Source organism: Bos taurus, chromosome 29, assembly GCF_002263795.3.
Source record: "Bos taurus isolate L1 Dominette 01449 registration number 42190680 breed Hereford chromosome 29, ARS-UCD2.0, whole genome shotgun sequence".
In the NCBI taxonomy this organism is placed as follows: domain Eukaryota; kingdom Metazoa; phylum Chordata; class Mammalia; order Artiodactyla; family Bovidae; genus Bos; species Bos taurus.
Window position 1 is genome coordinate 41,698,944 of NC_037356.1, and position 131,495 is coordinate 41,830,438.

A 131,495-nucleotide genomic window follows, 5' to 3' on the forward strand; every position below is an offset into this window, starting at 1 on the left:
TGTACAGGTGTACATGTGTTCCCCATCTTGAACCTCCCTCCCCCCCACCTCCCTCCCCATCCCATCCCTCAGGGTCATCCCAGTGCACCAGCCCTGAGCACCCTGTCTCATGAATCAAATCTGGACCCCATAGATTCTTTATCATTATGTCTCTATTTTTATTTGTCTCCAGGCACTTTTTTTTTATCTTTTAATTTTTAAAATTTATTTGGCTGTGCTGGGTCTTTTTTTAATATAAATTTATTTATTTTAATTGGAGGCTAATTACTTTACAATGTTGTATTGGTTTTCCCATACATCAACATAAATCCTCCACAGGTACACACCTGTTCCCCATCCTGAACCCTCCTCCCTCCTCCCTCCCTGTACCATCCCTCTGGGTCGTCTCAGTGCACCAGCCCCAAGCATCCAGTATTATGCATCGAATCTGGACTGGTGATTCATTTCATATATGATATTATACATGTTTCAATGCCATTATCCCAATTGATCCCACCCTCTCCCTCTCTCAGAGTCCAAAAGACTGTTCTATACATCTGTGTCTCTTTTGCTGTCTCCCATACAGGGTTATCGTTACCATCTTTCTAAATTCCATATATATGCATTAGTATACTGTATTGGTGTTTTTCTTTCTGGCTTACTTCACTCTGTATAATAGGCTCCAGTTTCATCCACCTCATTAGAACTGATTCAAATGTATTCTTTTTAATGGCTGAGTAATACTCCATTGTATATACGTACCATAGCTTTCTTATCCATTCATCTCCTGACGGACATCTAGGTTGCTTCCATGTCCTGGCTATTATAAATAGTGCTGTAATGAACATTGGGGTACACGTGTCTCTTTCCCTTCTGGTTTCCTCGGTGTGTATGCCCAGCAGTGGGATTGCTGGATCATAAGGCAGTTCTCATCTCACACGCTAGTAAAGTAATGCTCAAAATTCTCCAAGCCAGGCTTCAGCAATATGTGAATCGTGAACTTCCTGATGTTCAAGCTGGTTTTAGAAAAGGCAGAGGAACCAGAGATCAAATTGCCAACATCCACTGGATCATGGAAAAAACAAGAGTTCCAGAAAAACATCTATTTCTGCTTTATTGACTATGCCAAAGCCTTTGACTGTGTGGATCACAATAAACTGTGGAAAATTCTGAAAGACATGGGAATACAAGACCACCTGATCTGCTTCTTGAGAAATGTGTATGCAGGTCAGGAGGCAATAGTTAGAACTGGACATGGAACAACAGACTGGTTCCAAATAGGAAAAGGAGTACGTCAAGGCTGTATATTGTCACCCTGCTTATTCAACTTATATGCAGAGTACATCATGAGAAATGCTGGACTGGAAGAAACACAAGCTGGAATCAAGATTGCTGGGAGAAATATCAATAACCTCAGATATGCAGATGACACCATCCTTATGGCAGAAAGTGAAGAAGGAACTAAAGAGCCTCTTGATGAAAGTGAAAGTGGAGAGTGAAAAAGTTGGCTTAAAGCTCAACATTCAGAAAACGAAGATCATGGCATCCGGTCCCACCACTTCATGGGAAATAGATGGGGAAACTGTGGAAACAGTGTCAGACTTTATTTTTCGGGGCTCCAAAATCACTGCAGATGGTGACTGCAGCCATGAAATTAAAAGACGCTTACTCCTTGGAAGGAAAGTTATGACCAACCTAGATAGCATATTCAAAAGCAGAGACATTACTTTGCCAAAAAAGGTTCATCTAGTCAAGGCTATGGTTTTTCCTGTGGTCATGTATGGATGTGAGAGTTGGACTGTGAAGAAGGCTGAGTGCCAAAGCCTTGATGCTTTTGAACTGTGGTGTTGGAGAAGACTCTTGAGAGTCCCTTGGACTGAAAGGAGATCCAACCAGTCCATTTTCAAGGAGATCAGCCCTGGGATTTCTTTGGAAGGAATGGTGCTAAAGCTGAAACTCCAGTACTTTGGCCACCTCATGAGAAGAGTTGACTCATTGGAAAAGACTCTGATGCTGGGAGGGATTGGGGGCAGGAGGAGAAGGGGACGACAGAGGATGAGATGGCTGGATAGCATCACTGACTCGATGGACATGAGTCTGGGTGAACTCCGGGAGATGGTAATGGACAGGGAGGCCTGGCATGCTGCAATTCATGGGGTTGTAAAGAGTCGGACACAACTGAGTGACTGAACTGATCTGAACTGAACTGAAGGCAGTTCTATTTCCAGTTTTTTAAGAAATCTCCACACTGTTCTCCATAGTGGCTGTACTAGTTTGCATTCCCACCAACAGTGTAAGAGAGTTCCCTTTTCTCCACACCCTCTCCAGCATTTATTACTTGTAGACTTTTGGATCACAACTATTCTGACTGGCGGGAAATGATACCTCATTGTGGTTTTGATTTGCATTTCTCTGATAATGAGTGATGTTGAGCATCTTTTCATGTGTTTGTTAGCCATCTGTATATCATCTTTGGAGAAATGTCTATTTAGTTCTTTGGCCCATTTTTTGATTGGGTCATTTATTTTTCTGGAATTGAGCTGCAGGAATTGCTTGTATATTTTTGAGGCTAGTTGTTTGTCAGTTGCTTCATTTGCTATTACTTTCTCCCATTCTGAAGGCTGTCTTTTTACCTTGCTTGTAGTTTCCTTTGTTGTGCAGAAGCTTTTAAGTTTAATTAGGTCCCATTTGTTTATTTTTGCTTTTATTTCCAGTATTCTGAGAGGTGGGTCATAGAGGATCCTGCTCTGATGTATGTCAGAGAGTGTTTTTCCTATGTTCTCCTCTAGGAGTTTTATAGTTTCTGGTCTTACATTTAGATCTTTAATCCATTTAAAGTTTATTTTTGTGTATAGTTTAGAAAGTGTTCTAATTTCATTCTTTTACAGTGGCTGACCAGTTTTCCTAGCACCACTTGTTAAAGAGATTGTTTAAATCCATTATATATTCTTGCCTCCTTTGTCAAAGATAAGGTGTCCATAGGTGCGTGGATTTATCTATGGGCTTTCTATTTTGTTCCATTGACCTATATTTCTGTCTTTGTGCCAGTACCATACTGTCTTGATGACTGTGGCTTTGTAGTAGAGCCTGAAGTCAGGCAGGTTGATTCCTCCAGTTCCATTCTTCTTTCTCAAGATTGCTTTGGCTATTCGAGGTTTTTTGTATTTCCATACAAATTGTGAAATTATATGTTCTAGCTCTGTGAAAAATACCTTTGGGAGCTTGATAAGGATTGCATTGAATCTATAAATTGTTTTGGGTAGTATATTCATTTTCACTATATTGCTTCTTCTGATCCATGAACATGGTATATTTCTCCATCTATTAGTATCCTCTTTGATTTCTTTCACCAGTGTTTTATAGTTTTCTGTATAGGTCTTTAGTTTCTTTAGGTAGATATATTCCTAAGTATTTTATTCTTTTCATTGCAGTGGTGAATGGAATTGTTTCCTTAATTTCTCTTTCTGTTTTCTCATTATTAGTGTATAGGAATGCAAGGGATTCCTGTGTGTTGATTTTATATCCTGCAACTTTACTATATTCATTGATTAGTTCTAGTAATTTTCTGGTGGAGTCTTTAGGGTTTTCTTTTTTTTTTTTTTTTCGTGTTTTTCTTTTCTTTTTTTTTTAATTTTATTTTATTTTTAAACTTTACAATATTGTATTAGTTTTGCCAAATGTCGAAATGAATCTGCCACAGGTATACCTGTGTTCCCCATCCTGAACCCTCGTCCCTCCTCCCTCACCATACCCTCCCTCTGGGTCGTCCCAGTGCACCAGCCCCAAGCATCCGGTATCATGCATCGAACCTGGACTGGCGACTCGTTTCATACATGATATTATACATGTTTCAATGCCATTCTCCCAAATCTCCCCACCCTCTCCCTCTCCCACAGAGTCCATAAGACTGATCTATACATCAGTGTCTCTTTTGCTGTCTCGTACACAGGGTTATTGTCACCATCTTTCTAAATTCCATATATATGCATTAGTATACTGTATTGGTGTTTTTCTTTCTGGCTTACTTCACTCTGTATAATAGGTTCCAGTTTCATCCATCTCATTAGAACTGATTCAGATGTATTCTTTTTAATAGCTGAGTAATACTCCATTGTGTATATGTACCACTGCTTTCTTATCCATTCATCTGCTGATGGACATCTAGGTTGCTTCCATGTCCTGGCTATTATAAACAGTGCTGCGATGAACATTGGGGTACACGTGTCTCTTTCCCTTCTGGTTTCCTCAGTCTGTATGCCCAGCAGTGGGATTGCTGGATCATAAGGCAGTTCTATTTCCAGTTTTTTAAGGAATCTCCACACTGTTCTCCATAGTGGCTGAACTAGTTTGCATTCCCACCAACAGTGTAAGAGAGTTCCCTTTTCTCCACACCCTCTCCAGCATTTATTGCTTGTAGACTTTTGGATCACAGCCATTCTGACTGGTGTGAAATGGTACCTCATAGTGGTTTTGATTTGCATTTCTCTGATAATGAGTGATGTTGAGCATCTTTTCATGTGTTCTTTAGCCATCTGTATGTCTTATTTGGAGAAATGTCTATTTAATTCTTTGGCCCATTTTTTGATTGGGTCGTTTATTTTTCTGGAGTTGAGCTGTAGGAGTTGTTTGTATATTTTTGAGATTAGTTGTTTGTCAGTTGCTTCATTTGCTATTATTTTCTCCCATTCTGAAGGCTGCCTTTTCACCTTGCTAATAGTTTCCTTTGTTGTGCAGAAGCTTTTAAGTTTAATTAGGTCCCATTTGTTTATTTTTGCTTTTAATTTTTTTTAACACCCTCCCACATAAATGAATTCCTCCAGGTATTATCCTAGGGAGTGGTGGTCGCTGCTGCTGCTGCTTTGCTTTTATTTCCAATATTCTGGGAGATGGGTCATAGAGGATCCTGCTGTGATGTATGTCGGAGAGTGTTTTGCCTATGTTCTCCTCTAGGAGTTTTATAGTTTCTGGTCTTACGTTGAGATCTTTAATCCATTTTGAATTTATTTTTGTGTATGGTGTTAGAAAGTATTCTAGTTTCATTCTTTTACAAGTGGTTGACCAGTTTTCCCAGCACCACTTGTTAAAGAGATTGTCTTTAATCCATTGTATATTCTTGCTTCCTTTGTCAAAGATAAGGTGTCCATATGTGCGTGGATTTATCTCTGGGCTTTCTATTTTGTTCCATTGATCAATATTTCTGTCTTTGTGCCAGTACCATACTGTCTTGATGACTGTGGCTTTGTAGTAGAGCCTGAAGTCAGGCAGGTTGATTCCTCCAGTTCCATTCTTCTTTCTCAAGGTAGCTTTGGCTATTCGAGGTTTTTTGTATTTCCATGCAAATTGTGAAATTATTTGTTCTAGCTCTGTGAAGAATACCGTTGGTAGCTTGATAGGGATTGCGTTGAATCTATAAATTGCCTTGGGTAGTATATTCATTTTCACTATATTGATTCCTCCAATCCATGAACATGGTATATTTCTCCATCTATTAGTGTCCACTTTGATTTCTTTCACCAGTGTTTTATAGTTTTCTATATATAGGTCTTTAGTTTCTTTAGGTAGATATATTCCTAAGTATTTTATTCTTTTTGTTGCAATGGTGAATGGAATTGTTTCCTTAATTTCTCTTTCTGTTTTCTCATTATTAGTGTATAGGAATGCAAGGGATTTCTGTGTGTTGATTTTATATCCTGCAACTTTACTATAATCATTGATTAGTTCTAGTAATTTTCTGGTGGAGTCTTTAGGGTTTTTTATGTAGAGGATCATGTCATCTGCAAATAGTGAGCATTTTACTTCTTCTTTTCCAATTTGGATTCCTTTTATTTCTTTTTCTGCTCTGATTGCTGTGGCCAAAACTTCCAAAACTATGTTGAATAGTAATGGTGAAAGTGGGCACCCTTGTCTTGTTCCTGACTTTAGGGGAAATGCTTTCAATTTTTCACCATTAAGGATAATGTTTGCCGTGGGTTTGTCATATATAGCTTACCATAGCAAAAATCAACAAATCCAAAAGCTGGTTCTTTGAAAGGATAAATAAAAGTGACAAACCATTAGCCAAACTCATCAAGAAACAAAGGAAGAAAAATCAAATCAATAAAATTAGAAATGAAAATGGAGAGATCACAACAGACAATACAGAAATACAAAGGATCATAAGAGACAACTATCAGCAATAAAATGCCAATAAAATGGACAACGTGGAAGAAATGGAAAAATTCTTAGAAAAGTACAACTTTCCAAAACTGAACCAGGAAGAAATAGAAAATCTTAACAGACCCATCACAAGCATGGAAATTGAAACTGTAATCAGAAATCTTTCAGCAAACAAAAGCCCAGGTCCAGACGGCTTCACAGCTGAATTCTACCAAAAGTTTAGAGAAGAGCTAACACGTATCCTACTCAAACTCTTCCAGAAAATTACAGAGGAAGGTAAACTTCCAAACTAATGCTATGAGGCCACCATCACCCTAATACCAAAACCTGACAAAGATGCCACAAAAAAAGAAAACTACAGGCCAATGTCACTGATGAACATAGATGCAAAAATCCTTAACAAAATTCTAGCAGTCAGAATCCAACAATGCATTAAAAAGATCATACACCATGACCAAGTGGGCTTTATCCCAGGGATGCAAGGATTCTTCAATATCTGCAAATCAATCAACGTAATACACCACATTAACAAATTGAAAAGTAAAAGCCATATGATTATCTTAATAGATGCAGAGAAAGCCTTTGACAAAACTCAACATCCATTTATGATTAAAAACTCTCCAGAAAGCAGGAATAGAAGGAACATACCTCCAGGTGCTTTTTTATTTCCTCTTTGATTTCTTCAGTGACCCCTTGGCTGTTTAGTAATCACATCGCTAGCCCTCATATGTTTGTATATTGTACAGTTTCCTCTTTTAGTTGATTTTTTTATTCACATAGAACTGTGTTTGATATGACTTGAAATTTCTTAAATTTATCAAGATTTTTCTTGCAGCTTAGCATGTGATATGCTGAATATTCCCCATATACTTGAAAAGAATGTGTATTCTGCTGCTTTGGGATGAAATGTTCTGTGTACAGTGAATCCCCTACATACAAACCTTCAAGTTGAGAACTTGCAAAGATGCAAGTGTGCATTCGCATGTCCAACCACATAGTTTGTTCATGTGTCTGGCATACATTGTCAAATATGTACATCCTTTACAAGTGGTTGTGCTTTTGTGTACTTTACTGCACAGCAGTAAAATTGTGAAAGTGATGTCTCTACTTTTTAACGGACTAAGTTTGTCACAGCTTTCCTTCCAAGGAGCAAGCATCTTTCCTTTAAAGAAGCAAGAAATTTTATTTACAATCTTTTCATATTTACTTCTATGTATTTTGCTTGTTTTAACAATTATATTTAGACTTTAAAAAATATTTAATGCTATTCAAGGTGATATTTTATTCCACTTTATTCTCTTCAATTATTCCATAGCATTTTGTGCATCTGCCATATGTGTATCTTATGACATAAGAATATAATTAGTTATTTATTTCTCCTGTACTCACTGGATTATAAATGCCATGGAGTTATAGTTCCTTAAAACTAGCACAGAAAAGATCCTCACAAATGCTATCTGTATGAGTAAACAAGCTAAATAAATAAACCTCTATAAGAACTTGCCATTGTCATAGCCCTCTACCCTCCATCATTGCCCACTTTCCCCCCATTTCAAAAAAAAAACACTTTGCCAACAAAGGTTCATATAATCAAAGCTATGGTTTATCCAGTAATCATTTATGGACGTGAGAGCTGGATCATAAATGAAAGCCCAGAATTTATGCTTTTGAATCACGGTGCTGTAGAAGACTCTTGAAGTCCCTTGGACTACAAGGGGATCAAACCACCCAATCCTAAAGGAAATCAACCCTGAATATTCTTTTTTTTTTTTTTAATTTATTTGTTTATTTATTGGAGGCTAATTACTATCTGGTCCCATCACGTCATGGGAAATAGATGGGGAAACAGTGGAAACAGTGTCAGACTTTATTTTGGGGGGCTCCAAAATCTCTGTAGATGGTGATTGCAGCCATGAAATTAAAAGAAGCTTACTCCTTGGAAGAAAATTATGTATACCTGTGGCGGATTCATTTTGATATTTGGCAAAACTAATACAATTATGTAAAGTTTAAAAATAAAATAAAATTAGGAAAAAAAATAAAAAAAGAAAATTATGACCAATCTAGATAGCATATTGAAAAGCAGAGATATTACTTTACCAACAAAAGTCCGTCTAGTCAAGGCTGTGGTTTTTCCTGTGGTCATGTATGGATGTGAGAGTTGGACTGTGAAGAAGGCTGAGTGCCAAAGACTTGATGCTTTTGAACTGTGGTGTTGGAGAAGACTCTTGAGAGTCCCTTGGACTGCAAGGAGATCCAACCAGTCCATTCTGAAAGAGATCAGCCCTCGGATTTCTTTGGAAGGAATGATGTTAAAGCTGAAACTCCAATACTTTGGCCACCTCATGTGAAGAGTTGACTCACTGGAAAAGACTCTGATACTGGGAGGGATTGGGGGCAGGAGGAGAAAGGGACAACAGAAGATGAGATGGCTGGATGGCATCACTGACTCGATTGACGTGAGTCTGAACCCCGGGAATTGGTGATGGACAGGGAGGCCTGGCATGCTGCGATTCATGGGGTTGCAAAGAGTTGGACACGACTGAGTGACTGAACTGAACTGAACTGAATTACTTTACAATATTGTATTGGTTTTGCCATACACTGACATGAATCCGCCATGGGTGCACATGTGTTCCCTATCCTGAACCCCCCTCCCACTTCCCTCCCCATCCCATCCGTCTGGGTCGTCCCAGTACACCAGCCCCAAGCACCCTGTATCAAGGACTGATGCTAAAGCTCCAATACTTTGGCCACCTGATGTGACGAGCTGACTCATTGAAAAAGACTGTGATGCTGGGAAAGATTGAAGGCAAAAGGAGAAGAGGACAACAGGATAAGATGGTTGGATAGCATCACCAACTCAATAGACATGAATCTGAGCAAACTCTGGGAGATGGTGAAGGAAAGTGATGCCTGGTGTGCTGCAATCTGAGGGGTCTCAGTGTTGGACATGACTTAGGAACTGAACAACAACAATTTTCATTGTGTTGATTTTCATTGATCTGATTTGAACTGAAGCAGTTACTGGAAGAGAAGGATTTCATCATATTTTACTTGTTTTAATTTAACGCAGGATTATTTTCATTAACTCTTTTAATAAAGATTCAGTACTAACTGAGCAAAAATCTACTTTCACTTCTTTTCACACACAAAAAGTCATAAAGCACTTAACACTTGAGTCTCACATATTACACTTTGAAAAAGGACTGTGCAAGCAATATAGAAGGTTGTTTTAGTTTATTTACTAGAGAATCTACAAGTCAAAGTTCAGTGCTACTTTGGATCTTGCTGGAAGAATTTTTACAAAGTAAACATGTAACAGATGTGATCATCAACAGCTAGAGTTACTCAGCAATTATTGATCTCTAATAAATCGCTAATTACTTCCCTGACCTTAAAACAACAGAAAGAAACAGCTTCCACTATCCTGATGGAAGAGCCAGTTGAGAAGAAAGTTGGCCAGGATCAACACACACTTAGTGTGACATTGCAGCTGGAAATATTTTTTCCCTTGAGCTTTTCTAGATAGTCATTTTGCCTCCTTTTGAGGACCACCTGCTCAGCCTTGATGGCCTTTCAGGACCTTCTGGATCAAGTTGGAGGCCTGGGGAGATTCCAGATCCTTCAGATGGTTTTCTTTTGTATCTCTAGCCTCATAGTGTACCCTCACATCCTACTGGAGAACTTCACTGCAGCCATCCCTGATCATCGCTGCTGGGTCCACATCTTGGACAATGACACTGACTCGGCTAATGACACTGGGACCCTCAGTCAAGATGCCTTCCTGAGAATCTCCATTCCACTGGACTCAAACCTGAGGCCAGAGAAGTGTCGTCGCTTCAGCCACCCCCAGTGGCAGTTCCTTTACCTGAATGGGACCTTCCCCAACATGACTGACCTGGACACAGAGCCCTGTGTGGATGGCTGGATGTATGATCGAAGTTCCTTCTCCTCCACCATCGTAACTGAGGTAAGAGGCCCCATTTACCTCTTGTGAGTACATGATCTGGGTGTTTAGGGGTAACAGAATAATGAACATGCTTCTAGCCTTTAGTCACTAGGTAGGTGTTCATTCTTCATCCTTTCAGGAAATATTAATTGCCTCTCTATTAAATGCCAGGCACCTACATATTTAATGAGTCTGCTGCTGCTGCTGCTGCTAAGTCGCTTCAGTCGTGTCTGACTCTGTGTGACCCCATAGACAGCAGACCACCAGGCTCCACCGTCTAACAAACTCCAAAATAGAAATGAACCCTTCTATTATAGTACTTTTATTCTTGGGATGACCAAAGTCTAAACAAGTAATTTATGTAATGTGTTTAAAATGTTATACCAGGTCAGTAATGCTCATCATTTGATTGTATATTACAAATATTTACTGACTGATGAAAAACTCCATTCCAAGACTATATTCTGGAGCAGTCATACTACATCTACTATAAAGTTCTAATCAGTAAAATTTTATATCTCCTCAAATGAGTTCTCTCTGTGGCCAAGACTGAGAACTACTTAGTCTGATGTAAGCTGGAGATTACTAAAACCAACAGATTTAGAGTACACTTCCCTAAGGAAGCTTTGTTTAAATGAGACCTGAACTAATGCAGAAAAAAAGAAGCTGAAGAGGGTGATAAAGGCCCAAAATATTGAACTTTGCAAGTTATGTTAAGAAGTTTTGACCAGATTTCCACTGAGAGATTGTTTAAGTTTATTTTTTATCAGAGGATAATTGCTTTACAAAGTTGTGTTGGTTTCTGCCATACAACAATAGAATAAACCCTAAGTATACATATGCCACTCCCTCTTGAACTTCCCTCCCACCCCCACATCCTACCCCTTTAAGTTGTCACAGAGCACTGGTTTGAGCTCCTGGTGTTATATAGCTGCTTCCCACTAGCTATTTTACATATAGTAATGAGATTTTAAGCTGCTGTGAAGCTCTGCAGTGATGGTGTCCTTCTCTTTCAGTGGGACCTGGTATGTAAATCTGAGTCACTGATCTCAGTGGCTAAATTCCTAGTCATGAGTGGAATTCTGGTGGGAGGCATCGTATATGGTTATTTATCAGACAGGTGAGTATCTCTCAATCATAGCTTTCTTTATTCTCAAGTACTTTCAGCTTATGAATTATTCTTTCATTAAGAAATATATATATATTTCAACTTAGTTTTATGAAGCATCAATCATAACAATTGAGAAGTGTTTTATTTAACTTTGAATAATCATTGTGTCCATATAGTTAAATACTCAGAAAATTACAACAAAAAAAGAATACTTGTTACAATTACTTCAGTATTACAAATACTTCAGTATTCTTGCCTTGAGAACCCCATGAACAATATGAAAAGGCAAAAATATAGGACACTGAAAGATGAACTCCCCAGGTTGGTAGGTGCCCAATATGCTACTGGAGATCAGTGGAGAACTAACTGGAGAAAGAATGAAGAGATGGAGCTAAAGCAAAAACAATACACAGTTGTGGATGTAACTGGTGATAGAAGCAAGGTCCAATGCTATAAACAGCAATATTGCATAGGAACCTGGAATGTTAGGTCCATGAATCAAGGCAAATTGGAAGTGGTCAAACAGGAGATGGCAAGAGTAAACATTGACATTTTAGGAATCAGCAAACTAAAATGGACTGGAATGGGTGAATTTAACTCACATGACCATTATATCTGCTACTGTGGGCAAGAATCCCTTAGAAGAAATGGAGTAGCCATCATGGTCAACAAAAGAGTCCAAAATGCAGTACTTAGATGCAATCTCAAAAATGACAGAATGATCTCTGTTTTTTTCCAAGGCAAACCATTCAATATCACAGTAATCCAAGTCTATGCCCTGGCCAGTGATGCTGAAGATGCTGAAGTTGAACAGTTCTATGAAGACCTACAAGACCTTTTAGAACTAACATCCAAAAAAGATGTCCTTTTCATTACAGGGGACAGGAATGCAAAAGTAGGAAGTCAAGAAACACCTGGAGTAACAGGCAAATTTGGCCTTGGAGTACAGAATGAAGCAGGGCAAAGGCTAATAGAGTTCTGCCAAGAGAACGCACTGGTCATAGCAAACACCCTCTTCCAACAACACAAGAGAAGACTCTACACATGGACATCACCAGATGGCTAACGTCAAAGTCACATTGATTATATTTTTTGCAGTCAAAGATGGAGAAGCTCTACACAGTCAGCAAAAACAAGACTGGGAGCTGACTGTGGCTCAGATCATGACCTACTTATTGCCAAATTGAAGAAAGTCGGGAAAACCACTAGACATTCAGGTATGACCTAAGTCAAATCCCTTTTGATTATACATTGGAAGTGAGAAATAGATTTAAGGGACTAGATCTGATGGACAGAGTGCCTGATGAACTATGGATGGAGGTTTGTGACCTTCTACAGGAGACAGGGATCAAGACCATCCCCAAGAAAAAGAAAAGCAAAAAAGCGAAATGGCTGTCTGAGGAGGCCTTACAAATAGCTGTGAAAAGAAGAGAAGCGAAAAGCAAAGGAGAAAAGGAAAGATATACCCATTTGAATGCAGAGTTCTAAAAAAAAATAGCTAGGAGAGATAAGAAAGCCTTCCTCAGTGATCAATGCAAAAAAATAGAGGGAAACAACAGAATGGGAAAGACTAGAGATCTCTTCAAGACAATTAGAGATACCAAGTGAACATTTCATGCAAAGATAGGCTCAATAAAAGAACAGAAATGATATGGACCTAACAGAAGCAGAAGATATTAAGAAGGGGTGGCAAGAATACACAGAAGAACTATACAAAAAAAATCTTCATGACCCAGATAGCCACGATAGTGTGATCACTCACCTAGAGCAAGACATCATGGAATGTGAAGTCAAGTGGGCCTTAGAAAGTATCACTACAAACAAAGCTAGTGGAGGTGATGGAATTCCAGTTGAGCTATTTCAAACCCTAAAAGATGATGCTGTGAAAGTGCTGCACTCAATATGCCAGCAAATTTGGAAAACAGCAGTGGCCACAGGACTGGAAAAGGTCAGTTTCATTCCAATCCCAAAGAAAGGCAATGCCAAAGAATGCTCAAATTACCGCACAATTGCACTCATCTCACACGCTAGTAAAGTAATGCTCAAAATACTCCTGCTGAAGCCAGGCTTCAGCAATACATGAACTGTGAACTTCCACATGTTCAAGCTGGATTTAGAAAAGGCAGAGGAACCAGAGACCAAATTGCCAACATCTGCTGGATCATCAAAAAAGCAAGAGAGTTCCAGAAAAACATCTATTTCTGCTTTATTGACTATGCCAAAGCCTTTGACTGTGTGGATCACAATAAACTATGGAAAATTCTGAAAGAGATGGGAATACCAGACCACCTGACCTGCCTCTTGAGAAACCTGTATGCAGTTCAGGAAGCAACAGTTATAACTGGACATGGAACAATAGACTGGTTCCAAATAGGAAAAGGAGTATGTCAAGGCTGTATATTGCCACCCTGCTTATTTAACTTATATGCAGAGTACATCAAGAGAAACGCTGGGCTGGAGGAAGAACAAGCTGGAATCAAGATTGCTGGGAGAAATATCAGTAACCTCAGATATGTAGATGACACCACTCTTATGGTGGAAAGTGAAGAAGAACTAAAGAGCCTCTTAATGAAAGTGAAAGAGGAGAGTGAAAAAATGGGCTTAAAGCTCAACATTCAGAAAACTAAGATCATGGCATCCAGTCCCATCACTTCATGGCAAATAGATGGGGAAACAGTGGAAACAGTGGCTGCCTTTATTTTGGGGGGCTCCAAAATCACTGTAGATAGTGATTGCAGCCATGAAATTAAAAGACACTTACTCCTTGGAAGGAAAGTTATGACCAACCTAGATAAGGTACGTCCAGTCAAGGCTATGGTTTTTTCAGTGGTCATGTATGGATGTGAGAGTTGGACTGTGAAGAAAGCTGAATGCCAAAGAATTGATGCTTTTGAACTGTGGTGTTGGAGAAGACTCTTGAGAGTCCCTTGGACTGCAAGGAGATCCAACCAGTCCATCCTAAAGGAGATCAGTCTTGGGCGTTCATTGGAAGGACTGATGTTGAAGCTGAAACTGGAATACTTTGGCCACCTGATGCAAAGAGCTGACTCATTTGAAAAGACCCTGATGCTGGGAAAGGTTGAAGGCGTGAGGAGAAGGGGATGACAGAGGATGAGATAGTTGGATGGCATCACTGAGTCAGTGAACATGAATTTGGGTAATCTCTGGGAGTTGGTGATGGACAGGTAGGCTGGCATGCTGTGGTCCACAGGGTTGCAAAGAGTCGGACACAACTGAGCGACTGAACTGAACTGAAATGAATTACAATCACAATATTGTGGGACTTATGTAATCGCCCCAGGGATATAGATACACAAATGGAGAGAATTAACCAGTGTGATAAGGCCATTTTGTCAACACTAAGTTCTGCATACAAGATACAGAAGCAACATCTCCATCAGACCTGGAAGCATTTCTGGACAGAATTTAGAGAGGGAATGCCATAACATATTAATTTGGAAATTAACAGCTATCTATGGGAACAGAAAGAAGATGTTCCATGACATGGGATTCCACTTCTTTGCAGACATCATATGGCTAAACGTGTTTTTAGCCTTTGCCATGAGTATTGTATTGATCTATTCCTAAGCTCTGTTAGCTGAATGGTTATGGATGCTCAGAGAATGGTCATCACATCATAGCTGCCCATGTGTGATGGGTATAAATCCTATTAAACTAAACATATGGGCACACAGCAATGTGTCATTGGTGGTCTATTGAAAAAGTATGCCATAATTTTGATTTTAATTTTTGCAAAAGCAGTTCTCTAAAGATAAATTTGACAACCATACAATTAATCCAGTAACTGCTATTTCAACATCTTTAAGTCCTGTGACAATACTTCTGAAGTAGACAATCATTGCCACCACTGAAGTATGTCTCCCACAGACATATTGGAGAACTGAGGAGAGTCTTATCATCCATCTGCATAATGGTAACTTTTGCTCAGCTAAAAACTATGAAATTGGAATTAGTGAAGCTCAGTCGTGTCTGACTCTTGTGACCCCATAGACTATAGAGCCCATGGAATTCTCCAGGCCAGAATACTGGAGTGGGTAGCATTTCCCTTCTCCAGAGGATCTTCCCAACCCAGGGGTCTAACCCAGGTCTCCCACATTGCAGGCAGATTCTTTACCAGCTGAGCCACAAGGGGAGCCCAAGAATACTGAAGCCTATCCCTTCTCCAGAGGATCTTCCAGACCCAGGAATCAAACTGGGGTCTCCTGCATTGTAGGCAGATTCTTTACCAACTGAGCTTTAGGGAAGCCCCTATGAAATTGGAATATATCATAATAAATGTAAATTAGAAAACAGTTCAGAATCAGAGTATTCACTTTCAACAAACCTGTAACCCAGGCATCTGTGAAAATGTCATGAGAAAATGCAGAGATCAATATTCTTATTGAGTTATAATTGACAGATACAACTATATATATTTAAAGTATACAACATGATGTTTTGACATATGCATACAATATGAACTACATTATCTGTATCTATTGAATTGGTTATACTATTTTTATCCTTCTTTCTGTTAACGTGATGTATCACATTAATGATTGTGTATGTTGAACTGTTCTTGCATCCCAGGGATAAATCCCACTTTCCACTTTATCACTTCAGTTACTCAGTTGTATCCAGCTGTTTGCAACCCCATGGACTGCAGCATGCCAGGCTTACCTGTCCATCGCCAACTCCCAGAGCTTGCTCAAACTCATGTCCATTGAGTTAGTGATGGCATCCAACCATCTCATCTTCTGCATCCCCTTCTCCTCCTGCCTTCAATCTTTCCCAGCACCAGGGTCTTTTCCAACCAATCAGTTCTTCACATCAGGTGGCCAAAGTATTGGAGCTTCCGCTTCAGCATCAGTCCTTCCAATGAATATTCAGGACTGACTTCCTTTAAGATTGACAGGTTTGATATCCTCACTGTCCAAGGGATTCTCAAGATCTTCTCCAGTACCACAGTTCAAAAGCATCAATTCTTAGGTGCTCAGCTTTCTTTATGGTCCAGCTCTCACATCCATACTACTGGAAAAACCATAGCTTTGACTAGATGGACATTTGTCAGCAAAGTAATGTTTCTGCTTTTTAATATGCTGTCTAGGTTTGTCATAGCTTTTCTTCCAAGGAGCAAGCATCTTTTGATTTCATGGCTACAATCACCATCTGCAGTGATTTCAGAGCTCAAGAAAATAAAGTCTGCCACTGTTTCCATTGTTTCCCTATCTATTTGTCATGAAGTGATGGGACTAGATACATGATCTTAGTTTTTTGAATGTTCAATTTTAAGCCAGTTTTTTCACTTTCCTCTTTCACTTTCATCAAGAGGCTCTTTAGTCCCTCTCACTTTATCAGGGTGTATGATTCTTTAAGTGTATCATTAAATTAAGCTTGCTAATATTTTGTTGCTTCGTGATTGGTTCTTAGGAGGTTGTATGTTTCTGGAATTTATCCATTCCTTAAAGGCCATCCAATTTGTTAGCATATAATTATTTGCACTGCTGCTAGGTCGCTTCAGTCGTGTCCGACTCCGTGTGACCCCATAGACAGCAGCCCACCAGGCTCCCCCGTCCCTGGGATTCTCCAGGCAAGAACACTGGAGTGGGTTGCCATTTCCTTTTCCAATGCATGAAAGTGAAAAGTGAAAGTGAAGTCATTCAGTCGTGCCCGACTCTTAGCGACTCCATGGACTGCAGCCTTCCAGGCTCCTCCGTCCATGGGATTTTCCAGGCAAGAGTACTGGAGTGGGGTGCCATTGCCTTCTCTGTAATTATTTGTAGTACTTGCTTATAATCCTTCATATTTCTGTGGTATCAGTTTTAATGTTTCCTCTCATTTCTGATTTTATTCGTTTACGTCTTCTCAATGAAGAAGTCTAGTTTTTTGTCAGTCTAGCTAATAGTTTGTCAATTTTGTTAATTTAAAAAAAAACTCTGCTTCATTGATATTTTATATTTTCTAATCTCTATTTTATTTATCTCTGCTCTGATCTTTGTTATTTCCTTCCTCTGCTAGCTTTAGGTTTAGTTTCCTAGTTCCTTGAGGTGTAAAGTTGGGGTGCTAATTTGAGTTCTCTCTTTTTTTTTTAAATTTTATTTTATTTTTAAACTTTACAATATTGTATTAGTTTTGCCAAATATCGAAATGAATCTGCCACAGGTATACATGTGTTCCCCATCCTGAACCCTCTGCTTTATTGACTATGACAAAACCTTTGACTGTGTGGATCACAATAAACTGTGGAAAATTCTTCAAGAGATGGGCATACCAGACCACCTGACCTGCCTCTTGAGAAACCTATATGCAGGTCAGGAAGCAACAGTTAGAACTGGACATGGAACAATAGACTGGTTCCAAGTAGGAAAAGGAGTTCCTCAAGGCTGTATATTGTCACCCTGCTTGTTTAACTTTTATGCAGAGTACATCATGAGACATGCTGGGCTGCAGGAAGCACAAGCTAAAATCAATATTGCCAGGAGAAATATCAATAACCTTAGATATGCAGATGACACCACCCTAATGGCAGAAAGTGAAAAAGAACTAAAGGGCCCCTTGATGAAAATGAAAGAGGGGAGTGAAAAAGTGGGCTTAAAGTTCAACATTCAGAAAACTAAGATCATGGCATCGGTCCAATCACTTCAAGGCAAATAGATGGGGAAACAGTGGAAACAGTGTCAGACTTTATTTTGGGGGGCTCCAAAATCACTGCAGATGGTGATTGCAGCCATGAAATTAAAAAACACTTACTCCTTGGAAGGAAAGTTATGACCAACCTAGATAGCATATTCAAAAGCAGAGATATTACTTTGCCAGCAAAGGTCCATCTAGTCAAGGCTCTGTTTTTTCCAGTAGTCATGTATGGATGTAAGAGTTGGACTGTGAAGAAAGCTGAGCACTGAAGAATTGATGCTTTTGAACTGTGGAGTTGGAGAAGACTCTTGAGAGTCCCTTGGACTGCAAGGAGATCCAACCAGTCCATCCTAAAGGAGATCAGTCCTGGGTGTTCATTGGAAGGACTGATGCTGAGGGTGAACCTCCAATACTTTGGCCACCTCATGTGAAGAGTTGACTCATTGGAAAAGACCCTGATGGTGGGAGGGATTGGGGGCAGGTGGAGAAGGGGATGACAGAGGATGAGATGCCTGGATGGCATCACCAATTCGATGCACAAGAGTTTGGGTGAACTCTGGGAGTTGGTGATGGACAGGAAGGCCTGGCGTGCTGCGATTCATGGGGGTTGCAAAGAGTCAGACAAGACTGAGCGACTAAACTGAACTGAACATCTTTTTAAAAAAAATGATACAAATGAACTTATTCACTAAACATTGACTTAGAGAGTGAACTTATGGTTTCCAGTGGGGAAGTGTGGAAGGGAGGGATAGACTGGCAGAAAAAAAATATAGTTCAAATCATTATTTCCTATTGATTTTCCATTTCCATTTTCCACTGTTGAAAGTGGTATTGAAGTCCCCTGCTATTATTTCACTATTGTCTATTTCTGCCTTCAGATTGTTAATATTTGCTCAGTCTCTTATTTTGCCCTTCTCTTAATTTGTCTTTCTGTTTCTCTTCTTCTTTTGGGACTTCCACAATGAGAATAGTGTTTTATTTGTTGGTGTTCATAATCCAACAGACATTCTGTACTCTCTTTAATATTTTTTCTTTGTTCTTCTCTGATTGGAAATTTTCAAATGACTTGTCCTTGAGTTCATAGATTTTTCCTCCATTTTATACATCTTTTGTTGGTGCTCTGTATATTGTTTCACTTATTGTATTCTTCAGCTGTAGAATTTGGTTCATATTTATCATTTCTAGCTCTCTGTTCAACTTCTTATTTTGTTCATGTATTATTTTCTTAATGTCATTGAATTCCCAACCTGCATTCTCTTGTAGCTCATTGAGTTTCCTTAAGACAGTTTTCTTGAATTCTTCATGAAGCAGTTCAAAGACATCCACTTATTAGAGGTCAGTTGCTGCAAAACTATTCTGTTTCTTTGTTGGTGTCCTGTTTCCTTGATCTTTTATGTTTCTTATAGTGTTGTATTGATATATGCACATTTCACAGAACAATTACCTCTTCCAAACTTGATAGACTAGGTTTGTTGGAGAAAGACCTTCACTTGCGGTGGAGTGAGCAGGTACCAGCTGGGTGGGGTGTGCCAATTCCAGCTGTGAGGAAGGTCCAGGAGTGTAGTCTCCATGAAGCTCCACCAAGTGAAGGCTGCATTGGTAGCAGCCCTCTAATATTATTGGTGCAAGGGCTGTTTTGGGTACGGATGCCTACCACATCTTTCCTCAGAGTGTGCTGGTCATTTTGCCCTTGATAGGAGGTGTAATTGATGTTGCAAGGTTCACAGCCTGCACTGAATGTTGGGTAGATCCTCCTCTTTGCTCCGTGACCGTCATAGCCCTGTCAAGGGTGGGATCTGATCCCCAGTTGTTGGAATAGAAGCCCTAAGGGTCAGATTCCATAAGGCTCCATTGCCCTTAAGTGCAAGCTTTGTGCCAAAGGAAGTTAGTCCTATAGCAAGTGGGGCCTGTGTGATCACAGTGAACTTAGGTACCTCCCATGCAGGCATTCACAGTTCTGCCCAGTAGCAGCCCAAATTTTCATCCCTTCTCTTGTGTTCATCCTAACGCAGTACTATAGTGGCTCTGGGAGCTGGCGTGAGCAGCTGCAGGGATCAAGGTGGCTGCCCTGCTGCCTGGGACTTTGGGGGCTGCCTCTTTAAATCCCTCTTTTAAAATATTTGCTTCTGTGTTTCTTCCTTCTCCATCTTATCAAATTCCTCTCAGCATTTTCTAAGTCCCTCTGCTTCTGTCATGACTGTCTTCTATATTGTTTTAGAAGGAAACCTGTTGCCCAAAGCCAACAAACCCAAAGTCAGCAAGGAGGGTCTCGTATGCAACCCATCAGCCACTGTGATGGATTTATTCCACAGGCGTTGTTTTCAAATAAGTTCTGTTGTAAACTGTGAGCCTAAATTAGCAAGTACAACTTTAGATTCCCTGAGTGTAGGTTTTATACAGAATCCCTATGCTAAAGGCATGTGTTAGTAGAAGGGACAGTTATAATATTTTAAAATTCCAAAATTTGCAACCTGCCTATATGGTTTAAATTGGTGTCAACCCAATACTAGTAACAGAAGAGAGAAGAGGCTTTGATACATTCAGTTTCTGTTTACACACGGGAAGTTTGCTTCTCAGATCTGCCATTTATTGTTGATGCTTTAAGGATTCATTGCATCTGCCTGCAATAAGGGAGACCCGGGTTTGATCCCTGGGTTGGGAAGATCCCCTGGAGGGCAACCCACTCCAGTACTCTTGCCTGGAGAATCCCATGGACGGAGGAACCTGGTGGGCTACACTCCATGGGGTCGCAAAGAGTTGGACACGACTGAGCGACTTCACTTTCACTTTCTAAGGATTCAAAGTGCTTTCTTTTTGCTAGTTTTTACAAGAGGTTGTTATTGTTCCTATAGCCTAATTTGGTGCTTTCTTTCTCAGGTTTGGGAGGAAGTTTATAATCAGGTTGTGTTTCCTCCAGCTTGCCATTGTTGATACCTTTACAGTCATTGCCCCCAATTTCCTCATTTACTGCTCACTACGTTTCTTGGCTGGAATGTCTGCTACATGTCTCCTGACAAATAATGTTTTGCTCAGTAAGTCAATGCTTTGTATCTTCAGTGTTTTCCAAGTCTTAACTCTGACCTTGAAATTCCATGTTTATTTAAATAAAATTTCCGCTTGTGTTTTCTTTCAGCACTGGAATGGACAGAGCCCCGATTCCAAGCTATGGCAACAACACTGTTGATGGCTGCCACTAGTCTGGGACAGACAATCCTTGGAGGCCTGGCTTTTGCCATTCGAGACTGGCACACTCTCCAGCTAGTGATGTCTGCACCACTCTTTGTTTTGTTTCTGGCCTCAAGGTATGAACTTCTTTCCTCCTCTGTCTTGTGAGAGTCTGGGGTGAGAATGTACATGGAATCAAATACAAGAATTCTGTTTGGTCCTGGTCTATCCCTGAGTATTGAAGAAGGAAATGGCAACCCATTCCAGTATTCGTGCCTCGAAAATTCCACGGACAAGAGCCTAGTAGGCTACAGTCCATGGGGTCGGAAAGAGTCAGACATGACTGGGTGACTTCCACTTCACTTCATACCTGAGTATGTACTCTCCTTATATGTACCCCATGTACATTCGAGAAGCAAAACAGGTAGAGTTGCCAGATAAAATTAAAGACATTCAATGAAATTTGAATTTAAGATAGCCAGCTAATATTTTTGTGAAATTATATCCCAAATATTGTAAGATACATAATTATACTGAAAATTGTTCATGATTTATATGAAATTTCTAGCTGGGTTTTGTATTTTTGTTTGCTACTGAATAAAACACAATAAATCCCATTGTATTCAAATTTCAAACAAGCAACAAATAATTTTTTATCTAAAATATTGCATGGGGCATAGTTCTAATTAAAAGTTTACCTTTTTTACTTGAAGTCCAAATTTAACTAGGCACACTATTTTTACATGCTAAAACCAGCAACCCTAAAGACAGAGGACAGCAAAGAATCTTCTGGGAATTCTGAGTCTTTTGAGGTCTTTCCATCCTTACTAAAAAGACTTAACGAGTATGATGCAAACAGAATTGATACAAAAATATTATCCCTACAGAGAAAAACATCTGAAGGTGAGCTAGCCTCCATTACAATCTGTGATTATAGGTATGGCTTTGCAAAAAAATTATGTGATACAGAAGATATGGACATTTTTCATTTTTTTAACTGATATTGGAGAGAGGAATGGAAAGCAAATTCACCTCCACAACTTAGTAAAGAAAAAGCAGCGTGGTTCCTCTAGTTTAAATTAAGTCAGATTGGATCAGTTCACTTCAGTTCAGTCACTCAGTCATGTCCGACTTTTCACGACCCCAAAGATCACAGCACGCCAGGCCTCCATGTCCATCACCAACTCCTGGAGTCTGTCCATTGAGTTGGTGATGCTATCCAACCATCTCATCCTCTGTTGTCCCCTTCTCCTCCCACCCTCAATCTTTCCCAGCATCAGGGTCTTTTCACATGAGTCAGCTCTTTGCATCAGGTGACCAAAGTTTTGGAGTTTCAGCTTCAACATCAGTCCTTCCATTGAACACCCAGGACTGATCTCCTTTAGGATGAGCTGGTTGGATCTCCTTGCAGTCCAAGGGACTCTCAAGAGTCTTCTCCAACACCACAGTTCAAAAGCATCAATTCTTCGGCATTCAGCTTTCTTTATAGTCCAACTCTCACATCCATACATGACCACTGGAAAAACCATAGCCTTGACTAGATGGACCTTTTTTGGCAAAGTAATCTCTCTGCTTTTTAATATGCTGTCTAGTTTGGTCATAACTTTCCTTCCAAGGAGTAAGTCTCTTTTAATTTCAAGGCTGCAGTCACCTCTGCAGTGATTTTGGAGCTCCCAAAAATAACGGCAGCCACTGTTTTCACTGTTTCCCCATCTATTTGCCATGAAGTCCCTATTTGGGACTGGATGACATCATCTTAGTTTTCTGAATGCTGAGCTTTAAGCCAACTTTTTCACTCTCCTCTTTCACTTTCATCAAGAGGTTCTTTAGTTCTTCTTCACTTTCTGCCATAAGGGTGGTGTCATCTGCATATCTGAGGTTACTGATATTTCTCCCGGCAATATTGATTCCAGCTTGTGCTTCCTCCAGCCCAGTGTTTCTCATGATGTACCCTGCATATAAGTTAAATAAGCAGGGTAACAATATACAATAACCTAAGAAGGCTGTTCAGAAGAAGATTATTGTCTGAAAATGACTCTCCCTCAGAGAAATGATTACAGATATATTAATAATATAATGAGGTGAGTTCATTTAGACTGGAGGCTGTAGTCTCTGTCAGGCTCATCCTTTGTGTCACTACACCCTCATAACAGTTCTGCAGAGTCTGTGGGACTGCCTCCTTGCTACACAGATGATAAAATCAAGGCAGCTATAAGTAACTCGCTTATGTAGCCAGATTCCATCATAACTGGTAGGAGCGGGAGTGATTCCAATCTGTGTGAGCCTTTGGCATATATAAATCACTTAAGGGCCCTTATTTTAGAAAAATGACACATTATGAAGAGACATTTCTTATGCCCTTATAAGAACCTTGGCAAAGGCCTGTACAAGTACGGATCCCTCATGTTTCAGCTTCATGAGCTCCCTGGTAAATTTGCCTCTGGTTCAGAAGGGAGTCAATATGACTCCAGCCTGCAATCTCCATAGTGAAGGTAAACCACACAGAGAGGTCATCTCATTTTTCCCTAGTTATGGCACAAGAGAATGTAAGTTTATAAATTTTGGTATAATCCAACAAGTGGTAGGCATCAGACTGGAGGGGAAAGGCATCTCTGGAAAAAGGCTATGTGCAAAAAGGACAAGTGAGAGTTGACTACACTTTTGTCCTACTCTTCTATTTTAGGTGGTTGATAGAATCTGCTCGGTGGTTGATTACTATAGACAAACCCAAAAAGGGCTTAAAAGAACTTCAAAAAGCAGCCCACAGAAATGGAAGGAAGAATGCTGGAGATATCCTAACCATGGAGGTGAGGAGGCTGGGAGTTAGTTACAAAATGCAAGAAAAACATATATGTTATTCTTTATATTATTTATATTTCATATATATCATTCTTATCCATAAGAGGAAGGGAAAGCAAGATCACAGTTGTGGTTATGAGGCTTCTTACCTCACTGTCCTGTTTCTCAACAAGTATCAACATTGTTTGTGTTGGCATTGGCAGAGAACACGTTGCTGCTAAAAGTAGACACAGATATTTTACTTAACAGAGGAAAAGATCACTAATTATTAACAACTGGAAAGACTGAGCATTGGTCACACATTAACTTGGTAAGAGAAAGTAACCAAAACTAATTTTTTCTTTCCAGTTCAATGTTCTGATAGCCTTTTTTCAGGGCAACAAGACCATTAGGAAGGTTCCATGACTGTGCAGAATAGAGCATACAGAACTTCATATTTCTGTTCATTCACTCACAAACACTTTGATCCATGCAATCTACTGATGCTTACCTATGGCAAGTTTGGTTCTATCCCTGGAAATATGACAGTGAACAATACAAATCTCTGTTTTGTGAAAGTGACAGTCAGCTTACCACACGTCCCAAGGGTAAAACTGAAGAGGTATGCCTCAAAGAAGTGATTTTCTTTTTTATTTTTCTTCCTAGGTAGGTAAAACATTGTGGACCATTAAGTGACTCATTCATCATATCATGCACATACATAAAATACTTATCAAAAGATTACAGTGTGTGAGACATGTTACTTGGTCATGAATAACAGAATAAGCCAGGATTCCAGCCTTCTAGAATCTTTCATATAGATTTGAGGGGGAAAGTAACAGATATTTTTAAGTCTAAATGTTTGCAATGATAGGAGATAGAAAGATTTCTACTGAAGACCCTGAAAAAAAGAGTCTACCTTCATTTTATTGGAAAAAAAATAATAATTAGCTGGTTCAGGAAAAGAAATGCAATATTTTTGGAAGCATATTCAATGACATATCTAATGAAATTTTTATACTCCCAAAAGAAAGCAGAGGCTCTTTTTAAAAGAGATTTGAATAAGGAGAAGCAAAATGCTTCTGAGAGTTAAGATTCAATTGAAGATGGGGGAAAGGAATCAAAGCATGCTCAGTTGTGTCTGACTTTTTGCATCTCCATGGACTGCAGCCTGTCAGGTTCCTCTGTCCATGAGATATTCCTGGCAAGAATACCAGAGTGGGTTGCCATTTCCTTCTCCAGGGGATCTTCCTGACCCAGGGATTGAAGGTGTGTCTCTTACATCTCCTGCATTAGCAGCTGGGTTCTTTACCACTGAGCCACCTGGGAAGAAATCAGTTTCTCCCATAATGAAGCCATTACATGGGGATAATACCCCTGAGGGTCCTTGACATGATGGAGAATATGTTGATACATGCTTCTGAAATAAAAAAGAAAACCTCTAAATTGGTATTGACCTATGGTTCTTTTAAAACTGCATTGATATAACCCTATCTCATACAAAATTAAATTGTACTAACTTATTTCTGAGGAACTATCTTTATAGTCAAGCCCAAATCTAACATTTTGCCTACCAGTTTGGCCCAGTACAGAGAATGAAAGATTTGATCTTACAAGGGCCAGGCACATAACAAAAACAAGTGATACAAGCAGTAAGTAAGACAAGAATAAAGCATTATCAAAGTGAAAGGCAGCTGACGATCACCTCAGTGCCAGGGGAAGAAAGGGAGTTTTGCACAAGAGGAACAACTGAAACTTGGTTTACAAAATGGATTCACTGCATGAATGACTACTCAATATTGTTTAATTTGATTTTTTTATTTTGTAAAAATAATTTAGAAATTTGTGATCTTAATCTTGTTTTAACTTCATCTGATGAATTGCCTGACACACCCATTTCAATCATAACTTAAATTTGTTCCACTTATATCCACTCAAATATCATTTTGTCTTTTTTTTAAATTTTATTTTATTTTATAACTTTACATAACTGCATTAGTTTTGACAAACATCAAAATGAATCTGCCACAGGCACACATGTGCTCCCCATCCTGAATCCTCCTCCCCCCTCCCTCCCCACACCACCTGATGTATAGAACAGTCTTATGGACTCATTTTGTCTTTTAACAGGAGCGTAATTGTTTTACAATGTTGTGTTAGTTTCTGCTGTACAATGAAGTGAACCAGCTATATGTATAAATATATACCCTCCCTCTTGGACCTCGCTCCCACCTTCCATCCTTCCCACCCATCTAGATCATCACAGGCACCCTGTGCCACGCAGCTATATATTTTATACATGGTAGTGTATATATGTCAATCCTAATCTCCCAAGTCATCCACCCTCCCCTTCCTCTACTGAGTACATGTGTCTGTCTTCTACATCTGCATCTGTATTCCTGCCCTGCAACAATTTATCTGTACCATTTTTCTATATTTCACATATATGCATTATTGATTATTCCAGTCTTGAATGTCTGAGAGCCCAGTATATAACACATTTCTTTTCCCCAAAACACATACAACTTAGGTACAATTTTAAGTTTGCAGAAAGATGGAAAGCAAAATCTTTGTTTTTCACTCCAGTGAAAATTGGAATAATAGATGTGACTTTAAATATCTAGCAGCAGAGTATAATCAGCAGAATGAAGGGCTAGGATGGGCCAACACTTGTCTCTCCCGTAAAAACAATAAAAACAATAATTAAACAGCTTGTTGTTGTTTAGCCACTAAGTTGTGTACAAGTCTTTTGCAACCCCATGGACTATAGCCCACCAGGCCCCTCTGTCTGTCTGTAGGATTTCCCAGGAAAGAACACTGGAGTGGGTTGCCATTTCCTTCTCCAGGGGATCTTCCTGACCCACATCCCCTGCATTGACAGGCAGATTCTTTACACTGAGACACCAGGGAAGCCCAAAATAAACAACTACCAACTGACGATAACAGCTCTGGAAAAAGGCTGGACTACAAGGACAAAAGAGCAGAAACACAAAAGTCACAGGGATATCTGCATAGAAGAAGTGCAGGAAACATTTTACCTGCATCATCCTGTGCTCCAATCCAGAGTAGCTTGGTGACAGGAGGAGTCCCCATGCAGGGATCTTACCCTATGAGGAAATGGAGAGCAGGATACTTCTGCAAGTCTCAACCCTTATGGACTTTTACAGACTTTGCTTCTGAGGACTCAGATAGGCTTCACCTATGCTGATCAGATGTCAGAGATACTTGGAGTCCTAGATACTGTGTTTCTTCTCCAAGGCTGGCACTGTCACTGTGGTGAGACCTTTCCCAGCAACCACAGTCACTGTTGTGATCAAAATTCCACAGAATTAAATATCCTTTCATGACAAAAATTCTCAAAAAATCAGGTATAGAGGTAAGGTACCTAAATATAATAAAGGCCATATATGACAAGCCCATAGCTAACATCATACTCAATGGTGACAAGTTAAAAGCCTTTCTTTAAGATCAAGAACAAGACAAAGATGCCCACACTCATCATTTCTGTTCAACATAGTTTGAAATCCTTACCATAATAATTAGGCAAAAAATAAATAAATAAAGCCATCCAGGTCAGAAAGGAAGAAGTAAAATCAATTCTGCTTGCAGATGATACGATCTTATGTACAGTGTTGACATGAAACAAACAGACTGCTAGGTATCTCTCCAGTAAAGATGGGTTTATTCAGGATCAATAGAGAATTGCATTTCAGGGCTTGCAACCATGGTGAGCCATGTGCAAGTTCCTGCATGGCAAGGGAAAGAAAACACCTTTATAGGGAGGAAAAAGCAGTTAGGAGATCCTTTACAGCTAACAGAGAGTCCATGGCCTAATTGGTTTCTCCTTGCCAGGAAAGAAAAGGAGTGTTTCTTCTTCCTATTGGGCTCTACTACTATCACAAGACATGGAAGCTCCCCCTTCTAATCTCTTGATTCTATTTAATTGAAGTTTCTGTGTATTAAGTTTATACTATAGAAAATCCTAACGACTCCATGTAAAAAGCCTGTTAGAACCGATAAGCAAATTTAGTAAAGTTGAAGGATAAAAAAATCAATGTTAAAAATTAATTATATTTCTATACACTAACAACCAACTATATGAAACAGAAATTAGGAAAGCAAACCCATTTACAACAGTAAAAATATATATATATATTTAGGAATAATTTAAGCAAGGAGGTGAAAATTTTCTGTATACAGAAAACTATAAATATTAATGAAAGAAACTGAAGACACAAATAAATGGAAAGATATTCCATGTATTGGCCTGGAGTAATTAACATTGTGAAAGATCCGTATTACCCCCAAGTAATATACAATCTCTCCCCAAGCAATCTCTATCAAAATTCAAATGCATTTTTCTTTGAAGTAGAAAAAAACTATCCTAAAACTTGTACGGTACCACAAAAGACCCTGAATAGCCAAAGCAATCCTGAAAAAGAAGAACAAAGCTGGAGGTATCACACATCCTGATTTCAAACTATATCACAAAATTATAATAATCAAAACAATATGGTGCTGGCATAAAAACAGGCACAAAGAATGGTGGATCAGATAGAGAGCCCAGATACAAACCCATACATAAATGTTCAACAAGAATTTAATAAGGAACACACAATGAGGAAAGAATAATCTCTCCAATAAACAGTATTGGGGCAATTGGATAGTCATATGCAAAAGACTGAAACTGAGTCCCAGTCTCACACAACTCACAAAAATTAACTTCAAGTAGATTAGACTTAAAGGTAAATCCTAAAAGCATATTAGAGATACCAAGGAAACATTTCATGCAAAGATAGGCTCAATAAAGGACAGAAATGGGAGGGACTTAACAGAAGCAGAAGATATTAAGAACAGATGGCAAGAATACACAAGAACTATACAAAAAAAGATTTTCATGACCCAGATAATCATGATGGTGTGATCACTCACCTAGAGCCAGACATCCTGGAATGTGAAGTCAAGTGGGCCTTAGGAAGCACCACTATGAACAAGGCTAATGGAGGTGATGGAATTTCAGCTGAGCCATTTCAAATCCTGAAAGATGATGCTGTGAAAGTGTTGCACTCAATATGCCAGCAAATTGGAAAACTCATCAGTGGCCACAGGACTGGAAAAGGTCAGTTTTCATTCCAATCCAAAGAAAGGCAATGCCAAAGAATGCTCAAAGTACCACACAATTGCACGCATCTCACATACTAGTAAAGTAATGCTTAAAATTCTCCGAGCCAGGCTTCAGCAATACGTGAACCATCAACTTCCAGATGTTCAAGTTCGATTTAGAAAAGGCAGAGGAACCAGAGATCAAATTGCCAGCATCCACTGGATCATCGAAAAAGCAAGAGAGTTCCAGAAGAACATCTATTTCTGCTTTATTGATTATGCCAAAGCCTTTGACTGTGTAGATCACAATAAACTGTGGAAAATTATGAAAGAGATGGGAATACCAGACCACCTGAACTACCTCTTGAGAAACCTGTATGCAGGTCAGGAAGCAACAGTTAGAACTGGACATGGAATAACAAACCGGTTCCAAATAGGAAAAGGAGTACTTCAAGGCTGTATATTGTCACCCTGCTTATTTAACTTATATGCAGAGTACATCATGAGAAACGCTGGGCTGGAAGAAGCACAAGCTGGCATCAAGATTGCCGGGAGAAATATCAATAACCTGAGATATGCAGATGACACCACCCTTATGGCAGAAAGTGAAGAAGAACTAAAGAGCCTCTTGGTGAAAGTGAAAGAGGAGAGTGAAAAAAAAAAAAAAAGTGGGCTTAAAGCTCAACATTCAGAAAACTAAGATCATGGCATCTGGTCCAATCACTTCATGGCAAATAGATGGGGAAACAGTGGAAACTGTTGTGGCTGCCTTTCTTTTTCTGGGCTCCAAAATCACTGCAGATGGTGATTGCAGCCATGAAATTAAAAGACACTTGCTCCTTGGAAGGAAAGTTATGACCAACCTAGACAGCATATTAAAAAGCAGAGATATTACTTTGCCAACAAAGGTCCGTCTAGTCAAGGCTATGGTTTTTCCAGTCGTCATGTATGGATGTGAGAGTTGGACAATAAAGAAAGCTGAACGCTGAGGAATTGATGCTTTTGAACTGTGGTGTTGGAGAAGACTCTTGAGAGTCCCTTGAACTGCAAGGAGATCCAATCAGTCCATCCTAAAGGAGATCAGTCCTGGGTGTTCAATGGAAGGACTGATGTTGAAGCTGAAACTCCAGTACTTTGGCCACCTGATGTAAAGAGCTGACTCATTTGAAAAGACCCTGATGCTGGGAAAGATTGAGGGCAGGAGGAGAAGGGGATGACAGAGGATGAGATGGCTGGATGGCATCACCGACTCGATGGACATGGGTTTGGGTGGACTCTGAGAGTTGGTGATGGACAGGGAGGCCTGGCGTGCTGTGGTTTATGGGGTCATGAAGAGTCAGACAAGACTGAGCGACTGAACTGAGCTGAACTGAAAAGCATAAAACTCCTGAGGTGGGGAGGTGGGGGTGGGGGGTGGAAATAGGAAAAAAGCTTCTTGACATGAGTCTTGGTAATGTTTCCCGAATAAGACACCAAAAGCATAAGCAACAAAAGCAAAAATAAAAAGGTAGGACTGCATCAACTAAAGAGCCTCTCACAACTGAGAAAACGATGGTTTGAAAAGGCAATGTACAACTTGGGAGAAACTAATGTACGGCAAAACCACTACAATATTGTAAAGTAATTAGCCTCCAATTAAAATAAATAAATTTATATTTTAAAAAAGTGTCAAACCATATATCTGATTAGGGGTTAATATTCAAAAAATATAAAGAAACTATTAACTTTTATCAAAAAAGCAAATAATTCAATTTTAAATGAGCAAAGGATCTGAATAGACATTTTTCTAAAGAAGAAACAAATGGCCAATAGGTATGTAAAAAGTGCTCAGCATAATTTAGGGACATGCAAACTAAAAGCACAATGAAGTATTACCTCACACCTACAGTCAAAAAGATAAGAGATAACAAATGTTCACAAGGATGTTGAAAAAGGAAATCCTTACACACTTGTTGATGGGAATGTGAATTGGTATAGCCATTGTGGAAAATGCTATGGTAGTTTCTCAAAAAATTAAAAAATTGAACTACCATATGACCCAGCAATTCTACTTCTGGGTGTATATCCAAAGGAAATGAAATCAGTATCTTGAAGGGAAATCTGCACATCCATATTAATTTAGCAGTTTTCACAATAGACAAAATTTAGAAATAGTCTAGATGTCCTTCAAAAGTTAAATGAGTAAAGAAAGTGTGAGATACACAGACATATGCAATGGAATATTATTCTGACTTTTAAAAATATAAGGAAATCTTTCCATTTGCAGCAACATGGATTAACCTGGAGGGTATTATGCTAAGGGAAATAAGCAAGACAAATATTTTATGATATTACTTACATGTGCAATCTTAAAAAAAGAAAAAATCAGTTTCTTAGAAGCACAGAACAGAATAGTGGTTGCAAGGGGCTGGAGAAAAGGAGAAATGGGGAGACACAGGTCAAAATGTAAAAACCTTCAGATATAAGTCTGGGGATCTAATGTACAGCATGGTGACTACAGTTAATGATAATGGTATCCAATGAATGCTTCCCTGGTAGCTCAGACAGTAAATAATCTACCTGCAATGCAGGAGACCTGGGTTTGATCCCTGGGTTGGGAAGATCCCCAGGAGAAAGGAATGGCTACCCACTCCAGTATTCTTGCCTGGAGAATGCCATAGACAGAGAAGTACAGCCCATGGGATTGCAAAGAGTCAGACATAACTAGTGACTAATACACTTACAGCCTATGAATGAATAAAGAAGATGTGGTATACACACAATGGAATATTGGCATAAGAAATGAAACACTGTCATTTGTAGCAACATGTATGGACCCTGAAAATAGCATACTAAATGAAGTAACTCGGAGAAAGACAAACTACTTATCACTTATACATAAATTCTTTTTTAAAAAACATTTTTTATCTTTTTTAATTTAAATTTATTTATTTTAATTAGAGGCTAATTACAATATTGTATATATAATATAAATGAATCTATTTAGAAAACAGATTCACAGACATAGAAAACAAACTTATGGTTACCAAAGGGGAAAGGTGAGGTGGGGGAGTGTAAATTATGAGCATAGAATTAATAAATACACACTATTATATATGGGCTCCCCTGATGACTCAGGCAGTGAAAAATCTGCCTGCAATGCAGGAGACCTGGGTTAGATCTCTAGGTCGGGAAGATCTCCTGGAGAAGGGAATGGCAACCCACTCCAGTATTCTTGCCTAGAGAATCCCATGAGCAGAGGAGCCTGGTGGACTACAGTCCATGGGATTTCAAAGAGTCAGACACAAACTGAGCAACTAACACTAACACTAATATATATGAAATGGGTAGTCAGCAAGGGTTTACTGTATACTTTATAACAGGGAATAATATTAAGTGTTTTATAACACCCATTATAAAAATAACCTCAAATTTTTTATACATATGATTATATGCATTATATATATATGGATCACTTTGCTGTAAGCCCAAAACTAACATGATATTATAAATCAACTGTATTTCAATTAAAAATTAATAAATAAAAAATTTACTTAATAAGTTAATAAAGATCTCAGCTGTACTAGATGTAAACTGATATACACATTTGTGACTACAAATCTTTGTGAGAAAGGCATTATTTTTTATTCTCCTAATATCCTAATCCTGATTCTCTGATTTATTCATCTGCTAATTCTTCTTTTGAATGACAAAGACACTGAGGCTAAAAGATATTCAATTAACTTCCCAAGGTACATACCTGGCAAATGGCAGAGCCATTGTATAACACCAGGTAATAAAGTCTGGGTGTAAAATCTACTACTCCAAGATCTCCTCTGATTCTGTCCTTAGATTTAATGCCAGGCATTTCATTCATGAAGACACAACATGCTAGGATTTCCCTTAAAGAGGCTGACTCATGGACCAAAATTAAGGCTGTCAGGAGAATTAGTCTCCTTCCTGAAAAAAATATTTTTTCTACCAAGAGCAGCCAACTGAGAACCAAGCTCAGTTGCCAGACTTTCAGGCCCCTCTCATAAAAATGAAGCTTTGGACCTAAATTCAAGTAACTCTTCAATTAGTGCCTTCCTGACCTAAATCTACAATCTTGACGCCCCTTTTGATTCCCAGCGGGCAAATTGAGTGTCATGCCAAAATGCCATTGTCACTACACAATTTCCCTTTAACTCCACAACTCTCCATTCATAACACTGTACACCTGTCATTACATATTCAGTGTCTGTATTTTCCAGTAGAAACAAAGGGAAGTCATCTACCTGGTCCTCTGTTGGGAACCTCACAAAGCCTACAATTGTGCGACCACTGAACAGTTTGTTTTGTTGAAGGTCCTGAGATCCGCCATGCAGGAGGAGCTGGAGGCAGCAGAGACCAAACCTTCTGTGCTTGACTTGTTCCGCACACCCAACCTGCGTAAAAGGATCTGTCTCCTGTCCTTTGTGAGGTGGGCTTCACACAGTACATGAGGGATGTTAAAATAGTGGAGATGTGATTGTATTTGTTATTTCAACATCTATAACATGCTAGAGGGGCAGATTTGAGACAAAGTATGAAGAAGTTAAGAATATGGTTGCCATGTTTGGCTAAAAGTGAAAAGGTTATGAAAAGGCAAGCACAGAAGTAATCATACAATGAGGAGTTCTGTTTGTCACACCACCCTACCAGGCTCATCACTGCAGATGCTGAGAATGTCAATCATGGCACATGATTGGCTATGAGTATCTTGGCTATAAGTTTCTTCACTTGTTCTAATTTTAATTAAAGTAAAACTACAAATAGTAAAATGAACAAATATATGCTGTTCAATGAACAATTCCATATACAGATAGCCATCACCCAGATCAAGGTATAGAAAAAAAGCTAAAATTCTAGAAGGCTCCATCATATCTTCCCTATAGCAAAACTCTCTCCCCGGAAGTGTAATAACAATTGTGACTTCCATCATCATACAATCATTTTAGATAATTTTAAAGTGATAATCTTGCAAGGAATTATTTCACAAAATAGACCATTCCTTAATAGTTTATCGCCAACACTGCCTGTCTGGGCCAATATTATTGCAATTTGTAGGACCTATAGTCTAAACTTATGTGTTTTTCACCTTTGTTCACCACAGATTTGCAAATGTGCTGACCCATTTTGGCCTGACTCTCCACCTCCAGCACTTGGGGAGCAATATTTTCATGTTCCAGATTCTCTTTGGCATAGTCACCATCCCAGCTAATTACGCCGCTCTTTTGGCACTGAATCACCTGGGCCGTCGAATAACCCAGATGCTTTTCATATTTCTGCTGGCCGTCTCCACTCTAACCATCACATGTGTGTCTGAAGGTAAGAAAAGGCCAAATATTTAAGAAAGAAAATGTCTTCCCCGTCCTCATTTCTCATGAATTGTACTGGTCACACCTATTGCAAGCAAGAAGAAAATGGAGACTGGGTTCTAACAATTCCCCGAAACCAATCTGGAGTTTTAGTACATGTGCATGCTAAGTCACTTCAGTCTTGTCTGCCTCTTTGTGACCCTATGGACTGTACCCCACCAGGATCCTCTGTCTATGGGATTCTCTAGGCAAGAATACTGGAGTGGATTGCAATGCCCTCCTCTAGGGCATCTTTCTGATTCAGGGTTTGAACCTGCGTTTCTTGCCTCTCCTGCATTGACAGGTGGGTTCTTTACCACTAGCGCCACCTAGGAAGCCCCAGGTGTTTTTAGTACATATTCTGCTATTAAGTTGCTGGAAAAAGAGCCAAAGATCTGTCAAGGTTGGCTCTGATATCATGTCCAAGAAGTATCTGGAAATTGATGCCATGTATTACTGGCAGTTTCTCTAAGATAGCATTTGATCACTTGGCTTTGCCCAGTCACGCTTCATTTGGGCCTTTGCTTGCTTGCTTGTTTGGCCCCCTGCAGTGGAAGTGCGGAATCTTAACCCCTGGATGGCCAGGGAAGCCCTGCCTTTTTATAGTAAGTATGAAGGGTCTAGGAGCTTCCCTGGTGGCTCAGCAGTAAAGAATCTGCTTGCAGTGCAGGAGACATGGGTTCAATCCCTAGGTTGGGAAGATCTCCAGGAGAAGGAAACAGCAACCTACTCCAGTATTCTTGCCTGGAGACCCCCATGGAGCCTGGCGAGCTACTGTCCATGAGATCTCAAAGAGTTGGACACGACTTAGTGACTAAACAACCACAACCTGGAGGATCTAGACCTTGTGGCTGCATCTCGTGCAAGGACACAATACTGTCACTTCCTCTCTTCAGGCTCTCTCTTTTTTTTTTTTAATTAACTTATTTATCTTAATTGGAGGATAATTACTTGACAATATTGTGATGGTTTTTGCCATACATCGATATGAATCAGCCTCAGGTGTACATGTATCCCCATTCCAGAACCCCCCTCCCACCTCCCTCTCTACCCTATTCCTCTGGGTTGTCCCAGAGCACCAGCTTTGAGTGCCCTGCTTCATGCAGTGAACCATGACATTTTATTCCATGATTCTGTCTCCAGAATGTATATATATTCTCCAACTCTGGTTTAGGGGTGTGGTCTTGACCTCAAGAAAACAAAAATTTCTTATCTTCAGGCAGAGAAAAAATATCCATTAGGAACAAGTCACTGTAGTTAAGGGCCTCTCTTAGAATCAATTTCACTGAATTAAGCAATCATGTGTAATAAATAGGGGAACCCAGATGGTCACCATGCTTCACGTGACTCCCAGTGTGCAGTTACATATTTTACATGATACTTGAGTAGCAGGTTCCACTCCTCATCTTTTTATTATTATTATTATTGGAACATAACTGTTTTACAATGTTGTGTTAGTTTCTGCTGTATGAAAAAAGTGAATCAGCTATGTGTATACAGAGATCCCCTGCTTTTTGGAGCTCCCTCCTACCCACCCCCATCCCACCCATCTACCTCATCACAGGGCACTGAGCTGAGTTTCCTGTGCTATACAGCAATTTCTCACTAGCTAGCTATTTTACATGTGGTAGTATATATATATGTTAATCCTAGATTCCATCAGTTCAGTTCAGTCGCTCAGTCATGTCTGACTCTTTGTGAACCCATGAATTGCAGCACGCCAGGCCTCCCTGTCCATCACCAATTCCCGGAGTTCACTCAGACTCACGTCCATCGAGTCAGTGATGCATCCAGCCATCTCATCCTCTGTTGTCCCCTTTTCCTCCTGCCCCCAATTCCTCCCAGCATCAGAGTCTTTTCCAATGTGTCAACTCTTCGCATGAGGTGGCCAAAGTACTGGAGTTTCAGCTTTAGCATCATTCCTTCCAAAGAACACCCAGGGCTGATCTCCTTTAGAATGGACTGGTTGGATCTCCTTGCAGCCCAAGTGACTCTCAAGAGTCTTCTCCTAGATTCTATACATATGCATTAATATACAGTACTTGTTTTTCTCTTTCTGACTAACTTCACTCTGTATGACAGACTCCAGGATCAGCTACATCACTACAAAGGGTCCAACTTCATTCCTTTTTATGGCTGAATAATATTCCCTTGTATATATGTACCACCTCTTCTTTATCCATTCATTTGTCTGCTGATGGACATTCAGGTTGCTTTTATGTTCTAGCTATTGTTAACAGTGCTGCAATCAAATTGGAGTAGATGTGCTTTTATTTTTATTTTTTTATTATTATTTTTTTTAACTTTATAATATTATATTGGTTTTGCCATACATCAACATGCATCCACCATGGGTATACACGTGGTTTTCTCAGGATATATGCCCAGTAGTGGGATTTCTGGGCCATATGGTAGCTCTGTTTTTAGTCTTGCTCCTCTCTTCATCTTGAACAGCATCAGCAGAGCAAGTTTGCTGCCTTACAATCAACGTCACTCCAATGTTGCAATATTCTTGTGAGATTTTCTGTAACTGGGTGGAAACTGACTGAACCTTGCCTTCAGTGTTTCCCAAGGGCTAGCATTCTTTCCTTTGTGAAGGTCCTTACTCCTGATTTTCTAACATTATTCTAAATCTAGTTGCTCTTCAAATTGTTCATTAACATAGCAGCCCTGCCCTTTTATTATATTCTTCTGCAATATAAGTCCCTTGTAAATATTGCATATGCACCAATGTTTCAAATTCATGAAGATTTAAGTGATGATCACACCCCTCAGAAACTGCCAACAAGAGTTCTACATTCTACCTCAAGGCCAGAGGAGACACAGAACAGAATTAGTGCCAGAGAACACCTGCTGGTCTCACCTTCTTTTTCCTCTTCTGCAAATCTCAGACATTCAAGGAGAATTGATGAAATAACCCAGACCCTTTTATTCATCATGAGTCCTAAAAAGTAGATAAGTCACATTTCTCAGCCTATTAGACACTGCACATTTTCGACCCCTGTGCAGCTTCTCTGCAATGTATACTTGCAAACACCTCCATTCAGATCTTCATTTGTAATTACAGGAATGCAATTGCTTCAGCTCAGATTTCATGAGCCTCACTGGTCTTTCTCTCTCCAGAAATGCAGGCCGTGCGTATGGCTTTGGCAGCTTTAGCAACAGGAGTTTCTTTTGCCACATTTGCCAGTAATTTTTGCCATGGAAGTGAATTGATTCCTACTGTGCTCAGGTATACTGAAATCTCGTGGATACTCTTTCAGGATCAAAACAGACCTTTCTGAGTTAACTGACATTTATTGAAGGAAGAAAAGAAGATTGGTTAGTTATCAAAGCAATCAATTATAATTACAAAACACCAGCAATTTATAAGCAAATTTATTTAAAGCAGACTTTGTTGGGCACTGGGTGATGCCCTTAAATGCATCATCTTATATAGTCTTCTGAACCACACAAAGGATAGATGGCATGAGTAATGGTATCTTTTTTAAAGATCAAACTGTTTTTTAATGCACTTAATGTACTTGAATTTGAAAAAAATCGCTTATGATTAACAGAAAATTTCAAAAGCAAGCATATGTCATCAGCATATGTCTACTGCCATGCTATCTCCCATAATCAAAGCAAAATAATAAATCACAAATTATATTGTAGATTTGTACTTGACTTTCTTGTATTATTGTTTATACCCCAAGGGTAACATCTGTGGGAATCATGGGAATTGCTGCTAATACTGGGGCAGCCCTGGCTCCCCTCTTGATGATTCTAATGGTGTATTCCCCTCACCTGCCCTGGATCATCTACGGAGTCTTACCCATCCTCGCTGGTCTTGTTGTCCCACTCCTTCCTGAAACCAGGAATAAGCCTCTGCCTGATTCCATCCAGGATGTGGAAAATGAGTGAGTAAACCCTCTAAGTGTCCCTTGGGGGAGCTGTGCACTCAGGGTCTGTGACGAGGATGGCAAAACATGAGTTGAGACACTGTCCCCCAAACAAGCTAAGATCTAAGCTATTTCCAGGTGATCCATGCCTTTGGTTTAGCTAGAGTCTCATCCCTCCCCACAGTGACCTCAGACTCTCCCAAGCTTCCCTGGATCACCCAGACCAACATCAGTATGCACCAGTAGGTTCAGTGGTGAAGAAGCCAAAATTAGATGCTCTGGTGTGACATACACACTCCTAAAGGTGTTTCACAAACATGCACTGATCCAAACATGGGATTCTCATCCCTCAGACCCTGGCAGACCTCAGCCCAGAGAGGGCAGTAAGCTCTCTGAGATTGTTGGTGTCTGTAGGTCTGTGACCTGCCCAGGTCACTGAAGACCTGAGGGAGACCAAGGAGAAGACCAGAGCCCCTCCCCTCCCACAGATGGCAGTGTATCTCGGGGGAAAGAGTCCTACTGTGTTGCCTGTGAGATTTGGACCATCTGACTTTCCCTGGAAATGAAATGTTACAAAAAGAGAGAAGAAGAGTAGTAAATATTGGGATTTTAAAGTGATGACTGGGAAAGGATTCTATGACTTTCTGTGTTCCATTTGCCTTTTCCAAAAACTTTTGACCAATGCAATGGTGTCCAAAAGTAAAAGTAGAAACTATTGAAACTGCCTTCCCAAAGTTTGCTCTGGGAGGTTGGTCTTTTTCTTCACAAGATTCATTCCAACTCTCAGGGCTGAGGTCACAGTTTTCACCCAAGCTGGTGGACAAAAGATTAGCTTATTCTAAAAAAATAAACATGTAGGGCATATAGGCTTCTTCCATGTCTTTTTATTTTTGTGTGTTTGCTTACTGATTTATTTGTATTTGTCCTAGGGAAAAAAGCTCAAGAAAAACAAAGCAGGAAGATACTTTCATGAAAGTGACACAGTGTTAAGGGATTCCAGGAATGAACTGTTAATCAAAGAGGAAGAAAAAATTGGTGTCTTTCCTAAATATTAACAAAATGTGAAGAATAAATAAAACAAACTGTATGATAAAAACATAGATCCATTGACTATTGTTGTACTAATTGCTAAATATTCAATACCTACAACCAATCATTGTAAGAGGTATGAAAGGAAATAGAATTATAAAAATATTTATATTAAAATGTTTATGTAATGGTAGAAACCTAGTATCATTTTCAAATAAAAAGAAATCCAGAAACAGACCATAGTATTTTAACATTTAATATATCATAATTTGGGCATAAGTCACTAGAGGAAATAGAGTATTGTGCAAAAAAAAAAAAAAATAGCATTAACCATGTGGTTAGAAGTTGCTAATAATTTGATCACATAATAAACCAGAAAAATCTACCTGAATAAAGTTAAATGGAACAAATAAACAAAAGAGATGATTATACTGCTTTCTTTCTGTTTTGAATGACTTTTATCTCATTTTCTTACCTAATTACTCCAGCTGGGACTTCCAGTGCTATGTTGAATAGAAGTGTCAAGAGTGGACATTCTTGCCCTGTTCCTCGTATTAAAGGAAACACTTACAGTTTCCCCTGTTAAGTACAATGCTAGCTGTGGGCTTCTCACAGATAGCCTTTAGTATGTTCAGGCAATTTCCTTCTATTCCTGTCTATTAGTGTTTTATCACAAAAGGGTGTCATTTTTGTGAAATTCTTTTCTGCATTCATTGAGATGATCATTTGATTTTTATCCCTCATGCTGTTAATGTGGCATGTCACATTATTGACCTGATGTGTTGAACCATCCTTACATAACAGCGGTAAATCCCACATGGTCATGATGTATAACCCTTTTAACAAGCTGTCAAATTATTTTCTAACATTTTGTTGGGAATTTTTGTGTCTACATTCATCAGGAATACTGGCCTATAACATTCTTTTCTTGTATTAATAGTATCTTTAACTTTGGTATCAGGATAATGCTAGCCTCAAAATATTAATTTGGGAGTGTTCCCTCTTCTTCAATTTCTGAAAGAGTTTTGAGAACTTGTGTTAATTCTTTAAGTGTCTGGTAGAATGCATCTGTGAAACCATCTAGTCTCGAGCTTTTCTTTGTTATAACAAAGTGCGTATGTGCTCAGTCATGTCCAACTCTTAGCAACCCTTTGGCCTCTAGCCCTCCAGGCTCCTCTGTCCATGGGATTTTTCAGGCAAGAATGCTGGAGCGGGATCTCCTCCAAGGGATCTTCCTGACCCAGGGATCTGACCCATGTCTCCTGAGTCTTCCATGTTGACAAGTGGATTCTTTACCACTGAGCCATCCGAGAAGTCTGGCACCGAGGCTTGGGTGGTTCAGCTGATAAAGAACTTGCCTGTCAATACAGGAGATGCAAATTCAATCCCTGGGTCAGGAAAATTCCCTGGAGTGGAAAAGGGCAACCCGCTCCAGTATTCTTGCCTGGGAAATTCCATGGACAGAGGGGTCCATGGGGTTGCAAAGAGTTGGACACAACTGAGGGCACATGCACCATTTTCTTTGTTGGGAGATTTTAAATTAATGATTTAATTTACTTCCTCATTATTGGTCTGTTCAGAATTTTTTTATTTCTTCCAGATTCTAGGAATTTATATCTTATAGGTTACCCAATTAGTTGACGTATAATTGTTCATAGTAGTGTCCTATGATCTTTTTAATTTCTCTGGCATGAGTGGTAATGTCTCTTCTTTTTCACTTCTGATTTCATTTATTTGTCTCCTCTTTTTTGCATTAGTGAAAAAATATCGGTTTTATTTTATTTTTTCCAAAACATTACTTAGTTTTGGGTTTTTTAAATTGTGTCTGCTATTTCATTTATTTCTGCTCTAATCTTTAATGTTTCCTTCCTCCTGTTAATTTAGGCTCAGTTTCTTCTTTTTCTAGTTTCTTGAAGTGTAAAGTTACGATTTTTAATTTGAGATATTTCTTCTTTTTAGTGAAAGCACTTATTACTATAAATTTCCCTCTTAGTACTACTTTGCTGCATACCATAGTTTAGATACCTTGCACTTTCATTTTTGTTTGTCTCAAGATATTAACTAATTTCCTTTTTGATTTCTTTTTTGGCCCACTGGTTGTTCAAGAGTATTTGGTTAAATTTCCACATATTTATGAATTTTCCAATTTTCCTCATATTATTGATTTATAGTTCTATTTCACTGTGCTTGCAGAAAAAACTTAGTATGATTTCAATGACTATGATTTTATTTGTAGAAGACCCTAAAGACTTCACACACACACAAAAAAGAAACTGTGAGAACTAATGAACAAATGCAATAACATTGCTGGATACAAATTCAATAAGCAAAAATCAGTTGCATTTCAATACACTAATAATGAACTATCCAAGACAGAAATTAAGAAAACAATTTCATTTGTAATAGCAAAAAAAGAATACGACAGAATGAAGAAGTGAAAAACTTGTACTTTGCAAATTATATGAAGTAATGGGAATGGATGCCATGATCTTAGTTTTTTGAATGTTGATTTTTATGCCAGCTTTTTCACTCTCCTCTTTCATCTTCATCAAGAGGCTCTTTAATTCGTCTTCACTTTCTGCCATAAGTGTGGTGTCATCTGCATATCTGAGGTTATTGATACTTCTCCCGGCAATCTTGATTCCAGCTTGTACTTCATCCAGCCCGGTATTTCACATGATGTACTCTGCATATAAGTTAAATAAGCAGGATGACAATATACAGCCTTGATGTACTCCTTTTCCTATTTGGAACCAGTCTGTTGTTCCATGTCTGGTTCTACCTGTTGCTCCTTGACCTGCATACAGGTTTCTCAGGAGGCAGGTCAGGTGTCCTGATAGTCTCTTTAAGAATTACCAAAGCAATCTATAGATTCAATGCAATCCCTATCAAGATACCAATGATATTTGTCACAGAGCTAGAACAAATAATTTCACAATTTGTATGGAAATACAAAAAACCTCGAATAGCCAAAGCAATCTTGAGAAAGAAGAATGGAACTGGAGGAATCAACCTGCCTCACTTCAGGCTCTACTACAAAGCCACAGTCATCAAGACAGTATGGTACTGGCACAAAGACAGAAATATAGATCAATGGAACAAAAGAGAAAGCCCAGAGATAAATCCACGCACCTATGGACACCTTATCTTTGACAAAGGAAGCAAGAATACACAATGGATTAAAGACAATCTCTTTAACAAGTGGTGCTGGGGAAACTGGTCAACCACTTGTAAAAGAATGAAACTAGAACACTCTCTAACACCATACACAAAAATAAACTCAAAATGGATTAAAGATTTAAACATAAGACCAGAAACTATAAAACTCCTAGAGGAGAACATAGGAAAAACACTCTCCAACATACATCACAGCAGGATCCTCTATGACCCACCTCCCAGAATATTGGAAATAAAAGCAAAAATAAACAAATGGAACCTAATTAAACTTAAAAGCTTCTGAACAACAAAGGAAACTATAAACAAGGTGAAAAGACAGCCTTCAGAATGGGAGAAAATAATAGCAAATGAAGCAACTGACAAACAACTAATCTCAAAAATATACAAGCAACTCCTGCAGCTCAATTCCAGAAAAATAAACGACCCAATCAAAAAATGGGCCAAAGAACTAAATAAACATTTCTCCAAAGAAGACATACAGATGGCTAACAAACACATGAAAAGATGCTCAACATCACTCATTATCAGAGGAATCCACTAGCTTTGTTTGTAGTGATGCTTCCTAAGGCCCACTTGACTTCACATTCCAGATGTCTGGCTCTAGGTGAATGATCACACCATCGTGATTATCTGGGTCATAAAGATCTTTTTTGTGTAGTTCTTCTGTGTATTCTAGCCACCTCTTCTTAATATCTTCTGCTTCTGTTAGGTCCATATCATTTCTGTCCTTTATCAAGCCCATCTTTGCATGAAATATTCCCTTGGTATCTCTAATTTTCTTTTTCCTTTTTTTTTTTTTTTGCATTTTATTTTATTTTTTTATTTTTTCGCTTTTTTTAAATTACTTTACAATATTGTATTGGTTTTTCCATACATCAACATGAATCCACCACAGGTATACACGTGTTCCCCATCCTGAACCCCCCTCCCTCCTCCCTCCCCGTACCATCCCTCTTACTGCTGGGCATACACACTGAGGAAACCAGAATTGAAAGAGATACGTGTACCCCAATGTTCATCGCAGCACTGTTTATAATAGCCAGGACATGGAAGCAATCTAATTTTCTTGAAGAGATCTCTAGCCTTTCCCATTCCATTGTTTCCCTCTATTTCTTTGCATTGATCATTGAGGAAGGCTTTCTTATCTCTCCTTGCTATTCTTTGGAACTCTGCATTTAGATGTTTATATCTTTCCTTTTCTCCTTTGCTTTTAACTTCTCTTCTTTTCACAGCTATTTGTAAGGTCTCCTCAGACAGCCATTTTGCTTTTTTGCATTTCTTTTCCATGGGGATGGTCTTGATCCCTGTCTCCTGTACAATGTCACGAACCTCCATCCATAGTTCATCAGGCACTGTATCAGATCTAGTCCCTTAAATCTATTTCTCACTCCACTGTATAATCATATGGGATTTTATTTAGGTCATACCTGAATGGTCTAGTAGTTTTCCCCACTTTCTTCAATTTAAGTCTGAATGTGGCAATAAGGAGTTCATGATCTGAGCCACAGCCAGCTCCCTGTTTTGTTTTTGCTGACTGTATAGAGCTTCTCCATCTTTGTAACTCCATACTCTAAACCAGAAAAAGAGTCTAATAAACTTAAATGGAATCCATAAACCACAATTTTCAATAGAAAATGCTACAAAACTGTGGAATATTTTTTAAATAACAGAAGTATTTTTATTTTTTTACTTTACAATATTGTATTGGTTTTGCCATACATCAACATGAATCTTCCACGGGTGTACACATGCTCCCCATCCTGAACCTCCCTCCCACCTCCCTTCCCATACCATCCCTCTGGGTCACCCCAGTGCACCAACCCCAAGCATCCTGTATCCTGCATCAAACCTGGACTGGCGATTCGTTTCTTATATGATATTATACATGTTTCAATGCCATTCTCCATTGTGCTAGGTCTTCAATGCTGTGTGGGCTTTTCTCTAGTTAACGGCAAGCGGGGTCTACTCTCTAGCTGCTGTGCACAGGCTTCTCATTGCAATGGCTTCTCCTGTTTTGGAGCATGGGCTCTAGGGCACATGGGCTCAGTAGTTGCAGCTCTCAGGCTCTAGAGCACAGGCTCAATAGTTGTGGCGCACAGGCTTAGCTGCTCTGTGGCATGTGGGATCCTCCTGGATGAGGAATCAAACCTGTGTCTCCTGCACTGACAGGTGGATTCTTTACCCCTAGTCACCAGGGAAGTTTCATGAGTATTTTTTTTAAGTCTACAGTAGGAAGATACATTTCTATTTCTATTAGTTTGTTTGGCCATTCCTGATATCGTCTTTGCTGGCTCTATCTTCTCAATGCTCTACTTAAAATCAGAGTTCTAAAAGCTCATCCTTAGCCTTCTTCTCTTTTCATTTTATATGATCTTCTCTGGTGCTCCTGACACTGATAGGTACTTGGTCTGCAGCTATACCTGCTATATAAATGCAAACAGTGACAGATTTTATTATCTTGGTCTCCAAAATCACTGCAGGATGGTGGCTGCAGCCATGCTATTAAAAGACACCTGCCCCTTGCAAGAAAAGCTGTGATGAACCTAGACAGTGTATTAAAAAGCAGAGACATCACTTTGCCTACAAAGGTCCATATAGTCAAAGTTGTTTTTCCACTAGTCCTGTACCTATGTGAGAATTGGACCATAAAGAAGCCTGGTGTGCTGCAGTTCACAGGGTCACAAAAAGTCAGACATGACTGGGTGACTGAACAACAATTATACCTGCTATGTCTACAGCTTAGACTCACTATTTTGTCTAAAGAAGTGTTTCAAATCCCAAGTAGAAAACCCTACATAGATATCAAAAAAAAAAAAAAAAAGAAAGCAAAATTTTGCCTTTCCTTTATTCTGAATTTAGACAATGTCAGTCCAATGCACAAAAAAGAAACTGAGGAGTCGGTTTGATTTCTTCCCTTTTCCTATTCCTAAATCCAATATTCAATGATTTGGCAGGTGACCAAAATGGTGGAGGAGGAAGACCCAAAACTCACCTCCTACTACTACTAGAACAAATACCTATGAGAACACTCTGAAGACTAGCAGAAAAGACTGTCCAGAACTAAAGACATAAAGAAGGAACTACAGCGAGCCAGGAGGAGGAGGGACAGAGACATAATATTGTCAGGATGCAGACCCCCCAGATCAGTGAGGGCCTAGGGAAGACTGTCACAAATGGGAGGACTGTCATAACTGTAGAGGTCTTCCTCAAGGATTGAGGGATCCAACCCCCACATTAGGCTCCCTAGCCCAAGGGTCCTGCTCCAGGAAAACAAGACCCCAAAAACATCTCATTTGAAAACCAGCAGGATTATATTCAAAAGAATCAGAGAGCTGTAGGAGACACTCTGCTTTTAAATGGGGCATGCAACATCTCACAAGCCCCAAGTCCTATCACAGAAGCACAGAGGCAATAGTTTGAAAGGAGACTGGTTGATCTTGGAGAGCCTCCTGGAGAGGCAAAGGGAACTGGGACTACCCGCTGGAGACACTGGCAGCAGTCAGTTTGGGGAGCTTGTTCTATCTCAGTAACACTGGAACTGGTACAATCAAAGAATTCTGAAATCCTTCCTGTAGCCCACTGGGAACCTGGCCCCACTCTCCAGCAAGAAGAGGACCAGCAATGGGCAAAGAGGAGCCATATTTCTCCCACCCTACCTCCCTGAGCCCCAGGGCACTTAGAAAATCAAAAGAAGATTTGAAGAAGCAAGTCTCAGAAAGGCAGGGGTGGGGGTCCCTCTGGAGCCCCCAAAGCAGGAATTTGGGAATTTTTATGCTGAACCCATTAAAACGACTCAGACCAACAATTTACCTTCTGCGCATCTCTTCAGCCAAGTTTAAAATTCCCAGGAGACAAAGGTTTGCTTAGAATGATTCTCTGGCAACCTCATACATATTTCCCATCTGGTTGACCCTAGCTGTGAATGATAAATCCAAGGGCAGGGATACCCCCATTTAAGATAGGTCAGTTTAGTTCAAATTTATTCATCCATGGCCAGGAATACACAGCTCTTTTATAAATAGCCAGGGCATAAGCTCTTTTCTCTCTGAATAAATGTCCTTCCCTCAATTCCTCCTTTTGTTGTTGTTCAGTCACTATATCGTATCTGAATCTTTGCGACCTCATGGACTGCAGCACACCAGGCTCTTCTGTCCTCCACTATCTCCCAGAGTTTGCTCAAATTCCTGTCCATTGAGTCGGTGATGCTAACACATATCCTCTGCCACCTCCTTCTTTTTTTGCCTTCAATCTTTCCCAGCATCAGGGTTTTTTCCAATGAGTCAGCACTTTGCATCAAGTGGCCAAAATACTGGAGCTTCAACTTCAGCATCAGTCTTTCCAATGAATATTCAGGGTTCCTCGCAGTCCAAGGAACTCTCAAGAGTCTTCTCCAGCACCACAAATTGAAAGCATCAACTCTTTGGCACTTCCTCCTATTGGAAGGACTAATACATTTCTGGGTAGTTATTATGATGCTGTATTAACAGGGCAGGAACAGCTTCATTTTCCATGCATTTGGGTTTCATACAATCTTAATGTATTAGAACATTAAAATTCACCTTTGATAGGCTGCTCTTCATACACCAATGGTTAAGCATTTGGCTCTACTGAGCAACTATTATGAGATGAGATGGTTGGATAGCATCACCTACTCAGTGGACATGAACTTGGGCAAACTCTGGGAGATGGTGAGGGATAGGAAGGCCTGGCATACTGTAGTCCAAAGGGTGGACTTATAAGTGCACAAACTCTGCTGTATAGTCAAAGATGGTGGTACTGCTGCCAAAATGGGATTACTAGTCTGGTAGGCAATATAATAGTTGCTGTTGTTGTTCAGTCGCTGAGTTGTATCTGGCTCTTTGCCACCTCACTGGCAAACTCCAGCAGACAGTGAGGGACAGGAAGGCAGGGCATGCTGTAGTCCATAGGGTGGCAAAGATTGACTGGTATGATCTTCTTGCTGTCCAAGGGACTCTCAAGAGTCTTCTCCACAGTTCAAAAGCATCAATTCTTCAGCACTCAGCTTTCTTTATGGTCCAACTTTCACATCCATATATGATTAGTGGAAAAAACACAGCTTTGACTCTATGGACCTTTGTCAGCAAAGTGATGTCTCTGCTTTTTAATATGCTGTCTAGGTTGGTCAAAGCTTTTCTTCCAAGGCACAAGCATCTTTTAATTTCATGGCTGCAATCACCATCTGCAGTGATTTTGGAGTCCAAGAAGATAAAGTCTGTCACTGTTTCCATTGTTTCTCCGTCTATTTGCCATGAAGTGATGGGACCAAATGCCATGATCTTAGTTTTTCGAATGTTGAGTTTTAAGCCAGGTTTTTCACTCTCCTCTTTCGCCTTCATCATGAGGCTCTCTAGCTCCTCAGTCCTTTCTGCCATTAGGGTGGTATCATCTTCGTATCTGAGGTTATTGATATTTCTCCCTGCAATCTTCATCCCAGTTTGCACTTCATCCAGCCCAGCATTTCTCATGATTTACCCTGAATATAGGTTAAATAAGGAAGGTGACAATATACAGCCTTGACGTACTCCTATCCCAATTTGGAACAAGTCTGTTGTTCCATCTCCAGTTCTAACTGTTGCTTCTTGACCTGCATACAGATTTCTCAGGAGGCAGGTAAGATGATCTGGTATTCCCAACTCTTTAATAATTTTTCACAGTTTGTTGTGATCCACACAAAGGCTTTAGTGTAGTCAATGAAGCAGGTATTTTTCTGGAATTCTCTTGCTTTTTCTATGATCCAACAGATCTTGGCAATTTGATCTCTGGCTCCTTTGCCTTTTCTAAATCCAGCTTGTACATCTGGAAGTTCTCAGTTTAGGGGCTGTTGAAACCTAGCTTGAAGGATTTTGAACATTACCTTGCTAGCATGTAAAATGAATGCAAGTGTGTGGTAGTCTGAACATTCTTTGGTATTGCCCTTCTTTAGGATTGGAATGAAAACTGACCTTTTCCAGTCCTGTGGCCACACTGAGTTTTCAAATTTTGCTGGCATATTGAGTGCAGCACTTTCACAGCATCATCATTTAGGATTTGAAATAGCTCAGCTGGAATTCCATCACCTCCACTAGCTTTGTTTGTAGTAATGCTTCCTAAGGACCAGTTGACTTCACACTCCAGGATTACTTACCTGTGTTTGGAAGATGACGGCTCAACCACACAAAATATCCTTTCCATACTTTTCTTAATATTAATATCTGGCCAGGTCCTCCTGTTTGGCATCTGGGCAATGCTCTTAGACGAGGCTTGATTAGCTCCACCCCCGCCCCACCCTTCCAGAGACCAGCCTTGCCGATTAGAAATCCTGAGTGTAAGCCCCTAAAAGGTAATTTCTTCACTGTTAGAGCACTGTTTTCCTATTGCCCTGTGAAGTCCCAGGGCTGCCCTGGACAACCACCCACCGGGCACAGACATATGGAAGAACAGAACCCTCAGTGTCTGCATGTGAGCAAGACATACTGCAACTTCTTGCTTTATCCCTGAGCCTAGATGGTAGTGAAGCCTGCTTCTGATGCAGTGTGCCAGAATGGGCTCCCTGAGACTCCAGAGCACCCAGGCAAGCTCTGCCACAGCCACAGGAGGTCAGGCGAGGGGCAAGGGGCCGGGGGTGGGGGTGACATGTGACTCTGTGCAGCATCAATCCTGGATTTGCATCAAAGAGGTACAAAAAGAAAAGATTAACTTTTCTCCCACCACTTCCCAGTAGAGAGGACACACTTTGTTGCTTCAGCCCTGAGAGAGATACTGTCAGTGTCCGTATCCTGCAGGGACTTCCTGTCCAAAGGCATCATGCCTGTGTGCTTAGTCACTCAGTCATGTCCGACTCTTTGCGACCCTATAAACTGTAGCCTTCCAGGCTCCTCTGTCCATGGGATGCTCCAGGCAAGAATACTGGAATGGATAACCATTCCCTTCTCCAAGGCATCTTCCCAACCCAGGAATCTAACCTACGTCTCCTGCATTGCAGGTGGATTCTTTATGGGCTGAGCCACCAAGGAAGCCTAAAATTACAATAGATCAGCTCAAAAATTTATCCTACTCATGAGTATCTGTTAATATTCATCCAACAGCCAAAGTCTGATATAAAGATTATGCGCAATTGATTTTGCCTTCGCTGTGGGTGAGGAACCCTTTGTCCCTGCCCCACATAGGCCTCTTCATTATGCATCTTCTGGCCTTAATTACCTCTTCCCGCATTTCATTATACCACAGCTCTTGACCCCAAAGTCCTTATTTTGCCAAGTGGAGACATTACTGCTATAAACATTTATCCACTTAAAGGACTGGGCAAAGCTGGGTGAGTGGGTGCAACCTGTTCACAGTGGGCACAGAGTCTGCGACAGAGATAATGAACACATAGACCCACGGAGTCACTGATGGTCATCAGGAGGCTGGGATTGACAGATACACAGTACTATATATAAAATAACAAGTACTTACTATACAGCACAGGGAACTCTACTCAATATTCTGTAATAACCTATATGGGAAAAGAAGCTGAAAAAGAATATGTGTATTAAATCACATCAGTCGTGTCTGACTCTTTGCAACCCTATGGACGGTAACCTGCCAGGCTCCTCTGTCCATAGGATTCTCCAGGCAAGAATACTGGAGTGAATTGCCATGCCTTCCTCCAGGGGATCTTCCCAACCCAGGGATCGAACCCGAGTCTCATGTCGCCTGCATTGGCAGGCGGGTTCATTACCACTAGGGCCACCTGGGAAGCCCTGAAAAAGAATAGATACATGTATTTTATATAAGGGAATCACGTTGCTGTACACCTGAAATGCAACATTGGAAATCAACTATACCCCAAAATTAAATAAAAATTAAAATTAAATAAAATTCACTCTAATTTACAAAAAAAAAAAAAAAAAACCGTGCCTGGAACAGGGTTAGCACTCTGCTGTCACTGCTGTCCTTGGCATTATTACTTTACTCCCATGAACTGTTGGGAGCCTGTCCCTGAAGGCTTCGGGTCTAGCACACGCCCTCCCCCAAGGCTAGCCTGTCATGAAGTTTTGGACTCTGCTTCACCCACAGCTGCTCCACTTTTCCTGTTTCTGGCATTGAGCAGCTCCATGATATTCTGCCTGCAGGGAGGGTTCTGCTGCTCAGGCAAAGCTTGGAAAGCACTGCTCTGGAAAATCCCCTGAAGACAGATCTCCCTTGTTTTTCCAGCTCAGACTGTCTCTCCACCACCTTGGTCACAGCTCACAGGCTCATGCAAATGTCAGGCGAGCCCTCCTGCATCAAGATGGAAAGGCCAGGAAGCTGTGGCCTCAGTCAAATTTTTTTTTTCTCAGTCGATTGTCTTTTTCAAACACCCTTCTTTTGAAACACAACTGGAAGAATCCAAAATTACTCATTTACAAGGCCTTCCCCCTACATTGCTACAAACTCACATATGCTTTACCTTTTAAGTTGAAGCAATTTTTCTGAAAACAAAAATTCTTTTTTATATTTAACCTAGAAAACTAAATGCTTTTCAATATCCACCACCATAATTTAACAAATTTAACAACTTTCTCTGCACCAAGAAACATCACCGGCGCAGTCAACAATTAGCTGCCTTCTCATTAAAGCGTCTGCTCAGCTGGCTGACAACGGGCTGGCTGGCTTCAAAAGCACAGGGAACAGACCCTTCCGGAGAACAGAACTTTGAGTTTGAACTCAGCCTTCTTAGAGTTTGTTTAACCCTGTATTGTTCTGTTACAGCATTAACAGAAGTTTCACTAGGAACAGCCTGGGGTCAGACTGTATCCAGCACCCCCACTCCTTATGTTGCTCTTGACTATGTGTGATATAAAAATCCTAGTCCTGCAGAATTGAGTCAACTTTCCCTTTAAAATCTTTACTTTTTTGAATGAGCTCCCCTCCCATAGGCCTGCAGGAAATCCGGTTCTGTCCCACAGTATTCCAGAGGACCCCCCACGGAATCTCTGGTCAGCTTGCTTCTAATGCACTCCCTCTCAGGTGCTACAAACCATGCATACCAGCCCCTTCATGTGTCAAACACAGCAAACACAAGGCTTGTGGATAACAATAGGTGATTATAGGCATAAGACAAAAACTTAAAACCAGGAACCTGGGAGCAGCTTATCTCTATTCCCACTATCACTCCGGGGGTCCCCTCCATTTCTCCGCTCAGGCTCTGGCCTGCTGTCCCAGTGGTGGGGGTTCATTCCCATTGTGCCAGTTTGCACGTCTGACTGGCACAGTTCCCCTCCTATCTCCCAATGCCTGGCCAGCAAAACCAGATTCCTTTGTTGTCACAGTAATCTATGCACAGGTTATTCAGGGTTTCCCAAAGTCCGTCTCTCCTCCGTCATTAAGCAAAACATCTGGGTTGTGCCTAGGAGCTGCCAGCCCATGAGTCGCTTAGAATGGGTCTCCCCACCATTAACAACACAGCACATTGATGTTCTCTGCGCCACGTGATAGGCCAAGCGAACCAATGCCACCACCATCCCCACTTGCCCATGCGTGCCAAAGCAAAAAAGAACAGACACTAAAAAAAAAAAAAAAAAAAAACCACAAACCTATAGTTAACATCTCAGAAATATTTGCATTCATATGGCTTTCCCTTGGGATCTCCTCTCCAGTTGTGGGTATGTGTTTTATATCTACAAGACTAAACAGGCTCACCCAAGTGCTTTCCAGGTGGTACTAGTGGTAAGCAATCCACCTGCCAAGGCAGGAGACGCTAGAGATGCAGGTTCAATCTCTGGGTTGGGAAGATGCCTGGAGAAGGAAATGGCAACCCACTCCAGTATTCTTGCCTGGAGAATCCCATGGACAGAAGAGCCTAGCAAGCTATAGTCAAATGGGGTTGCAAAGAGTTGGACACAACGGAGTGCTCACACACACACACACACACACTCACACGGGGGTCCCATTCAAAGTAGAGTTCTTTTTACCTTAGAATGCAGCAACTGCTACAAGTTTTTAATGACACTTTAAGAAACTCTCCCCTCCTCATCTGCAAACTGTGAAGAGTGCCTCCTAGAGCTCACGACTTTATGGACAGCTTGGAAGCAGGGGGAGCCCACTGTCCAGTAGGTGGTCTCCAACCCATGCTCCACTGTGTCTTGCATCCCTCCAACCATCTCAGAACTACTCACTTCCATCCCAGACCACCACTCCTGGGTTCAGACAAAGGTGGGCAGAGCCAGGGCTTGACACAGGGCAGACATTCCAACATGCTTGTTGGGTGAACTGAGTGAACATAAGCCCTGAAGATACTTCTGAGGGTCTCCGCCCCATCTAGTACAAACCAGAAAGGACCCAGGGAAGTGTCTTTCTGTTCCGAACATAAGCAAGAAATAGATAAGTGCCTTATTTCAAAGTTACTAAATACATCCTGGCGCGAGAGAGTTGTTTGTTAATCAAACAACACCCTGTTCCCTTGATTAATGATTAATATGGTCTGTGAGTTCAAAGTGACCTTCAGAGCAAAAGGTTTACTAATCTATCACTGAGTTCATTCAAAGCTAAAATTTATACACTATAACCCTGGCACTTGGGTTCTCCTCTAAAGGAAGTCTCCAACCTCGACCTATCATGAATAAAGAGACTGAAGGGAGGGATAGTGGGAACTCCGATGATGTCGGGGAGTAGGGAGGAGGAGATGGCAGCAGGGGCAACGACTTTATCCTAGTCGTGATTCACAGAGATGGGGGCGAGCTCCACTCACCAGCACCTGAAACTGTTGTGCAAAGAGAGAGAGGCCCTTCACGCAGGGCAGAGGGGAATCAATCAAAGACACACATCCAGACTCCAAAATCTAGGAGACAGGAGGAGTGAGTCAAGCTTGGGTGGCTAAGAACAGAGCAGGGGAAACTGAATGGTTTTACCACAGGTCTATTTCTTCCAAACGGGAGAAAGACTCACGGAAGATCCTAACGGACCTGATCTGAGATGCTCTGGGGGCTCCATCCCCCTCTTCCAAACTCTCATGCTTCCTAGGCATTTTGAGTCCTTCTCTGGCTTTCTGGGGTGGCTTCAACTCTCTGCTAGCACTGACAATCTCCAGCCATCATTTTAGCTTTACTGTCATGGCCACATTCTTCAAAGCACAAAAATCACTCCTTTCTCTCCCTCATTCACACCAAAGTCCATTGATTAAATTATTTTAAATATTCCTCTGAAACTGGTGAAGATGGAAATTTCTAAATTTTCTAGTGCTTATGAGGCAGAAAATGCAAGATAACTGGTCTCGTCAATTAAACTTAACATTGGGACACTTTTTAGACAATAAAGAATAAAGCTGATGTATAATTTTTAAAAGAAAATATTTCTTGGGAAACCTGCTTCTGGATGAAGGCACAGTTGGCCCTGAGCAGTGAGGTTTACGGGTTTCCTTAAAGGCTTCCTCCCCTGAACCACTCTGGGAGGGGTCTGAAAAGGGCAGTAAAGAGAACTTCTGAAAAGAGTTCTTTGCTCCTGGGAACATTCAGCAGATCTTCCAGGATGTTAAAAAGCATCACAGACTAGGTTCATCCTAAGAAGTAAGTAAGGCCCCTTTCCTATTAAAACAAAAAAGTTAAGATGAAGTATGTGAAAAGCTTAGCACAGTGCCTGGTGCCTAATAGATACATAACAAATATTAGGTTCTTCCCACCCTGAGAGTCCAGGGGCCTATGAGCACATACATTGGATGTATTTCTGGAGGGGCAATTGGGTACATTCTAGATTCTTCCAGAAGCTCACAATTTTCTTACAAGGGGCCAGGGAAAGAGGAAGGCAGGGGAGGGAAGGAGGCCTGGGTTCTCTTTGCCAGCTCGGCCACTCTTCCTCTGCCTGGGGTTTTCAGCACCTTCAGGCTGTCTCTGGTTTGGGTCTTATGCTGTCCACCACGGCTGAGAGCACCGCCCCTGCCGCCTTTGCTCCCTCCATCAGCACGTGCTCCACCTGCAAAGGAGACCAGCTCACAGGACCCTCGGTGAGGCTCCTAGGACCCCGCCCCGCCCCACCCCTACCTCACCACTCTCTTCAGGAACTGGCCTGCCTAGGAGGAAGCATCCCAAAGATGCTAGAGCCGCGAGAGACCTGGACAAGCCAGGATTGCCTGAGATGGACATCAGAGGCAGGGGGAGCCCTTTCCTCCAGGAGGCAACCTGGGCTCCTAGTTCTCTTCCTCTCCCAGAGCCATTCAGCCCAGGATCTGCCTACAGTCAGAAGGGCACAGCCACTGAGTCCCTTATTCTACATACAGGGAGTCTGAGAGGTGGGGAGGGGAGCTCCCTTGGACACGGTCACACAGGGATCAGTTTCAAACAGACCTGGGCTTAGGTCTCCTGAATGCCCGGCCCAGGCTCCTTGGGAGGACCTCCTATCACCCCCTTGCTCCCTGGCATCTTCTTTTTTGCTCGTGAGACAGGAGACCCCTCACACCAGGGCCCACCGAGCCTGGAGCACTAGACCAAGGACTCCCAAGAGTGGAATGCCACACCTGCTGGCTCCTGGGCACGCCGTATCTCAGGTCATTGACAAAGTGCTCGCAGTTCCCCTCGATCAGGCTGTACTGCACAATCTTATTGATCATCTTTTTTGTCCGCTGGATGATCTTGTCCACAGGCAGGGGCAGGTACGTCCCATCCAGCTTGTTGTTGACCTTCCAGGAGCAGCCATGCAGCACATCCTCCAGATGACTGTATTTCACCACCGCCCGGTTGCTAAAGACAGAAGTGATGCTGCCAGCCTCAAAGTCCTCACCTGGCGGCCAAAGACAAGCCAAAGTTGGGAGCTGTAAGGGGCCATGGTACAGAGCCACCAGCTCACTCCAGGGGCTGGGTGAATGGCTTCTTTTAGGGCCCCAGTTTCACTGTCTCTAAAAGGCACAACAGAATGCAGAGTTGGGCTAAATGAAATGCAAAGGGCCAGCTTCCCCAAGAAAACTTCTGTCCTGTTTTCTGCACTCCCCACTTTCAGCCCTCACAGCAATCTCTTTCTCACCAAGCTCTGGAAACACCTTATGGTGTGGTCCCAGATTCCATTCTGTGTACTGATTCGACCAAGTCCTAGGACTGGAATCTTGCTTTCCTTACCAGAACCAGGGTGACAAGCACCCTTACATGTAAGAATCGTTGACTCCTGGGGGAAGGATTATGGCTTCCTGCCAGGCCTCCCCCTGCTGCCCCTGCAGGGGTGCAGGTGAAGCCAAGAGGCCACGCAGACAGGACTCTAGGTGGGACCCATTCCAACTAGCTTCCACCCAAAGCCATTCTCCCTTTCTCTCCACTCAAGTATTAGGATTCTCCTTGAGGGTTTATTTAAAATCAGGGTTCCACAGCTTTGAAAAAAGAAACATTTGAAGCTGCTGTATTATCATACTCAGTCCTTAGAGGAGAGCCTCAGAGAGGGTCAGAAACCTGCTCAAGGCCAGGTAAGTGGCAATTTAATACAGGACTGTTTTCCTGCTACAACCATATGGGTATGCAAACATGGGAACCCTCCCCCGCTGTAAGTTGTGTGAGTGCAAGAAATGTCCCATTTCCTTTGCGAAGCATTTGAAGTCTATCTGCTGATTTCACAAAAGCTGGCAGTAGGCAATTCAGTTTTAGGCAACAAAGATGGCAGAATTCATTTTTAGAGGAAGATCTGATGGGGAGGGTAGGGACATAACTGTTAATTTATCCCTATAACAACTCTGGTTATACCAGAAGAAGTTTCCTGGATTTAGCCTGGAAAGGAGAGGGGAGATGAATGCGATGTGAAATAACTTTTCATTTTTCACATAGGCATCCAGACAGGAAGTGGGACAGGCAGTCAGATGAGTGGGGAAGCAAAGCAGAAGAGAGGGACTCTACTTTACAGAAAGGTCCCAGCCAGGTGAGAGGCTGAGGCAACCGAAGGGGACAGGACACGGGCAGGAGAGCCATGACCAAGGTGTTCAGTTCAGTTCAGTCGCTCAGTCATGTCCGACTCTTTGCGACCCCATGGACTGCAGCATGCCAGAGCTCCCTGTCCATCCCAACTCCCAGAGTCCACTCAAACTCATGTCCATCGAGGCGGTGTGATCAAGGTGTGGCCACAGGCATTTGGTATCAGTGCCCTTTTGTAATCTCAACTTGAACAGGCAGTACTTGCACAGGAGGCAAAATTCCAGAGGCGTCCAAGATTACACAGTAGAGCCCCATGCCTCTCCATCTTCCAGCTCCCCCAGGTTCCATCTCCTGAGGATACCATGTGACCAGCGGTTCTAGATGTCCAGTTTTAAGCTGTTTCACATTCCATGCTGTTATCTTCTACTATCACCACTTCCACCCGCATCAAACCTCAACTAAAGTTTAATTAGTCACCTGTTTAATCTCAGCCCTGTGCTCATGCTGAAGTGAAAGGAGAACAGTGTCCACACTGAGGGTGAAGCCACCTGGGATGGGTTGGAAAAGCAGGGAGACCCAGGGAGGGTGGAGCTGCCAAAGGTAACCAGGAAGCCGGAAATAGCATTTGGGGACAACAGGAAGCAAGTGGGCAATCAGAATGTATAAACATATGCACCCCTCCCAGGGAATCCTCAGAAATAGAGGAAGATCTTGAACCAAGTTGTGTTCAAGACGGACTGGAAGCCCCCAGGCTTACCTGTCCATGAAATTTTTCAGGCAAGAATACTGGAGTGGGGTGCTATTTCCATCTCTGAGGGATCTTCCTAACCCAGGGATCAAACCTGTATCTCCTGCTTGGCATACAGGTTCTTTACTATTGAGCCACCTGACATTTCTATTTTAAAAGAAAGGGTGGTCTAGGCGGTCAGGGAACTGAGGGATGTTCTTCACACTTGCATCTGTCTTAGGGCTGGTCACTCAGTGGTTTTTGATGGACAGAGACCAAGCTCAATCACACAGTAAATTAAGGTCCAGTCATGCTTCTGGTGTTTTATTGCTGAAGTAAGGTAGCAGCTGAGGGACACAATAATTAACTGTCTCTTTTATGCTGCTAACTTCAATATCAATATTTCAATAGAGCAGTGGTCCCCAACCTTTTGGCACCAGGGACCATTCTCATGGAAGACAATTTTTCCATGGTTTCCATGGTCAGGACAGGATGGTTTTGGGATGATTCAAGGACATTAAATTTATTGTGCACTTTATTTCTGTTATTATCACATTGTGACAATTTGGAAATGTGAGCGATGGGGAGCCACTGCAAATACAGATGAAGCTTCAATCACTGGCCTGCCACTCACCTCCTACCGTACTGCCCAGTTCCTAACAGGCCAAGGACCTGAACTGGTCCATGACCCAGGGGATCACTGCAATAGAGTATCCACTCTTACTTGGGGGAGCCAGGTGAACCACACAGTCATCTTCCACATAGATGGCCCAGTGCTCATAGCCAATCCGAAAAATCTCAATCAGGTCTCCAGGTCTGGGTTTTGGTTTATCCTATGACGGAAAAACAAAATAAAATGAGACTTCATGTGCCCAAGGAACTCCAGAGATCCTGTTTGGGGAGCAGCTACAACTCAGTGTGAAGACACTGCCTTTCATCACATTTCAGAAACCCAGGCTGCAAAAGGATCTCTCCACACGAATGACTGAAGGACCCACCCATTCCTGCCACCACCCTCATTATTAAAGCCACAGAAGCGGACAGTGCCAGCTCCAAATGCACAGCTCCACATGCACATACGCCCTTCAGTAAGTGATGGAACTCCTGTACACTTTCTCCTTGACGCTGTTCAGTTCAGTTTAGTCGCTCAGTCGTGTCCGACTCTTTGCGACCCCATGAATTGCAGCATGCCAGGTTTCCCTGTCCATCACCAACTCCCAGAGTTAACTCAAACTCATGTCCATCGAGTCAGTGATGCCATCCAGCCATCTCATCCTCTGTCATCCCTTTCTCCTCCTGCCCCCAATCCCTCCCACCATCAGGGTCTTTTCCAGTGAGTCAACTCTTCGCATGAGGTGGCCAAAGTACTGGAGTTTCAGCTTCAGCACCAGTCCTTCCAATGAACACCCAGGACTGATCTCCTTTACAATGGATTGGTTGGATCTCCTTGCAGTCCAAGGGACTCTCAAGAGTCTTCTCCAACACCACAGTTCAAAAGCAACAATTCTTTGGCCCTCAGCTTTCTTCACAGTCCAACTCTCACATCCATACATGACTACTGGAAAAACCATAGCCTTGACTAGACGGACCTTTGTTGACAAAGTAATGTCTCTGCTTTTGAATATGCTATCTAGGTTGGTCATAACTTCCCTTCCAAGGAGTAAGTGTCTTTTAATTTCATGGCTGCAATCACCATCTGCAGTGATTTTGGAGCCTAAAAAATTAAAGTCTGACACTGTTTCCACTGTTTCCCCATCTATTTCCCATGAAGTGATGGGACCAGATGCCATGATCTTAGTTTTCTGAATATTGAGCCTTAAGTCAACTTTTTCACTCTCCTCTTTCACTTTCATCAAGAGGCTTTTTAGTTCCTCTTCACAATCTGCCATAAGAGTGGTGTCATCTGCATATCTGAGGTTACTGATATTTCTCCCGGAAATCTTGATTCCAGCTTGTGCTTTTTCCAGCCCAGAGTTTCTCATGATGCAATCTGCATATAAGTTAAATAAGCAGGGTGACAACATACAGCCTTGACAATATACTCCTTTTCCTATTTGGAATCAGTCTGTTGTTTCATGTCCAGTTCTAACTGTTGCTTCCTGACCTGCATATAAGTTTCTCATGAGGCAGGTCAGGTGGTGTGGTATTCCCACCTCCTTCAGAACTTTCCACAGTTTATTGTGATCCACACAGTCAAAGGCTTTGGCATAGTCAATAAAGCAGAAGTAGATGTTTTTCTGGAACTTTCTTGCTTTTTCAGTGATCCAGCGGATGCTGGCAATTTGATCTCTGATTCCTCTGCCTTTTCTAAAACCAGCTTGAACATCTGGAAGTTTGCAGTTCACGTATTGCTGAAGCCTGGCTTGGAGAATTTTGAGCATTGCTTTACTAGCGTGTGAGATGAGTGCAATTGTGCAGTAGTTTAAGCATTCTTTGGCATTGCCTTTCCTTGGGATTGGAATGAAAACTGACCTTTTTCAGTCCTGCGCCCACTGCTGAGTTTTCCAAATTTGCTGGCATATTGAGTGCAGCACTTTCACAGCATCATCTTTTAGGATTTGAAATAGCTCAACTGGGATTCCATCACCTCCACTAGCTTTGTTCGTAGTGATGCTTCCTATGGCCCACTTGACCTCACATTCCAGGATGTCTGGCTCTAGGTGAGTGATCACACCAACGTGATTATCTGGGTCGTGAAGATCTTTTTTGTACAGTATTTCTGTGTATTCTTGCCACCTCTTCTTCATATCTTCTGCTTCTGTTAGGTCCATACCATTTCTGTCCTTTATCAAGCCCATCTTTGCATGAAATGTTCCCTTGGTATCTATAATTTTCTTGAAGAGATCTCTAGTCTTTCCCATTCTGTTGTTTCCCTCTATTTCTTTGCATTGATCACTGAGGAAGGCTTTCTTATCTCTCCTTGCTATTCTTTGGAACTCTGCATTCAGATGCTTATATCTTTCCTTTTCTCCTTTGCTTTTCACTTCTCTTTTCACAGCTATTTGTAAGGCCTCTTCAGACAGCCATTTCGCTTTTTTGCATTTCTTTTTATTGGGGATGGTCTTGATCCCTGTCTCTTGTACAATGTCACGAACCTCAGTCCATAGTTCATCAGGCACTCTATCAGATCTAGTCCCTTAAATCTAGTTCTCACTTCCACTGTATAATCATAAGGAATTTGATTTAGGTCATACCTGAATGGTCTAGTGGTTTTCCCTACTTTCTTCAATTTAAGTCTGAATTTGACAATAACGAGTTCATGATCAGAGCCACAGTCAGCTTCCGGTCTTGTTTTTACTGATGGTATAGAGCTTCTCCATCTTTGGCTGCAGAGAATATAATCAATCTGATTTCAGTGTTGACCATCTGGTAATGTCCATGTGTAGAGTCTTCTCTTGCATTGTTGGAAGAGGGTGTGTGCTATGACCAGTGTGTTCTCTTGGCAAAACTCTATTAGCCTTTGCCCTGCTTCATTCTGTACTCCAAGGCCAAATTTGCCTGTTACTCCAGATGTTTCTTGACTTCCTACTTTTGCATTCCAGTCTCCTATAATGAAAAGGACATCTTTTTTGGGTGTTAGTTCTGAAAGGTCTTGTAGGTCTTCATAGAACCTTTCAACTTCAGCTTCTTCAGCATTACTGGTTGGGGCATAGGCTTGGACTACCGTGACATTGAATGGTTTGCCTTGGAAACGAACAGAGACCATTCTGTCATTTTTGAGATTGCATCCAAGTACTGCATTTCGGACTCTTTTGTTGACCATGATGGCTACTCCATTTCTCCTAAAGGACTCCTGCCCGCAGTAGTAGATATAATGGTCATCTGAGTTAAATTCACCCATTCCAGTCCATTTTAGTTCGCTGATTCCTAGAATGTCGACGTTCACTCTTGTTATCTCCTGTTTGACCACTTCCAATTTGCCTTGATTCATGGACCTGACATTCCAGGTTCCTATGCAATATTGCTGTTTACAGCATCAGACCTTGCTTCTATCACCAGTCACATCCACAGCTAGGTATTGTTTTTGCTTTGGCTCCATCCCTTCATTCTTTCTGGAGTTATTTCTCCACTGATCTCCAGTAGCATACTGGGCACTTACCAACCTGGGTAGTTCCTCTTTCAGTATCCTATCATTTTGCCTTTTCATATTGTTCATGGGGTTCTCAAGGCAAGAATACTGAAGTGGTTTGCCATTCTGTTCTCCAGTGGACCACATTCTGTCAGACCTCTCCACCATCACCCATCCGTCCTGAGTTAGGGTGAGCATCATGCAAACTTTTTCAATAGAGGGCTCTAGAGAGACATTGCAAGAGGAAGGGGATCTCCTGCAGGTTCTGGCTTTGTTACACCAAACTCTTAATTCTTGGGATAAATCTCACTTAGTAATGATGTATAATCCTTGGCATCACTGACTCAATGTACATGAGTTTGGGTGAACTCTGGGAGTTGGTGATGGACAGGGAGGTCTGGTGTGCTGAGATTCATGGGGTCACAAAGAGTCGGACATGACTGAGTGGCTGAACTGAACTGAACTGAAATTCAGTTTGCTAATATTTTGTGGAGGACTTTTACATCTATATTCATAAGGTCTGTAATTCTTTTCTTTGCCTAATTTTAATATCAGGGTACTTTATTATTGGGTAACACTGACCTCAGAATGATTTGAGAAGCATTCCCTCCTCTATTTTTTAGAGTTTATGAGGGATTGGTAACTTTTCTTTTTTAGAGATATAGTAGAATTCTCAAGTCAAGCCATCTGGTCCTGAGTTTTTCCTTGTGAAAAGATCTTTTATTTACAAATTCAATTTATTTGTTGTAGGTCTGTTCAAATTTTCAAATTATTCCTGAGCCAGTTTTGTAATCTGTGTCTTTCTAGGAGTTTGTTCATTTCATGTATGTTTTCTAATTTATTAGTATAAAGTTGTCCATAGTATTCCTTTACTATCCTTTTAATTTCTGCAAGATTGGTAACAAGCTCCCTCTTTCAGTGTTGATTTTGGTAATTTGAGTTTTCTCTCTTTTTCTCTTGGTCAATGAATGTAGCAAAAGTTTTGCCCATTTTGTTTATCATCTCAGAGAAACAACATATGGCTTCCTTCTACTTGCTTTGAGTTTAGCTTGCTTTCTTTTTTCCAGTTTATCAAGGTAAGAACTTGGATTCTTGATTTGAAATCTCTCTTCTTTTTTAATATAGGCATTTATAGATTATATAAAGCACTGCTTTAACTACATATAAAATTTGATGTGTTGCTTTCATTTTTATTCAACTGAAAATATCTTCTAATTTGTATATTTTTATTTCACCCATGGATTATTTAGAAGTATGTTTTTTAGTTTCCAAATACATATTTCCCAAATTTCATTGTTATTGATTTCTAGTTTAATTTCATGTGAACAAAGAAATATTTTGTATGATTTCAATCCCTTTAAATTTGCTGAGACTTGCTTTATGGCCTAGAATATGATCTATCTTGGGGAATATTCAAGTCTGCTTAAGAAGAATATGTGTTCTATTTTTGAGTAGACTACTCTGTAAAAGTCAGTTAAGTTGATTAATATCATTGTTCAAATCTTCTATATGCTCACTGATTTTCTGTCCAGTTTTTCTATCCAATATTGAGAGTAGAGTATTTAAGTCCTCGACTATTATTTCTGAATTGCCTATTTCTCTCTTCAATTCTGTCAGCTTTTCTTCCTGAATTCGGGGCTTATATTTTTAATACGTGTTTACAATTGTTATATCTTTCTGATGAATTAGCCTTTTATCATCAAAACTGTTCCTCTCCTTAATAAAATTCCTTCTCTTAAAAGTCTATTTTTTTTTAAATATTAGTATAACCACTCCAGCTGTGATTCTGCTTGCATCTTTCTACATCCAACCTATTTATGATCTTGAATCTAAAGAGTGCCTCCTGGGAATTCCCTGGTGGTCCACTGGTTAGGACTCAGCACTTTCACTGCCATGACCCAGGTTTAATTCCTGATCAGGGAACTAAGATCCTGTAAGCCATGCAGCCAAAATAATAAATAAATAGCTTGTCTCTTGTAGGTGGCCTGTAACTGGATCTTGTATTGGCAAGTCAGATGATCCTTTTTTGGACTGTTTGAGTCACAAACCGCTGTGAAACTGTGGATTCAAATTCCCATCTGGAGTCCTTGATCTAATACAAGCTCCATGACTTTAAAATTAGTTAGAATAAAAGCTAAAATATATATATATTTATATTCCTTTACAATAATAACCTATGTAATTACCTTTACTGGTGCTTTGTATTTCTTCATGTAGATTAGTTACTGTCTGGTGTGACTTCCTTTCAGCCTGAAGAACTTTCTTTGCTACTCCCTTTCAGGCAAGTCCTCTAGCAACACTTTCTTCCAGTCTTCACTTATCTGAGACTTCACTTTATTCCACCTTCATTTTTGAAAGATAGTTTACCAGACATAGGATTTCTGGTTGACAGCTTTTTTTTTTTTTTCCTTTTGTCACTTTTCATACCCCATCCCACTGCTTTCTGGCCTCCATCATTTCTGACCAAAAAAACAGCTATCAGGTTTTTTTTGTTTTTTTTTTTAACTTTACAATATTGTATTGGTTTTGCCATATATCAACATGAATCCGCCACAGGTATAAAATTGTGGTTCCTTTGTACGTGAGTCTTTTCTTTCTCTCTCTCTCTCTCTCTCTCTCTCTCTCGGCTTTCAAGATGTTTCAACTGTTTTGATTCTGATTCCCCCAGAGCTGGTGGTTGCTGCTATTTGTTTGTTTGTTTAAAGGGCTGCCTGGGTTAATTCTGCAATGTCTGTTTCCCTCACAGTATTCAACCCTGGTGTATCTGCTCCAGTTTTATTTTGTTTTCTTGCTTTTATTTTTAAGCCTGATGTGGGCAGTGACTGGTCAGAGGCTGACACACCTCTTGGGCCAATAAGGCATCACTTTTGTCCTATGGAGCTTGGTGTGGTTTGGAGAATTCATTCAAGGTTTTAAAGTTGAAAAGTCTGTGAGCTGTCATTTAATACTTTCTGCATTCACAAGGCCTCATGCTCCTCCAGGAATGGAAGGACAGGCCCCTCCAGTGTTTCCTGAATGTGTGTGCAGCCTATGCACCCCTTCCAGACCAGTACCTTTTCTAGGCCCTCTTTAACTGTCTCAGTACCTGCATTTCTGTATTAAATTTCTGGCTGGTCTGTTAATCTATCACTTGTCCCAACAAACACTGCAACCTCAAACTAGCTGCAATTTTGGCCTTCCATGATGTCTGTCACTTAGGTAACTATTATTTTCAACAACATCCATCCCTGGGCATGGAATTTTCCACATTCTGTTTCAAATAAAGTTTCCCTCTGTGGCCACTGCCAGTCCTCCTGGCATGTCCCACCCACTTTCCCACCACAGAGCTGGGGAAGGTAGGGGATGGAGGGCATACTAAGACACTACAGATCTCCATTGTTCTGAGATTCCAGGGTTAGACTTTCTTGATTTAATGCGTATCAATTTACTGTATGCTTTTGGTCAAATTCCAGAATTTTCTTTATTTATTGGTTGTGCTGGGTCTTTGTTGCTTCACAGGTTTTTCTCTAGTTGCAGCAAGCAGGGGCCACTCCTCCTTGTGGTGTGCAGGCTTCTTATTGTGGTGGCTTCTCTCGTTGCTGAGCATGGGTTCTAGGGAGGGTGGCTTCAGTAGTTGCTGTTCCCAGGCTCTGGAGCACAGGCTCAATAGTTGCAGCACACGGGCTTAGTTGCTCCACAGCATGTGGGATCCTCCTGGACCAGGGATTGAGCATGCGTCTCCTGCATTGGCAGGCAGGTTCTTTACTACTGGGCCACCAGGGAAGCCCCAGAGTGTTTAAATCATTGTATTTGACAGTTTCATCCAGCTTTATTTTTGCTATTTGGGGAGATTTTCTGAGATCCTCAGCCATTTCAGAAGTCCTGACCACTTGAGGGAATGAATTTTTATGGGCACAAAGCATACCACTGACTCAGCAATACTACATGGAAGAAATTGTGGCCAAGAAAGATGAAGTGCTTGCCAAAGTCCTTTGCAAGTCAGCTGGCAGAGCTAGGACCAAAACCAGGCTTCTACCCCCTGGCAAAACTAACTCCTGCCTGAAAGAGAAAGTACAATAGCAACTTAGTTCCCACTAGAGGGCGCCCCAAACCAGCCTTCCCATGTGGACCCTGAAATCGCTATCCTTGCTGAATTTTCCTGGAATAACTGCCATTAGGGAGACAGAACAATTTATTCTGATGTTAGTCTAAGCCAGAAAAAAAAAATGAAAATAAATCCAAATGCTGGCCATCAAGGATGTTTAACAAGCTTGGTACAAGAAACAGAAAGTTTCAGCACTGAGGGAAGTGGATTTTAGAATTGTAACCTACCTGCAACATTGCCACTGGATAAGGGTTGTTGCTGTTCAGTTGCTAATTCATGTCTGACTCTTTGCCACCCCATGGACTGCAGCACTCCAGGCTTACCTGTCCTTTACTATTTCCCTGAGTTTGCTCAAACTCATGTCCATTGAATTAGTGACGCCATTCAACTAATTCATCCTCTGTCATCCCCTTCATCTCCTGCCCTCAGTCTTCCCCAGGATCAGCACCTTGTCCCCAGCATCAGATGGCCAAAGGATTATATCAGATGGCCAAAGGATTGTAGTTTCAGCTTCAGCACCAGTCCTTCCAGTGAATAATCAAGGTTGAATATTCTGAATGAATTGACTGGTTTGATTTCCTTGCAGTCCAAGGGACTCTCAAGAGTCTTCTCCAGCACCACAATTCAAAAGCATCAATTCTTTGGCACTCAGCCTTCTTTACGGTTCAACTCTCATATCCATCCATGACTACTGGAAAAACTATAGCTTTGACTATACAGACCTTTGTTGGCAAAATGATGTCTCTGCTTCTTAATATGCTGTCTAGGTTTGTCATAGCTTTTCTTCCAAGGAGCAAGTGTCTTTTAATTTCATGGCTTTAGTCACTGTCCACAGTGATTTTGGAGCCCAAGAAAATTAAATCTGTCACTGTTTCCACATTTTCCCCATCTATTTGCCAGGAAGTGATGGGACTGTATGCCATAATCTTTGGTTTTTTGAATGTTGAGTTTTAACAGGGGTAGGAACGTGAAAACTTGAATGGAACTTACAACAGACTTAATAGTCACCTAGAGTCACCTGCTTAATAGTCATCTGCTCTCTTGCTGAAGTTTCTCCCACTATAAACTGATTGTACTGAGCTTTGGGTCTCAACTTTGGTTGCACATGGAAATCCCCTGCAGCGCTCTTAAAAATTAAGACTAATCTGGAGTATGGCCTGAGAACCAGAGTTTTAAGAGCTCCTTGGGTGATTCTAATGGCAGCCAAGGTTGTAGCCATACTGGAAGCTTTTCCAGTCTCATCCTTCCTTTATCCTTGACTTTACCTGGTCCCCAGCACTTCATGAACCTTAGGGAACCAGTCTATATTCTCCAGGTTGACCTCCAGTCCCAGCTGGTGCTCCAGTCTTCAAATCCAGATTAAGCTTTCTCTGCCCTTTTACTCTCTTTGAAATAAGATGTCACTTCAAAATCTTCCATCCATCTTGTTATTTATTTCCCTTTCACAGGCTGGCAGCCCAGCCCTGGCTCTTCTCCCAGAGATAGGCACCTGTTTAGAAAAACCAGTCTTTCATAAGGCCCCTAGATGATAAAAGTTTCTGAAAGTCTTATAACTCTGAGGGGTGATACAAGGAAGTGGGTGGAGGGCTTATTCCTGCCTACAGCAGAGGGGAGGGTTCCCTGAGGCAGGCCATTATGTATGGACAGTATCTTTTTAGTGACCAAAAGCAATGGGAAACACAAGGTAAAGTCAAAGGAACAGATTCAATATGGAGTCAAAATTGGCTCTTCCCTGTAACAATCTGTACACACGTGTTCATAAGAAGCTTTATTTGCAATAGCCAAACACTAGAAACAACCCAAATGCCCATCAATGGTGAGTGAATGAACAAATAGTGGTCTATCCATACAATGAATTACTACTTAGTAATAAAAAGAAATAAACTATTGATAACATGCAGCAACATAGATATAACTTGGAATAATTATATGAAATTATGTGAAAGGAGAGAGACACAAAAAAGCACATACAATATGATTCCATTTATGCAAGCCTCTAGAAAATGCAGACTAACACATAGCAACAGAAAGCACATCAGTTGTTGTATGGGGATGTGAGTGGAAGAGGGAGGGGTTTACAGAGGGGGACAAAGAAAGCTGTGGGAGTGATGCAGATGTGTGTGCCCCCACCAGGAATTGTACCTGCAGCCTTAGCAGTGAAAGCAGAGTCCTATCCATTGGCCTGCCAGGGAATTCCTGGTTATTCGTTATCTTGATGGTGGTGATGGTTTCATGGCTGAATACACACGTCAAATTATACCCAATTGTATACTCTGAATATATGCAGTTTATGGTATGTTGGTTATACCTCAATAACTGCTCAATAAACAGATCCATAAAGCTGTTTATAAACAATTTAAAAGGCATCATTTCAGTTCAGTCGCTCAGTCGGTCCAACTCTTTGTGACCCCATGAATCGCAGCACGCCAGGCCTCCCTGTCCATCACCAACTCCCAAAGTTCACCCAAACTCATGTGCATCAAGTTGGTGATGCCATCCAGCCATCTCATCCTCTGTCATCCCTTTCTCCTCCTGCCCCCAATCCCTCCCACCATCAGGGTCTTTTCCAATGAGTCAACTCTTCACATGAGGTGGCCAAAGTATTGGAGTTTCAGGCTCAGCATCAGTCCTTCCAATGAACATCCAGGACTGATCTCCTCTAGGATAGACTGGTTGGATCTCTTTGCAGTCCAAGGGACTCTCAAGAGTCCTCTCCAACACCACAGTTCAAAAGCATCAGTTCTTCGGCGCTCAGCTTTCTTCACAGTCCAACTCTCACATCCATACATGACCACTGTAAAAACCATAGCCTTGACTAGATGGACCTTTGTTGGCAAAGTAATATCTCTGCTTTTTAATATGCTATCTAGGTTGGTCATAACTTTCTTTCCAAAGAGTAAGTGTCTTTTAATTTCATGGCTGCAATCACCATCTGCAGTGATTTTGGAGCCTTAAAAAATAAAGTCTGACACTGTTTCCACTGTTTCCCCATCTATTTCCCATGAAGTGATGGGACCAAATACCATGATCTTAGTTTTCTGAATGCTGAGCTTTAAGCCAACTTTTTTTTTACTTTTGTTTTTTATTGATTTTAATTGAGGGATATTTGGTTTATGGTATTGTGTTGGTTTCTGCCATACATCAGCATGAGTCACAGGTATACATATACCCTCCCCCCCACCCCGCTCTTGAACATCCCTCCCACCTCCCACCCCATTCAATTTTACTTTTTTTTTTTTTTTGTATTGGTTTTGCCATATATCAACTTTTTCACTCCCCTCTTTCACTTTCATCAAGAGGCTCTTTAGTTCTTCTTCACTTTCTGCCATCAGGGTGGTGTCATCTGCATATCTGAGGTTATTGATATTTCTCCCGGCAATCCTGATTCCAGCTTGTGTTTCTTCCAGCCCAGCATTTCTCATGATGTACTCTGCATATAAGTTAAATAAGCACGGTGACAATATACAGCCTTGACGCACTCCTGTCCCGATTTGGAACCAGTCTGTTGTTCCATGTCCAGTTCTAACTGTTGCTTCCTGGTTTCTCAACATCTAATCACATGGACCACAGTCTAACTCAATGAAATACTAAACCATGTAGGGCCACCCAAGACAGACAGGTCACGCTGGAGAGTTCTGACAAAACATGGTCCACTGGAGAAGGGAATGGCAAACCACTTCAGTTTTCTTGCCTTGAGAACCCCAAGAACAGTATGAAAAGCTAAAAATATAGGACACTGAAAGATGAACTCCCCAGGTCAGTAGGTGCCCAATATACTACTGGATATCAGTGGAGCAATAACTCCAGAAAGAATGAAGAGATGGAGCTAAAGCAAAAACAACACCCAGTTGTGGATGTGACTGGTGATAGAAGCAAGGTCTGATGCTGTAAAGAGCAATATTGCATAGGAACCTGGAATATTAGGTCCATGAATCAAGGCACATTGGAAGTGGTCAAACAGGAGATGGCAAGAGTGACCATCAACATTTTAGGAATCAGAGAACTAAAATGGACTGGAATGGGTGAATTTAGCTCACACGACCTATCTACTACTGTGGGCAGGAATCCCTTAGAAGAATTGAAGTAGCCATCATAGTCAACAAAAGAGTCCAAAATGCATTACTTGGATACAATCTCAAAAACGACAGAATGACCTCTGTTCATTTCCAAGGCAAACCATTCAATATCATCTTAATCTAAGTCTATGCCCCAACCAGTAACACTGAAGAAGCTGAAGTTGAATGGTTCTATGAAGACCTACAAGACCTGTTAGAACTAAAACCCAAAAAAGGGCATCTTTTTGAATGTCCTTTTCATTACAGGGGACTAGAATGTCCCCTATAAGATGTCCTTTTCATTATAGGGGACTAGAATGCAAAAGTAGGAAGTCAAGAAACACCTGGAGTAATGGGCAAAATTGGCCCTGGAGTACGGAATGAAGCAGGGCAAAGGCAGGAGAACGCACTGGTAATAGCAAACACCCTCTTCCAACAACACAAGAGAAGACTCTACACATGGACATCACCAGATGGTCAACACCAAAATCAGATTGATTATATTCTTTGCAGCCAAAGATGGAGAAGGTCTATACAGTCGGTAAAAACAGTAGCTGACTGTGGCTCAGATCATGAACTCCTTATTGCCAAATTCAGACTTAAATTGAAGAAAATAGGGAAAACCACTAGACCATTCAGGTATGACCTAAATCAAATCCCTTATGATTGCATTGGAGAAGGAAATGGCAACCCACTCCAGTGTTCTTGCCTGGAGAATCCCAGGGACGGCGGAGCCTGGTGGGCTGCCATCTATGGGGTCGCACAGAGTCAGACACGACTGAAGTGACTTAGCAGCAGCAGCAGCAGCAGCATGATTATACAGTGGAAGTGAGAAATACATTTAAGGGACTAGATATGATGAACAGAGTGCCTGATGAACTATGGATGCTGGTTTATGACATTGTACAGGAGACAGGGATCAAGGCCATCCCCAAGAAATAGAAATGCAAAAAAACAAAATGGCTGTCTGAGGAGGCCTTATAAATAGCTGTGAAAAGAAGGGAAGCAAAAAGCAAAGGAGAAAAGGAAAGATATGCTCATTTGAATGCAGAGTTCCAAAGAATAGCAAGGAGAGATAAGAAAGCCTTCCTCAGTGATCAATGCAAAGAAATAGAGGAAAACAACAGAATGGGAAAGACTAGAGATCTCTTCAAGAAAATTATAGATACCAAGGGAACATTTTATGCAAAGATGGGCTCAATAAAGGACACAAATGGAATGAACCTAACAGAAGCAGAAGATATTAAGAAGAGGTGGCAAGAATACACAGAAGAACTATATAAAAAAGATCTTCATGACCCAGATAACTACAATGGTGTGATCACTCACATAGAGCCAGACATCTGGAATGTGAAGTCAAGTGGGCCATAGGAAGCATCACTACGAACAAAGCTAGTGGAGGTGATGGAATTCCAGTTGAGTTATTTCAAATCCTAAAAGATGATGCTGTGAAAGTGCTGCACTTGATGTGCTAACAAATTTGGAAAACTCAGCAGTGGCCACAGGACTGGAAAATGTCAGTTTTTATTTCAATCCCAAAGAAAGGTAATGCCAAAGAATGCTTAAACTACCAGACAATTGCACTCATCTCACACTCTAGTAAAGTAATGCTCAAAATTCTCCAAGCCAGGCTTCACAATACGTGAACCATGAACTTCCAGATGTTCAAGTTCGATTTAGAAAAGGCAGAGGAACCAAAGATCAAATTGCCAACATCTCCTGGATCGTTGAAAAAGCAAGAGAGTTCCAGAAAAACATCTACTTCTGCTTTATTGACCAGCCAAAGCCTTTGACTGTGTGGATCACAATAAACTGTGGAAAGTTCTGATAGAGATGGGAATACCAGACCACCTGACCTGCCTCTTGAGAAATCTGTATGTAGGTCAGGAAGCAACCGTTAGAACTGGACATGGAACAACAGACTGGTTCCAAACAGGAAAAGGAGTACGTCAGGCTGTATATTGTCACCCTGCTTATTTAACTTATACGCAGAGTACATCATGAGAAACGCTGGGCTGGAAGAAGCACAAGCTGGAATCAAGGTTGCCGGGAGAAAGTTCAATAACCTCAGATATGCAGATGACACCACCCTGATGGCAGAAAGTGAAGAAGAACTAAAGAACCTCTTGATGAAAGTGAAAGAGGAGAGTGAAAAAAGTTGATATATGGCAAAACCAATACAAAAAAAAAGTAAAATTGAATAGGGTGGAAGGTGGGAGGGATGTTCAAGAGCGGGGGGGGGGTATATGTATACCTGTGACTCATGCTGATGTATGGCAGAAACCAACACAATACCATAAACCAAATATCCCTCAATTAAAATCAATAAAAAACAAAAGTAAAAAAAAAGTTGGCTTAAAGCTCAGCATTCAGAAAACTAAGATCATGGCATTTGGTCCCATCACTTCATGGGAAATAGATGGGGAAACAGTGGCTGACTTTATCTTTTTGAGCTCCAAAATCACTGCAGATGGTGATTGCAGCCATAAAGTTAAAAGACGCTTGCTCCTTGGAAGAAAAATTATGACCAACCTAGACAGCATATCAAAAAGCAGAGACATTACTTTGCCAACACAGGTTCGTCTAGTCAAGGCTATGGTGTTTTTTAGTCATGTATAATGTGAGAGTTGGACTATAAAGAAAGCTGAGTGTTGAAGAATTGATGCTTTTGAACTGTGGTGTTGGAGAAGACTCTTGCAAGTCCCTTGGACTGAAAGGAGATGCAACCAGCCCATCCTAAAGGATATCAGTCCTGAGTGTTCATTGGAAGGACTGATGTTGAACCTGAAACTGCAATACTTTGGCCACCTGATGCGAAGAGCTGACTCATTTGAAAAGACCCTGATGCTGGGAAACATTGAAGGGGGGAGAAGAAGGGGATGACAGAGGATGCAATGACTGGATGGCATCACCGAATAAATGGACATGAGTTTGGGTGAACTCCGGGAGTTGGTTATGGACTGGCGTGCTGCAGTCCGTGAGGTTGCAAAGAATTGGACATGACTGAGAAACTGAACTGAACTAAGCTGAAAGCATCCTTAATCAGTGTGCAGTTCAACCTGCCATGGTATAAATCAAGTAAAATACAGTATAATGTAGAGAAGTCTCCAGGAATTAAAGATATGCCTCATCTGAGAATTCCCACAGTACCCACCTCCGCTGCTTGCTTCATTAACCTGCCCGCAGTCCCAGGCTTCGGGGTTGAATTCTGCTCTGCTCTCTTCTGGTTGGGTGTGGACTCCAGGCTGACTACGGGCTTCTCCCTAAATGAATTTTGTGATCGTATAGTTAACAGAAAAACCACTACTTCACAACTATTGGAAATTCTGTATTACTTTAGAGTTACAATTTTAAGGTATCTTTCAGTTTTGAGATTCTAGGAAACATTTTGCCTATGAAATTTGTTTCTGTGATGCCATTCTGTCCTGCAAAATAATGGCTGTTTTCTGCTTTTCAGACAATTGTTTAAAATGCTAATGACAGCAATGAGTAGCTTTCAGGGGTGTTTTCCTCCCTCTAATAATCTTTTTTTGATGTTTTTAAATATCTAGACATAGCTTTTTTTTTTTAACTTTACAATATTGTATTGGTTTTGCCATATATCAACATGCATCCACCACAGGTATACACGTGTTCCCTATCCTGAACCCTCCTCCCTCCGCATACCATTCCACATAGCTTTTTTAAAATAGTACACAATGCCTTCTAAGGAAATTCAACAAGCCTCTCCTCATCCCTTGCCCTCCCAGTCCTCCAGGCCAGAAGGGCCCCTCAACTGTTGGACTGTTTCTTCCAATAATTAGCTCCATATTTCTGAGAAAGCCTGTTGACAGCACTGTAACTGCCAGTAATGTGATAGAAATCAGTATATTTTGTCCCTTGAAGCAAAATGTTACAGGAGAGGACTGAAACTAAAGGCAAGGATATGATTTTGGGGTAGAAAAATAGAGTGAAATATATGGGGCCACAAAGACCTGAGTTTGAATCCTGGCTCTCATATTTGCTGTGCAACCTTGAGCTAGTAAACTAGTCTGTCTGAACCTCGGTTTGACTGTCTATAAACTAGAGATGCTAATATTGGTCTCACAGAGTTATCAAGAGGGTTAAATGGAAAAGCATATGTATACATCTGGCTTCTCTGGTGGCTCAAACGGTAAAGAGTCTGCCTGCAATGTAGGAGACCCAGGTTTGATCACTGGGTTCAGAATGACCACCCCCAAAATGGCTTTTTCCTGACCATCCCCAAATTTTAACTCTTCTCCAAAGGTATAGTGTATGGGAGTGATAGGGAGGAGGTGGGGCGTACTCCCCATTTTCAGTATTGTTCTTCTCCAAACTTTCAGCTCTCAGAATCTTAAACAGAGACAAATGTCATGTTTCTCAAGAAAGTCAACTGTAGAAACTGGAAGATGGTTGAATCATTCATTAGTTACTGAGACCAGCGGGCAATATTGCAAGCATTCTTGGGAAGCAGTTCAGTTCTCAGGGGTCTGCAGAATGGCTAGAAACTACGACAAGGTGGCCTCTGGCCTGGCCTGCAGGTTCCAGGACTGCCCTCCCGCTGTTATCACCAGGAGCACACCAGGCTCCGTTGCTGGCAGCCTGGTTCATGCAGACACCAGCTAAGGATTTGTATTACAGAACTGTTATCAAAGTCAGTTCTTGAAAACCACCCAAAGACCCAGTCCTTCCACACAAAGAAAGAATCTTACCCCTGCTGGACACTGCTTCTGCCCTGTTCTATCGTGCCCTGCTGTGGCTTCTTGGGCAAAAGCTGGTCCAACGCCTGAGATCCCACAGATTCTTCTAATTCAAAGGAAAAAAAAATCATGTTACTGAATATTTAAACCACAACCGCCTTCTATGGGGAGTGTAATCCATGAAAGGAGGGTTGGAGTCAGGCCTTGACAGTGATGCAAAGGTGGGAGCTCTAGTCTAGCACTGAGCCCAGCTCCCAGCTCAGTTCAGTTCAGTCACTCAGTCGTGTGCAACTCTTTGCGACCCCATGAATCACAGCACGCCAGGCCTCCTTGTCCATCACCAACTCCCAGAGTTTACCCAAACTCATGTCCATCGAGTCAGTGATGCCATCCAGCCATCTCATCCTCTGTCGTCCACTTCTCCTCCTGCCCCCCAATCCCTCCCACCATCAGGGTCTTTTCCAATGAGTCAACTCTTCACATGAGGTGGCCAAAGTATCAGAGTTTCAGGCTCAGCATCAGTCCTTCCAATGAACACCCAGGACTGATCTCCTTTAGGATGGACTGGTTGGATCTCCTTGCAGTCCAAGGGACTCTCAAGAGTCTTCTCCAACACCACAGTTCAAAAGCATCAATTCTTCGGCACTCAGCTTTCTTTATAGTTCAACTCTCACATCCATACGTGACCACTGGAAAAACCATAGCCTTGACTAGAAATACCTTTGTTAGCCAAGTAATATCTCTGCTTTTCAATATGCTATCTAGGTTGGTCATAACTTTCCTTCCAAGGAGTAAGGATCTTTTAATTTCATGGCTGCAATCACCATCTGCAGTAATTTCGCAGCCCCAAAAAATAAAGTCTGACACTGTTTCCACTGTTTCCCCATCTATTTCCCATGAAGTGATGGGACCAGATGCCATTTTTAGCCCTCAATAAATTTTGGGATAAAGGGGGCTGTGGGACCATCCTGAAAAGGGTTCCTCCTCCAGGAAAGAGAGATTTTGGAAATCCTGGGTATGGAATTGGGGAGCGGTTGCCTCTATCCCAGATGGCAGAAGACTTGGGGTTAAACCCAATGGCAGAAGCTTCTGTGGGGCTGGAGCCGTTCTGAACTCTACCTGCCGGGCAGCAGCCGCGTCTGTTTACTTGGTAAATACTCGCGAAGGTCGCTGGATGCCTGGCCCGCTTTGATTAAATTAGTAGCCAACGACCATTCCTAACTATTCACTTATTTCCGTTAGCAAGCATCTCTAACAACGAACAAATATCTACGAGGAGAAGTGAAGGAAACCACGGTGACCTTTCTGAAGGTCCGAGGGCCTGCTGGGACCTGGAGAACGACCCCGGAAGGCTCCAGGCCCGGACGTGGCGGCTCGGTGGGGAGAAGCCCCACGCCCGCCGCGGCCTGACCGGGGCCGGGTTGGAAGTCCAGGAGCGGGCTGGGTGCCATTCGGCCCAGTACTCGCGGTTCTCAAGGCGGGCCTGACGCGGGACCGTGGGAACCTAGGGAGGCGGCGCCCGCCCTCGCCCCGGGCGGCGGGGCTCAGGCCCATCCCGCTGCTGCCGCCCCGCCGGTCCCCGGGCCTCGCAGGGGGCGACGCGCCGGGCTGGTTCCCAGACGGCGCAGGCCCGGTCGGCGGCGCGCGGGGAGGGCGGAGGGGAACGGAGCCGGCATGCGGGCGCGCAGCAAACGGCGGGGGCGCGCGGCCGGAGCGCGAGGGCGCGGTGAGCACGTGCCCGAACAGAGCGGGCACCGATCGCGAGCTTGGAGGCCCAAGAACCTGGGGGCAGAGGGATGTTGAGAGGAAAGGCCGGGAAAAGCAGCGTAGGCTATTGGTAGGATGGAAAGCAACAATCCTTTGCATAGGACTCAGAGGTGGAATCTGATGTGGTTGGAGAAGCTGAAGGTCAACGGTGCAGACAGAGGAGCAACAAATGGAGACAGGAGTTCAGGCCTGGTTGGACTTCCCTGATGGCTCAGATGGTAAAGCGTCTGTCTACAATGCGGAAGACCTGGGTTTGATCCCTGGGTAGGGAAGATTCCCTGGAGAAGGAAATGGCAACCCACTCTAGTACTCTTGCCTAGAAAATCCTATGGATGGAGGAGCCTGGTGCAGGCTACTGTCCATGGGGTCGCAAAGAGTCGGACACGACTGAGCGACTTCACTTTCACTTCAGGAGGTCTTGGAGAAGCATCTTCTTGTTTAGGAGTTAAAATCTTGGGAGATTCAGACTAGGTAGATGGACAGATAATCTTTTACATGCTTTTAATTAAATGATATACATATGTGTTATATATATATGTACATATATGTATACACACACAAAAATAATAATAGGAAACATGTAGTTTTGAAATGAGGATAAAGTTACTACCCATGAATGCACCATCCAGGGTTTCCCAGCTGGCACCAGTGGTTAAAGAATCTGCCTGCCAATCCAGGAGATGCAAGAGACACGGGTTCAGTCCCTGGATTGGGAAGATCCCCTGGAGTAGGAAATGGCAACCTTCTCCAGTATTCTTGCCTGGAAAATTCTACGGACAGAGGAGCCTGGTGGGCTACAGTCCACGGGGCTGCAGAGAGTCAGACACTGCTGAGCGACTAAGCAGCAGCCACAATACACCACCGTTGGTAAGAACGCTGCAACACAGCAATACCTAGCACAGATGCTCCTCCTGCCTGTATGATCTTCCCTTATCCTGTCTCCCGGCCTTCTCTTCACCCCCCGCCCCCCGCCCCAGAGGTTACCTCTCTCCTGTCTATCATGCTTTTGTTTTATAAAACATTGTTTAAATCTCTTCTTTGATTTCCTAACACGCTGTTTCATTTTGCTTATTTGAAGATCATAGTGCAATTTAATCACGCTGTATCATCTGCACTCTGCTTCTTTTAAAGTTGTCTCTATAATGCATTCACATTGCTATACAAATCTGTAATTTGCTTCCCTTGATGAAAAATATTCCATTTTGTGACTAGACCACAATTTATTGATCTGATGATGAAACTACTTGGGGTTTTTAATTTCTATTTGGATTTAGAAAAATATTGAAAACAACCCAAACTGTGTCCTGGTGTATGCATGCAAGAGAATCTACAGGATTTAATAGCTAGCAAGATATGAAAATATTCAACTTTACAGTAGAACACTAAAACATCTTCCCAATTGGTGGTACCAGTTTCACTTCCACCAGCAGTGGGTAAGAATTCTTGTTGATTTACATCTTTGCCAACAACTTCCCTGGTGGCTCAGACGGTAAAGCGTCTGTCTACAATGCGGGACACCCGGGTTCAATCCCTGGGTTGGGAAGATCCCCTGGAGAAGGAAATGGCAATCCACTCCAGTACTATTGCCTGGAAAATTCCATGGACAGAGGAGCCTGGTAGGCTACAGTCCATGGGGTCGCAAAGAGTCGGACTCGACTGAGCGACTTCACTTTCACTTTAAGTACTATCTTAATTTTTCCAGGTGAGCAGATATAAAATAGTATTTCACTGAAGTTTTCATTTGCACATAACTGATCACTAATAGGGCTTCCCTGGTGGCTCAGACAGTAAAGCATCCGCCTGCAATGCAGGAGACCTGGGTTTGATCCCTGGGTTGGGAAGATCTCCTGGAAAAGGGAATGGCAACCCATTCCTGTGTTCTTGCCTGGGGAATCCCATGGACAGAGGAGCCTAGCAGGCTATAATCCTATGCTGTGTGTAGTCACCCAGTCATGTCTGACTCCTTATGACCCCATGGACCGTAGACTGCCAGACTCCTCTGTCCATGGACATTCTCTAGGAAAGAATACTGGAGTGGATTGCCATGCCCTCCTCCAGAGGATCTTCCCAACCTAGGGATCGAACATCAAGATCTTTACATATATTTATTAGCCATTTAGACTTTCTCTTTTAAATGTGCCTGTTCGTGTCTTCTGCCCATTTGCCTTTGGAGTTGTGCTCTTACTAATTTGTAGGTATTGTTTATATATTCTCGATATTCATCTTTAGCTAGTCATATTTGTTTGCACACATTTTCTTCCAGTTCCTGGCTTGTCTTTTCACTCTCTTTATGAAATCTTTTGAAGAGAAATTATGGACTTTAAGGAAGCAGAATTTACCAATTCTTTCTTTTGAGGCCAGCTCCCTATGTCTTTTCATGAAGTCTTACTTTGCCCTGAATTCAGGAAAATATTTTTCTACATCTCTTTTGTAAAAGTTTTAAAACGTTCTTTTTCATTCTGTCAATCTGGAATTGATTTTTGTGTGCATGTGAGGCAGAGATCCAATGTGTGTTTCCCTCATATGAATAATCATTTATCTCAGCATCACTTACTGGTAGTTTCTCCCTTCCCTTCCAACCCCACCCCCAAGCCCCACCCTCATGATGAGCAAGGCCACCTCTGTCACATGTCAGGTTTTCGTGAATGAGCAGGAATATTGTTGGCTCTTATTCTACTCCACAGGCAAATGTGTTTGTCTTTGTGCTACTACTGTTAAGGGAAACACACTGACTGAAACCTCCCACCCTGGCCAGCTGCTGCTAAGTCACTTCAGTCGTGTCCAACTCTGTGCGACCCCATAGACGGCAGCCCACCAGGCTCCCCTGTCCCTGGGATTCTCCAGGCAAGAGTACTGGAATGGGTTGCCATTGCCTTCTGCATAGTAAACATTTGTGTGAGTTATTTTATGACAGGAGGTCCTGGCAAGGAACACAGAACTAACAACCCATCACCAATGGGAGGAATCTGGGAAAGGTCAAAAGAAGACACCATGTGTCCTGCCACCTCCCAGAGTCCCTCTCACTGGCATCCATCTTGGCTAAGCAATGCCTGTGCCACCAGGAAGGACCCTGAGTCAGAGTGACTGGCCAGAGAAAACCCGGAAACGAATCCCATCACCATAAAGTTGGAAACTGTAAGCCACATGGCAGAGCACTTCTCCTGGGTTCCCTTACCCTACCTCTCTGCCTGGGAGCCCCTTCCCAATAAAGCTTCTTGCTTTGTCAGTATGTGTGTCTCCTTGGACAATTCATTTCTGAGTGTTAAACAAGAGCCCACTCACTCTTAGACCCTGGAAGGGATTCAACGATCTCATCATATGATCTTAATTACTGCACCTTTATGATAAATCTTAACATATGGATATCTTCAGATTCCCCTTATTCTTCCTCAGGAGTTTCTTGACTATTCTTGAGCTTTTGCCCTTCCATAAATATTTCAGAATCAGCTTGTCAGGTTGCTCAAAAGAGTGTGTCATCACTTTGATTGACATTACATTGAATCCATAAATCAATTTGGCAATTTTGAGATCTTTAAAAACTTGAGTCTTCCAATCTATTACATATTGTATCTCTCTTTTTGTTAGTACCTCTTTAATGTCTTTCAATGAAGTTTTATACTGTTCTTCATACAGATCTGATCTTAGGTGTGTATTACATTTTTTTTCTCTATTCATTTGAAAGTTTACACTCTATTCTTTTATTTATTGACCTCAAAATTTTAACATTTATGCTTAAAGGTTTAAAGTAATATCCTAAACACCCCTCTGAAGCAATGTGAGAATCTTGGGACACTTTCACTCCAATCTTACCCTTCCATGCTATTTTAGTTCTGCCCTTTTTTAAAACCCCCAATTCACATTATTAATGTTACCATTATTACATTATATATATATATATATATATATATATATATATATATATATGCTTAGATTTGCCTATACATTTGCCACTCCATTTGTTTATCATTCCTTCTCGCATTGCAAACCTTCCCTCTGAAGTCATCTTTCTTCTTCCTAAAATATAGCCTATACATTTATATATAGTTCCTATAGGAAACATCTGTGAGTGATTAACTCCTGGCTTGCTCCAGACGCTTGCTCCTTGGAACAAAAGCTATGACCAACCTAGACAGCATATTAAAAAGCAGAGACATTACTTTGCCAACAAAGGTCTGTTCAGTCAAAGCTGTGGTTTTTCCAGTAGTCATATATGGATGTGAGAGTTGGACCATTAAGAAGGCTGAGCACCGAAGAATTGATGATTTTGAACTGTGGTGTTGGAAAAGACTCTTGAGGGTCCCTTGGACTGCAAGCAGATCAAACCAGTCAATCCTATAGGAAATCAGTCCTGAATATTCATTGGAAGGACTGATGCTGAAGCTGAAACTCCAATACTTTGGCCACCTGATGCGAAGAACTGACTCATTGGAAAAGACCCTGATGCTGGGAAAGATTGAAGGCAGGAGGAGAAGGGGATGGCAGAGGATGAGATAGTTGGATTGCATCATCGACTCCATGGACATGAGTTTGAGCAAGCTCCGGGAGTTGGTGATGGACAGGGAGGCCTGGCGTGCTGCAGTCCATGGGGTCGCAGAGAGTCAGACACGACTAAGTGACTGAACTGAACTGAACTCTTGGTTCTCATGGTGCCCAGATGAGGACCTCAGAGGTTCCTGGGGCATCATATGGAGAAGCAAGAGCCACAGGGCTGTCCAGGCAGCCAGGCGGGTTTGGAGGTCTGCAGAAGGACAGGCTTCTGCCTCTGAAAGGGCCCAAGGGGAGACCCCGGTGCCTCTCTGAGGGGCTCCTCCTTGACAGAGAGTGCTGGAGTAAAAAAACTTTGTCTGTTCTATTTCTACACTATTTCTACTGAGGTCCCCAGCACTAGAACTGCTCAGAGCTGGGAGTGCCTCGTGGGCCCCCATGGCTCTGCTCCCCCACCCCCACATTCCCCAGCCGGAGGCATTTCCACCTCCCCTCCCATTCAGGGCACTGCGGTGGGAAGGTGCCCACAGGAGCAGACTGTGCTTCTGCTCCTCCAGGCCATTAAGCTTTGCATCTCTTCCCTAGAAAATAGAATAGGAGAGCAAAAGCTGTGCACTGATTGAGTTGTGGTTTGGGATTTTTGGATTCTTTGTTTGGTTGGTTCAGTAAGATACACATCAAAATATTAATAACAAGAAATGTCATGTTAGCCTACTGAGCCTATGAGTGTTGCTTGTCCTTTTCCCAATTTTATGATATTTCTATCCATCTCTTTGGGGGTGGGGGGAAGAGAAATAAAAACAGCTGGCTTTGTCCTTTGGTTCTCCCCTCCAAGTATATGTCTTCTCTCTCCAGTTAGACTGGGGGCACCCTGAGAGCAAGATTGATTGCTGATCCCTTTAATGAATGCAGCATCCAGTTATTTAAAAAATTGCTGCAGTCACTAAAACTCACTTACAGGGCAGCATAGAAATTGAAACTGTTTACTCAAGAGTATATGAACCTGCTTTCAGACAATAGCACCTTCATTCCTTCAAACACACTAATTGAACATCCCCTGTGTTCAGGCTCCACCTAAACTGATTCTTATACCCCCACCTCCTCCAAAATGATCTTGGCTAGAATTAACCAGCTTGCCACCCCCTCCAGATTATACCTCAGTCTTCCCTGTTTTTCCAGAATTTTCCCAATCATTTGATTCAAGATGTTGGAGTCCCTTTGGGGAGTCGTTTTTCCTTGTCTCCCTTATCCAGCCAGCTGTCAGGTTCTGCCAATTCTTCTTGCCTTGTCAATTCTTCTATCCTGCCACTATGTTTTAGGATGATGCAAAACTGGTTCTGAGAGAAAACAGATCCAGGAGCATTTTCAGTGACCTAGAAGGGAATCAGATAGAAGAAAGGGATGGAGACAAGACTGAAGTAGGTTAATCTATGCAGTAGTCCCTCCCTAGGCCCAGAGAGGTATACCTATTCAGGAGCAGTGAAAGAGGCTGCTAGATCAAAGAATGGGGTAAAGTGGGGCACATTGAGATCCCTGAGCATGGATTATGTTTCCCAAACTATTAATTGGTAACTGACAAATATTGATTTTTTTAAAAAATGCCTCAGTTACAATCTGTAGCTAGTTAGAAGAGTATGTGGGCTATTTTGCAGTTGGGCCATGATTCCACTCCTGCTAAGGGAGAGACAGAGAAGAAGGCAGAGACAGGACAGGAGTTATAAATCATCACCTCTCACAGTCACCCAGTCTATATTTTAAGCATTTTCCCTGTATCAGGCATTTGCTTGGTACTCAGGTTGTAAGAATAAATCTGCCCTCTTGGAACTTACAGGTGAGGAGTAGGGGGAATAAGAGACAGACATTAAACAATTCTTCAATACATAATGACAAGCTATGATAAATGCTCTGAGGAAAAGGTACAGGGTGGAGGGTATGGGGGTGGGGTGGGAGAGTGCCAGTCTGTGGCAGGGGAATCCCACCTGCCAGCGTCAGGTCACCCTCAGCCCTTTCCTGAACCTCTCCCACAAGTGCCCCCTCACTCTGGCTCAGGAAGAGAAATTTACTCCACTGCCCCATCCCACCCCTGGACAGACTAACTAAGACCTTCTCTTACTCTGGAGTCTCTCAGATCAGATCCAGCAAATCTGGATGTGTACTTTAAACCAACCAGGTCCCCATCTGCCACCAGCTGTCAAAAGCTGGAGTCATTGAAAAAGAGAAATGACATGCACCATCCCCCTTTCTTCAGCTGCCTCCCCCCTGCAGGCCCTCAGCAGCCTCCACTTATGACTGTTACAAAGAGAAACAGTTATAAACACCTGAGGTTTCAGAACCACTCTCCTGTTATTGGGTGAATTGTGTCCGCCACCCCCAAATCATCTGTTGAGTCCTGACCCCAAGTATGGCTTCCCTGGTGGCTCAGTGATAAAGAATCTGTCTACCAATGCAGGAGATGCAGCTTCAGTCCTGGGTTGGGAAGATCCCCTGGAGAAGGAAATGGCATCTCAATGGAAATCCCATGAACAGAGGAGCCCAGCAAGCTACAGTCCATGGGGTCACCAAGAGCCAGGCACAACTTAGCTACTAAACAACGAAACCACAGTATGTAGAATGTGAGGTGCGCTGTGTTTGGAGATAAGGCCTTTGGAAGGAAAAGGAAGGTAAAATGAGATCAAGTGGGTGGACCCTAATCCAATATGACTGGTCTCCCTACAAGAAAAGATGAGGGTGCAAACCAAGGAGAAAAACAACCCTGCGGACAGCTTGATCTGGGCCTCTAGCCTCCAGAACCGTGAGAAAATAAACACCTGTTGTTGCAGCCACCCAGCCCACAGTGTTTTCGTATGCTGCCCCTAGCTCCTCAATTCAGGGAGGAGGCTGGACAGGGTGTGGGCGCCGCCCTCGGGTGCAGGGCTCCCCATCCCTGCCCAGCTGGTTTCTCTACCTTTGTTTTTTCCCCCCCTGCTGTGTATATAGGTTATTCTTCCTGAACACACCTCAGATCCAATTTCCCCACACAGAACCTTCAGCCGCCCAGCTCCCCCTACCCAGCAGGGTCTGAGCAAACAGCCTGGTTCTGTACCTGGAGCCCTGTGGATTAGGATCTAAGTCAGTGTTTCTCAAACATTAAAATGTTGATTCCTGGGCTCTTTCACCCCAATATCTCTGGGGTGGGGCTCAAAAATTTATATGTCTAGATCTTCCAAACCCAGGGATTGAACCTGAGTCTCCTGCCTTGCAAGCAGATTCTTTGCCATCTGAGCCACCAGGGAAGCCCAATAAGTTCCCAGGAGGTACTGATGCAGCCTCTTTCCCCGGGACCCCCCCAAGGACTCACCCATCAGAGCAGCTGCTTCCTTTCCCCTCCCCACCCCGGGCCCTTGAGCCTTTGCCCAGCTTTGTCCTGCCAGGAATTCTCTGCTGCCAAGTGGACATGGTGGTCAGATCCTGGGGCTTCCCAACTCAGGATAAAGTTGAGAGGTTGTGCTGCTTTTTAAAGGAAAAGGCTTATTGGAATTTGAACCAGAACTGGAATGGTTTCAGTCCCAAGGATCATTTGCTGTTGTTGTTCAGTTGCTAAGTCGTGTTTGACTTCGTGACCCGGTGGACTATAGCCCACCAGGCTCCTCTGTCCATGGGATTCTCCAGGCAAAAATACTGGAGTGGGTTGCTATTTCCTTCTCCACCAAAGGAGAATAGGGTAGCTTAAAAAAAAAAACACAGAAATCTAGACCCACTCCCAGATACAGACCTCCCTTCAAGACAGGAGACACGCTACTGTGATCACCTTTTCTATATGTAAATGATCAAAAGGAGCCCCAGCGAGGGTAAGTGACTTGTCCTGGGAAACAGCACGTTATAGCACAGGCTGAGCAAGAACCCAGGTCTCCTTTGGTGTAGTTGTGTGCTCCCCTCTGCTCACCTGCCTTTTCCGAGCCAAAGAGGGTCTCCTCTCACCCTGCCTGTTCTTACCTCTCCCCATCCCACATACTTGTGACCCAGCTGGGCCCTGGCATTTCCAGCCATTGTGAAATGGAGCCTCAAAGGACTATAAAACTTGCCAAAAGGAGAAGAGTGGGGAAAGCGGCAGAAAAGGAGGGAGAGGTGGAAACCTTTTGTTGGGGGAGGGAAAGGGAAGCCCCCCATTGGTGTCCAGGAAGTTGGGGGCGGGGCTTCTCCTGGGACCTGCCCACATGTACCACCAACTCTGCCTCTGACCCCCGGAGGGCTCCGGCTGCCGCCCCGGAAACCACAACCCCCTGCTGGCCTCAAAGGAGCCAGCTTATGGCTTCCCTCTGCAACAGGCTGCGTGCTTCAGACCCTGAGGATTAGTTACTGCAAGCTTCGCACCCCTCGACCTGGACTTCTGCTGACACCCAGTCCAGCCGGTGGGGCTGGAGCTGGTGTGGGGCACTGGGGGTAGACAGCGGACCCTGCCTGGTGCAGGTGAGACTGACAGCTGGGAGAGCTGCCCCAGGCACCCCACGCCACCCCCATGGCACCTGGAGAGAAACTGGACCCGCTTCCTGACACTTTCATCCTGCAGCCGCCAGTCTTCCAGCCAGTGAGCAGCCGCTCAGGTCTGGAACCTCCTGGGTCTCAGGGCTCCCCCTTCCAGCTGGGCCCGGTCTCCCAGGTTGGCAGGGGGCTGAAGAGGCCTTGAGTCATGGACCCTGCTTCCCCAGCCCCTGCCCATGGCTCTTGGAAGGCCCTCCTGAGCTTAGAGTGACTGACAGCTCTTTCCCACTCGTCAATGAGCTCATGGGGTGATTGCATTTTAAAAACAGTAGAGCCTGAAGACAGTGCTGTCTCCTATTCCACAGTGGGTGGCTAAGAGGGCCTGGGCGGGGAGTGCGTAGTATCGCTGGGGGACCCTGATCACTGAGGAAGAACAGTCTCATCTCCAGCCTGGGAGTCGGGTCAGAACCTCCCAGTCAGACACAGGGTTGGGGTTTCCTGGACTCCTCCTTTGGCCCAGTGCCCTGCAGATTTCCTGAAGCCTGACAGTGCATTACAGAAGATCAAACTCCCAGGAGACCCACCCTCCCACTAATGAGCACTAATTATCACTTTCTCTTTACTTGGTCCTCTCCTCTCAGGAGAACAGCTTCAGCTCAGTTAATTACAGGCCAGGCCCAGAGCTTGGGAAGTGGGAGGGACTGACATGCTGAGCCCAGCTAAGCTGTGGGTGCTCTGATAGCTGGGGCCTCCTGATCCTCCCCAGGTGAGAGGGGCCCCTTGCTTTGCAAGCTGCAAGCTCCCACCTGGAGTGCAGAGCTGTCGGGTCTCAGCTCTTCTTGGCAGTTTGGGCTTCTGAAAGCTGCCGGGAGTTGGAGAACACTGGGTAAGGGCCCATCTTGTGACACTGCCCAGTGTGTACCTGGGCAAGTTCACGTTTATTCTGCAGACACCTCTTTAGAGCCCACTCTGTGCCAGGCCAGGCCCTGAGCCTGTAGAAGCTAAAGACAGGACTTTGGCTTTGAGGGGCTTGTGCCTTCCAGCCAGAGGGCTCCATCTAAGCCAGTCGGCCAAGGGCCAAACTAGCCACGGCAGCAGAGAGCACAGTGAGGGAAGGGATAATTCAGGCACCAAAATGGATGACGCTTGGAGAAGCAATCAGAGCCTGGGAAGTCAAGTCAGATTTCACAAGGTGGAGGTGGGGCTGAGGAAACAGTCCCAGAAAGGGCCAGAAGCGGTAAGAGTATGCGTCGTCTTTTAGGAATACCAGGGGGAAAGGTGAGCTGAGCAGGCAGACTGAGTCATTATCAGGCATCCAAGCCAGGATCTGTGCTCAGATCCCAACTTGTCCATCCCTCTGCCTCCCGGTTCCCAGGCTCTGGCCTATAAACAGTCCTCGGGGAGCCTGGACACTCACTGAAATGGAGCCCTGAAGGACACCCATTGGAGGCCAGGGTGGCAGCCAGGGGACTGTAAACCTCAGTGGGGTCACTACTGTGCCCTAGGAGCTGAGAGAGGGGCTGGGCTGGTGCTCCAAGGGGGCAATGGGGCTGGATCTGGCTTCCCCTGTGCTGTGTGGCCTGGGTGTTGTGAAGAAAGGAGAGTAGGCGAAAGAGAACATTTCAGAGAAAACTTATTTTTCCCCATCAAGACATTTTCTGTTTGGGGTGGGACAGTTATCTTGTTCCTCTTCCTTCCTCATCCCACCCCCAACACAGGGGTCCCTAGGCCCTTTCTCCAACCTGGTATGGATGAGTTTCTTCTTTGTTCAGGTGATTCCTTTTGTCACAACAATTTTTGGTGGCCTGCGAGCAGGCAAGATGGTCATGCTCCAGGGAGCGGTCCCTCTAAATGCACACAGGTAAGGGGAGTGCTCCATGGGGCTTCTTCTCTGCCTTCAGGGTCTCTGGGAGTCTCTGACCAGAGGTGCCCTTTGAGAGCCTCACCTCCCCCCAGGTTCCAGGTGGACTTCCAGTGCGGCTGCAGCCTGCACCCCCGGCCAGATATCGCCATCCACTTCAACCCTCGCTTCCACACCACCAAACCCCACGTCATCTGCAACTCCCTGTACCGTGGGCGCTGGCAAGTTGAGGCCCGGTGGCCCCACGTGGCCCTGCAGAGAGGGGCCAGCTTCCTCATCCTCTTTCTCTTTGGAAATGAGGAGATGAAGGTGAGCGGGAGGGGACACCAGGGCTTCCCAGGTGGTGTTCATGGTAAAGAACCTGTCTGCCAATGCAGGAGATGCAAGAGACGATCCCTGGGTCAGGAAGATCCCCTGGAGGACATGGCGACCCACTCCAGTATTCTTGCCTGGAGAATGCCATAGACAGGGGACCCTGGAGGGCTACAGTCCATAGGGTCGCAAAGAGTCGGACACGAATGAAGCGACTTAGCACGCACGGGAGGGGACATCATGGGGTCTAGAACTTGTGTCCTTCTGCTTCCCTTTCCTTCAGCCGCTCTCCTTGTCACTGTGTTAAGGGGTATTTGGAGGGATGGAGCACAGAGTCCAGTACTCAGAGAACCAATGAGCTGCCATGCCTGGTTCCAAGCTGCCCTGGGCTCACCTGGCCCGGTACACATGGTGGTATTCAGCAGACGCCATGGTGCTGCTGCTGTCACAGGGGGCGTCTAGAGAGCACTGCAGATGCCGGGCGGGTGCTGTTCTCAGCTCACTGACTCCTCACAACAACCCATGAGGAAGGAACTGTCATTCTCCCCATCACACAGAAGAGTGGGGACGGAAGGGAGAGAGAAACCTGGCCTCAAGGCTTTCACTGCTGATGCGAACTCCTGCCAGAAGGATCTTCAGACTTCTCCAGGGCAGAGGGAGCTGGTGCCAGCCAGCACTGCAGGGAGGGACAGGGGTCCCAGAGCCCCTGAGGCCCCTCACCTGTGGATGGGGTAGGCGGAGGGCTGCTGCGGCTGCTGGAAGGTCAGCTGAAAGACTAAAGTGGGGCAATGTGGTGTGTCAAGGGCCAGGCGGGGCATTGAAGGTGCTCTGCCTGCCAGTTCCACAACCTTGGGGAGGCTACTTAAGTTCCCCCAAGCCTTGGGCACCTGTCTTTATTATTTTTTTATTTTATTTTTTAACTTTACAATATTGTATTGGTTTTGCCATATATCAACATGAATCCGCCACAGGTATACACATGTTCCCCATCCTGAACCCTCCTCCCTCCTTCCTCCCTGTACCATCCCTCTGGGTCGTCCCAGTGCACCAGCCCCAAGCCTGTCTTTAAAACATACTTGCCTCCTAGAGTTGGTGTGAAGTTAAAAGAGGAAAATTCCAGTAAGAGACTCAATGGATGTCTGTCACGTCAGTGTGGTCTCAGCCTCGTCTGTCTCTCCAGGTGAGTGTAAATGGACAGCACTTCCTCCACTACCGCTACCGGCTCCCACTGTCTCGGGTAGACACCCTGGGCATATTTGGCGACATCTCGGTGACAGCCGTTGGATTCCTGAACATCAACGTAAGTTCCTCTGGGGCCAAGGCCTGGGTGGCAGCAGTCTCTGACTTCCCCTGATGCCTGGACAAGCCTGGGACCCCCTTCCATCCCAGACAAGTCCTGACACCAGTTATAGCCAAGGTGGAGGGCATCCATCCAGGTGTTGGACATGGCAGGGGTGAGGGAGGAGCTGACCACAGAAGAGGAGCCCAAGAGCCTGGGGCAGAAGTCTATCCTGGACGTGAAAGTGAAAGTCGCTCAGTTGTGTCTGACTGTTTGTGACCCCATGGACTGTAGTCTGCCAGGCTGTTCGGCCCATGGAATTCTCCAGGCAAGAAAACTGGAGTGGGAAACTGTTCCTTTATTAAGGGATCTTCCCAACCCAGGAATCAAACCCAGATCTTGCACATTGCAGGCAGGTTCTTTACCATCTGAGCCACCAGGGAAACCCATGAATACTGGAATGGAGAGCCTATCCATTCTCCAGGGGATCTTCCTGACCCAGGAATCAAACCAGGGTCCCTTGCATTGCAGGCAGATTCTTTACCAACTGAGCTGCCAGCTGAGCTATCCTGGGTGTGGAGTCTGGTCAATGTGGAGCAGTGGCCAGAAAGCAAATGACTTGGAGTCTTGGAGCTGTGGGACCCAAACATAGCACTGGCTGTATCATTCCCAGCTGAGGAGCTAATTTAAAAGTGCAGATTTCTGGGACCCACCACCAGAGATTCTGATTTAGTAAGTCAGAGGTAGGGCCCAGGAATCAGCATGATCAAATGCCAGGTTTGAGAAGCCCTGACAAGGCCTCTGGGGAGAGGAGGAGCTACCAAGGCCACAGCTGGCCTCTGCCCTCCTTCCCAGGCACAGCAGGGCAGGCAGGAGGCAAATCAAAACTCTAGACTTGCAGTGGTCCTGAATCCTGCCTGTTGCTTTTTCTCTCTCCCAACAGCCATTTGTGGAGGGTGGCAGCGAGTATCCGGTTGGACACGTGAGTCTTGGGAGCTGGGTTAGCCTTCGCTGTCCCAGCCGTCCCAGCTGAGCCGGTACCCCTCCCTCTGACCCCAGTGGGACCTGCCACTCGCTGGACTGATGCTCACATTGCACAAGGCCCAGCTGCCCCCTCCCTCACTGTGCAGTCACCATGGTTACAGCTGGCCCTGCCTCAGTCCATGGGAGCCTGGATTTGCCTCTCCCTGGTGCCAGGGCCAGCTAGGGAGGACAGATGGGGTGGGCTGATTTCCTGGAGTGGGCAGGGCCCAGCCTTTCTACCAGATCCATCTCAGATGGAGCTTCAGCAACCCTGCAAGGTAGCAGGTTGGCTTGCAGGGCAGAAGAGAGATGAGACCCAGGGACTTGCCCAGAGTCACACAGTGAGTGAATGACAGACCCTGCATCCAGTTCTTCCTGATTATTCCGGAGCCGGTGTCCACCTGAATTCAAGAGGGCCCCACTGGAGGGCCAATCATTTTCCCATATTATCTCTGAGAGAAGTAAACCCCCAGTATCCCCAACTTTTAAGGATCCCTTTCGTTGAGCGAGCACCACGTGGCCTCCATGTCCCCTCTTTCTTTCCTTGACAGCCCTTCCTGCTGAGGAGCCCGGGGCTGGTGAGTGACCTCTGCTCCTGCGTCTGGTGGAGGGACAGTCCCTCACCTGCTCTATCAGGGCTGGGAGGGCGCCCCACCTGGTGGGAAATGGCCCCCAGCACCAGGATTTGCCCTTGAATTGCAAGTTGTGGGTGAACGGGCAACTTCAGGCTGAAGCTCCAGCTTCATTTTACCTATTCTCCATTTATTCTGCACACAATTTTCTGATAGTCATCCCTGCTAGGCCAAGCACCAGGCTGTAGGGTGGAGGTACATATCAGTTCCACCTCTCCAGCTGCATACAGGCTGGTGGGGAGGCAGACCAAGGAATGAGCCATTACCATTTGGAGCACAGCATTAGGGGCTCACAGCACGGGGGGCAGGCGAAAAGAAGGGGAGGCCAGGGAGAGCAGAGTACAGGAGGCCGGCCTGCAGTAGGTGTATAATAACTAAGCAGAGCTGTTTCCTCCTGGCTGCAGAGCAGAGGCAGAGATTTACCTGCCTCAGGGCTCCCTGGCCCCTAAGGACAGTCCAGGAAGCAGCTCCTCCGGGCAGTAGCCCTCCCCAACCCCCTCTGTGAGATCCGCCTCACCCCCACCTCTCAGTCATCTCCTGTGTTCCTTCAGGAGGTGCCCTGCTTTCATGCCCTTCCCCGGGGTCTCTGGCCTGGACAGGTCATCATAGTGCGAGGACTGGTCTTACCGGAGCCAAAGGAGTAAGTATGCAGAGTTGGGGGTAGGGGTGGGGGACAGGACGCATCTCTGTGCCAGGCACAAGCTTTAGAAGCATCACCTCTTCAATCTCCAGCACTACTGTTTAGCCCCCACCTTCCAGGTGAGGAGACAGAGGAGCAGAGAGCAGAAGTAAGTTGCCCAAGGTCACAGAGCCTGTTAAAGTCTGACCTGGGGTTGGTTCCAGGGCTCAGGTGGCTTTGTGGCACCAGCAGCTCCAATTCCAGGAGTGTCTTCCCTGCCTGGACATGTGGTCAGGCCAGCCAGCCTCTCACCGCAGGTCCCAGCTGCAGCTTCAGGAAAGGTCCTTTAAAGACACAGGCTGGGACTTCCATGGCAGCCCAGTGGTTAGGACTCTGCACTTCCAGTGAGGGGCCATAGGTTTGCTCTCTGGTCAGGAAACTAAGATTCCCTCATGCCTCTCAGCCAAAAAAAAAAAAAAACAAAAAACTAGAGAATAAAAGTGTACAACTTGAAAATCGCAAACAGATGAGAGGAACTGATCTCCCACAGTGCCCTGGTTTAGGAAACTCCGCCAGGAGACCCCAAAAAGGAGGCCCCGCGCAGGGAGGTGGGGACTTGGAGGAACTCTAGTCAAGAGGATACTGCCTGAGTTCTCCCATAGGGGGCGCTACTACTTTATTCCTCAAACCTGCAGGCTCCAGTTAAGACAAGTATCTTTCTTTTCTTTCTTTCTTTATCCTTCTTTTCTTTCCTTCTTCCTCATCATCCTTCCTTCTCTCCTTCTTTCCTTCTTTCTGGAACTGCACTGGATCTCATGACGTTCCTGGACCCGATTTCCTGGGTTTGACTTCTGTTGCATGGGTGCGTGCTAAGTCGCTTCAGTTGTGTCCGATTCTGTGCGACCTTACGGACTGTAGCCCGCCAGGCTTCTCTGTCCATGGAATTCTCCAGGCAATAATACTGGAGTGGGTCATCATTTCTTTCTCCAGGGGATCTTCCCGACCCAGGGATCAAACCCATATCTCTTATGTCTCCTGCATTGGCAGGTGGGTTCTTTACCACTAGCGCCACCTGGGAAGCCCTTGACTTCTGTTGAGGACACTTCAAATCTGAGCAGCTTCACAGCAGTGACCTTTCCTTTCTGTGCCTTAGTTTCCTTGTCTGTAAAAGGGGGTAAAAATAGTGCCAGCTTTAGGGATTATGCCAGGCATATAGCAAGCAGTCCACAAATGTGGTGGAGAAGCAGGGGACTAAGGAAAATGCCATGTATTTTCCCTGGCCTATCCCCTTCTGTTTTGTTCTTTTTTAAGTCACTGACCTGACTAAACCCTTGCCCTGCATGCGCTTGACCAGGTCTGTGAATTCTAGGCAGGCTTGCAGCACAGGCCTCGGCTGCATGGGCCTCAAAAACCAGGCACTACTGGGTTGGATTCCTGGTTTTGCCTTTTATAAACTGTGGTCTTGGGCAAGCCACTCCAACCCTCTGAGCCCTGAGTTCCCCCAGTGGAAAAAAAGGAGAAAGATAACCCCACCTGAACAGGGAAGATGAAAAAGTTTCCAGTGGACGAAAGAACCCCCACTCCTTCCCAAACTTGGAGACAGGAAGCCAGATCTTAGCTCAGAGTCACATGGTTATTAGCAGTTGACACACAGATCATTTTACTGCTCTCTCTCAAGGGCCATGATTCACGTGTCCTCAGAGGCCAGGCAGGTCACATAAACAGTGAGGCACCAGGTTGGGAATGTGGTGAAGTGGAAAGAATATTTCTATAGATCTTCTGATGCCAGATCTTCTGAATTTCTTTTTAAAAAAGAAGCCAAAATTTTCGAAAACTTTCTCAGTTTTTGAAAATGGTAATACTTTAAAGTTGAACAATACTGGGGATCAGCCAGAACATTTCTATAGGTTAGGTCAGCCCTGGGCCACCTCAAGGCTTAGAACAACTGCTGCTGCTGCTGCTAAGTCGCTTCAGTCGTGTCCGACTCTGTGCAACCCCATAGACGGCAGCCCACTAGGCTCCCCCATCCCTGGGATTCTCCAGGCAAGAACACTGGAATGGGTTGCCATTTCCTTCTCCAATGCATGAAAGTGAAAAGTGAAAGTGAAGTCGCTCAGTCGTTTCCGACTCATAGTGACCCCGTGGACTGCAGCCTACCAGGCTCATCCGTCCATGGGGTTGTCCAGGCAAGAGTACTGGAGTGGGGTGCCATTGCCTTCTCCACTTAGCACAGGACCTGGTGTTTATTTAGCAAGCCCACAAGCACCTTCTCCCACCCATTCCTACAGTTTCACGCTCAGTCTGCGAGACGAGGCCGCCCACGTTCCAGTGACGCTCAGGGCGTCCTTTGCAGACAGAACTCTGGCCTGGGTCTCCCGCTGGGGCCGGAAGAAGCTGATCTTGGCCCCCTTCCTCTTCTACCCCCAGCGATTCTTTGAGGTGGGTCAGAATCCAGATCCCTGGTCCCTCTGGCATGGAGCACAGAGCTACACTCCCATCCAGGGGAGTGGGGGTACGTCCAGGAGTGGGGGCGCGGTTTGTGGAGCCAGTGCCACTAGAAGAGAGGAGATCAGTGGGGCTGATCTCACACCCTGAAACACCAATTTAATTAATCAAAGTGGGCCCTGGCCTCAGCATTATTAAAAAGCCCTGCTGCGATTCATGGGGTCGCAAAGAGTCGGACACGACTGAGCAACTGATCTGATCTGATCTGATCTGGTCTGAATGACTCCAATGTGCAGCTGAGGTTGAGACCACTTCTCCAGGGGAAGCAACCCCTGTTACAGATGGTGAAATGGAGGCCAAGTCCTGGGCAGATCCTTGTGGAAGGGCTGACGACAACCTGGGCCCCTCCATCATCCCGTCTTTTTCACCACTGTGTGCACCATGGGTTTATTCCTTGTGTCCTTTGATGGAAGGAGAAGCCACTGGGTGGGGCATCAGGCAGGCAAGGGAGGGTCTTGCTGCAGGCAAGGGAAGCCTGCAGCACCCCATGCCCTTCTGTACCAGGTGCTGCTCCTGTGCCAAGAGGGAGGCCTGAAGCTGGCGCTCAACGGGCAGGGCGTGGGGGCCACCAGCCTGGGCCAGCAAGTCCTGGAGCAGCTACGGGAGCTGCGAATCAGTGGTAGCGTCCAGCTCTACTGTGTCCACTACTGAGGAGGGAGCCAGAGGGCCCAGCCAGAGAAGAGGACCTGCCTATACCAAGGGCCCCACCAGCTGATCCCACTCTCCTCCCCTTGTTAAAAATGTCCCCACGATGTCAGGCCTGGCTCACCTCCGGAACCAGGAGCCTGAGTCTGCAGATGCTTTGGGCCCCACAGCAGAAGGTGGGCACAAGAATGTGAAGGCTCCAGAAACTCTGCAGCTCCCTCTTCTGAGAGCCTGGCATTTGGCTCTGCCATCTTTCAAGGGCCTCTAAAAGGAGGTAGACACTCCAAATAAAGCCTAGCAAAGGTACTAATGAAGGTACCCCAAAATACAGCAGCTTTGAAAATTGAGATGTTTATTTCCTTCTCACACAAACAGAAAATGGTTCAGGTCAGTGGGTAACTCTGCTCCCTGTGGACCTTCTGGCTCATCCCACCAACCCCAGAGAGTCAGCATCACCTGCATGGCTGAAGCATGGTCACCACTGTATCTAGGTTTCAACCACTGAGAAGGCAAATAGAGAATACGGACAAGGCCCACCTGATGTCGTAAGCCCAGGCCTGGGATTGGCACACGCTATTTGCACTCACATCTCATCAGCAAATACTCAGTCACATGACCACACTGTCTACAAGGGAGGCTGGAAATGTTCTCTGTGAGATGACCATGTGCCTGGTCACAGGTCCACAACTGTGATTCCTGGGATATTTGGTATTATTTGTATGATCTTATTTTGTGTTTTCTACTTACTGTTGCTATTTTGTCCTTATATTTTCAGCTTTCATACTTACTATTGGATTGATGAAATCTCCTTTATCACCCTCCCGTTTTTTTTCTTAAGCTAATTTGGAAGTTATGAATTCCATTTTATGGCAATGGCACCCCACTCCAGTACTCTTGCCCGGAAAATCCCATGGACGAAGGAGCCTGGTAGGCTGCAGTCCATGAGGTCACTAAGAGTCAGACACGACTGAGCGACTTCACTTTCACTTTTCACTTTTCACTTCATGCATTGGAGAAGGAAATGGCAACCCACTCCAGTGTTCTTGCGTGGAGAATCCCAGGGACAGGGGAGCCTGGTGGGCTGCCGTCTATGGGGTCGCACAGCATCAGACACGACTGAAGCGATTTAGCAGCAGCAGCAGCAGTGGTTATCCATACTTTTTATTTTATTTTTTAATTAACATATAACATTGACTTTTCAGGATGGGTAAAATTCTAGATTTGCGTGATGACCACCAATACAATCAGGATATATAACTCCATCATTCCAAAAAATTCCTTGGTGTTGCTTCTGTGTAATCATACCTTCTCCACCCCCTCCCTTAACCCCCAGCAACTCACTGATCTGCTCTCCATTACTGTATTTTGCATTTTGAGCATGTCCTATAAATGGAATCAGGTAGGATGTGAACCTTTGAAACTGGTTTGTTTCAATCAGCAGTACCTTTGGGTACTGATCTAAGTTGCTGTGTGGTAACACTTAGCCATTTCTATTTATTATTAACACTCAGTATGATTCTATTGTACCGTAATATATCTGTTGACCCAGTGAAGAACATGTGAGTGGTTTTCAGTTTTTGACAATTATGAATAGAGCTGCTAAAAACATTTGTATACAAGTCTTTGTATGAATGTAACTTTTCATTTCTCTTGGTTTAATACTTACCAGTGGGCTTGATGGATTATGTGGTAAATGCATGTTTAATTTTATAAGAAACTATCAAACTATTTTCCGGAGTTATTTCAGAGTAGCTTTGGCAATTTCACATTTCCACCAGCAATGTATTAAATTTCCAGTTGTTCTGCATGCTCATCAATACTTGTTATTGTCGGGATTTTTTTATGTTAGCCATTCTTGATGTATAGAGGTATCTCATTGTGGCATTAATTTGTATTTCCCTAGCAGCTAAAGATGTTGAGCATCTTTTCATGTGCTAATTTTCCATCTGTGTGTTCTCTCAGAAGTGCTGTCCCCTTCTCTATTTTATTGAATTTTGTAAAAACTGGGACTGTTTCTTTAAACTGTTCATGAAATTTGCTGGGGAAGCTGTCTAGACCTGGATATTTCCATTTGCAAGATTTTATAATTAAAAATTCAATTCCTTTAATAGGACATGGAAATAGACTGTGTATCTATTTTACCTTAGGTTGGTTTCATTAGTTTGTGTTTTTCAAGAAATTGGTCCATTTAATCTAGATTCCATATATATACATGACTATGCAATATTTGTTTTGCTCTTTCTGACTACTTTACTCTGTATAACAGGTTCTAGGTTCATCCACCTCACTACAACTGACTCAAATTCATTCCTTTTTATGGCTGAGTAATATTCCATTGTACATATGTACCATATCTTCTTTATCCATTCATCTATCAATGAATATCTAGGTTGCTTCCATGTCCTGGCCATTATAAATAGTGCTGCAATGAACACTGGGGTACATGTGTCTTTTTGAATTGTGGTTTTCTCAGAGCATATGCCCAGTAGTGGGGTTGTTGTGTCATATGGTAATTTTATTCCTAATTTGTTAAGGAATCTTCATACTGTTCTCCATAGTGGCTGTACCAATCTACATTTAATCTTAGTCATCAAATGTAATACATGCATAGAGTACATAATATGGTTTTCTTATCTTTTCAATGTCTGTGGGGTCTTTAGTGAAAACCCTTCTTTCATTTCTGATATTGGTAATTTGAATCTTTTTCCCTTTTTTTCTTTGTCAGTCTCACTAGAGTTTTACCAATTTAATTGGTATTTTCAGAAAAACAGCTTTGACCCTATTGATTTTCTCTACTGTTTTCTGTTTCCAACTTTATAAATTTCTGCCCTTATATTTTTTATTTTCTTCTTTTTACTTGCTTTGGTTTATTTTGCTCTTTTTTCCTAATTTCTTCCGTTGAAAGCTCAGAGTACTGATTTTAAACTTTTCTTCTTTTCTACTATAAGCATGTAAGATAATACATTTTTTCTCAGCACTTTACCTATACCACACAAATGTTGATATTTTGTGTTTGCATTTTTTTTTTCATTTTAAAATATTTGCTGGGGTGGTCCTAAGAGGGTGGAGGAATAGGACAGGGAGACCACTTTCTCCCCCACAAATTCATCAAAAGAACATTTGAATGATGAGAAAATTCCACAAAACAACTTCTGAATGCCGGCAGAGGACATTACGCACCCAGAAAAGCAGCCCATTTTCTTCGAAAGGAGGTAGGAAAAAATATAAAAGATAAAAAGAGACAAAAGAGGTAGGGAAGGAGCTCCATCCCAGGAAGGGAGTCTTAAAAAAGAGAGAAATTTCCAAACACCAGGAAACACTCTCACTGCAAAGTCTCTGTCAAGCCTTGGAAACACAGAGAGCAACATAACCCGGAGGAAGAATAAATAAATAATTAAAACCCACAGATTACATGCCCAACAGTAACTCCCCCAGCAGAGAAGCAGCACAGACACCTGCATTCACCAGTAGCAAGTGGGGGCTGGGCAGGGAAGCGCAGGCTGCATTGCTTAGAGTAAGGACCAGGCCTGAATGCTCTGAGGGCAATCTGAGGGAACTAACTTGGGATAGCAAACCAGACTGTGGGATAGCTACCACGTGAAAAGCCCTAACCTAAGACACCACCAGGCCCACTCACAGAACAAAGGACTGACTAGAGCTACGCAAAAAGCCCTAACCTAAGACACCATCTAGCCCGCTCACAGAATAAAGGACTGAGCAGAGCTAGCCAGCAGCAGGCCGGCCCATCCCCCTCCGGAGACAGGCAGGCAAGGGCAGCCAGAGCCAGAAGAGGGCAATCGCGGCCCCAGAGAGGCATTATCTACCAAACTGCTAGCAGGCTTCATTGCTAACCAAGACCTCTTGGGATTCTGGACGGTCAACATCCACCTGAGAAGGTGCGCCAGTTGTACACCCAGAAAACCAAGCAGCAGGGACGGGGGAGGCGATAAGTCGCAGTGACCGTGCTTGCCAGACACCTGGTCACCTGAGCTGCTCGGACCTGGGAAGGGCACAAACTCAGGCCCAGCTGAGTCTGTGCCTCTGAGAACTACCCGAATACCTGAAGCTGAGTAGCTTAGACCTGGGAAGTGCATACAACCCAGGGCCAGCCTCAGACAGTTCCCAGCAGAGCAACATAGAGCCTGAGCAGCATAGACAGGGAAAGCACACACGCTGTGAGCAGAGGCAGGCCCAGTGTGCCCAAGACACTGCGAGCACTCTCCACGTATGCCGGTGTTATTTGTTTGCAGCGTCCCTCCCTCCCCACAGCACTACTGAACAAGTAAGCCTAAAAAATTGTCCACCATCACCCTCTTGGATCAGGGCAGAAATTAGACACTGCAGAGACCAGGAAACAGAAGCTGAAACAGAGGAAACCGCCCTGGAAGTGACAGGTGCAATAGATTAAAACCCTGCAGTTAGCGTCAACTACATAGGAAGGAGACAATAGATCTTGAGAAGTATAAGCTGGATGAAGGAACTATCTGAAAGCGAACTGACCCCACACTGTTCACAATGACACCAGAGAAAGTCCTAGATATATTTTTACTATTTTCATTCTTTAATTTTTTTTTAATTTTTACGTCCTCTACTAATCCTTTAATTTTCCTTTTTATAACCTATTACTTTGACAAAAATAAGACCCTATTTCTTAAAGCAAACTTCATATATATATATATATAAAATAATTTTTGTGACTTTGTTTTTTTCCTTAAATATTGTATTTTTGAGAATCCAACCTCTACTCTAGATTTTCAATTTTTGCTTTTTGGTATTTGTTATCAATTTTGTACCTTTAAGAACTGAATCTTCAGTAACCATTTTTACTTAGGAGAGAGGTCACTGGCCTGCTTGCTCTCTCCCAATTTGGATCTCCTTTTTCTCCACCAGGTCGCCTCTACCTCCTCCCTCCCCCCTTCTCTTCTCTACCCAACTCTGTGAATCTCTGTGTGTTCTGGACTGTGGAGAACACTTAGGGAACTGGTTACTGGCTGGATCTGTCTCTCTCCTTTTGATTCCCACCTTTATCCCCCTGGCCACCTCTGTCTCCTTCTTCCCTCTTCTCTTCTCTGTGTAACTCTGTGAACATTTCTGAGGGATCCAGACTGTGAAGAGCACATCAGTTCAGTTCAGTCGCTCAGCCGTGTCTGACTCTTTGCAACCCCATGAATCGCAGCACGCCAGGCCTCCCTGTCCATCACCAACTCCCAGAGTTCACTCAAACTCATGTCCATCGAGTCAGTGATGCCATCCAGCCATCTAATCCTCTGTCGTCCCCTTCTCCTCCTGCCCCCAATCCCTCCCAGAATCAGAGTCTTTTCCAATGAGTCAACTCTTCGCATGAGGTGGCCAAAGTACTGGAGTTTCAGCTTTAGCATCATTCCTTCCAAAGAACACCCAGGACTGATCTCCTTTAGGATGGACTGGTTAGATCTTCTTGCAGTCCAAGGGACTCTCAAGAGTCTTCTCCAACATCACAGTTCAAAAGCATCAATCCTTCGGCACTCAGCTTTCTTCACAGTCCAACTACCTCATCCATACATGACCACAGGAAAAACCATAGCCTTGACTAGATGGACATTTGTTGGCAAAGTAATGTCTCTGCTTTTGAATATGCTGTCTAGGTTGGTCATAACTTTCCTTCCAAGGAGTAAGCATCTTTTAATTTCATGGCTGCAATCACCATCTGCAGTGATTTTGGAGCCCGAAAAAATAAAGTCTGACACTGTTTCCACTGTTTCCCCATCTATTTCCCATGAAGTGATGGGACCAGATACCAAGATCTTAGTTTTCTGAACGTTGAGATTTAAGCCAACTTTTTCCACTCTCCTCTATCACTTTCATCAAGAGGTTTTTGAGTTCCTCTTCACTTTCTGTCATAAGGGTGGTGTCATCTGCATATCTGAGGTTATTGATATTTCTCCCGGCAACCTTGATTCCAGCTTGGGATTCTTCCAGTCAGCATTTCTCATGATGTACTCTGCATATAAGTTAAATAAGCTGGGTGACAATAAACAGCCTTGACATACTCCTTTTTTAGGGAAGTGATTACTGGCTAGCTTGCTCTGCCCTCTTTTGATTCCCCCTCTACTCCTCCTGGTCACCGCTATCTCCATCCTCTCTCTTCTCTTCTCTGTGTAACTCTGTGAACATCTCTGAGGGATCCAGACTGTGGAGAGCACATAAGGAAGTGGTTACTGGCTAGCTTGCTCTTTTCTCTTTTGATTCTCCCTCTTCTACTCCTAGTCACCTCTGTCTCCCTCCTCCCTCTTCTCTTCTCCATGTAACTCTGTGAACCTCTTTGGGTGTCACTCACTGTGGAGAAACTTTTCATCTTTAACCTAGATGTTTTATCATTGGTGCTGTATAAATGGAGAAGTCTTGAGGCTACAGTAAGAATAAGACTGAAAACCAGAGGCAGGAGGCTTAAGTCCAAATCCTGAGAACACCAGAGAACTCCTGACTCCATGGAACATTAATCGATAGGAGCTTATCAAATGCCTCCATACCTACACTGAAATCAAGTACCACCCCAGGGCCAACAAGTTCCAGAGCAAGACACCACACAAATTCTCCAGCAACACAGGAACATAGCCCTGAGCTTCAATATACAGGCTGCCCAAAGTCACTCCAAACCCATTGACATCTCATAACTCATTACTGGACACTTCATTGCACTTCAGAGAGAAGAAATCCAGCCCCACACCCCAGAACACCAACACAAGCTTCTCTAACCAGGAAACCTTGACAAGCCACCCGTCCAACCCCACCCACAGTGAGGAAACTCCACAATAAAGAGAACTCCACAAACTGCCAGAATATGGAAAGGCGACCCCAAACACAGCAATATAAACAAGATGAAGAGGCAGAGAAATACCCAGCAGGCAAAGGAACAGGATAAATGTCCACCAAACCAAACAAAAGAGGAAGAGATAGGGAATCTACCTAATAAAAAATTCCGAATAATGATAGTGAAAATGATCCAAAATCTTGAAAACAAAAAGAATTACAGATAAATAGCCTGGAGACAAGAATTGAGAAGATGCAAGAAAGGTTTAACAAGGACATAGAAGAAATAAAAAAAGAGTCAATATATAACGAATAATGCAATAAATGAGATCAAAAACACGCTGGAGGGAGCCAAGAGTAGAATAACAGAGGCAGAAGATAGGATAAGTGAAGTAGATGATACAATGGGAGAAATCAATGAAACAGAGAGGGAAAAGAAAAAAGGAATTCAAAGAAATGAGGACAATCTCAGAGACCTCTGGGACAATGTTAAATGCCCCAACATTCGAATCATAGGAGTCCCAGAAGAAGAAGACAAAAAGAAAGACCATGAGAAAATACTTGAGATAATAGTTGAAAACTTCCCTAAATTGGGGAAGGAAATAATCACGCAAGTCCAAGAAACCCAGAGAGTCCCAAACAGGATAAACCCAAGGCAAAACACCCAAAGACACATATTAATCATATTAACAAAGATCAAACACAAAGAACAAATATTAAAAGCAGCAAGGGAAAAACAACAAATAGCACACAAGGGGATTCCCATAAGGATAACAGCTGATCTTTCAATAGAAACTCTTCAGGCCAAGAGGGAATGGCAGGGCATACTTAAAGTGATGAAATTAAAAAAAAAAAAAAAAAAACTACAGCCCAGATTACTGTACCCAGCAAGGATCTCATTCAAATATGAAGGAGAAATCAAAAGCTTTACAGACAAGCAAAAGCTGAGAGAATTCAGCACCACCAAACCAGGTCTCCAACATATACTAAAGGATCTTCTCTAGACAGGAAACAGAGGAAGGGTGTATAATCTTGAACCCAAAACAATAAAGTAAATGACAACGGGATCATGCATGCATGCTAAGTCACTTCAGTCGTGTCCTTCTCTGCGACCCCATAGATAGCAGCCGACTAGGCTCCTCTGTCCCTGGGATTCTCCAGGCAAGAATACTGGAGTGGGTTGCCATTTCCTTCTCCAATGCATGAAAGTGGAAAGTGAAAGTAAAGTCACTCAGTCGTTCCCGACTCTTAGCGACCCCATGGACTGCAGCCCACCAGGCTCCTCCATCCATGGGATTTTCCAGGCAAGAGTACTGGAGTGGGTTGCCATTGCCTTCTCTGCAACGGGATCATACTTATCAATAATTACCTTAAATGTAGATGGGTTGAATGCCCCAAACAAAAGACAAAGACTGGCTGAATGGATACAAAAACAAGACTCCTATATATGTTGTCTACAAGAGACCCACCTCGAAACAAGGATCACATTCAGACTGAAAGTGAAGGGCTGGAAAAAGTTATCTCATGCAAATAGAGACCAAAAAAAGCAGGAGTAGCAATACTCATATCAGATAAAATAGACTTTAAAACAAAGGCTGTGAAAAGAGACAAAGAAGGACACTACATAATGATCAAAATATCAATCCAAGAAGATATAACAATTATAAATATAAAGGCACCCAACATAAGAGCACGGCAATATGTAAGACAAATGCAATATACAAATGCAATATGTAAGACAAACAAAAGCCCAGGATCAGATGGCTTCACAGGTGAATTCTACCAAAAATTTAGAGAAGAGCTAACGCCTATCCCACTCAAACTCTTCCAGAAAATTGCAGAGGAAGGTAAACTTTCAAACTCATTCTATGAGGCCACCATCACCCTAATACCAACACCTGACAAAGATGCCACAAAAAAAGAAAACAACCGGCCAATATCACTGATGAACATAGATGCATAAATCCTTAACAAAATTCTAGCAATCAGAATCCAACAACACATTAAAAAGATGATACATCATGACCAAGTGGGCTTTATCCAAAGGATGCAAGGATTCTTCCATATGGGTAAATCAATCAATGTAATATACCACATTAAAAAATTGAAAAAATAAAAGCTATATGATTATCTCAATAGATGCAGAGAAAGCCTTTGACAAAATTCAATATCCATTTATGATAAAACCCTCCAGAAAGCAGGAATAGAAGGAACATACCTCAACATAATAAAAGCTATATATGATAAACCCACAGCAAACATTATCCTCAATGGTGGAAAATTGAAAGCATGTCCCCTAAGATCAGGAATAAGACAAGGGTACTCACTCTCACCACTACTATTCAACATAGTTTTGGAAGTATTGGCCACAGCAATCAGAACAGAAAAAGGAATAAAAGGAATCCAAATTGGAAAAGAAGACTAAAACTCTCACTGTTTGCAGATGACATGATCCTCTACATAGAAAACCTTAAAGACACCACCAGAAAATTACTAGAGCTAATCAATGAATATAGTAAAGTTGCAGGATATAAAATGAACACACAGAAATCCTTTGCATTCCCATAAACTAATAATGAGAAAATAGAAAGAGAAATTAAGGAAACAATTCCATTCACCAATGCAACAAAAAGAATAAAATACTTAGGACTATATCTACCTAAAGAAACTAAAGACCTATATATAGAAAACTATAAAAACACTGGTGAAAAAAATCAAAGAGGACACTAATAGATGGAGAAATATACCGTGTATGTGGGTCAAAAGAATCAATATAGTGAAAATGAGTATACTACCCAAAACAATCTATAGATTCAATGCAATCCCTATCAAGATACCAAGGTATTTTTCATAGAGCTAGAACAAATAATTTCAGAATTTGTATGGAAATACAAAAAACTTCAAATAGCCAAAGTAATCTTGAGAAAGAAGAATGAAACTGGAGGAATCAGCCTGCCTGACTTCAGGCTCTACAACAAAGCCACAGTCATCAAGACAGTATGGTACTGGCACAAAGACAGGAATATAATAAATGGAACAAAATAGAAAACCCAGAGTAAATTCCACACAACTATGGACAGCTTATTTTGACAAAGAAGGCAAGAATATACAATGGAGAAAAGACAATCTCTTTAGCAAGTATTTCTGGGAAAACTGGTCAACCACTTGTAAAAGAATGAAACTAGAACACTTTCTTACACCATACACAAAAATAAACTCAAAATGGATTAAAGATCTAAACGTACAACCAGAAACTATAAAACTCTTAGTGGAGAACTTGGACAAAAAAACTCTGCGACATAAATCACAGCAGTATCCTCTATGACCCACCTCCCAGAATATTGGAAATAAAACCAAAAAGGAAACAAATGGGACCTAATTAAAATTAAAAGCTTCTTTAAAACAAAGGAAACTATAAGCAAGGTGAAAAGACAGCCTTCAGAATGGGAGAAAATAATAGCAAATGAAGCAAGTGGCAAAGAATTAATCTCAAAAATATACAAGCAACTCCTGCAGCTCAATTCCAGAAAAATAAATGACCCAATCAAAAAAATGGGCCAAAGAACTAAACAGACATTTCTCCAAAGACATACAGATGGCTAACAAACACATGAAAAGATGCTCAACATCACTCATTATCAGAGAAATGCAAATCAAAACCACAATGAGGTACCATTTCACACCAGTCAGAATGGCTGCCATCCAAAAGTCTACAAAAGCAGTAAATGCTGAGGAGGGTGTGGAGAAAAGGGAACCCTCCAACACTGTTGGTGGGAATGCAAACTAGTACAGCCACTATGGAGAACAGTGTGGAGATTCCTTAAAAAACTGGAAATTGAACTGCCATATGACCCAAAAATCCCACTGCTGGACATTCACACCAAAGAAACCAGAACTGAAAGAGACACATGTACCCCAAAGTTCATCGCGGCACTGTTTATAAAAGCCAGGATATGGTAGCAACCTAGATCTCCATCAGCATATGAATGGATAAGAAAACTTTGGTACATATACATAATGGAGTATTACTCAGCCATTTAAAAGAACATATTTGAATCAGTTTTAATGAGGTGGATGAAACTGGAGCCTATTATACAGAGTGAAGTAAGCCACAAAGAAAACCACCAATATATATATATGGAATTTAGAAAGATGGTAATAATAACTCTGTATGAGAGACAGGAAAAGAGACACAGATGTATAGAACAGTCTTCTGGACTCTGGGAGAGGGTGACAGTGGGATGATTTGGGAGAATGGCATTGAAACATGCGTATTACCATATGTGAAACGAATCTCCAGTCCAGGTTTGATGCATGATACAGGATGCTCGGGGCTGGTGCACTGGGATGACCCAGAGGGATGGTATGGGGAAGGAGGTGGGAGAGGGACTCAGGATGGGGAACACGTGTACACCCGTGGCAGATTCAAGTCAATGTATGGCAAAACCAATACAATATTGTAAAGTAATTAGCCGCCAATTAAAATAAATAAATTTATATTTAAAAATGTGTAATTTCCACGCTGGTGGGTGGGGACACAATTAGACTTGGTGCAATTTGAAACTCAAGGATTGTTCCCTATAATTCAGACCAGTACTATCAAATCTCTGCTAAAAACTTGAAGGGTGTCACCTGTACCTTCCCACAGTTCTCTGTATGTAGCTCTCTCCTGTGAACTCTAACTATATAGAGTCATAAATCTCTCTTCTTGTGGAGACTGTTTGTCTCTGCCTAGGTACACCTTCCATGTATGTGTTGGAAACTATTTCTAGAGTTGGGGCAATTGTAGAACTCTCCTTGCTTGCTCCCTGCCTCAGGAATCCATTCTCTGCTGCCAGATGTTTGATGTAAAACAATGCTCTTTCATTTGTCTTTTCTACTTTGGGGTTATTTGAGACACGAGGATAAATGTGCCCTTTACTCCTTTATGTCGACTAAAATGGAGGTTCTCCTGCAATCAGAACTCACTGAATGCCTTGTGAATGCTAGGCACTGACTTCTGTGCATGGGTGCAAACTTGATTGGGGATATTTGTTGGGGCCTAGAGAGCCCCAGTATTGCTGGGAAAACATGCCAATTACAAATAGTATTTGCTATGTGGTATGTTCAGTTCAGTCGCTCAGTCATGTCAGACTCTTTGCAACCCCATGGACTGCAGCACACCAGGGTTCACTGTTCTTCACCAACTCCTGGAGCTTGAGCAACTCATGTCCATCGAGTTGGTGATTCCATCCAACCATCTCATCCTCTGTAATCCTCTTCTCCTCCTGCCTTCAATCTTTCCCAGTAACAGGGTCTTTTCTAATGAGTCAGTTCTTCACATCAGTTGGCCAAAGTATTGGAGGTTCAATTTCAGCATCAGTCCTTCCAATGAATATTCAGGATTGATTTCCTTTAGGATGACTGGGTGGATCTCCTTGCAGTCCAAGGGACTCTCAAGAATCTTGTCCAACACCACAGTTCAAAACCATCAATTGTTCATTGTTCACCATTCTTTATGGTGCAACTGTCATATCCATACATGACAACTGAAAAAATCATAGCTTTGATTATACTGAACTTTTTCAGCAAAGTAATGTCTCTATTTTTAAAAAATTTTTATAGGTTTGTCATAGTTTTTCTTCAAACAAGCAAGCATCTTTTAATTTCATGACTGTAGTCATCATCTGCAGTGATTTTGGAGTTCCCCAAAATAAAGTCTCTCACTGTTTCCATTGTTTCCCCATCTATTTGTCATGAAGTGATGGGACCAGATGCAATAATCTTCATTCTCTGAATGTGAAGTTTAAACCAGATGTTTCACTCTCCTATTTCACATTTATCAAGAGGCTCTTTAGTTCCTCTTCAATTTCTGCCATGAGAGTGGTGTCTTCAGCATATATAAGGCTATTGATACTTCTCCCAGCAATCTTAATTCCAGCTTGTGCTTCATCCAGTTGGGCATTTCACATGACGTTCTCTGCATATAAGTTAAATAAGCAAGGTGACAACATACAGCCTATATATACTCCTTTCCCGATTTGGAACCAGTCTGCTCTTCCATGTTCAGTTCTACCTGTTGCTTCTTGACCTCCATACAGATTTATCTGAAGGCAGGTAAGATAGTCTGGTATTCCCATCTCTGTAAGTTTTCCACAGTTTGCCGTGATCCACACAATCAAAGGCTTTTGCATGGTCAATAAAGCAGAAGTAGGTGTTTTCCTAGAATTCTCTCGCTTTTTCTATGATCCAACGAATGTTGACAATTTGGTCTCTGGTTCCTCTGCCTTTTCTAAATCTAGCTTGAACATATGGAATTTCAGTTTATGTACTGTTCAAGACTTGCTTGGAGAAATTACTTTGGTAGCATGTATTATGAGTGCAACTTTGTGGTAGTTGAACATTCTTTTAAATCACCTTTCTTGGGGATTGCAAGGAAAACGACCTTTCCAGTCCTGTGGCCACTGCTGAGTTTTCCACATGTGCTGGCATATCAAGTGCATCACTTTAACTGCATCATCTTTTAGGATCTGATATAGCTCTACTGAAATGCCATCACCTCCACTAGCTTTGCTCTTAGTGATGCTTCTGAAGACCCATTTGACTTCACATTTCAGGATTGTCTAGCTCTAGGTGAGTGATCACACCATCATGGCTATCTGGGTCATTAATATCTTTTTTTGTGCAGTTCTTCTATGTATTCTTTCAACCTCTTCTTAATATATTCTGCCTCTGTTAGGTCCATCCCATGTCTCTCTTTTATTGTGCCCATCTTTTCCTGAAACATTCCTTCCCTATCTCTAATTTTCTTGAAGAGATCTCTGGTCTTTACCACTCTAATGTTTTCCTCTTTTTCTTTGCACTGATCACTAGGAAAGCTTTTTAAAAATCTCTTCTTGCTATTCTTTGGAACTCTGCATTCAGATGGGTATGTCTTTCTATTCTCCGTTGGCTTTTGCTTCTCTTCTTTTCTAAGTTATTTGTAAGGCCTTCTTAGACAATGTTTTTGCATTTCTTTTTCTTAAGGATGGTCTTGATATGGTATGTACAGATCAAAAAAATGAAGATCATGGCATCCCTTTCCATTCAGTTCAGTTCAGTTCAGTTGCTCAGTCGTGTCCGACTCTTTGCAACCCCATGAATCGCAGCACGCCAAGCCTCCCTGTCCATCACCAACTCCCGAAGTTCACCCAGACTCAACGTCCATCGAGTCAGTGATGCCATCCAGCCATCTCATCCTCTGTTGTCCCCTTCTCCTCCTGCCCCCAATTCCTCCCAGCATCAGAGTCTTTTCCAATGAGTCAACTCTTAGCATGAGGTGGCCAAAGTACTGGAGTTTCAGCTTTAGCATCATTCCTTCCAAAGAAATCCCAGGGCTGATCTCCTTCAGAATGGACTGGTTGGATCTCCTTGCAGTCCAAGGGACTCTCAAGAGTCTTCTCCAACATCACAGTTCAAAAGCATCAATTCTTCGGTGCTCAGCCTTCTTCACAGTCCAACTCTCACATCCATACATGACCACAGGAAAAACCATAGCCTTGACTAGATGAAACTTTGTTGGCAAAGTAATGTCTCTGCTTTTGAATATGCTATCTCGGTTGGTCATAACTTTCCTTCCAAGGAGTAAGCATCTTTTAATTTCATGGCTGCAATCACCATCTGCAGTGATTTTGGAGCCCAAGAAAATTTAAAAAAATAAATAAATAAACAAGACCATTCCATTACTTCATGGCAAATACATGGAGAAACAATAAAACAGTGACAGGCTTTATTATCCGGGGCTCCAAAATCACTGGAGATAGTGAATACAGCTGTGAAAAAAGAGACCCTCATCCTTGGAAGATAAAGCTATGAAAAACCTAGACAGCATACTAAAAAGCAGAGACATTACTTTACAGCAAAAGTCTGTATAGTCAAAGCTATGGTTTTGCCACAAGTTGTGAGGGATGTGAGAGTTGGACCATAAATAAAGCTGAATACCAAAGAATTGATGCTTTTAAACTGTGGTGTTGGACAAGACTCTTGAGAGTCCCTTGGACTGCAAGGAGATCCAACCAGTCCATGCTAAAGGAAATAAGTCCTGAATATTCATTGGAAAGACTGATGCTGAAGCTGAACCTCCAATACTTTGGCCAATTGATGGGAAGAACTGACTCATTAGAAAAGACCCTTATGCAGGGAAAGATTAAAGGCAGAAAGTAAAAGGGAAGACAGAAGATGAAATTGTTGGGTAGCATCACTGACTTCATGAACATGAATTTGAGCAAGCTCCAGGAGTTGGTGATGGACAGGGAAACCTGGCAAGCTGCACCCCATGATATAGCAAAGAGTTGGACATGACTGAGAGAATGAACTGAACTGAACTGATGTACAGAGGACATCTGGGAGCAGGCAGAAGTCTTTGGGGTCCAGTCAAGCCTGTGGCCCTGGTGGGAGTGGTGAAAGATTTAGGTGGAAGGGGAGGCTTCCCATCCTCTGGTGCAGGTCCTTGAATCCAAGGCAAGGAGCACAAGATTTTGAATGTATTACCAAAATATTGTTTTCTAAAAAACAAAAAACTGTTTTCTGCAGGAGTGAGAACTTTGACTGAGTCTGTTCTCTAGATTTTACTGAGGGATGTGGAAGGGATCTGGAGTGGGCTGAGTCTGAAAAAATTAGGTGACCAGCTGCTGGAGGGCTAGGCTTATGGTAGCCATTCTGCACTAGATGGAAAACAAATCCAGAGAAAAAGTGTCCCTTCTGAAGTGTACATGCCAATGTATCACATTGTTTCAGCAGATCACTTCAGTGGTGTTTTGGGACAAGCAAGAAATGCATGATGGGTGGTTGGCTTTTGTCAATTCCTATGGGTTGTTCGATGACTAAATGTTTGGTTACTTAACTGCATGGTTGGAATTACGCTTGGGAAAGAAAACTAGATGAGGTCCACACACATTTAGACATTAAACAGCAAGCATAGGAACGTTACTAAGGCAAATATAGGTAATTTAAACATGAGGGGCCAAATGGGGAAAGATTCATTTAACAGGCTGAGATTGAACTCTACAGGTTGCCATAGTTGTTGCTATGACAAGTAGCCATAACAGCTACGTGTTGCTACTCTGGAGATGTGGGAAACTGACAAGAGGCCAAGAGCCTTTACAACTTTCCTTGCAGTGTGATTTCAGGGGAGAAGTAGTTGAAAAGGAAAGACTGACTGGTAAGGCTGAGAAAGTGAGTAATCATTAGCTCTTGTGGGAGCCCGGAAAACAGAAGCATCAGCTCAGTCAGAGTTCTGTGTCACAGTTCAGAAATAGATGTCATTTGGCTTGAATCAATATTTAGCCTTGGGAATGGCAGCCATAACCTCTAAACAGATTTCCTTCTCCCCAGGTGGCAGAATAATTCATATTTGTTCCAGACTCAGGAACCCAGAAAGCCCTCTCAGGTCTACTTGCTCTTTGCAGGCACACATGCAGTCTAGAAGGTGGAATTATCATCATGGGGCCCATTTTCCAGATGAGGAAACTGAGGTTAAGAGACTTGATCAAGCTCACACAGCTAAGCATGTGAAAAGCCAACCACAAACCCAGGGTAACAGTCCTCAAATTGTGTGTTTTTGTTCCACACCCACTGGGAGTGGTGGGTGATGATCTGGAAGCAATGCTTAGGCAGAAGCAAACAATATTCATGTTTAAATTGAAGAAAGTAAGGAAAACCACTAGAACATTCAACTATGACCTAAGTCAAATCCCTTATGATTATATAGTGGAGATGAAAAATAAATTCAAGGGATTCGGTCTGGTAGCCTGAAGAACTATGGATGGAGGGTTGCAACATTGTATGGGAGGTGGTCATCAAAACCATCCTCAAGAAAAACAAATGTGAGAAGGCAAAGTGGTTGCCTGAGGAGGCCTTAAAAATAGCTGAGAAAATAGAAGTGAAAGGCAAAGGAGAAAGGGAAAGATATACCCAATGGAATGCAGACTTCCAGAGAATAGCAAGGAGAGATAAGAAAGTCTTCATAAGTGAATAGTGCAAGAATTAGAGGAAAAGAACAGAATTGTAAAAAAGTATAGATCTCTTCAAGAAAAGTGGAGATACCAGAGGAACACTTCATGCAAAGATTGGCACAATAAAGGACAGAAAAGTCAAAAACCTAACAGAAGCAGATGAGATTAAGAAGAGGTGGCAAGAATGCACAGAAGAACTATACAAAAATGTTCATAATGACTGGGATAGGGATGATGCTGGGGTCACTCACATAAAGCCGGATATGCTGGAGTATGAAGCCAAGTGGGCTTTAGGAAGCATCACTACAAGAAAAGCTAGGGAAGGTGATGGAATTCCAGCTGAGCTGTTTAAAAATCCTAAGGAATGAGGTTGTCAAAGTGCTGCATTCAATGTGTCAGCAAATTTGAAAAGCTCAGCAGTGGCCACAGTGCTGGAAAAGGTCAGTTTTCATTCCAAACCAAACGAAAGGCAATTCCAAAGAATGTTCAACCTATCATGCCATTGTGCTCATCTCACTTGCTAGCAAGGTCATGCTCAAAATCCTTCAAGCTAAGCTTCAACAGTTCATGAACTGAGAATTTCCAGATATACAAACTGGTTTGAGGAAGCAGAGATCAAATTGCCAACATCCATTGGATCATAGAGAAAGCAAGGGAATCCCAGAAAAACATTTCCATCTGCTTCACTGACTATGCTGAAGCCTTTCACTGTGTGGACCACAACAAACTGTGGAAAATTCTTAAGGAAATGGGAGTTGTAGATCACCTTACCTTTCTCCTAACAAGTCTGTATATAGGTCAAAAAGCAGCAGTTAGAATTAGACACAGAATAACTGAAAGATTTAAAATCAGGAAAGGAGAATGACAAGGTATACATTGTCACTCTGGTTATTTAACTTATATATAGGATACATCTTTCAATGTACTGGTCTGGATAAATCCCAAGCTGGAATCAAGATTGCTGGGAGAAGTATCAACATCCACAGATATGAAGATGACACTACCCTGACAGCAGAAAGCAAAAAAAGAGCTAAAGAGCCTCTCGATGAGGAGAGGAGATGAAAAAACTAGCTTAAACTCAACATTCAAAAAACTATTCACAAAAGGATACTCAACATTCAGGGCATCTGGTCCCACCACATCATGGCATATAGATGAGGGAAAAGTGGAAACAGTAGCAGATTTTATTTTCTTGGACTCCAAATCACTATGCACCTTGACTGCAGCCACAAAATTAAAACACACTTGCTCCTTGGAAGGAAGAAAGGCTATGAAAAACTTGCACAGTGTATTAAAAAGCAGAGACTCACTTTGCTACAGAGGTCTGTAGTGTCAAAGCTATGGTTTTTCCAGTAATCAGGTACAGGTGTGCAATCTGGACTATAAGAAACGGTGAATGCCAAAGAATTGAGCTTTTGAACTGTGGTGCTTAAGAAGATTCTTGAGAGTCCCTTATACAACAAGGAGATCAAACCAGTCAATCTGAAAGGAAATCAACCTCTGACCCCTGCTGTCTCAGCTGAGGCATCTACTGAAGGCCTCCAGGTGGAAAGAATGGATGCTTCCACTGCAAAAGTGCCTAACCATGGCAGCTCCAAGCAAACAGTTCATAGCCCCACCCATGGAGAAGCTCAGAAAGGCTGAAGGCTCTGTGTACCCTGGATCTCTCAATACATGCGTTGCATTCTCCCCAGCAGCATTGGAGGCCAAGCAAGGGGCATTCTGGGCCCTGGAGGAGGGAGATGGCTTAGGGATTCACTGGGGCCACCATTTACCAAGTAGGACTGGAAAGGGAAAAGCAGGCATATGTGGCAGAGAGCTGGTGACTGGGGTGTGGGAACAAGAGGGAACCAGCTCTGTATGAAGTACCTCACCCAAACTCCCCTGGAGGACAAGCCCAGGGATAAGATCATCTGAGATGGGATGGAGAGAGTCTGTTTCATTACCCCTTATAATTCCTCTGAATGAGGAGGTGGTGCAGTTGGTGGGTCATCACAAACCCTTCCATGGCCTAGACTATCTCCAAGTCGCTTTCTTTGGGGCTGCCTCTCCCCAGCTTCAGTCTTGTAGTTCTGGAGGAAATTTACAATCATGTGTGCTGCTGGGTCAGGGCCACACGACCATGTAAAGCCAATCATAGGACCCCATGACCCTGCCAGGACGGCTGATCTAGGACTGTACATGTGATCTGAGGTGGGTCATTCAGAGAACACCCTCGAACTCGGATGTCTTCAATCTTTTCTTTCCTTATTGGAGATGGCTTCAGGATATATAACCCTAGGGCAGGTAGTCTGGACTCCCTCACTAGATGTAGAAGCCTTAATGAAGAAAGTTGTCAGGCTAAGACTATCAAAGAAGAGGGAATGAAACAGTGAGTGTGTGAAATAGAGAACTGATGACTTCTGATTTCTTGGGTCCAGTCACTGAGATCTTTGTATTTGCTCTGAGTCTTGTGTCCTGTATTCCCAAAATCATTTCCATGAGTCTCCCCTTTCCTTGAAGCCAGGTGGAGGTGGGCTCCTCTCAACTGTGATTCAGACTTGGTTCTAGATCCTTCCTGATCATTGTACACCTCCCAGACACAAACAGAGGCACCCGTTTGTTTCAGCACCATTACGAGTAAAACCCTTTATTCTTTATTGAGAATAGGGTGTGCACACCACCAAATACAGTTCACCAGCATCCTGGGCAAGAGTACCCTAAGTGTGATTTAGTGTTTGCTCGGAGTGGCCTTACTGATTCCTGAACCACTCCAAGCATTTATACTGCCTGTGCCAGGCCAATCCTGTCATTTCCTCGATCCAAGACTGAGAAATACAGCCTCAGGAAGATGTCACCCAGCATCCAGGTCTCTCTAGATGTCCTCACTGTGTTTTCTTTAAAGGTGGTATAGCAGTGGCCTCTAGAATCCTGGGGGAGCCAGAGACACACACCAGTCAGCCTGAGCCCTTACCTGCGACTCCCACAAATATCCAGACCCAGCACAATTCTTTGTTTTATGTCCCTCTTTTGGTAAGTATCAATGGATTTTCTCCTTAGCAGGGGATATGAGAGTTCATCCACAACCAAAAAGGGCCAAGACATGAGGTTGCCATGAGGAAGGGTGTGGGGGAGGGGAGGACTGGGAGTTGGGGATACAGAGGAATGATAAACAACAAAGTCCTACTGTAGAGCATAAGGAAATACATCAAATATATTAACTATCCAGTCATAAACCACATGAAAAAGAATAAGAAAAAGAATATATATTTCTGTATGTGTATAACTGAATCACATTGCTGTGCAGCAGAACTTAATGCAACACTGAAGATTAGCCACACTTCAATAAAATTTTTAGAAAAGAAAAAAGAGTGTCCATAGTTCTCCTCTCTCCCTGTTTCTTTCCTTCTGACTCCTGCTGCTTGTTTTTTCTGCAGAGAATGCTGGTTCTCCTCCTGCATCCCCAAAATACATACTTTATTAAAAAAATTTTTTTGTATTGGAGTATAGATTATTAAGAATATTCTGAGTTTCAGGTGGACAATAAATGGACTCAACCATATGTATCCATGTATCCTGGTCCCAAAAATACCCCTCCCATCCAGGCTGTCATATAACTGAGTGGAGTTCCCTGTGCTACACAGTAACTCGTTGTTGGTTATCCATCTTAAATAGAGCAGTACCCACAACATGTTCTTGAAGACTTAACTTAGGAACGCTGGGAAGCCTCCTTCAGCCCGCACTCTCCCTCTTTGGCCACTCCAGGCTTGGGTGGATAACGTACTCTGGTTCCTCATTCCCACCATTCAGTCCATAGCCCTCATACCCCGAGTAAGTCCCCAGTGCCCCAGTGCAGAGCACCTTGGGATGCCATTTGCATGGAATCCAGTGCAGTTTTGCCTAGAACCAAGCAACCCTCCACATGGCTCCATAAGTTTACAGTTTTAGAATTCCCGAAATTCCCTCCCTTCCTCAAAGCTTCTTTGAGCCCATCAGCCAGCTCTGAACTCCCACAGGGAGCTGACATGAAGCCTCCACCCTGTGCCGGGGCTGAGCAGTCACTGTGCACCCTTTATTCACATTAGCATCCAGCCTCCCCACAGAGGGGTCGGGTAGCCTGACTCACAAAGGGGGCACCCGGCCAGAGCTAGTGGATGATGCATCTGAGAACTAGGGTGACCATGTAATTTATCATCCAAATGAGGAAAACTGCGAGAAGGGAAGGGAGACTGTTAATCCTATGGTGGGACACTGGGAGTGTCCCCAGCCATTCTCCCTGTCACATGACTTATTTCAAGGACTGCTAGAGCTGACCTTCTGTGTTCATCCATCTGAGGGTTCAGATTGAACTGAAGCTCTTTGACACTGAGGACCTGAGTGTTCCCCTCTCCTTGTGACTCCCACCATACCAGCATGGCGTGATGTCGCCACATTTATTTCAAGATGATCAGTGTCCCAGATGGCCCTTTACTCTTTTCTTTTTTTTTTTTTCTTAAATAATTTTTTTGTATTCATCATTGTTTTATTATTGTAGAAATTTTATTTTTAAATTTTAGATATTTCTTTTTTTTTTTTACTTTATAATATTGTATTGGTTTTGCCATATATCAACATGAATCCGTCACGGGTATACACATGTTCCCCATCCTGAACCCCCTACCCACCTCCCTCCCCATATCATCTATCTGTGTCATCCCAGTGCACCAGCCCCAAGCATCCTGAATCCTGCATCGAACCTGGACTGGCGATTCTTTTCTTATATGATATTATACATGTTTCAATGCCATTCTCCCAAATCATCCCACCCTCTCCCTCTCCCTCAGAGTCCAAAAGACTTCTATACATCTGTGTCTCTTTTGCTGTCTCGCATACAAGGTTATCGTTACCATCTTTCTAAATTCCATATATATACGTTAGTGTACTGTATTGGTGTTTTTCTTTCTGGCTTACTTCACTCTGTATAATAGGCTCCAGTTTCATCCACCTCATTAGAACTGATTCAAATGTATTCTTTTTAATGGCTGAGTAATATTCCGGCCCTTTACTCTTAAGTGGTTCGTCTTGTGGGAGGTTCTGGCCAGCCCCAGGGCTCAGCAGCATCTGCAATAGTGTAAGTTGGCCTGCAGAGGGCGCCCTCCTCCCAGCAGCAGCCCAAGGGTTCCTGCAAGTTCCTATTTGAGAACCACCCCTCAGGGTTCTCCCCTCACCTTGAGGATGTAGGCTTGAGCTGGGACTGGGTAGTTGATACCATTGATGGTGAAGATAATAGAGGGCAGGGTATTGACCACAAAACATGAAACATAGTGCTGTTAGAGACAGAGGGAGAGAGGTTGGCCCTGGAGATCCTTCTTGTGTGTGGAGACTGGGAGTGACCCTGGGGCATGACACGTCACCTTGGAACCCCTTGGCGTGGCGCCGATGAGCTTCTGGATGTTATTGACCAGTCTTCTTGGGCCAAAGATCAGTGATGTCCCAGTATCCACAAAGGCCTCGCAGCTGCCAGAACAAATAATAACCTTTCTTTTCATGGAGATGCTGAGAGACAGTGTGACAAAGCAGGCATCAAGATCACTCTGAGTCTCCCCAGAGCTGCCTTCTTCCCGACTGTCTCCTAAACAGCTCTTTGTCTCTTGCCCTCATTACCTTTGCTCTCGACACGGCACCTTCCTTGACATTCTTGAATGCAGTACTTGAGTACACCAGGCTGTTTTGCACCTTGACACAAGCTGGTCTTCCTTCCTAGAGGAGCCCCCTCCCCTTTGACTAGCAAATTTCTTCTCATCTTCCAGATTCCAGCTTAATTGTCATGGTTTCAGGGAAGTCTTTCTCCCAGTGTTTATCAATCTCCTTTCTTGACAGTCTCTTTGTAGACACTTCCTCATGTCTAGCATGTACCAAAGTCACAATTCACTATGTGTGTGTCTCATTTCCTGTGCATCTGCCTTCTTAGATGTGAGGGCAAGTTTTATTCTCATTGCCTCCTTAAAGTGCCTGGCACACAGTGGATGCCCAAGGCTTGTCTGTTTAGTGAGTGAATGAAGACTGTGAAAATAATGAATGAGAAACATCCAGACAGCTGTATCTGGTGGGGAACAAATAACGGGTCAATTGCAGAGTGAAGATGGAGATTTGTGAGGGCAGCAGATTCTCACAGTGGTGGGAGAGAGGGGCTCCTCTAGGAGAGGGTGTCTGCCAGCACTGCTCCTACAACCAGCTCAGATGCTGAGACCCTGGCCAGGAATTACATGACTAGCCCACAGAAACTCCAAAGGACAGGTCAGCTTTTGTCTGAGGGTATCACACAGAATCCTATCAATTATGCCTCTTGTCCTCAGGTCACTCCTGGATTCCACTTTCCTGATTCTCTGTTATAGCCCCTGCCCCACTGTGTGCCCATGAACATGGGGTGTCTTTTTGTTAGTTGCTTTCACATCTTACGACTTCAGCAAATCTCTCTACACTGTTCAGTAGTTGCTCCCTTAGGAGACCAGTTCTCCCCATTTCCAGTACTTTCCCTGTTTTTAAACTGACATTTATCTGTACTGAGATCTTCCTATGTCCCCGGTAGCCCCGGACAGTTGGTCATCTTATATCTCTGTTCAGGCTGGATAAATTCTCCCTAATCCTCTGTTCACCACACTGTAGAATCCTCTAACCATGCTCCACACCTCACAACGCAGTGGGTGCAGCCCTCTCCCAGCTGCACAGACCTCTCTGGACCCTTTTAGGACCCTGGTCAGAGCCCTGGTCAGAAGGCCTGGGGATTATGAACCCATGGGTTGTTTGTGTATCTATGCGCTTGTGTGTTTGTTTGTATGTGTGTTTGTATGTGTCTCTGTGAGTGCTTGTGTGTCTCTGACTAGCTATGCATGTTTATATGTGTCTCTGTGTGTTTTTGTGTGCCTGCTTGTGTGTTTCTATGTGTCTGTGTGCCTGTCTGTGTTGTTGTGGGTGGTGTATATGTCTGTGTGACTGTGTGTCTGAGAATGCATTTGCATGTGTCTGCCTGTGTCCATGTACAGTAGCGGGAGCATCACTTGAGCTGACCCTCAGAGGGAGAGGCTTACCAGTCCACGTGTAACTCCAGTCTCCCATTTGGATCAATGGTACCCAATTGAGCGCTCCCTGGCAGTAGGATTTATCCACCCCACCAAACATCACCACACTGCCTTTCGCCCTGCATGTGTAGAGAGAAGAGAGGGGCTGATCCTTGGAGGACAGTAACAGCAGCACTGTCTGAGAGCTGTGCTGGTCCACCCATCAAGGCCCTAATAAGATCCCCATGTACAGATGCAGAAATCGAGGTTAGGAGAGATTGAGATCCAGACCGAGGTCGATTACTGGCTAATGAGTGGCACAGAGGAGGTTAGAAGCTGAGGCATCTGTCTGGGCTCCACCCACTATATCTTTTGAAGATGCCCTACCTCCAGCGACCTTAGTGCTCAGACAAAATCAGAGGACATGGTGCTGAAGCATAATGGCTTTCTCCTTGTACAGTTTGTCATTTTTCAGGAAACTCAAAGCCTGGGAGTTCTAAGGGTGTGGGTTCAGGGCACCCAGAGTTGGCTCTGCTGGCCTGTGACCTCTACTGTTCAAAGGGCCCCACACTCAGAAGGGACCCCATCTCTGCTCTCCCTGTCTTGAAATGCCTAATAGTTCTTGAACAAGGGGGTCCCACATGTTTGTTTTGTGTCCCACACTTTAATTTTCACTGGCTCCTGCAAATTGGGTAGCTGGTCCCGGGCTCCCAGTGGAATGCTAATGAGGAAGGAAAGATGTCCACCATCCTTCTCCTTTCTTACTTATCAAATTCATAAGCAAATTGTATTGATTTTTCCTCCAACTTGTTTCCCATTGCCTTCCATTAGTCTTCCTCCTCACTCAACCCCCTAGACTGAGGTACTGGTCTTGAGCCCAGGAGCGGGGTTGTGGTCCAATAAAACGTTATTTATAAAAGCCAGTGGTGAAGCCAGGTACAGCCCTGGGCTAGATTTATCCTGGGTTAGATTATCTCTCAGAATTCTTCTTTATCAAGTGTTCTATAAATTTTGTGCAACTAAAAGCATCTTAAAGCTAATTTGGAGAAAGTGATTTTCCATCTCAGACTTACTTGCTCAAGTAGAAGGCAAAACAGGCTCAGAAATGGCACCTTGATTCTTCAGGTTAGAAAAGATGGGGATAGCTCCAAAGACAGATATGTTGGGGTAGTTCAAGCCCAAGATGCCATCAAAAGGTGCACCCTCACACCCATATTCCACAAAGCTTAGACCGAACAGCTGGCCAGTACTTACAAGGTCCCCAAACTGTGGGAGAGAAGAGTGTTCCCACTTACAGATACGTGCAGTGGGGCTAGGACTGGGCTGGGGTGCATTGACATTAGATCCTCAGAGAAGAATTGAGGCTGTGCTCTGTCTTTGTTGGCCCACAGACGGTTAGACCAAGCTGGGAGGGGAATTTGGGTTCCATTTGTGAGAGGCTGTGAATTTTAAAACATCTGCCCCTCTGAAAAACACCACCTGAGTGAGTCAAATTGGCCTTGTGGCTTCTGTCCAGGTGGGGCAACCAAGTCAGGCCAGGACCCATTGGTGCCCCCTTGTGGACAAAATGAACGAGAGCAAGATGGCCTTCTCTGGCATCTCTGTGACCTAATGACAGGAATGGACTGAATTCTCTAAGGTACTGTGGATTCTGCATCTGTCTAGGAAGACGGAAGCCAAAAACACAGTCTTGCTTGCAGGGATCTATGAAACTACTGCCTCGGAAATTCACTTTTGGGGATATGTGTGTATTTGTGTGGGTGTGTATGAGAGAGAAAGAGAGCGGGGAACTACTCAAGTACTTTGGGGAGGCAGGACATACGTTTTATTAGACTCTCAAAGGCACCCTAGAGTGAGAATTCATTTATCAGGCCCCTTGACATCTCTGCCGTCCAGTTTCCAACTATGGATACCTGAAGCACTTGACTGCCCCCAGGGTCGCCAGATCAGTTTTATCCTGTCCCCAAACACCCTACAGCAACTTCAGTCCTGAAAAGGCAGCCTAACTCCACCGTTTACCACATGTGTGCCCTCAGCAAGGCCCTTGCTGTCTGCACCTCAGTTTCCTCATATGTCTCATGAGCTAATCAGACCACCTGCTGTGTGGTGTTGTTGCAGGATTAAACCAATTATTATCTGAAAGTGCCTGGAACAGTCTGTGAATATAAACGTGGGTGCTTTTTAACCCGTTTCTCACTCCCAGCAAAATGAACCTTGAACTTCTCATGGGCAGAGGAGCTACAAGTCAATCTCTGGGTTAGCTAATCCATTTGCTCGTGTGTCACCATGGGCACTGCCTCCTCAGGCACAGGATCCTGTGGGTAAGATGGTCAATATCTATGGGAGTTAGGCTAGGAAGGGTCCTGCCAGATGGTCCTGTACCTGTTTTGCAAGCAAGGGTCACTCCATAGCCAGTCCTGACTCAGCTTCTCTTTACACGTTACCCAAACAGTGTTATAAGCAAGAAATCCCTTCATGCTCCCAGATCCATAGGCGATCCTGAAGGTGTTTTGGGTAGGCCGGAAGGTGGAAGACTTGTAATGTCTGAACCTAACTTGTGTAGCTGCAGACACAAGAGATGAGTGTCATCAGGTGTCAAGGGTAGAAACAGGGTGGCAGGGCAAGTGAAGGATGGTCCAGGTAGGGTGTATCTGTACTCACAACAGGCTGGACTGGGGCAAAAGATGGAGGGCACCCACAAGTCAGATGAGCCTGTGTCAAAGATAACCTGGAATTCCTGAGGGTGTGCTCCAATGGTGACTTTACCCATGTAGAGCATCTACAGGGAAAAGCAGGGAGTGGGTTAGTGCAGAAGTGGCTACCCTCTATTCCCACACTGATGTCTCCCTTTGGGTGTCATATATCTCTTGAGATCACTTTCCAACCACTGTGAAGCTCAAAGCCTTTGATCACAGAGGTGCTTACATTTGATTTTTTTTTTCCTATGCTACACTGTGTGCAGGATATTGATTCTATCACCAGGCTTTGAAGTGGTACCTCCTGCATTGGAAGTGCAGAGGCATAACCACTGGACCTCCAGGACCGTTGGACACTCAGGGAAGTCCTGGTGCCTTCATTTGAGAAACTCTGTAGTCTCTTCAAACCCAGCCTTAGCACCCCCTTCTCCAGGAGGTCCTTCTTGATCAACCCCAGCCACTCCCTCTAAACTCAGACCACATCCAATCAACACCACACAAGTGACCCTTTTTTTTTTGACATGTATTTACTCTTTGCCTATCTCTCAGGCTGGCATGGGCTTTCTTGAAGACAAAATAAGCACTTTTTCTAATCTAAAAACAGTAACGACTGTGTTTGATTCTGATGGCCTTACACAGAATACGGGTTAGGTAACTTTTTACTGCTATGGTTCTTGCATCTGTGGAAACTGAATTCCTCTGCCTGGTTATTCACAATTGCTTTGCAATTGGGTCTACCTACTGATCAGAGATGGTTCACTCTTCATCTGTAACTAGTTGACTCCCTTAGTTCAGAAGGAACTGCTGCTGCTGCTGCTAAGTCACTTCAGTCATGTCCAATTCTGTGCAACCCCATAGACAGCAGTCCACCAGGCTCCACTGTCCCTGGAATTCTCCAGGCAAGAACACTGGAGTGGGTTGCAATTTCCTTCTCCAATTCAGGAAAGTGAAAAGTGAAAGTGAAGTCGCTCAGTCGTGTCCGCCTCTTAGCAACCCCATGGACTGCAGCCTACCAGGCCTCTCTGTCCTTGGGTTTTCCCAGGCAAGAGTACGGTAGTTGGTTGTCATTGCCTTCTACTCAGAAGGAACAATCTCCCTCAAACTAATGACACATCTTTGACACAGAAATGGATGTTTACCTGCCACCTGGTAATTTCTGGGCCCAATCACCAAGACAAGAGTTGAAGATGATAGTACCTTCTCCTCTGCGTGGGGCCCGTTTTGCCCAGTGTTTCTGCCTCCTGCAGGAACCATAGCCCCAACATCCCACATGGCATCTCCAGATGAGCCCCAGTGTTAGGTTAGAGCACCAGGGGGCGCTGTGGAGCGCCATCCTCCCAAAACACACATCCATGATGTTCCTCAGGGGGTGAATAGTTGTATTTGAGCCACGAGAAGAAATCTGAGACAGTCTGTAAGCATGTTCCTTGAGGAAATTGTTCAGCATGTTTTTTCACTGAGGGTATTTCTCATTGTCTTCACTTTCCTTAGAGGTATTCTTTTCACCAAACATTTGACAAAGAAAACAAAGAAGATGCTACATTTAGCTGTCAGTGTTAAGCTATAACTGTCATTGTAATGGCCCTGTGTATTTTCTCATCATTTTTATGAGTCACCTTATTATAAGAATTTTATGCATATTCCATGGCAAAGACATAGGTTTGAATAAAGATTCTGTTCTGTAATATTGGGTAAGCCATATGACTATGTGGGGTCTCAGTCTTCCCTTGGTAAAATGGTGGAATGTAATGATTCAAACCCTCCATATAGGACATCTTGGGGATAGTGAAGTGGTGGATATAAGGTGCCTGATAAATAGGAAGTCTCAACAATGACAGCCACTAGCACTGCTGTTGCCGTCCCACTGTATCCTTCTCATAGAAGCTCAGGGAAGGAGGTAGAAGGGGGATTCCTGTCCTCTTTTACAAGGGAGGAATTTGAAATTTAAGAGACTTGTGAATTGGCTGTGGTCACACTGCTTGTCAGATATAAAACAGTGTATAAGTAGCCTTCCCAATCTTTCTCAAAGTTGAAAGAGAAGAGAGAGTTTAAAGAAAAATCCAAAAGATAGGGAACAAGTTCAGGAAATGTAGAAAATTAAAAGAAAAGTTAAAAGAAAACACCACAGAGAGAAATACACTCACAGAGACTTCCAAAGGGATGGAGAGATACATGATAGTGATGCAGAGGTGCAGACATAGACATATACACACTGAAGTAGAGAGGGAACAAAGAACATGCTAAATAAAAGGGAGAAAAGTGCTTTCCACAGGACCACACCTACATCTGCACTGACTGTGCACTGAGCAATTGCAAGGAGTTCCAATTTCAATAGGTCATGACATGACTGGACCCCAGAGTTGTGGAACTATGCAAATCTACACCAAGAACCTTGGGTCCCACAGTTCCTATAGCAAGGTACTTATCAATATTTAAGGGTTGAACTTTAAGATTGTCAGGGAAATATTCCATTCTGTTCTAAACCTGATGAGTAGAAGAATAATCAGATGAAAATAAAAATCACAGAAAGGAAGATGATGTGGCTTACAGTCTCCATCCTTACATGACTCTGCAATCTGAGAAGGGCACCAGCCCGAGGAGCACAACCACTTCATGCTTCTTTCCTGGCTCCAAGTATTCAGAGCAGTCCTGGTTCTTAGCATGTGGTGGTGACCGGGAGCCCCTAGTTATATATGCTCTGGCATGCCCTAGTTTAGCCCTTTAGGCCAATAATAGGTCTGAAAAGAACACAAAGTTCTCGATAAAATCTTTACCTTCATCAGTGTCCTTGGCGAGTGGCCCTTGAAGCTTCACAGAATACAGAGAATTGAACTTAATCTCTTCCTTGAAGGTTGGTTGGAAAATCAAACTGATCTGCATGGACATCTAAGAAGATGGAGAACCTTGCCTACTTGGAGAAAAAAAAAACTGCTAAGAACATCATAAAAATGGATACTAAGGGCCATGCTCGACATTCGTGGTTTCGTGTCATCTTCCTAGCCACTTCATGAGATATGCATTGCTGTCTTCGTTGGAGAGGAGATTGCTAGGAGAATAAGTTGTCAAATGACAAAGTGAAGACCTCAGGGACAGCCCAGGGACATATAACTGGCTTTAGGTAGTGGGTTTAATGGCAGACATCAGGGGCACCTATGATGCCAGGCTGCATCAAAGATTTAGGGCAGAGCAGTACTTCAATTGCATGGTTTCAGTATTGGAAGAAATGTCATATGCATCCACAAGATATTTTATAGCATCCAACAAACATACAAGGAAGAACTGTGCTAGGGTCTGGGTTAAAGGCTTCAAAGTCAAAGTTGATGAAGACAAAAGTAGTCTTTATCTTAAGAGAGCTAGCAGTCTAGTTCTCACAAACTCATGGCCCCAGGAGGCAGGAGATATGATACTAGGATTAGGTGGGCATGTTGGACCCTCGGCAGCACAGGCCTTACCACTGGGACAAGCCTTTCCTCCACTTCACCCATGCTGGAAAGCAGGCCAGTTGGCCATGTTTTCAAGAGAATCGGAAGTTGGGATATTTATGTACAATCTACTGATTTTAATGTTAGCAATTAATTTTTTTCCCAAAAAACAGTGGGAATGAAATCTCCACAGCAATGTGCTAGAATCAGCCTTCAGTCTCTGCAGGTTTTTATTTCTCGTCTAGAGTTGGGAGTGCAGTGGGGACACAGAGGAATTTAATTCATGTAGGTTGATTTAAAAAGAGACTGAATGCGTGCTGAACATGTGTGTTTCCTTTCTACTTATAAAGAAAGATCATCAGGGACATACAAACCAACAAAATTTAAATGCTACCAATACAATATTATAAAGTAATTAGCTTCTAATTAAAATAAATAAATTTAATTAAAAAAATTAAAAATTAAAATTAAAAAAAGGAAATTATTCTCCAAAAAAAAAGAAAAATGGATATATTTCTGATATAATTTCCCCACAGGGTCTATGTCATGAAAAATTTTGTCTGCCAAACCAAACATACAAAAAAATAATTTTGAAATGTCTTCCCAATCAAAGAAGACAAAACAACTGTGGCAGCCAAAGTAAAGACAATCGTGTTTAATGACCCATCCAGGACACCCAGGGCCTATTTCTGCATGAGATATATCCATGCCTGTCCCTTGAATACAACAGGAGCCTCTCCTGTTGCCAGGTGTATTTAGATGTGGCACTGTGACTTAATGCTCATTTTTGCATGGTGTTTAAATTCAGTTCTGGTGGATAAATCCCAACAGGGGGAATATGATGTCACTGACAAATAACACACACATATGCCCTTTGAACTATGGTGTTGGAGAAGACTCTTGAGCATCCCTTGGACTGCAAGGAGATCAAACCAGTCCATCCTAAAAAAAAATCAGTCCTGAATATTCACTGGAAGGACTGATGCTGAAGCTGAAGCTCCAATTATTTGCCCACCTGATGGGAAGAACTGACTCATTGGAAATGACCCTGATATTAGGAAAGATTGAAGGCAGGAAGAGAAGGGGAAGACAGGATGAGATGGTTGGATAGCATCACCAAGTCGATGGGCATGAGCTTGGGTAAGCTTCAGGATTGGTGATGGATAGGGAAGCCTGGCATGCTGCAGTCCATGGCTCTGCAAAGAGACGGACATGACTGAAAGGAGTGAACTGAACTGAACAAATTGAGAACAAAGAGACTGATAAATCTAATTGCATCAAGCTGGTGACTAGCTGCCCATAACAACACATTACTTAAGTGGCTTTAAAATTCAGAATTATGACTGCATTCAGAGTGGACTATCTTCTAAGGAAAAACAAAAATACTGCCCATGCAAAACAAAACCAAAGAAAATCAAAAGAAAAACAGGAAATAAATCTGAAACTATATTCAACAACTTACTGTTCCTCATAACTTCTGTTATTGTGACAGAATCACACACATGTTAACAGGTAAAAGCAAGACAATAATTAATACTAATGTTCTGAAGTAAGCCTTTCAGTGGCTAGAAAAACAGTTTCACACATAACATAAAGAAGTTTAATTCAAACCCTGCTGTCTTAAATCTTGAACTGAAAGCACAAGTTTGTACCAACTAATTATATTCCTTTTTATTTTATTTTTTTTAAGAAAACATGTACTTCTTACTCTGACCACTATAAAGCCTAGAAGCAATGACAACTTAATAACAGTGACTATTCTGAGGTCTAACATGTAGCTTCTAAATATATTTCCCATCAGACAATGCATGGATTCTTAAAGAGATGGCTGATTTCAGGACTGGGTAAAGAAATGCAAAAAATAATCTTGGGAATCGTGAAGGACCAGAAAGCTAAGGGACTTCAAAGACCAATGGGGACTGGACAGAAAGTTTAGGAATCCAAATGAAAAGGCCAAACATCTACCAGTTTGTTGGGCAGAATGATGTTTCTGCTTCTCAACACACTGTTTATGTTTCTCATAGCTTTCCTGCCAAGAAACAAACATCCTCTGATTTCATGCTGCAGGCACCATCCACAGTGGTTTTAGAGGCTAAGATGAAGAAATCTGTCACTGCTTCCACCTTTTCTCCATCTATTTGCCATGAAGAATGGGGCTGGATCCCATGATCTTAGTTTTTTAATATTTAATTTTAAGCTGGCCGAATGTGTCCAAATGTTAATAGGGAACATCTAATTTGTCACTGTGATAGATTGCTAGGGCACCAACTCACCATTCTGAGCACTGAGAAAGGGAAATAATCATCAATATTTATGCTATTTTTGTTTCTATTAAGCATAGGTTATGTAACTACAAACAGTTCCAAGAAAACAAGCTGGACTGTCCCTTCTGGGGGTGATGAGAGAGTGATGGGGGCAGCTATAATACAGATGAAGCCTCACTCACTGGCCTGCAGCTCATCTCCTGCTGTGGAGGTCTGGTTCCTAATAGACCAAGGACTGGTACTGGTCCTGACCCACTGTGCTGGTACTGTGGACTCCTGCTCTAAACCCAAGAGTGGAACATTCTGTAAGACAAACCACCCTGCTTCTGCCCAGTTTCTGAACAAATAAATGGCATTAAAATTGGGAGAGGAACAGTTATTTACTCTTAAAGGAGAACAACCGAGTGCAACATATGACTACATTCTTTCAATAAACTGTGAAAACTGCTTTTTGAGAATCAGGGAAATTTGTACATGGACTGGATATTAGATGTTAATTTTATTGGGAACAAACGAGCATTTTTTTCACATCCTATCATTTTACCTCAAATACTCATTAAGTATATTTTGTGAAATGTTCATCTTGTCCCTAAAACACTTCAGGAAAAATGAATAAAGAGTAAAAGAGAGAATGAAATGACAGTCTGTCTTGATTTAAAAACAGATCTGCATAGCTGCTATGGATTGAATTGTGTCCACCCTTGATTCCCAATGTGATGGTATTAGGAAGTAGGGCCTTTGGGAGGTACACAAGTTGACATGGGGTTTTGATGGTGGTCCCTCATGATGGGATTATCCTCTCCCTCTTTTTCTCTCTTATTCTCCCTCTTCCTCCTTCCCTTCCCCCACCACAAATGAGAACATAGCAAGAAGAGAAAGATCTGATGCAAGTCAAGAATGTCTTCACCGGGAACTCAGTTGTCCACCACCTTGATGTTGCATAGTCTCCAGTCTATGACAACCTGTGGGACTAAGAGGCTAGTTTTGTAGTTACTGATGCCAAATGATGAAATATAGGGTTCATGACACTCTTCTTTCTTATATTTGTTATGTTTCAAATCGTTGTGTAGTAAGAAGTTTTTAGAATGAAGCTTCTATCTTAGTGATACCCTGAGGGGCCCAAGATAGCAGATTCAGGCAGGTCCCCAATGAGTGAGTGTTTGGAGGACCACATGCTCCTTACTCCAACTCTTCTCTTGCCATCTGAAAACCATCCCCCCATACCTGACAATCTTACCTCCAACCCTATTTGCATCTCCACTCCCCTTCTAAGCTACTGAGTCATCTAGTTGGAGATCTTGATGATTCCGGACAGGGTCTGGAAGGAGATGGAATGCAAATATTTTTTTAAAAAATGATCTGGGCAGACCCCTCCTTGGTTTTCCCTTCTTTATTGCCATCTGCAGGTGAGGGATAGGGCCTGGGTAGAGAGGAAGCAACAAGTGAGACTGCATGTATATTTGCAAGAGAAGGGATGAGGAATTCACAACCCAGTAACCAGGAGGTGGGCAGCTTGTACAGGGCCCAGGAGGGAAGGAAGAAGCACTGGGAAAAGAATAGTGGCTACCTGAGAGCCAGACCTACCTGAGTCTTCCTGTTAAACTTGGAGGTTGTGTCCTTCCTGCTTGAATTTCTGCTCCAGATTTGGAGGGGATAGAGCTGTACTCACTGCTAATGAGTCACAGGGAAAGGAACAGCCTCCAACAGGAGCCCTTTGATTCCACTCTAACTGTGGGTTTCATCCCAAGCCAGAGAGCAAATGGCAGGTCATCCAAAAGATGACCTACTTTAAATAGTATTTAAAATACTACAAAATTTGTCTAAGAGTCCTGGCATATCTTGTTCCCAGAGTTTTTTAGGAGAGATGATTCATTAGCTTAATTTGGGTTCTGCTGAGGAATCTACAAGCTTCCCATTGGTAACTTCTGACTTATAACTACCTGATCTCATCCCACAGAACCCAAATGATGGAAAGTTCCAGTGGGCAAGGCCTCTAAGGTCCTCGGTGTCACAGCAGCTGTGTGCCAAGTGGTCTACCACTCCCAGTCCTGAGCCCAGGACCCATGAACATCACCAGACAGTTACAGCCCCCTGCCCACCAGAGGCGGCCTCAGCATCCTCAGCAACACCCACCTCTGAGCCCCTTGTCCACTGATTGGCACTGAGCTTCAGTCTGAAACAAGTGTTCTGCGGCAAGTCCAGTCTCCCTCATCCAAGAGATGGGAAACTGAACCCTGGGGTGTATGACTCACCTTAAGGCTGAAGGTAAGTTAGTGAAGACTTCTGACCCAGGAACTCTGGTTCCCAGGCTACGAACTTCCAGGAAGGGAAAAATGAGAGAAAACTCAATTGCACCCACTGCTGGGTAGCTCTCAGATGTCTGCAAGCACCAGAGTGGAAGTTCCTTTCCCTTTGCCCCTCAAGTCTGGTTCTGATTTTATCAGCAGACCTGCCTCCATGTAGCAGCAGGAAAGCAATATTCAGGGCTGTTTCTTCTGGGTTCCAGACACAGTGGGGGAGCCCCAGCTGTAGTCACCCCAGGAGGCAGTCCTGCAGGTGGTGACTGAATCACTCCCAACTCAGAATCCAAAGAGCTCCTGCTCCTCATTCACACAACACAGACCCTGGGTGACTGGATAACATGCACCTGCATTCAAGCGAGAAGCATTCCTTTCTCAGCCTTCTGGTAACTTAGATAAGTGTCTTATGTTTCCTCAGGGAATCACTGGCTGAGCGAGGCTGGGGTCTTAGACTACCCTGGATGAAACGGATGTGTTCCCTCCCTCTTTGATGCTCAAAATAGACCTTGGAGCTTCAAAGGCCTTGAGAGAGTTACAATCACACTTATGTTTTTTCAGGACTTTGCTTTATGAATCTGGTTGGAGAAAAAGGACAGAAACACAGGACAAGGCTGGACATCTCTGGGTCCCAGGTGACTGTGAGTTGAGTTCCATCCACCAGGCTTTAGAGTCAGGTGCTGATGTTATTCACAAGGTACCTTTGAAGAAGGAATAGAGGAAAGAGTTTTTGGGCAGAGAGGAGTGTGGTCAAAGGGCCATGGGAATCACACAGGGCAAGATGAAACAAGAGTCATTACTTGCTTCTTTGCTCTATCAGTTCCTTGGCATTTCTACTCCTGAGAACAAGTACATGGAGATAGTCAGAGGCATTGGTGCTTCCCCTGGCACCTGATGCTCCTGGTGATAACCAGTTTGTGTACACATCCCTGAGTCCAGAGCATATTCAGCCTCGTGAGAGCCCCAGGTCTTCCCTTCTTGGGAAGGCTGACATGCCTCATTGCTGCTAACTCACAGCTGAAGCATGGGATGAGGTCATGGTGGTTGACCTGTAGGCCAAGTTCCAAGCATGGAAGGAAGATTGGCAGTGGAAGGGTAGCCGTTAATTAAACTTGGTTACCTTGGTCCTTAGCAGGGGCTACTTCCCACAACTACAATGTTTTCTCCCAAGCTTTTTGCATGGCCAGGTCCTTCTCAACATTTACCATCATCTCAAATGAGTCTCTCTCAGGCTTGCTTTCCCTGGCCACAGCACTCTCACAAGCACAGACCCTCATCCAAAAAGTGCCTAGACACTTCCCTCCATCAAAACAATAATTATAGTTACCAAAGTGGAAAGGTGGGAGAGGGATAAATTGAGAGTTTGAGATTAATATCTGTATACTACTTTATTTAATAGATAATCAACAAAGACCAACTGTACAGCACAGGAATTCTGCTCAATAGTCTGTAATAACCTGTATGGGAAAAGAACCTAAGAAAGAATGGATACATGTGTATGTATAAGGAATTAATTTCTCATACAAATAATATTAATACAATAATGTAAATTGACTATACTCCTATATAAATTAAAAGCTGAATTTTGAAAAATTCTTATATCTAGAGATTCATGGAGTTCTTTAGACTCGCAGGATTCCAGATACGATGCTGGAGATGGCAGAGTGGGTGCAGGAATCGAGACATTATCTGAGGTTGCATTTTCCTGAGCTTTGTTGTCTTCTTGCTTCTAGTGTCACCTTTGATTTGTCTTGGAGGATCTAATATAAAGGTTCCGAGACACCAGTTCAGTGTTAGTTGAAGGATGAGAGGCAGGTGCTAGTGGGAGAGTGAAATCTCAGCTCCCTAGTCTTGGGTTGGGACACGTTTGAGGCACAACTTATGTCCCAAGTTCTCTATGAAAACAAGCTGTAGCTTCCCTCTCCATGACTTGCATGATATCAGACCCAGACTGGTTCATCCTTTTTCATGTCCTGCTTCCCCTGAGACCTCACTGATTTCTCTATGAGAATATTTTTTAAATGTAAATTGATTTACTTTAATTGGAGGCTAGTTACTTTACAATATGGAAGTGGTTTTGCCATACATTGACATGAATCTGCCCCAAGTGTACATGTGTTCCCCATCCTTAACCCCCCTCCCACCCCTCTCCCCATCACATCCCTCTGGGTCATCCCAGTGCACCATCCCCAAGCACCCTGTCTCATTCATTAAACCTGGACTGGCGATCCATTTCACATATGATAATATACATGTTTCAATGCCATTCTCCGAAATCATCCCACCCTCACCCTCTCCCACAGAGTCCAAAAGACTGTTCTATACATCTGTGTCGCTTTTGCTGTCTTGTGTATAGGGTTATCGTTACCATCTTTCTAAATTCCATATATATGTGTTAGTATACTGTATTGGTGTTTTTCTTTCTGGCTTACTTCACTCTGTATAATCGGCTGCAGTTTCACCCACCTCATTAGAACTGACTCAAATGTATTCTTTTTAATGGATGAGTAATACTCCATTGTGTATATGTACTACAGCTTTCTTATCCATTCGTCTACTGATGGACATCTAGGTTACTTCCATGTCCTGGCTATTATAAACAGTGCTGCAGTGAACTTTGGGATATACATGTCTCTTTCAATTCTGGTTTCCTCAGTATGTATGCCCAGCAGTGGGATTGCTGGGTCATATGGCAGTTCTAGTTCCAGTTTTTTAAAGAATCTCCACACTGTTCTCCAGAGTGGCTGTACTACTGTGCATTCCCACCAACAGTGTAAGAGGGTTCCCTTTTCTCCACACCCTCTCCAGTGTTTATTATTTGTAGACTTTTGGATAGCTTCCACTGCAAAAGTACCTAACCATGGAAGCTCCAAGCAAATAGTTTGTAGCTCCACCCCCGAAAGAAGCTCAGAAATGCTGAAGGCTCTGTGTACCCTGGGTCCCCCGATACATGAATTGCATTCTCCCCAGCAGCATTGGAGGCGAGGAAGGGGCATTCTGAGCCCTGGAGGAGGGGGATGGCTCTGGGATCCACTGGGGCCACCACTTACCAAGTAGGACTGGAAAGGACAGAGCAGGCATATGTGGCAGAGACCTGGTGACTGGGTGTGGGGCAAAAGGGAACAAGCTCTCCATAAAGTACCTCACCCAAAATCCCCTGGAGGAGAAGCTCAGTGATAAGAATATCTGAGATGGGACAAAGAGAGTCTATTTCATTATCCCTTATAATTCCTCTGAATGAGGAGGTGGTTGAGTTGGTGGGTCATCACAAGTTCTTCCATGGCTTTGACCATCTGCCAGTCGCTATCCTTGGGGCTGCCTCTCCCCAGCTTCAGTCATGTAGTTCTAGACAAAATTGACAATCATGTCCTGAGGGTTCAGGGCCAAAGACCATATAAAGCCAGTCATAAGACCCCATGTCCCTGCCAGGATGGCTAATCTAGGGCTCTGTGTTTGATCTGAGGTGGGTCATTCAGAGAACACCCTTGAACTCTGATGTCTGCAATCTTCTTTCCTTACTAGGTGATGCCTTCGGGATTTAAAACCCTAGGGCAGGTAGCTTGAACTCCCTCACTAGGTGTAGAAGCCTTAAGGAAGAAAGTTGCCAGGCTAAGACCATCAAAGAAGACCAAACAGAAAGAGCGAGGGTGAGAGTGA

General features: G+C 43.0%; 3 protein-coding genes and 1 pseudogene across 3 annotated transcripts; 2 read left to right on the forward strand and 2 right to left on the reverse strand.

Annotated features, from left to right (window-relative positions):
- Positions 1-9,562: 9,562 nt before the first annotated feature.
- LOC517475 (organic anion transporter 7-like) lies at positions 9,563-39,215 on the forward strand. Its single transcript, XM_003588032.6, has 10 exons — positions 9,563-10,108; positions 11,104-11,207; positions 20,709-20,863; positions 20,965-21,133; positions 23,680-23,803; positions 33,203-33,318; positions 33,991-34,205; positions 37,358-37,466; positions 37,930-38,133; positions 39,045-39,215. Exons 1-10 carry the CDS (start codon positions 9,707-9,709, stop codon positions 39,103-39,105), a joined length of 1,659 nt encoding a protein of 552 aa, XP_003588080.3. The 5' UTR covers positions 9,563-9,706; the 3' UTR covers positions 39,106-39,215.
- A 14,373-nt stretch (positions 39,216-53,588) lies between these two features.
- Positions 53,589-75,418, reverse strand: PLAAT5 (phospholipase A and acyltransferase 5). Its single transcript, NM_001281908.2, is given in 6 exon segments — positions 53,589-54,249; positions 54,791-55,053; positions 57,614-57,722; positions 72,252-72,360; positions 73,810-73,903; positions 75,099-75,418. Coding segments are annotated over 6 exon segments (921 nt in total). The 5' UTR covers positions 75,352-75,418; the 3' UTR covers positions 53,589-54,156.
- Positions 75,419-84,156: 8,738 nt separating this feature from the next.
- LGALS12 (galectin 12) lies at positions 84,157-95,496 on the forward strand. The gene is made up of 9 exons (XM_002699372.6): positions 84,157-84,613; positions 86,280-86,368; positions 86,464-86,677; positions 87,861-87,980; positions 88,903-88,941; positions 89,534-89,560; positions 90,166-90,254; positions 92,522-92,672; positions 93,243-95,496. Exons 1-9 carry the CDS (start codon positions 84,545-84,547, stop codon positions 93,387-93,389), a joined length of 945 nt encoding a protein of 314 aa, XP_002699418.1. The 5' UTR covers positions 84,157-84,544; the 3' UTR covers positions 93,390-95,496.
- A 17,407-nt stretch (positions 95,497-112,903) lies between these two features.
- LOC613617 (pregnancy-associated glycoprotein 1-like) lies at positions 112,904-123,365 on the reverse strand (annotated as a pseudogene).
- Between the last annotated feature and the right edge of the window lie 8,130 nt (positions 123,366-131,495).

Excerpts from the sequence above, each read along its gene's own strand:
- LOC517475 (XM_003588032.6), top strand. The coding sequence starts at position 9,707 with ATGGCCTTTCAGGACCTTCTGGATCAAGTTGGAGGCCTGGGGAGATTC. Across the intron at positions 10,109-11,103 it reads CCTCCACCATCGTAACTGAG|TGGGACCTGGTATGTAAATC; the intron begins GTAAGAGGCCCC and ends CTTCTCTTTCAG. Across the intron at positions 11,208-20,708 it reads TATGGTTATTTATCAGACAG|GTTTGGGAGGAAGTTTATAA; the intron begins GTGAGTATCTCT and ends TTTCTTTCTCAG.
- LGALS12 (XM_002699372.6), top strand. The coding sequence starts at position 84,545 with ATGGCACCTGGAGAGAAACTGGACCCGCTTCCTGACACTTTCATCCTG. Across the intron at positions 89,561-90,165 it reads TGCTGAGGAGCCCGGGGCTG|GAGGTGCCCTGCTTTCATGC; the intron begins GTGAGTGACCTC and ends GTGTTCCTTCAG. Across the intron at positions 92,673-93,242 it reads ACCCCCAGCGATTCTTTGAG|GTGCTGCTCCTGTGCCAAGA; the intron begins GTGGGTCAGAAT and ends CTTCTGTACCAG.